Raw genomic sequence first — 119,016 nt, 5'->3', positions numbered from 1 at the left:
AGTTAATGAATCATTGATATATATATATATATATATATATATATGTGCGTGTGTCTGTGTGAACATAAGATAACCAAGTATAAGTCATATTATATGGTATAAGTGATTACACGAGAAAGGTTAAGAGACTCTATGAGGATAATATAAATTTGAGGGCATAAATATAAGTAATGATACATAAGTTATATAGGGAAGATTTATATACTTAAAGGAAACTACGGGTTATGAGTTATAAAGTGAAGAATTACAAAACTTTATGAAAGCGTATTATAGAAGTCATGGAAATTGAACTAAATAAATATATAAAACTAGTATATAGATTATGTATGTGAGTGAGAGGGGAAGTGAGATAAGATAAGTAGAAACTAGGTATAGGATAGAATGAGACTATTTGAATTAGTAGTATAAATTTTATAAAGGAAGACTTAGGTAAACTCAATATATGATACAATTATAGAGCATTACTATACAAATTATATTAAAGAGTATATATGAGTATATGAGTAAGTTTATAGGTTAATGATAGGACATAAAAGATTATAAATGTATGATAATATAGAAAGTGAATTAAGTTTAATGATGTTGAACCCTATGAGTAGAAGTTATGTGATTATAAGTAACATGATTACAAGATATGATACATGACATGAGATATATGAAAGAGAAAGTATATGTCATATGAAATATTATATGACTATGTGATTATATGAAAAAGAATACAATTATATGTGATAAGCTCTGTGATATGTGGATCATATGAAAATGTTCTACGTAAGTGAACCATGTGTTTATATGTATATGTGATATATGATTTATATGACAATGAGCTATGTGAAAGAACTATGGGACTATGTGTATATGTGAATGTATGCTAACATAACTATTAATGCCCATGTTATGTGACAAGAGAGCTAGGGGTATAGTTGGCATGCCAAGAGTCGAGGGTCTACGCGGTCCTTCGGGACATATATGTATTCTTTGGAACATGTGTGAGGTCTTTTGAGACACATACTTGATCCTTGGCATATGTATATGATTCTTAAGGAATTTTCTACGTGGTCCTTAGGGACAACCTTATATAGAACTTCGATGCATTTTTACGCAGCACTAAGGTGCAATTCTACGTGGCATTTCGGTGCATTTATACGAGCTGTGGTGACAACATTAGTGCACAACCTCTATAGACTCACATATCTATAGTTCTCACATGTGTACATGGGCTAATAAAGAGATAATTGGGAAAACAATGTATGTAATATATGTATATGATGTGTGATATGAATTGTATGACATGATATACGTGTGATATGGGTGATTGCATCTGTTCCATGATATACATGAATATATGTTGATGTATATGTGAATGAGTATAAATGACTTATATGATGATATAAGAATTTGTTATAAGATATAGAATATGAACGTAAGAGATCTTATGAACAAGAAATAAGAGATATAAAGTATAAGAGTAATAAAAATAAAATGATGACATGTATGTGCACAAGTATGTAATTATTATATGGAAAAAGTATATGAGTTGTATGATTTGATAGCATAAAACAATCATGCATGATTAGTGGATATGAATTTCATTAGATGTGTTTTTTTATGCCTCACTAAGTCATCGACTTAGCGTGCGAGTGTTTCACACGCAGGTTACAGAAAGTGAATATAGAAGCTGAGAGGAGCAAGACAGGTCAACATCTTTCTTACAAAGTTCAGATTAGAAAAGAAATGTTTAATATGTATTTTATTCTTTAGATGTAGTTGGCATGTCATATAAACGATTTGAATTGTATATGCTCTGATAAGTGTGAAAAATTTTATTTTGAAATAATAGTAAGTTTTCTTTAACGGGATTTTTTATTATTTTGAACAATTAAAGGTTTAAAAGTTGATGTGACACTTCGGACTCGGATCCGGATCAGATACAGGTTGGGGGTGTTACAGTTGTCAATAAATGGATATCCAGGACGCCAACTCCCACTTTGGATGAATTCCGATGCAATTAGCAACTTGTCAGTGCTCGAGTTAATCAATTGCAGAAGTGTTGAAACTCTCTCCATGCTTGGCCAACTTCCAATCCTCGTCTCAACATCCAAGGGATGGACAATGTTGTGAAAATCGATAATGAGTTTACCGGTGGAGGAATGAGGCCGTTCGCGTCATTGAATGAACTTACCCTTGGAGACATCCCTGAACTAAGAACTTGGGAAAACACAGGTTCAACAGAAGCTTTCCCTTGCCTCAAGAGACTATCCATAATGAAATGTCCACTCTTAAAACAATGCCATGGTTTCCAACTATTCAGCACTTAATGCTGAAAGAATGTGATCCACTGTTACTTAGAGCAGCAGCAGACCGAAGAACACTTTTGACTCTTGTTATTGACTCCATTCTAGAGTTAGCTTTCATACCAAAAGTACTGGTGGAAAATTGTTTGCTTCTTGTGTCTTTGACAGTCATGTCTTGTCCCAAGCTTCACATATTGCCCACTAATTTGGGGAGAATCACAGCTTTGAAGTCATTGAAAATTGGTTGGTGTGAGATGCTAGACAGTTTGCCTCACGGATTTGCAGATCTCATATCTCTGGAGAATTTGGAAATCATTGAGTGCCCTACTTTGATTACTCTGCCAGAGCAAAGCTTGAATAGATTGAGCTCACTCCGATCACTCTCTATCGAAAACTGTCATGGCTTGACTTCTTTGCCAAGAGGAATGCAGCATGCCACAGCCCTTGAGCGCCTAACAGTTATTTATTGTTCTAATCTGGCTTCTCTACCTGATGGCCTTCATAATCTCTTGGTACTTAAGAGCTTGACCGTTTTAAATTGTCCAGAATTATCATCTCTTCCAGAAGGAGTTCAACATATGAAGATGCTTCAAAATCTAGAAATCCGTACCTGTCCAAAACTCATAACACTGCCAGAGGTAAAGAACCTCATTTCACTAAGATCATTGGCAATTTCAGACTGTCAAAATATAAAGTCTCTTCCAGAAGGCATTGAGCAACTTAGTGAACTTCAACACCTCTCCATTCAAGACTGTCCTGAACTTGAAAAACGATGCGAAAGGGGAGAAGGTGAGGACTGGTCAAAGATATCTCACATCCCATATGTTTATATTGGAGCATCAGTACTTCAAAACAGAAAAGGCACTGCAGCCAGCTCCTCAAGTTCATGGGTAAATAATTTTTTCATTGTTTCTCATTTCATTTTATTCATAAACAATGCCTTTTGATTAAGTTATTTCTCTTTTTCTTTTCCTTGATGAAACTCCAAGTTAATTTTTAGTTGCACTTGTTTTCACTGTTAATGCCAATGACAATGGTAAACGGTAAGTAGTTGTTAGAGATAACTTTGGATAATATGAATCCTGCATGAAATTGGTGTAATTGGGCTCTTTGAAAAAATTGTTATGGAAAGTCAGAACCACAAAATTCATCCTGCAAATAACGCTCGGTCATGTTCTTATTGCAGGTGAGAGTAGGCTGCCCAAAAGATGTATAGTGTCTATTTGGCATGTCAACCATTTCCATGTGAGCTGCTTCTGTGACTTACTTCACCATGAACAAACAAAAGAGGAGGCTAAATTTTCTAGTTTTTTGGATTTCGGCTCCACCAGATTCTTATTGGTTACATATTACAGCAGCATTTATGTTTGGAAACAATTCCCAGTTCTTGTATAATATACGTGATTCGGGAGAATGAAACTGTAAAATGACTGTTAAATGTTTTTCCTTGTTATGTATGGCAATGAATTCGTTGATGCAAAACTAGTACAAGTTCTTTTTCTTACGTCACTCTGGTGCATATTTTGAGTAGTTTAATAATAGGGTAAACTACACTGATGGTCACTTGATTTTTAGATAGCTTTCATTTTGGTCACCAAACGTTTAAAACTTGCATTACAGTCTCTAAAATGTCAGTTCGCTTTCATTGCCATCAATACCGTTTGCTTTCGATAATAAAAGCTTATCTGAAAATCATTGGCAAGTAGTTGGTGTGAATTGCTACAATTCATTACCTAGAGGATTCCAAAACCAGATAAACTCCTTGGAGTCTTACCTGGAGGATTCCAAAACCAGATAAACTCCTTGGAGTCTTACCTGGAGGATTCCAAAACCAGATAAACTCCTTGGAGTCTGTGGAGATAATTCAAAGGCCCTTATTTTAACTTCCCTACGGTGGATATACAAGGCCTGAACTCTCTTTTGTCAAACTTCCATTTCTTAACTCAGTTGAATCAAGTCAAAACTAATGAGTTCAGCATTTAAAGTCCCTGAAGATAGCTCTGCATATGTCCATCATGTTTAAGAATTCATTTTTTTAATTTCCATTGCTCTAAATTATGAACAGTGTTCTGTATCATTCTCTGCCAGGACAATTTTGAAGGAAAAATCATTATCAATATATCAAATGGCTCGAGCCTAAACCGTTAATGTGGCTTAAAGTCTAAAAAATATTAAAATCAGTATCTAAATTATACATGAAAGAACAAAACAAACTAAACTACATGTTTTTTCAATAGAATCTGCAACAGGCCCATTATGTATGGCATGGACATGCAGCAAGTTTCACTCGAAATTTAGAATCTCCAAGCGGATGTGTACATTGTGCGTGCCTTTGGTTAGCATCACCATCAGGAATTTAAATGGCTACTGAAGTGAAAATATGGGTGAAAAAAATATATAAAAGAATGATGCTTTCGTTAACTATCTATGTGCATCGTGTGTTTGCTCATAATTATTTCTCTACGTTGCAGACGTTCTTTGGTTTTTTGTTTTAATCTCAGCCTCTTGTCCCATCCCCTATCTTTTCTCGTTTCTTTGTGACGTGATGTCATGGTTGCTGCAATTATTTGTGGCATTGCATGCTCTATATCTCGTACGTTTTAATAGATGTATACATAGGTTCTTTGAATTGTGAGAAAATTCCAGTGGTAATGTCAAAGAATCTTAAACATGCTTGCAGACATTTTACCAGGGTAGAAATTTACATCTACCTTCTCAATTATTAATCAGCTAAATGTCATATTTTTAATGAAATGAAGCTATGGTGATTGTAAGCCAAAGAGATCTGAATCAAAATGCAATCATCTCATACAGATTTTGGTGATCTTTGCAACTTTTGAGGATCTTCTTTGATCATGCTTACAGATCATGTATAGACACATATGTTGCTTGACTTGCAAGCTACAAACTTTCACTGGTCTTGCTGTCAATAATTTGTTTTGACAATAATTGTATGGTTAGGATACTTTCATGTCATCCACTGTCAGACCACCGCCCTAGAGTCTAAAAACCAAACCTCCAAAGCTTATGGTACTTTTGTATTGATCGGAATGGGGATGTTTTCGTATTGGAGAGTCTTCTTTTTGACTGGGAATGCTGTCGTGGTCTTGAGCATAATCATCAACCATTATAAAGTTCTAGCATTTTTCTTTCGAGCCGAATTATCCGAGTAATCACCCTTGAAAATTTTAATAAATTCGGAACTCGAATTCCAACTACTTTATATGGCTTGTTGGACTGAGTTTTCACACAATCACTCTCTTATTTGATGGGTTGTTGAAAACCACCCAAAGCATATACAAATGGTCAAACCATAAAAGAAACAGAACATAGGTCAAAGTGTCAACAACACCATGAATCTCCCAAATGACCAAAAAAAATGTCAAAGGGCACTAATCCGGAAAGTGGGAATCTCCTTTTGATTGTTTGCTTAGCTTTCACTTCAAACCAAAATATACTTTGCAATAATAATAATGCAAAGCACACACTTAGAAAAACACATGGTTCTCTCCTACTCCCTTCTAGCCCTATCATCCACGTGTTTCTCGGCTAGAGTTTTTATACATTTTGTTTTATTTTATTTTCCCCATGATATAGAAAAAATATATAAATAAATATGTTTATTATCCCTAAAGCTTGGCACTCTTAGTGGCGAAAGGTGTGTCTGATCTTCGATCATGCTTTCTAATTGATTGACTTTACATAAACAAAAATATCATAAAAGTGCAAGGATTGACTTCTTTTGGTTGGGGGAGCTACCGACATATTTGAAAAAAAAAACACAAAAAGATTATAGGGTTTGATTGGGTGAATGAGAGAAAGTGTTCAATGGTCGGTTCTTGTTTAGAGGAACATAAAACTATAAACAAAGAGATAAACCTCAATACACTTACTGCAAGTACCCTACGAACATATATAGTAATACATATACATATGGTGTAGACGTATTGCATGTTGCAAATATATATGGAAAAAGCCATTGCTGTAACAGCTCACTGCCGCTGCTTTTTTGCACTTCTTTGGTGACCATCCAAATACGACAGGACTGGCATCTTTGAAGGAGAAGTATATAATTGACATTATCCGAAATAGCTATAGCTGGCTAGGGCTACCTTTTTTTCTAACTTTGTTCATTGGTCAGCACGGCATATTTTTGATCGCTTGCAAGCCTGGCCATTTCATTCATTATAAAATAGTCCCCCCTGCACCCTCCCTATATGTACCTTTTAGCTTTTCTACAATTTCTCTAAAAAAATCGCAGAACAATCGGTAAAGCACGTTAAATTTAGATAGAGTGCCAAATTAATCACCGATGCTCCAAAACTAACGTTTGAAATCCATGTTTACAAATAAAAAGCCATATCTTACGTCAAAAACATGTACATGATTCCAATTTGATTGACTTGCATGTACCGGTTTTGCATTTGTCTATATCAAAGAAGGAATCTCATGGCATACATAGACAGAAAGGGTACACTTAGATATAGGGTCATGCATGCAATCCCAAGACGTTGTTGCCAAAGACTGCATGGGACATAGGGACGGATGCAAGATATAATGTTAGGAGACGAATCTATAAAATTTTAAGAAATGAGAAAATAAATTATCAATTGAGAATATGAAATCTCAAAAGTATATGAATCAGGACAAGACGATGCAAAATTATTATCACTTTAGGAATATACAGGTGCAGCTTTGACTATATAGGAAAAAACTGGCACATGAAAAAGCATGTATCAATAATGTAGATCATTGAGGAGAAAAAGACCCCTATTTTGAAGGCTTTTCTTTTAAAAAATAAAATAGTCAGAGTAGAAGTGTTTGTTTAGAGCTTTGGACACAAATTCAAAGGCCCTGGAAACACTTGTTACGGTTTAAAAGATAATGGAGAGTGGCCACTGCTGCATAGGCACAGCTTTCACTTCAGAAAGAAAAAAAACAAAGAAAGGTAAGGGCCGACCACTCCGCGCAAAGAGGATGATGAAAAGACATATTAACAAGGCGGAAACAGAGACATATACGTTTACCAGTTTTAGGTATTAAGTGCTTGTGCGGCCTAATCAATCTGTTTATATACTCGTATTAAGACTTAAAAAAAGGAAACCCTTTTGTTTAGTGCATTAACCCCCTACTCCGCTCTTTTCAAGCAATTGGGGCGGTTTTGATTAAATTTTTGGGTTAGAGTTGTCTTGTTTGGGGTTTATTTTTAATTGGTGAAAATGGGATTCTCGTGGCGCACCCATTGGTGGACTCCCAAGTTCAATACACAAAGTGGATCGAGATGACAGACACGTGTCCCGTTTTGGTGGAACCGTTCGAGCAATAAGACATTTAAAATTGGTTATATTGACAAGTGGCATAAATATATTCGATTTAAAGTTTGGAATAATTTGCTTCAACAAGACGATGGCACGATAGATATCCCCATAGTGGGTGGCATTCTGAACTGATTCCCAACACCTTGTTATTTACACATTCTTTACTTCTTAAGATTCTTTTCACGACTAACATTTAATTATTTGAAGTTAAATTCAATCCAATCCTTAAATGAGACAAAATTCTTTTATTTATTTAGAAAATTTTACCTGAGAAATATATTCCTTTTTTTATTAATTATCACTTTACTTAGCAAACTGTAGATGAAATAATTTTACGATAATAACATGTATAATTAAATTATCAAGTTGATGAAGAAGATTTACAAGTAGTACTTTATAGGACCAAAAGCTACAACTTTCAAAGGTAATTCCTCAACTCAGTTGCATGCTATATACATGTGTGTAATTTATAAGAAGATAAGGTGGTGTACACAGTAGAGCATATACATAAGAAAACAATATAAATTTATCCTATAATCTAATAAAACAATTCCAAGAAAAATTTATACAAATATTTTTCAAAATAAGATAATAATTTTTTTTTATTTAATATAGATTTATATTAGGCTTTGTTACCACTCTCATTTTTTTTTTAGAGTTACTATATTTATTAGCAAGTTTTTCGATAATATAATTTTGTAAAAATTAAGACTAACGTCTTTTATTATTTTGTAAAATATTACAGACGAATAAATGCTAAGCAATGCTTTGTTTACCGTTTTTATTTTTAAAATATTGATTATTTACTTCTTAATTTTCTTTCTCGTAGTAATTTACGGATCTCGTGCTCGAACTCAAACCTCTAAAATTAACAATATCTTTTTAACTAAGCAGGTAGTTTAATTTGGGCTAGAAATTAAGTACCTTTAAAATGTTCTTTTATTTGATGTTTAGATTCTCGAGATGAAATAGTTTTGTAATGATTACATGTTTTCGATAGATTTATTTTTAAATTTTATAATAACATGTTATTATTTGGTCATTAAGAATGTATAAAATTACGTACTATAAAGACATCATGTAATACCCAAAACATTGGGTCAGTGATTAAGTGTAAGAATTCTAAATTCAATAGTTTGATTTTGATAAATTGAAATGTTCAAGGATTGATTTGGGTTTTTTGTTTAGGATATATTATCAAAGATTGAAGGATGAATGAGCAAAATGATATTTTGACATGAAATGAATTTAAAATTCATTTAAGGTTATTATAACATGTGAGGAAAAAGAAGAAAAGGAAAAGAAAAGCCTAGAAGACTCTCTTCATCTTGTCTTCTTCCTTTGCCACCATGAACCTCCATGCTAAGGTGAGTAATTTTGAAATTGGTTGTTTCTTGTATTTTTGAGTTGGTTTTGAGTTTTGGGTGGTATAGAAGCTAAGAAAGCTTAAAGATGATTAGAAGCTATGGGATTGATGAGATAATGGTGATTTGGTAAAATGAGTTTTTAATGGAGTTGATGAAAATTGATTAGTATTTGGATTTTAAAGATATATTTGACTTGCCAAAGGTCTGAATAAGGTGTTTGAGGTATTAGAAATGATTGGAAACATGTTGGAAGAATGGGTGTAACTTTGTTTTAAGTGTTCTAGTGAAAATTTTGGATGTTAAAGGGAATTTAATTGATATAAGTTGGTTGTGATAAATGTTATTGAGTTTAAGGGCATGAATAGAGTTAGAAGTATGAGATTTAGGTGAGTTTTGGGTAAAATTCGAAATGAAATAAGTGAATTCTGGGCAAGAGTATTGGTACTGGAAGAACAATACCAATACTATAAGCTTAAATAGAAGGAAATGGTGAGAATAGATGAACAATATCGATACTGAATGTGGTAGTATCAATACCAATAGTAAGGTACCAATACTATAATTGAAGAAGAATTTCCAGAATGCTATTTGGGTATCGATACTGAGGTAGGTATCGGTACCATAGAAGGGAAGTATCGGTACTGGGTGTAGAGTACGATATTGTTCAGTCTGAAATTTTGAATTAGGTGTTTCATTTAGTTTATGTAAGTGCCGAATTGTTTACAATTAATTGAGCTTCGGTATTTATCTTGGTCATGTTAATGTGTAGATTTTGATTGAAAGCAAGTACCGAACAAATCGAAGTAATAACGAGAATGAGCGAAAGTGAAAAGGATTTTTGCTTAGGGCTTAAGTGAGGCAAAAGTGAGTGCATATTACTTTAATGTAGTAATACAAGAGAAGAAGACTTGCGATGAGTCGACTTCCGATGGTTTTTAACTAAAATAGAATTTTGAATAGTTATTTGTATTAATTTTTATGGTATTACTTAAATCGTATTTCGAAAGCATTGTTTGATTTCATTACTATGAGTATATGTTCTATGTGAATAAATGATAACTTGAATAATGCTATGTGAAATGTTTATATGGTTAAAGTCCAAAGTATGTGCTATGAGAATTAGAGGTATAATTGATATGTCAAGAGTCGAGGGATTCTACGCGGTCCTTCGGAACAATTCTACATGGTCCTTCGGGACAAATCTATTTGACACCTCTGTGCATATTCTACGTGGCACTTCGGTGCAAATTCTACGCGACAGTTTTGACTACAATTACAGTACACAACCTCAAAGTACTCACATACCTTGAGTTCTCAATGATTTACGTTGGACTATTTAAACAAGTTAATATGAATTGAACAATGTTTAACCGTATATGTTATTTTTATGAAATATATCTTGTTTTTCGTTTTCAATGTTTCTCCTAAAGTATTTAAATGAATGTTTTATTATGCTCATTTATGCCTCACTAAGTCAAAGACTTAGCGTGTGAGTGTTTTCACATGTAGGTTTAAAGAAGTCAGCAGAGTAAAACTAGGTCAGGACAACGTACTCTCTGAAGAAGATCAGATCAGACCGATTTGAATAGTAGGTGATTTTGTTATTTTGAAATTTTTGGCATGTACTAAAAATGTTTAAATCGCAAATGCTCTTATATGTTTTGTAACTATACTAATTAAAGTTTATGTAAGTATGTTAAATATTTGTTTTTGTTGATTAATATTAATTTCGATATTAACTCGTGTTAATGAGTGCTTCATCACTAAAATAAAATTAAAAAAACAAATTTTAGTCAGATTTTCAAAGAGTCAAAGTGTTGAAAAGTCAATGTTACACCTCAAATTCGTATTTGGGTTGAAGTCAGGTCAGGTACGGGTCGGGTCAATTCTAAATAAATTTAAATTATTTATAAATTAATTAAAAGTATAAGCATGTAAAATTACATACTAACAAAGGACACTAGAAATTAATGCATACAAGAGGTCGATGATACCACTCAAAATGGAGCACTTTACATACGACTATTCTCTACTTTTTATTATTATTTTCATTTTTTTGTACACTCTGGTGTCGACTGTACTTGTTTATGGAAAAAAAAGATTGAGGGGATGTTTATTTACTTCAGAATGATTAAGCGTTAAATGATTCAGAGGCTCTGTATGAATTAGCTCTGAATGTGACATGCTGTTTGATAATGGCTCTGAATCATTCAGAATGTACTTCTGTGTTGAATCATTCAGCACTATTTTGTTGAATCAGTCAGCACTGAATCATTCATGTGCGAAACAAACACGCTGAATGTTGAATGGTTCAACGTTCAGCGTGAATGGTTCCATTAAGAAGCAAACAAACAACCCTGAATAAATCCCACTTGTTGTGTATTCGTTTCAGTTTTGTACTTTGGGTGCGTTTTAGGATTGTAAAACAAGTGGAGATGGAGGTGGTGGTGGAAGTGGCGGTGGAAACTACCAAAAGCAGAGGCAAAAGTTTGTCAAGTGAGAAGTAGACAGGTAATACTAGGTAGATTTTGTTTCTTCTGTTGAAGCAGAAGCAGGGCCTCCCCCTCAACACCCTCACTTCCTCCCAATTATTACTCCATTCTTTCTATGGATTTTTATTTTTATTTTTCTATGGAAATTAATAACATTTTCCACACATAATAAATGCCCTGAATTAGTCTTTTTAAATTAAACACGCCATCTGTATTTGATAAATACTTTATAATTATCTTAGTTTAATAATAAAAATAAATAAGCACTTTGTCATCAAACAATGTTCTTAAACATAATTTTAAAGCTTTCAAGGTATAGAGAAAAACAGAAGAATACTACAACAGTTTGGAGTTTATTAATTAGTAAAGTTCAGATATTAACATATTCTCAATCTTTTATTTGATCTTTTTTCATAGACAATGATTAATATATTTTATAATTTTCCTAACTCTTCCTGTTTAGGAAGTGCTCAAACTATGGGTTTACAGCCTTAAAAGGAAGGGAATAACAAGAAAGCCAGACAGAGTCTCTTTCCACACATCTTTAAAACAATCCATAGTTTAATCCTTTCCATATTTATTTTCCTCTATCACTTGTCAATATAAATAATTTAAGTATATTTATTTTATTCTACATTCTTTATTAGTGCTTTTAATAATTATTTGTTATAGTTTTATTTTATTTTATTTTCTAATAGTTAATTGTACATTTTAAGGAAATGATTGGATAATTTAATTTATCTATGTAAATTCTTTTTATAACTGTATTGTGCTTATTCAATGTAATTAGCTTGTATGGTATTATTTAGTAAAAAGAAATACATATTAGGAAAGAGTTAAAACGAAAAGAAAAATTAAACAAGAAAAATAAGATTAAAGGCACTCTTGTACAGTAGAAATCGGGGTGGAAATGTAGTAAAACGAGTTATAATGTGGGGTTGAAGTATTTTGATGAGATGGTGAAGCAAAAGAAGAAGGGTTGGGCAAACTCTGAGAAGTGCCTCATGAGTTAGATAGGAGAGGGCGTGTTTCAAGTGAGGCCAACTTCACAAGCTCATCGTTAATGCACAAAATGATCTCTTCAACGTCGCCCTTGTTCTTCTTGTTGGTTTCTTTAGGATTAGGTGAAATCATCAATGGAGGAACTGGTTTGTTGTTACTTGTTTTTTGTGTCAGCACTCGTGCTCTTTCCACTTCAACCATCCAATCTGTTTTCCAAAGAACTACCAGCATGAGCGAAGCACATGATGCTTGAGCCGCTAGCAAACCAAGCCAGAGTCCGGCAAACCCCATTTTTATCACGAACCCCATTAGGATCGCCACCGGCATCCCCACCAGGTAGAACGACCCCAGGTTTATGTTGGCTCCCGTGGTCGGCCTTGCGCTACCCCTCAACACCCCGCAACCGGTTGTCTGAGGGCAATTCCCGAGCTCACAGAACCCGGCGATCGGCAATGCTACAGCTGTAAGCTCGAGGATTTCGGTATCCTTGGTGAAAAACTTGCCCCATTGGTGTCTCATCAAGGTCGTGAACAACATCGCCAAGAGGCCTATCGATACGGCACAAACGAGAGAGACTATCATGGAAACCCGAGCTTTCCCGGGCCGGTTTGCACCAAGTTCATTCCCCACTCTTGTGGAAACTCCAACGCTTAAAGCCGAAGGGAAGCAATAGATTAGAGAGGTTGTTTGAATAAGGATCCCCATGGAAGCAATGGTAGCCTTGGGGTTAACAAGTAACCCGCACATCAATATCATGAACTCGTACCACCACCATTCGAGACAAACTGAAGCACAAGTCGGCACAGCAAGAGCAAGAAGAGACGACCATCCTTTAAGACAATCGATGCTCGGAGTTACCCAAGAATCTTTATACACACCCGAGAAGTAAACGAACGAAGAGAGGAAGAGGAAGACGTTGAGATTAGTCCACACCATGGATATAGCCACCCCTGCTACACCAAGCTTGAAATGGAAAACAAGAAGGTAATTCAACGGAACGTGGAGAACCACAGAGATGGCGGAGCAGTAAGTCACAGGCAACGTAATGCTTTGAGTCCTGAGGTAGATTCGAAGAGGGTGAAGAAGCGAGAGAAAAAAAAGGTCTGGAATGGAGAAAAGAATAAATGTATGTGCCGCGGATGATATTTCTTGGTTTTGACCACACCAGAGAAGAATAGTTTTCGTGTAGACCCACATGAAAGAGATAGGGATAGAAGCCGAGAGGAGGAGAAGCACCGTTCTCTGCAGTGTTAACCCCAGGATTTTCCATTGTTTGGCACCATAAGCTTGTCCACAAATGGGTTCCATTCCCATGGCTAAACCAGAGATTACAGAGTAGCCAGTAATGTTTGCAACACCAATAGCAAGAGAGCCACCAGCCAGCTCGAGTTCACCAAGATAGCCGAGAAAGAGCATGGAGATCATCGCTCTCGAATATAGAAGTAAACTACTGACAGCTGTCGGGCCTGAGATCTTCCCTACGGCTTTTATCTCTTCCAGAGCCTGAGACAAATACAACATTAGATGATATATATATATATATATATTGAATAAATAAAAAAGGACCCTTCTCTAGAATTCAAGCAGTTTTTATACCTCAGGGAGAGTAGGCAATCTACGGAGTTCATCACCATCATCATTGGGAATGGGAAGATCCACAGTTTTGTTGAAAAGGGTTTTTGTAGGAGGAAGAAAGGAGGATGTAGGAGAAGCCGGCTTTGTGTTATACATAGCTAAAAGTTGGCTATCTTAAATTTAAGGACAAAAAAAGGTATGGGGGAAAAAGGGAAAGAAATGGAAAAAAAAGGGAATGGATAAGTTAAAATGAAATTTGATTGCAATGGTAAAGAACGTCGTCGATCCTGTCTGTGCTTATTATGCTGATTGTGCTTATTATTTGGGGTTTGGAGATGGAATGAATGTCGATATTTATACAGAGGCCATTGGGGCCTACGGTTTAGGTTCTCGGAACGTGTCGATTTCAGAAAATACCGAAGACAATGCTTTAGAAGTTGGCCGCCCATCCTATCCTTTCTTTAGCTTTTTTGTTCTTTTTTCTCCCTCTATCTCTAAGCCGAGTGTGAAGGTTAATCACTTCGAATCTGAATTCTCCTTATATGTTCAACAAGTGAGGCGGAGAGTATGCTTTGAGACAAAGATAGCAAGACTTTAATTTCTCATCTTTTGTTTATAAATAATACTAATATTATATTATTATGAAGCTGATTCTGTATAGCCTTTGTTCTTTTGCTGTCAATCAGAAATGGAAGAAGCATATCAGCATAATATATATATTCATGGTTAATAGTACTATATGTAAGTTTGTAGGCAGATAGATTGGTTTTGCATGTTCTAAGGCAGCCATGCATGTAACATGTTCCTATCTCGCACAACCCATGTGAAAGAAACCCATACCACGCACCAGCGAGAAACCGAACATCGATCCCTTAAGACTGGTTGTTCAATATGAGAGGTGACAAGCTTTTGGCTGACATCTGAGTTTCTGGTCCCATCTGTTGTGCCTTTCATCTCTTCACTTTCATTCGTTTTTAGGGCAATCCCATCTGTTGTGCATTGAACCAAATAAAAATAAACTTAAATATTCCGACAGTATGAACTTGTGGTGGAGTTTCTTTCTCTGACATATATGGCTGATAAGCTCGCTGCAACTCCATCGGTGATTATAAAATTTATAGTGGAAAAAAGAAGGAAAGGCGTGTTTTTTTCTCCATCAAGAGATATGCTAAGATCTTAAGCAATAAAATATTACTACGATTGAGCCTCTTAAAGTTTATACTAGTGTTATATAACTACAGCGGCCTGTCGGTCTGGGCTGGACACAAAAAGTTTTTGAGTGCAGTTTGCTGATCTTCTCCAAGTTGTGATATCCTGAGGACAGACCGTGTTTGGTCCAAATAGGGGAATAAAACCATCTCTATTTGCGGGAAACTAATAGAGAGCTCTCAAGCAAATGTTAAACAACATGTGGGGATTTAGGTATTGTTTAAAAAAGGTTATCTTCATGGGTATGTGGAGGTAGGTATTGTTTGATGAAGGGGACCAGTAAGTGTGTTAATGGAGATACGACAGTAGATATGGCTGTATGGAAAACCAGCAGCTGGAAGAAAGGGGACACTGATACACAGTAACGTGCTCCATTTCCAACCATTTATAATCTATATCCCTTTTCTTCTCATTAGCACACATTGATGTAGTCGCTCAATCAAGCCAGGCAGCTTAACCCTTTCTTTTTCTTGTTTTTCTTATGTTGCAGACTAACTGGGCAGCTTCGAGAATCAGTTCTTACTATTATCAGACTCCATGCGTCTCCTGCAAGATAAGTTGCTGTAGATGAAATAAATGTGTCATCAAAACTCCAATCGAACAAATGTTCTAAACAAAAAATGTGAACCCAGTTCCGAATTTAGCATTTGTAATGGGGAAGTGGGGTCCTATCCTGTTAAAATAGGAATTGACATGATGGTCTGGAATGACAACGATGATATTCGTTTTCTAGCATTTAACCAGAAAAGAAAAGAAAAGAAACATTCCACTTTTATACCAAGTTGTTGTTGAAGTGGAGTAGGGGCAGAATTTCTATTGGCATATCACCACCAAGAGCGTTCGTTTAATGCCCCAAATGTACACAAGTTCCATTCAAGGAAAAGGATATGCAACAGTGACAAGACCTTTCAGAGATTTTTATGTACTTATTGTCTAGAAACTCGAACAAATTCATAGATTCCGCCAGTGTTTCTTTTTTTAAAAAGGTCGATGCTTGCTTGCTTAGTCCTTAATAAGAAAAAGGAAAGCAAAAGGATCGAATTGATGCCTTAAATAAATATCATTTAGCTTCATATGCAAATAAATTCAGCTTGATGGAACTTGAACGTACAGAAATAATAAAGAAAAGAACAATGCAAATGGTTTGATTTTCAGTTTTGTTCTGTACGAGGAAGAGTCATAAATATTCCAAAAATATCTATTAATACTATTTTCCTGTTTCTAATGTTCCATCCAAATGCCTCAGCTGTGTCAGTGATGATAATATGAAGAAATGGCACCAAAGCCTATGCATTCCAGGCACATTGAGAGGGTACAACTTTTACCAGAAAGGCTAATAAGTAAGGTCACTGATAGAAGTGCAATAAAACACAAACGTATTCCCATGTTTAGATGGCAAGCAACAAGGGAGGAAAATATATGTTAAAATTTAATAGAACAAAATAATAATAAAGAGATACATCACTTCATAAAAAATCAATCAATCAAGCTTTTTTTTTCCAAGGAAGAAGAAAAAGATCAGGTCTCTATCAAAGATTTTCAATCTGCAATACTCGCATACTGTTGGCCACAAAGCACAATTCACCGCCCTCATTCAACAAAATTTGGCACAAGAAAATGCACGAGATTCCAATAAATCATGATTGAACCATAAATGGGCAATTGCAATGTTTCCTTTCACCCAATAAAATCCTTCGCAGAAAAATAGAAAAGTTGATATTTCTAAGGAATAGATCCCAATCAGCAGCAACTTATCTTTGGTGCTAGGGGAAGTAGTAGTCCCGGGATTAATTGTCGAATCAAACAATCCACGCTTTCACCAGCATTACCAGCAGGTGGCCAGATTTTTCATCCAAAAAAATAAATTCCCCACTGATTTTAGATACTGTCTCATCCAGAATGCAATGAAAGCAACAATACATCTTTCTTTCTATCAACACATACTTCATTGAAAGCTACAAATATTTGTTAATATTATTTTTGAGTTGCCATCATCATCAACATGCAAAATAATGCCCTGTCGGTATTTCATTTTCAATAATTTCCATTTTGAAAGGCTGCATCAATGAACAATTCCGGGAACTTATGGTTTGAGAAACGATCTTATTCTAAGTTTCTGGTTTTTAAGCTTAAAATGTAAAAGCTTTAAACTCACTATTTGCAACGTAATACACCGGCAGTATGTCACTATATCAAATGTCAAAAAAGAAATCATGTAGTGGTAAACAAAGGCTCAGATTGTAACAATTTTATTGATCAATAATGTAACAATATCCTATAAACAAATTTTGATGTCTGAACAATTTAATATTTATGTTGATAGCATACAAAAAATAAGGTACAACAAAATACCTCATGGGAGGGCCCTGGTTTTCTGTGGTGTACTTCGAGGGATAGCCAAGATTGCCATCAGTCCACTCATGAGGGACGCAACAGCAGCTACAGCAAAAGCTGGTGAGTTTCCACCACCAAATAGTTGATCCCACGGTCCACTTCCAACGGACACCAGAACCTATAGATAACAACCGAAGTTTCACAATTTAAATTGAAAGATAATTCAAGAATTTCTGTCAATGAAAACACTATATTGTATACACCATATTAAGTTGGATTAATAGATCTACATGTCTGCCCTTATTGAACTACACAAGAGGGGAGTGTTAAGTATTGATTCCTCGTATTTTAAATATTGAATTTCCTAGAGTCTTAAATTCAAGTTGGGACCCCCCATTTATTACCAATTGGTTTAAGGTCGGATGCTCAACAAAACTAAAAAAAGTGAAAAATTAATGTATCATCTTCCATTAAATTGTTGGAGTGGAATGCTTGGTAGTATCTAAATGATTGACCATTGGTTATGCATGTGTGTGTCCATGAGAGAGAATTCTTTCCAATAAATCCTTCGCGAAAACATGAAATAACAATGAATTGTTTAGACCTATGTTACACGAAAGGATCAAATCCAGTCAAGTTCAATTTTTAAAGGGGTGAACTAATGAATGAGATGACCATTTCCAGATACATAAAGACAGCCTAATATTTACTGACATCAAGAACAACGAATTGTTTAAACCCCATATAAGAAATTTCTAAGAGAAGCTAAAAATCCAGTCAGCTTTAATTTTTCAAATGTGCATCAATCAATGAAATGATCATGTCAAAAGTGTACCAATCAAGTTTGATTTAGCCCCAATCTACAGAAAACCAAAGAAAGGGGAAAGAGTAAAATGTGATCAAATGAGTACAGGTGCTAAGCAATACCTGTGGAATAACAATAGCAAGGTTTAGGACACCCATTGACAATCCTGTAGAAAACAACACAGAGAACAGCACCTTAACCACTTTTCCAGAAGGTAAGAAAAGAGCAACATATTAGATACAAAAATAAAAATATCGCCTACCTTGACCAAGTCCCAAAGACTCAATACGCGTGGATATCAAGGCATATGGAACACTGTAAGTAATCTGCAATAGAATATCAATTGCATCAGTTAAATGCACAAATAAAAGCTCCCAACTTTTTCTTTCATTTGTTAAAGAAGATTAATTGAGTCTTTGGTAGAACAAAGTTAACCTCAGGCTCAGTCATTAGTTTGGACCTGTTCTAAGATCCAGCTGTCGTAGTAATTGTATTGACCATTGAATTACATTAAATAGGACAGTCACAAGTTAATGGTGTTTCATGCTTTGAACCAAGAAGATCATCAGTTCAGATTGATTAAACTGTAATTTCTCAAAGGCTACATAGTCCATGTGAAGAAAAAACTCTATCAAGATACCTTTATTCTTGGAAAATTCAATTAAAACTTCAAATGATTTTCTGTGGGAAAGAGAGAGCAGCTTACCGCCAAAGGAAAGCCAAGAACAGAAAATATCAGTAGTGCAGCAATCAGAATGCCAACTGGGGGTAGATCATGGCCAATATAACCCATATGGTTTGCCACATATGATAGGATAAGCATTGAGAGAAAGCACAGGGCCATGAGAATGCTTGAAACTCCCCAGACAAAACCAGCTCCTGTTTTGCTACAAAGCTTTTCCAAAAGCACTGACGTAATTCCCAGAACAACGGAATTCAACATCAATCCAAGTGCACCCATTCTGACCCCAGCAGCATAATTCGACCCTCCATTTGGCTTACCACCATAGATCTCTCGACCCATCCAGTCAGTATCAAAGAGAAGGAAAGGGAACCATCCAATCCAATTCAATGCAATAACAGATAAGATTATCCATATAGTCCCTGAGAAATATCGAAAGGTTCCAAATAATTCCCAAAGAAAAGCTTCTTCAGCATCGCCACCTGAGAGTTCAGGCCTCTCTTCATTAAAGGCTGTAGATATCTCAACTGAACCTAGAGGCACTTCCTTAGCAGATAAAACACTCAAATATGTTGTTAAGGCAATGAAAATAACGTCTAGATAGAAAGCACACTTGAGATTTGCACAGTCAACATTACAGGCAGCTGTTCGGGAAAATGGAAAAATCTTAAACCAACTACTGTAAGATCCTGTTGCATAGCCAAGAATATTGCCAATGGCCATGAATAATGAGAAGTATGCATTTGCAACTCGGGTTCTTCGATGATCCTTTTCTAACATAAGAAAATCAGAAGACAATGTCAATTTGTGGTTGGATTCATCGTTTCTATATTTATACATTAAACAGTTGCAAACATGATTGTAATTTTAATTTGTTACAATTTGCATGGAAAATGTAAACATGGAAGTACCAAGTTTCTTCTATTTATTCCATATCATGGAACTCTAGGTACTATTGTCATGAAATGTTGTGTGAGAGGGATAAGTTATAGAAAACTCGTTGCCAGAGAAGTTTGGCTCCATGCACAGAAAATCTAAGGAGTATCCCAGTAGAAATTATAAACACGAGGATATATCTCCTACAATGGCCATTTTGTTGAACAAGCTCGGAAGTTCGCTTCCTTTTTTTTTCATCGAATTTTAAGACTATTCATTCTCGAGGGAAATGAACTGATATTTAAATAATTCGAACAAGCTCCATTGACAAAACCCCAAATCAGTAACACTTCAATACTTGAGAATAGCATTGCATTTTCAAACCAATTGGAGCAATCAAATAGTCAGCTAACTGTTCGGAACCAAAAAAATTACTTTCATATAATTATTACAACCACAACCGAAATTGTATTTGTATCAGAAAACGAAGGGTGCAACCGTCCACCAAGGTTTTGTTGTGAAAGACTAAATTGCGACAAACACTACGGGCACGTAACGTTCATAAAAGGATACAGTAATACTACCAATTACCAAATGTAAGATAATTTATTTTCTTTGATAAGGGGTGACTTATTCTTTAGAAATGTCAAACAAAACGACATAATTTTATTTCCTACTTTCCCCATTTAAATAATTAAGCCAAAAAAATTAAAGGAAAAGAAACTAACCAGTAAGGTCAGCAAGAAGAGCCCTACAAGGACCTTGAGTCACGTTATTAGCAACATCAAGAATCCAAAACCCGAAAACAAACACCACGATAGCTCTCGGCCGAGAATCGTCAGTATCACCGCACAACCATCCAATATCTGCGGAGTGACCGATGATCAAAACGGCAACGATAATAGAAACAGCACCAGCCACAATAAAAGGTCGGCGACGACCGAACCGGCTGTTACATCGGTCGCTCATGTGGCCCACCAGAGGTTGTACCACGAGGCCCGAAAGCGGCCCGCATAGCCATATGATGCTGGCCCACTGGTGAGGTATGCCTAGCTCTTGAACGTAAGGTGTCAATAGCGAGAGCTGTAAAGCCCACCCGAATTGTATCCCGCACGCCACGGAAGCGACTCGGAACAGCTGCCGGAGCCGAATTCTAGCTCGGACCGGCGGTCGACTTAACGACGTCGGAGGTCTCCCTCCGGGTCGTTGTCGGTTTACTTCGGGGGTGGCCATCCCTTTCCTTTGAGTTCCGGGATCTCTTCTCCCCTTATTTCGTTCTCTCTCTATAACCGCTTCTGTTTCTCTCTCTAAAAACGGATTTTCGGGTTCTGCTGCCGTTGAAATTTTAAGATTCCTTGCGGAATTTAGGGGAGTGGCGGTTCCAGTTAAAAGAGTGGACAGTAAGACTGGCGGGTTGCAGTGTCAAAAGGAAACAAGAAAAACGGAAATAACCTTAGTAATAGGCGAAAATTACGAACAGAACCACCACGAATAAAAGCTAGAAATAGGGAGATTAAGGATTGACCTGATTAGGAATTTGTAGTCCAATTCCGAGGGCAAAATCCGGATCAGACATTCTTTTTCTTCTTTTTGTTGTTGTCTTGGACTGTATTCGTAACAAAAACTCAGTTGTTAAGGCTTTTCTTTTATTTCTAGACTGTAACACCAAATGACGAAAGTAGCCTTTACATAAAATACGAAACCAGATGGTTAGTTTAGGGAAGACGAGACAAAATTTCAATGACTAAGGATTAGCTTTAGGGTTGTTAAAAAAAGAGCATATGCTTAATTGCCAAGTATACCCAAAGGATCGCTTCAATTTGAATTTATTCCTATTTAGATTGTCGTTTTATCCGTGTCATGTCATTCTTTTAATGATTTTTCTCCCCCTCTCTCTCTCTCTCTCTCTCTCTGTTGATATATAATAATGTCGAGAATAATATCTTTTGATTTACATTGTTTTGTAACTTTTTAAACCACTATTTGGCAACAAATGGAAGTGGGCTGTCTATTTGATTCTAAAATCAATTGTTAAAGTTATTTATCTGGAAGTTTATTTTTAAAAATTTATAGTAATGCCAGAATATATATATATATATCACCCAGATACTTGTACGTCATTAAACGTTTTCTTCATTAGCATTAAAAATGGGCCATATTATGATACGACTACGTTTTACTAATAATTTAATTCTTACAGAAATTTGAGTAAAGTATATAAATGATCTTTGAGTTGTTTTAATGAGTCAATTGGATATTAAAATTTATAAAATGGTTCCAACTATAGGGCGATGTTTTATTGAGTCCTTTGACTATTAAAAATTACAAAATTATTATTGGATTATTCATATATTTCAAACTCGTCATTTTCCGCTAAAAAATTAGCGACTTTCTGGACTAGACGTTAACATGTTGACTTAGATATGATAAAATCTTATCCTAAAATTGTTGGAGTTGTATTTTGTAGATAGAATATCCATTTACATTATGTATTTGAGTTAATGCTTGAAATATTATGTCGTCGAGCTAGTACTTGAAAGCAACGACGACAAAATAAACACTATTAAAATATGATTTTATCATATATCGTCGAACCAACATATTAATAGTTGGGTGACCATTTTGTAACTTTTAATAGTCGATGGACTCAACAAAATATCACCCTATAGTCAGAAAGACCATTTTGTAAGTTTTAATACTATAATAACTCAACAAAACAACACTCTATAAATCATTTGTATATTTCACCCTAGAAATTTTAATTACATATTAAACATTGTGAAATCACAGGCTAAATTTTAAAATGTTTAGATAAACCCAAATTATACAAACCGAGATGGCGTAAAATAAGGAGTAAGGACTACGGCCAAAAATGGTGGTTTGGACCCAGATCCAACTCATTTCAGCCCATTATTTGTTTGTTTCAAGATTTTAGCCCACTTGTATATAATTTATCACCCCTAAAAACGAATAGGGGTTTTTATTTTCTGTAATTATTTAATATAAATTTATTAAATGGTATAATAATTTTTTTACAAGATAGAATCCGCTAATTTTATTAATATTAAAAAAATTCAAATTACAATGAAAGTTTACAATCATAATCGTAAACTAAACACATAAAAAATATTTTCCTATAACCATTAACACAAGAAACTAGTCACTTAAGATCACAATAACCATATAAGGAAGATGTTAAAACCTAACTAAATAAACTTGAATAAAATGTAGATATGAACAGATTGACCGCATCCGTAAACAAACCACAAAATGATCAAGCTATAAAGACCACTGATAAACCGCAAATCAGAATCGAGCGACGTAAGAAAACTATCCACAACGCTAATTGCTTATACAAATCCAATATGATGATCCAAAATATGGAAGATCATCATAATAACAAATGAGTGACATCTTGATTCAATTTTGGCGAAGTCAGATCCAGTCATGAGAAAAAAAAAGATAAAACAACCAAAAGAATGTGTCAAAATAGAGAGGAAACATGTCATAAAAATAAAGGAAAACGTGTCATAAAAGTAATATTATTAAAACATAAAAACAAGAAAAAATATAAAAGATATAGCCTAGTAAAATAAAGAAAAAATAATAAATATCAGCGGTTGGCGACCAACATTAAAATTAGTGTTGATGTTGACTACAAAGATGAAAAAGAGAAAAAAGACTAACGGTAATGCAAGAAAAAAAAAGATAATTAGAGTAAAAAATTATTAAATGATATAATAAGTAAATTTAAATTCATTATTATTAATTCATATATCATGTATGATCATTAATTTTTATTTCTTAATTAAATCGATCAAAATCAAATTCGAAAGTCCATCAAATTTTTTTGAATTAATTAATGCTGATCTATTATCGCTAATCCAGTTCGGGTACTGCAGAGGCGAGGGCGACCCTCCCAACCCAGTTTGCTTCATTCGCAAACGCCAAGATTTAAACTCCTAACCTTGCTTAAGAGACTTAGTATCTCATCCCACTAGACTAACTGGTTGTTGGTTCTTTCTTTATTATATAAATAGCTATACTGAATAAAATACAATACGTCGATCGAATGGTCTCAGTTAAGATGTTGGCCGAATGAGCCTTAATATCTAGATTGAACATGATTTGTCTTTTTCTAATTTAAAAATTCTATAATTTAAAATCATAAGATCTATCTTCTAAATAAAATTTTAAATATTTCCCAAGTGAAACATCTAAATCACAAAATAAATAAATTTATCTAAACTTTAATTTATATATTTTTAAAATAATTCAAAAACTTTCAAATTAGATTTATTAGATTCAAAATATTTTCTGATAAAACATACATTAAATTTACATTTAGTATAAAAGAGAACGAATTAATCTTTTTGAGGTCTAACAACTGTAAACGATGATGACCGAAGATTGTGACGAGTGACGATGAGAGATTTTGAACTCTTTTAATCACTATTAATTTTAATTTTTTGTAGGCATAAAACAAAAAGGTTTGTAATTACTTCATAAACAATAATCTCCCATGAACTAGAAGTGCTTTAATATCATGTTGAGATATCACACCATCTTAAAAGAACAAAATAATTGAGGTTGGATTAACTTAGATAATGTTAATATATTAAGATTACAGTGTTAGCATTTTAAAGTTTCTTCTTTGGCCCTTTGCTGTCATCATCAATATAGAGTTAATAGATTTTGAGCTAATCTTAATATTTACAGTAAGCTGTCATGTTCCAAACAAACATGTTTTTTGCCATTGGTTTTTTAAAGAACTTTATTATTAATCTTTTTCAAAATTTTGACAGAAAAAAAGAATTTTATAGTATCCAATTACATTCAGGAGAATGGAAAAGGTTGTCCCTCTCGATCCTGTAATAGCTCCCTCCAAGATAATGATTTCGTCTCTAGACACGGGTCATTTCCTTCCTTCTTCTTCACAGTGCTTCTTTGCAAAGGCAGATTAATGTGAACGCCAACCAAGCCGCCACCTTTTTTAAATGCCACTCCCTTGAGTCCACCCTTGTTTCATTTCTTCTCCTTTACAAGGAAAAAAAGAAAGTCTTATCTTTCTTGTCGGTTTCGTCAAACCTCCGGTATGTTAAACGCCTGTTCTTACCGGCAATTCTTCCTCTCTTTATGTCTCTTGTTCTGTTTCTCCTTCCCTTGCAGTGTAAAATCCGATGAGCTTCAAGTATTGCTAACGTTGAAATCTACACTCGATAAATCAAGCCCCGATGTTCTCGATTCATGGGAGGCTGCCGGTTCTGTTTGCAACTTCAATGGAATCGCCTGCAACGGCGATGGGTCGGTTAAGGAAATCGAGCTTTCAAATCAGAGGTTGACGGGTGTTCTTCCTTTGGATTCGATATGTCAGCTTCAATCCTTGGATAAACTTTCCTTTGGTTACAATTTATTGTACGGTGCAATCATGGATGATCTCAATAATTGCTCAAAGCTTCAATATTTGGATCTGGGGAACAATCTTTTCTCGGGTTCATTCCCGGCTATATCATTGCTCAGCGAATTACGATACCTTCATTTGAATAGAAGTGGAATTTCGGTTGCTTTCCCGTGGAATTCGCTTGAAAACATGACCAATCTTACTGTTCTCAGCCTCGGGGATAACCCTTTGGATCGAACTCCGTTTCCAAGTGAAATCCTGAAGCTGAAGAAACTGAATTGGCTTTATTTGGCGAATTGCAGCATCGAAGGGAAGATCCCTCCCGCCATTGGAGATCTCACGGAGCTTATAAATTTGGAGCTCCAATTGAATTATTTATCAGGAGAAATTCCATCGGAGATTGGAAATCTTCACAAGCTGCTTGAGCTTTACAAAAATGAATTGACTGGAAAACTTCCTGCTGGATTGAGAAATTTGACAAGCCTAGAATATTTCGATGCCTCAAGCAACAATCTTGAAGGAGATATATCGGAAGTTAAGTATTTGACCAACCTGGTGAGCCTGCAACTCTTTGAGAACCAGTTTAATGGTCAAGTACCCCCTGAGCTGGGTGAGTTCAAGAAACTGGGGAATCTGTCTCTTATACCACATGTTCACTGGTCCTCTTCCGCAAAAGTTAGGCTCTTGGGCTGATTTCGACTTCATCGATGTATCGGAGAATCTCTTGTCCGGTCCAATTCCTCCAGATATGTGCAAGAAAGGAACCATGAGAGGGCTGCTTATGCTTCAGAACAGGTTCACTGGTGAATCCCAACTACTTATGCGAATTGTGCCAGTTTAAAGCGGTTTAGAGTGAGTAACCTCACTTTCAGGCAGAGTTCCGGCTGGAATATGGGGATTGCCCCAAGTGGATAATTGACATTGCTTACAATCAGTTTGAAGGTCCATTACATCTGATATCAAGAACGCAAAAGGTCGGGATAATGTCAGCCGAATACAATCGGTTGTCAGGTGAGTTGCCTGAAGAGATTTCAGAAGCTACATCTTTGGTTAGAATTGAGCTAAACAACAATCAGCTTTCAGGGAAATTGCCTCTTGGAATTGGGGAACTGAAAAGCTTGAGCAACCTTCAATTGCACAACATAGGTTATCTGGTTCTATACCAGAGTCTTAGCCTCTTGTGCTTCCATCAGTAATAAAACATGGCTAACAATTCTCTTCAGGCAAAATACCATCATCTTTAGGATCTTTGCCGACATTGAACACACTGGATTTATCTCAAAATGAACTTTCAGGTAGAATTCCAGAGAGTTTGTCTTCTCTCAAGCTAAGCCTGTTTGATCTATCCTATAACCGGTTAAATGGTCCTGTACCCTATTCCTTCAGCATTGTCCACCGGATCCCGGCATGCCGAAATTTGTTCGAACGCTTATAGTTTGTTTCGCCTTAGCTGCAATCTTTCTGGCTTCTCTTGGGTGTTTCTTATATTTAAGGAGGATAGAGAAAGATGGAGACCGTTCATTGAAGGAAGAATCTTGGGTTGTTAAGTCTTTCCATGTATTAACTTTCACCGAAGATGAAATTCTTGATTCCATCAAGCAAGAGAATCTGATTGGGAAAGGAGGGTCCGGGAACGTGTATAAAGTAATGCTTGGTAACGGTGTAGAACTCGCTGTGAAACACTTATGGAACTCAGATTCTCATGGCCGCCGGAAGAGCCGGAGCAGTACCCCGATGCTTGGTCGACATTTGGGAAAGGAAAAGGAATTTGAGGCGGAGGTGCAGACACTGAGCTCAATAAGACATGTCAATGTGGTGAAGCTTTACTGCAGCATTACTAGTGAAGACTCAAGCTTATTGGTATATGAGTACTTGCCTAATGGGAGCTTGTGGGATCGGTTGCATCGAGTCGAAAATGGAGCTTGATTGGGATGCTAGGTACGAGATTGCAGTCGGAGCAGCTAAGGGATTGGAGTACCTTATCTCGGATGTGAAAGGCCGGTGATCCACAGGGATTCAAATCTAGTAACATTTTGCTGGATGAGTTTTTTGAAGCCTAGGGATTGCTGATTTTGGACTTGCCAAGATGGTTCAAGCCAATGGTGGTAAAGACTCAACCCATGTCATTGCAGGCACCCATGGCTACATAGCACCTGGTAACTATTTTGAATTTAAATTGTATATTCCCAAAGTGAAATTTTGATTAAGAAATTATCTTTATAGATTCAGTTTTTGTTAACAGTATTGCCAATATGAATTCTGCAGAATATGGTTATACCTACAAAGTAAACGAGAAGAGCGATGTGTACAGTTTTGGAGTGGTCTTATTGGAGCTAGTGAGCGGAAAGAGACCAATCGAACCGGAGTTTGGCGATAAAGGACATAGTGTCCTGGATCTGCAGCAAACAAAGAACAAAGAGAGTGTTTTGAGTATAGTTGACCCTATGATCCCTGTTGCTTTCAAAGAAGAAGCTGTCAAGGTGTTGAAAATCGCTATTTTGTGTACGACCAAGCTGCCGGCACTGAGACCCACCATGAGAACAGTGGTTCAAATGCTGGAAGAAGCTGAACCATGCAAATTGGCCGGCATTGTAATCAATAAGGACGGTGAAGTGCAGAAAAAGGAAACCATGGAATCTGCTGATAAGCTCCACCTATAGTTACAAAATTCTGTAATATTTGTTGTAGCCTTTGTAGTAACAATTTTTGTAACATACTGTCTGTAAAGTATCAGCTAGAGCCTGTAAGTAGTATTAAATTTGCTGTAATAAATGCTGTTCATGAAATTATTGGTCTGAATCAACCTCGGAAATGGGAAATTGACCTAAAACAACCTGATCCAACAGGTTTTCGAAGCTACCAAAGAATTGTTGTATTTCGTAACACAAGATTTATTTGATCTAATTAATAGTAGTTGGACGGCATTGCGTCCATTCAAAATGTCTGAGAATAAATTTGGTAATCTCTTAAGCTTAGCTGATCAATCAAGCAAGACCAAAGTTAATTTACTGTAGTTATTGTTCTAGAAGCCTAAGCTTTCATTTGTCAATTTCTCAAGTTTAGGCTCAGACTCTCAGATTATTTTATTAATGCTGTTTACATAATATCTGCATACGCTACAAAGACGGGGAAATAAAAATGCCGTTCAATCAAATAAAAAATGGGGTAAAGTACATCATAGGTCACTAAAACTTGTAGTTTAGATTATTATTTGACTTATGAACTTTGAAAGTTATAAAATGATCTTATATTTATTGATTATTTCAAAATTATCACAATGATATTAATAAGTGTAATTTTTTAATAAATTTAATGATCATTTTATAACAATTTGATAAATATAATGATCATTTTGTAATATTTTGATAAATTTAATGATTTTTTTTTTTTAAATTCAATGACTAAAACAATCATATGAATATAGTTCAATGATCTCTAAGGTTTTTATCCTAAAAATGTTGATCTAAGCACGTATGTATTTTAGCAAATTTGTGAGTATTAACTTGATAGTTAGTATGACTTTCTCCGTTTAAAAGATAGAATGTGTCCGAAATATTAATAATTATAAAGTTGATTCCTTTAAGTATTTTACAATTTTGACTTCATCTTTATCGCGATAAGCTTAACTTTGTAATTATTAGAAGAAAAAATATATTATCTTTTGATTTCATCATCAGAATTATAAGACGAAACATTTGAATATAACTTATAATTCTCAACTTTAAAATTTTCATTTGTTGCATAAAAGGTAATTTTCTTTTTTTAAAATAAATTAGCTTAAAAGAAAATAAATATATAAATAGCATGCTGGCATAATTATGTGAACTCTAAATTTTTAAAAGGAATAACTTTATCTTTTATATTGAAATTGTTCATAAGTTCGATCAATTCATCCCTCTATTAAACATCGATTTTTTTTTTTTGGTTATCAAATTGTGTCGTTAAGACCAGATATAGGAAGGCTGAAGAACAAACAGAACCTATCTTTAAGCTCACTAAAACAAGGCTGTCAATTATATCAACGGCCCACTAATTGATAGTCGTCACCGATCATTCAGCCATAAAAGAGATATGGGCCTAGGTAGATGCTACATTGTGTTACATTTTGAGAGAGTTATTTGCGTGAATGGATGCAAAATGAGAGAGTGCATAAGCGACCATTGGGTTTGTGGGGTCTCCATGGAAAGAATTGGATTCGGTGGCGAAATATAATAATGTTTGGGGATGGAAAAGATAATATGATGAAAGGAATTGTTCTGTGAATATCAACCAAAACGACAGGTTAATTAAAAGCCATGGCATCATGGATAAAGAAGGTGCTTTCCAGGACAGGATGTCATCTGCTCAAGTACAATTATATGATCAACATCAGGCACATGAAACCGTGTTCATTGTCAATCAAACCATCTCACCCTATAACCATCCGGCCTAAGGGTCATTTCTCATTTTTCTCTTTCTTTCTCTCTCTAATCTGATAGAGAAAATTTCTCTCTTTTTTTTCTTAAAGCCTCCGGCCGGCCACCACTCACGGTGGCCAGAAAATACAAAATACTCTTAAATCAAAGCTCCGATTTTCTAAGCCTAAATCCAAGGTTGTTCTCGCATAAAGTCTTACCAATTTCGTAGATCTAAACGAAACCGAAGTTTATCTTCGGTTCTACAATGGTTCAGGTGACTCTTCGAAGTCCTCCGATGATGGTAAGTATTCCAACTTCTTTTCTTTCGGTCTGTATTTTTCTGGGATCGTTGGTGTAGTTCTTTGCTCTATGTTTTTGTTTTTTTTTGTTGCTCTCTGTTGGTTGCTGTGGACTCTTTATTTTGCAGGTAACGGTGGCTTTTATAAGCCACCACGACGCTCCTCTCGGACTGGTTAAAGAGTGGAAACTTCGGTGAGTCACCAAACTATGTGGTGACTCACCCCATAGCTGAGACGTGGACGGCCGGCGTGATGTTTCTGGAGTCTTCGAAGAGGCGGTGGGTGTCGTGGCTACAGCGGGGTGGAACACCTGTGGCAGCTGGGATCTTCTGGAAACATGAGCCACGACGCTCCTCTCGGACTGGTTAAAGAGTGGAAACTTCGGTGAGTCACCAAACTATGTGTGACTCACCCCATAGCTGAGACGTGGACGGCCGGCGTGATGTTCTGGAGTCTTCGAAGAGGCGGTGTCGTGGCTACAGCGGGGTGGAACACTGAGGTGGCAGCTGGGATCTTCTGGAAACATGAGGCGGCGGCGGGGGCTTCTGGAAACGGCGGCTGGGAGCTAGGGTTTGAAAACCCTAGCTGAAACCCCAAAATAATTTAGACTTCTCGGGCCTGGTTCAAATTGGTTGTAAAACGGGCCTGGATTATTTGTATTTGGGCTTGTAATTATAATAATAAATATAATAATAATATAATAATAAATATAAAAAACCAAATGTAAAAAACTAGTGTCTTCGCACCCTATACTCACAACTCCAATTTACAGTTTCTAGGACCAAGAAAACGGAAGAAAATTACTCAAAGCTGAGCTTAATTAGACATCTGCATCATCAAAACACATCTGAAATCAAAAATATATTACTAACATGCTGGATTATTTTATTTTATTTTATTTTAAGCTAAATTTTAACTGATTTACATCACTACTCGATCAAAAAATTGATTGGAGATTTTTAACGAAAATATTTCTTTTTTTTAAAAATTTCTTTTCAATCGATATTATGTCATATTAAATTTTATCACACCATGACATAAATGAAGAAATATTTTTTAAAATATATTTTGTAAATTCTCTCAACAATACTTATGGTGGCTGGTAAAATTCTTTCATGAATCTATGGGTAGACATGGGCCTCAACGCCCAATGTTTTTAAATAGATTATAGCCCTTTTAATTTTATAGTTTTAATTCAATCCTTCATATATATAGACATGTAAAATATTGTAAATTATGATTTGGCTCCCAAAGTTTTTTAACTTGACTCATTTCGTAGAATTTAAATTTCATTAGCTTTATTAAAATTTTATATTTTAAAATTTTTTCTTCAAGATTTTTAATAATTCCTTTAGTTTTTTGGACTAATTTGTTGTAATATATGAATATTAACAGCTAAATTTATTTTTTATCAATTTTATAATCAATTACATCATCTTTTCGTCAATAATTAATAATTATTGATAATTAAAAAAGTGAAGTAGATTAATTGAATGATCAAAAGAAACTTTTGTAATTGAGTGACAAAAACATGAACCTATCCAGAATTGGATGACCTATAATTTAGTTTATCCTAAAAATCACATTTTTTCCGAGAAAGAAAATCATGGATTTGATAAAAATGGACTTTTATTTTTAAACTATTTCACAAAAAGGGAAATCTTACATATGAAAGAGAGGAAAATAAATCGAGAGGCGAAAATAGTGAGTCTTACGAGAAAAGATTAATGATAAAGTTGAAAATGGCTTTTCCCGGCCTTTCTCTTTAAACTTTAATTTTTTTTAAAAAAAATTTTGGATAAAATACATAAATAATTTCCAATTATAGAGGAGTATTTCATTAACTATCAAACTATTAAAAATTATAAAATAATATCGTTCTGACACAATAACACAAACTATATACATACTATATACATACTATATATTATATATTATATATGTCCACACATTTATTTTTACTATAATATTATATTATATGAAAAATGTCACATTGGTGATGACATATATGTTTCAAATTTATCTTTTTTGTTAAAAATTTGACGGTAGTTTGAGCTGGACGTTAATCTACTAATTGTGATATGATGAAATATGATCTCAAAATCTCAAACAACTATCATATCACACTTAACAAGTTAACATACAACTTAGTCTGTCTTTAATTTTTTAATAAAAATGATGAGTTTGAAACATATGAATAATCGGAGAGTTGTAACATTTAATAGTAGGGGACTTAACAAAGCAATATCTTATAGTCTAAGGACCATTTCATAACTATTAATAGTCGAGAGACTCAATAAAGTAATACCTTATAGTGGGGGATCATTTGTGTATTTTACCCTTAAATTCTTTTCACCTCTTTGCAATTCCCATTTCACGTTTCTCTCTGATAAAAGGGGAGGGGGAAAACTTAAAGATTAAATTAGCTCTTTGTTAATAGTATTGAGACCTTAAAGGCTTAAACCCAGCAGCAAATACCTTAAAACCTGTCACTGTAATGGCTGTTGAAAAATTCAATGACCAAAGAACCCTTGGTTTTCAAGAGTTACCTTCTCTCTACGCCTCTACGGTCTACATCATTGTAAACCGAAGGTCATTTTCGTGCATTCACAGGAGAGAGAGGACAATGTAGCTCTGTTTCTCCCTGTGTAAAGCAACTACCTTCCCTTATTGATTGCAAAAAGGCAGACAGGATGGAGCCAGGCAAAATATAAATATTTTCACAAATAGTTTCTTTCTTGCTAAAAAGTAAAATCTTAGACCCTCATTTTAGTTTATATTTTTATGGATGTTTTTCTCTTGTTTTTCTTCTGAGATTGTAACGGTGGAGGAGGAGCTTACAGTTCATCATCAATCATGAGGCTTCCATAATCGTACGTCGGAATTCTCTGAGGAAGAAGACGGAGTTGATATTGTCATTACTGTTTATTTCACATGTACGTGAACATTTATGCTTTGTTTCGATCTTTTCACCGACCCGATTAGGTGTGTAAACGAGCCGAGTCGAGTTCGAGTATTGTTGAGCTCGACTCGATTCGAAAACTCTGAAATGAAGCTCGACTCGACTCGAAAACTCGAGAGCTTAAAATTTTTAAACTCGACTCGAACTCGAAATCCTGAACTGAAGTTCGTGAGCAGCTCGAAAAAAAAATCTTAAACTTAATTAGATTGAAGTTTCAAACTCAAACTCAAACATGAACCTTAAATACATGAAAACTTTAATGTATTTTTTAAAAACAATCAACACTTAAATGTTAATATTATTAATAATTTATTTTTAAGAAAAATAAAATCTTAATATATTATATTTTCGAGTTGCTCACGAGCTTTTCGAGTATCAAGTAGATCGTTTCGGCTCATTAAGAATTCGAGTCCATTCGATTCGAGTATTTATCGAGCCTTGACCGAGTCGATCTCGAGTAGCTCACGATCTGTCTCGTCTCATTTACAGCCCTAGACCCGATGATGGTGATGATGTCTGGTTTCCCCGATTTTCCGAAAATCGACTTTGATTCTATAAATATAGAGATATAGTTGCTCTATTTCTGGTTTTCCCCCACAGTTCACTCTTTCTCTCTTTTTCCTGTATTTTGCATTTTATTTTCAGCATTTGCTTCGTAGATTAAGTAAATTAGGAAATGTAGGTGCTTCAGATGTTGGTATTTGAAATGCAAAGCCACTTGAGAATGGAAAGGTTCTATTTTTGCCTTTAATGGCATTTGAAAAGATTGTTTATTTCTTTAGTTTCATTGCTGCATTTGACCTCAAGTGGTCCACTGAAAACCAATCGCAGAAGAGTACTGGATAAGAATAATTTCATTTGTTTGTGGTCCATGCATGTAACAACCCTGTGTATTCTTTTAACCATTTCTCTTGGTCTTTGATATTTATACTATTGATATGTCTTCATGACGTTCTTTTTTATCTGAAAGGGGAACTTTTAATTTACCAATGCCGAGGCTTAGGATTCTGATATGGTTTGATGCGTGGATTTTACATTTATGCATTATTGGGATTTGGAATTTGAGTGCCTTGGGGTTCTACTTTGCAAGAATTATCTTTTAAGCGATATCTATGGTGACTTGTAAGTAAACTTCCTCTGTATTGCATGTTAACATCTTAAGCAAACATTGCTGAGATAAAGTATGGATTCGTTAATTTCTGCAAATGGCATGGGTGAATCTAATCAATAGTCCCAAGTTATGTGTGCTTTCAAATTTGTATATGATTGTGATATTGCCCCAAACACTATGGATTTTACCTCTGTATGCCGTCCTTTACCTTCAAAATGTGCAACTTACTCTCTTCATGTGCACGGACGTTTGGCATTTGGATATGAAAAACAACTTACATAGGTTCTAGGAAATCCTCCGAACAAGTCTAACACATTTTGATAACTAAATGTTTTCCTCTTATTCGTAGTCTGTTTTTGTTTACTATAGGCCAGAAATCTTGCATAAACCTTGTGGAACAGTGCTCGATTAGAGCAATTTTTTCTTGGACTGATGGTAGAGAACAGTTCTTTAATTACATCATGGATTAGGTCATGTGAAATGCTTTGTGTTCCCATGCTACTTTATGTTGCATCATGATTGCTACTGTTTCTTATTAATCAATAGATATATGCATATTGTTTCCTAAGTACATTAGTTCCAATGAAAAAATCCCCTTTCCGATGTAATTATCAACCGAGTATACGTTAGATTTTGTCCCGACTGTCATCAATATATCCTATTTGCTGACTACTTGCTAGTCCTTGAGTCTTCTTGTGGTAATCAGTTTGCCAAACATGTTTATCTTTCACTTTGAGAAGTATTTTGCTCCGCTAGTCTACTACTTAATGGCTTCTTTATATGTATCCTTCCTCGTAAAAATATTCTATAGCTTTCTGCATTATTTGATTTCTTTATATAGGTTTGAATTTCTTCTGATGGTGTTTCTTTTGCAGCCTTCAGTTGCATGATAGTTTAGGGTTCTCATTTCTGTGGCATAAGTATCTTTTTACTGACTACATATGTTCACAATTTGATGACATAATTCTATTACGAGTGATTACTTCCTCAGTTAAGAGACCAATTCTACTTCGTTTCTTGCTTTTTCTTCATCAAGTTTGTTCGAGATCATTCTTGTTTTAATTAAACCTCAGTTAAATACGGCCGGCATCGTTTTCCACTGCAAAGTATGATAGATTTCCTGTTATACCGAGTGCACTGATGTGATTCTAATCCTTTACGTAATTTTCTAGTGCCTTGTATCATTTGCTTTCGTGCACCGATTCAGTCTGACATGTTCGAATCTTTCCCATTGTCCTGAAGCTCAGTTTTGTTGCTTATTCAAATGCATAGATTTCTTCCACTAGCGATGATACGAAATGAGCACTTGTTTAGGATATGTTGCCCGTGTTTGCCGGATCAAGATGCTTAGCTTTTGGCCAGTGGGATAATGTTTTCATATGTAGGACATACACGTTCTTCGAAGAAATCCGGCAAAAACTTTTGAAGAAACGACGTCGGGTGTTTCATTGTTGGTCTGTTTACTTGGCCTGCATTTTTATCTTAAGTGACCAAATAGAAATAGTCGGACTCAGACCTCTGTTCATGACGTTTATGAAAAATCAAATTATGATATTCGTTCTGTTGCAAGATTATTGAATTCTTTATTCCATTAATTGGAGTTAGCCTCAAACAAAACAGATAATTCTTGTCATGTTTTTGGTTTTTTATTGTTAACCTAATTTTATATTCTTTTAAATTTTATAATTTCGTACTTATTAAATTTTAATATAATATTTTAAATTTATATCTCTTGTATCTTGTTTCTCATTGTTAAATTTTATAATTGTTAATCAGAGTTTTGGGTAAGATTCTACGCGTGTAACACAATAATGAGAACATTTAATTGGGTATCATTATTGCACAAGTGTATCAATTTCCAACTCAGATACAAGATGTATAATTTCAGTTTTATAATAATAATTGTTTTGTATAATCCGTTATTTTAAATTAACGAATAACTGTAATTTAATATTTTCGAAGATGTATAATTGCAGTTTTATGACAATAATAATTTTTTAACGTTATTATTAAATTAAAACATTTCACTACTGACGTGTCACATAATATATGGAAACCGATGATCAATTCTATTTGAAGGCAGATAGGAGGTGAAAAGTCACGGGTCCATTCTACCAGAGTCGGGCCCCACTGATAGAAATGTGAAATCCAGTTTAGATAGCTCACCTTCTCGTCGGCCCCTTTTCATTATAATTAAACAAAAAGTTAATATTTTAAAAAATTTACATAATATCCTAAAAATGATATCATTTATATTTACTTTTTTTAAAATAATATCATTTGACTCATTAATAATATATGAAATTGTATTGTATTAAATATAAACCAAAATTTTAATAGATAAATTTATAATTCTTTTTTTTTTACAAAATAAACGACTACCATTTTTTATATATAAAAAATCAACCCCTTGAAAAATAAAATTAAATAGCCGGTAGTTAGAGAAAAGGCAGGCAGGCAGGCCGGTACTGACTTAAAAATCTGGCATCATTAACCGCGGTTAACTAATCTGGTTGGTTTAGCCACAAATTGCTTTTATTGTTTTCCTTCTAACCTATTTTCCACCCTATATAAACCCCTGCGAGTTTAAACAACTCAATAGATTTCATATCGCAGAAGGCGTCTTGATACACGCCCACACCCCCTTTTTATTATCTTTTCGAGAAAATTCTCTCATTTTTTTCTTAGAATTTCCTTTTGTTATTTGAATATATTTAACAAAAAATGAGAGAGTGCATCTCAGTACACATCGGTCAGGCCGGTATTCAGGTCGGAAATGCCTGCTGGGAACTCTACTGTCTCGAGCATGGAATTCAGGTATTATTCTTCTATTTGTTTATTTCAATGCTCTGCCGTTAGACTTTTTTTTCTTCTCATTTGTATGATTATTTCGACATTGTGTTCTCATTCGAGTATATTTTAATTTATCAATTACATTTCTGTTGTTGTTAATTTAATCGGACTCGTTAGAAATGGATAGCTCTGGATCAATTGAAATGTTAGCTGAACGATTTCCACTCTGTTAGAAGATTTAGGCTAGATCTAAGATCTAAGGTTTAGAATGTGGATTGCGGTGTTGATCTTTTTAGAATTTTCGATTTTCAGCCTGATGGTCAAATGCCAAGCGATAAGACTGTTGGTGGAGGAGACGATGCTTTCAACACCTTTTTCAGCGAAACTGGTTCCGGGAAGCACGTCCCTCGTGCTATATTTGTGGATCTGGAGCCTACTGTTATTGACGAGGTGAGGACTGGAACGTACCGCCAGCTCTTCCACCCTGAGCAACTCATCAGTGGCAAAGAAGATGCTGCCAACAATTTCGCTCGTGGCCATTATACGATTGGCAAAGAGATTGTTGATCTCTGTTTAGATCGTATCCGGAAGCTTGCTGATAACTGCACTGGTCTCCAAGGGTTCTTGGTTTTCAATGCTGTTGGTGGTGGTACTGGTTCTGGGCTTGGATCTCTTCTCTTGGAGCGTCTCTCTGTTGACTATGGAAAGAAGTCGAAGCTTGGTTTCACCGTCTATCCTTCACCTCAGGTTTCTACATCTGTTGTAGAGCCTTACAACAGTGTGCTATCCACTCATTCACTCCTCGAGCACACTGATGTCGCCGTGCTTCTTGATAATGAAGCAATATATGACATCTGCAGGCGTTCTTTGGACATTGAACGACCCACTTATACCAATCTCAACCGACTTGTCTCTCAGGTACTGATAAGAATGCTTACAGATATACTAGTCTTTATGTTATGAAATGTAATGATTGTTGTTCATTAACCGTGGTGTTTTTTTTGCATGTATGATTTAGGTTATCTCATCTCTCACAGCCTCATTGAGGTTTGATGGAGCCCTGAATGTGGATGTGACTGAGTTCCAGACTAACCTTGTCCCCTATCCTAGGATCCATTTTATGCTTTCCTCCTATGCTCCTGTTATTTCAGCTGAGAAGGCTTACCATGAGCAGCTATCGGTGGCTGAGATCACCAACACTGCCTTTGAACCCTCTTCCATGATGGCCAAATGTGATCCACGCCACGGTAAATACATGGCTTGCTGCCTCATGTACCGAGGTGATGTTGTGCCCAAAGATGTTAATGCAGCTGTGGCCACAATCAAGACCAAACGCACAATCCAATTTGTTGATTGGTGCCCTACTGGATTCAAGTGCGGTATCAACTACCAGCCACCAACTGTTGTACCAGGCGGGGACCTTGCCAAGGTGCAGAGAGCTGTGTGCATGATCTCCAACTCAACTAGCGTTGCTGAAGTGTTTTCTCGCATTGATCACAAATTTGATCTCATGTATGCCAAGCGTGCCTTTGTGCACTGGTATGTTGGTGAGGGCATGGAGGAAGGAGAGTTCTCAGAGGCTCGTGAAGATCTCGCTGCACTTGAGAAAGATTATGAAGAGGTTGGTGCTGAGTCTGGTGAAGGGGATGAAGGGGATGAGGAGGAGTATTGAGTGAAGGAGTACCTTTAACCGTTTGCTACTATGATGTATTTTCTTGAATACGAAGAGGTTGGTTTAAAGGAGATGAAGGGGATGAGTATTGAGGGAAGGCGTACCTTTATCCGTTTGCTACTGTGATGTGTTTTCCTCGTTGCTTGTATCCAGAGTTGAATTGCATGAGTGATGTATCAGGGTTTTTTTTTCTTTCTACGAATAAGGTTACCACCGGTGATTTCCTTGCTAAAGAATATGGCCAATCTCCATCATCCTAGCATTTCACAAATTCCATTTTCAATTAAACTGCGGAATATATGTTCTTTTACTTCACCTACATATACACGTTAATTCTCGACCAATCAATGCTAGAATTAGTCCTCAAGTACAGCACAAAGGAAAATAGCACTTTGACAGAACCAAGTGGATCGATCAACTTTAAGGTTTGACATGATCATCAATGAAGGATTATTGTCTACCAGACTTAAAGTTATAATATATAGTTAAGGCTAAATAAAAATATAAGTGTCCAAATTATATCATTTTTTCATTTAGCCGTTAAATTTTTTTGAGATTTTTTTATTTTTCCTTAAAAAAACTTAATACTATTATTAATAAAAAATACCCTAAAATCCTAAAATCCCTTATTCCAACCCCATACCAACCATCGCCGGTCATCAGTGATCACTTTCACCATTTTCGAACAGCCACCCACCTGTCGTCGGACCTTCACTTCCGGCCATCCCTCTTGTCGTCGTCGTCCAAATCACCCTAAATCCATAATTCCCTAACCTTAACCCCAAATTTATTAGATTATTTTGTTGTTTTTGGAGAGCGGAAGCTTGTAACAATGCAACGGTTGAGAGGGGAAGCAACGAAGAGGGGAAACGACGGAGAAGGGTGACAACTTTGTGTTTGTTGAGCAAAGGTTTGCTTCTTGGGGGTTTGTTAAACGGCGACGAGAGTAATACGATCCACGATGAATCGGTGGTTCGACAGCGGTGACAATAACAATGTCAACCGATGATGCCTAGTTCAACGACGGTAACAAGAGCAATGGCAACCGATGATGGATGGTGATGGAATTGTAATGAGAGATTTTAGGGTTTTAGGATTTTTTTGTAATTCCAAAAAAGTTTGGGTTTTTATTTAAATTAATAATTTTTTATTTTTTTAAAAAAAATAAAAATTGTCAAAATTACAAGAATACGACATGTGTTGTATGATGAACTTTTTTAACATCGATAACTGTCTGAACACCTAAAATGATAATGTTTATAACGTTAAACACTTGAATTGACCAAAAAATAATTTAAGTACCTAAATGAGAAAAATAGTATAGGTTATGCAATTATTTTTATATTAAGTTTGTAGTTTAAGATAAAGTATACTAGAAATCACTTAGTTATGTTTAAATAAAACATTTTTTATCAGCAAATTTTATATTACAAAATGATTATTAATATTTTCAAATAATTATAGAATGATTACTATGATATTACCATTGTTAAGATAGGAGGGAACATATTAAATTATTAGATAATATTTCATTTAATCCTTTAATTGTAGTTAAATATGTGCATGACAAACATTCGGAAAAATCTTTTTATCACATTTTACAGAGAACATATAGTTGGCGCCATTATCAACCGTTCTCTAGCACATTTCAACTTCGGCATTGCAGGATAGGGGAAGTTGAAAAAATAGAGATTGATACTCTCCGTCAAAATTTCATGTCGAACGAACTTCTAAAATTAAAAAAAAAAAAATTATTAATTGAAAATAAATAAAAATTTAAAATATATATTATTAACTTGAAATTTCTAGGAGACATAAGAGGGAAAAAAAGACTAATACACATTGGTATAAACCAATTATGAATATTTATTCCTTTTAAATATTTGATACCATACCTATTTTTTATTTTGATATAATGACATCGGTCCAGTTAATACTTGAACTGAACCCTGACGATAAATTTAAATAACAATCACGAAATGTAACACGCTATTATCGGTTATCGAGAAAGGTGTCACTGAGCGTTTCTCATACCACAATTAGAACGGATTTGAGTACTAGCACCGTCCCAACTTTTGGACAAGATTATTCTCTATTTCCATTCTCTTCTTCATCAATAAAGCATACCTGGAAACCAGTTTCTGGTCTCCAGCAGCCATTGAGAGCTTGCAGCTCAGGGATGTCTTGTCCAAATCCTTGTACATCTCTGAGATTGGCACGAAACTCCCCTTTTTGTTGCACACCCAACCATGAGCAGCCCTCAATGCAGCTCCCAGAGATGCCGAATCTGTCATCGTAACAAAGTTCAGGGTGATCAAAGTAAATTCGGACTTCAGAGTTAACCACTATATGACAAAAACTGAAAAGGATTAGTTCATTTGCCTTAAAGAAGGTATGTACTAGATTTAAGTTTATTGCAAACAGAGCAGATTAGTATAACGTACAACAAATTAGCAATAGCATACCTGGTCTTTGAACCGTATATATATCAGAGCCAAAGATCGATGCAATTGAGCTGAGAATGCTTTTATTTGCTGATGCTCCACCAGTAGCAATGATTCGTTTCGGAGGAGAAGGCATTCCGAATCTTTCTGCATGAGCACACATTGAGAGAAATTGGCCCTCGATCAAGGCTCGGACCTGCGATGAAACCCATTGCTTTTCAGGAACAGCGATAGAAGAAACTCATTAGTGTAAACACACCTAATTATTTCGCTAGTCATTTACCTCGGAAGGAGGGTCAAATTCTTGGACTTCTTGTACATTCAAGCCATCCAGAGTTTCACCATTGAAATTTTGAAGAATGTAGCGGTGGAAGCCGGCTGAATTTTCACACGTACACAAACAAACAAACAAAAAATCTTTTAGCTGATTATTACGCCTACGAAATACACACTTGAGCCGATTGAAGATAGCTCAGCCATGTAAAGTATCACATAAGTATGCATCAATCCAGATTGCATGTATACCGAAAGATCAATATACTAAATTATGACATCATAAAAGTTTCCCATCTCGCTCTAATGGATTCCATTATTTAATGATGTTCAAGTATTAATAAACAAATTCTCTGTGAAACTAAACAAGAATTCTCATACTGAAACCAAAGACCTGCAAGAAAAAATCTAGAAACCCACCAGGGAGAGGAGGAAGAATCTCATGATCCTTGTAATAGAAGCCTATCTTCCCACCTGTTGCAGAAATTAGAATGAGAGATAAAGAACAAATAACATTCATACAAAGTAAAATGTCCTTAAAAGATATAATTTACTGACCATTCAGAGGAGGAGTTTGCTCCAGAAATTTGTTAAAAACATCCCAAGATTTCTCAGCAAAGCTATTTCGGACATCTAAACACACACAGACTTTGTTAGATAACTACACAACCAGGCAACTGTGAAACAAATAGGAGGGGGTTTCTGATACCTTCACGCGTCAAAGACCCATTTTTGTAGACCAACATTACCATGTAGCCTTCGATATCAATAGGATTTGGGAAAACGTGCCCTTCTAAACTAGGTTGAGGATCCTTAGTGATCCCAAAGACCTGAAACAAGAACGGGCAGAGTCAAGTTGGAACACAACTGTGGGGGCACCACTTAAGACTAACATCCACACTTTTTTACATAGTAGGCTAAACAACGAAAACTTGGAAGGCTAACTTGAAAGCCTTGGTAAATTAACCTAGTGACAGAAGCTGAAAAATATTACCAAAGAAAAAAAATCTAATATTTCGAAGAGATAACTAGTTCCACTGCAAATGCTAAATTGATCCATTTGAATATCCCGAATACATTCTTGGTTAAGGATGGCAACTCAACCCGAACCCGACGGGTTCCGACCCTATCGGGTCGGATTTATTTTTAAAAAAAATTGGGTTCGGGTCGGATCGGGTTTTTTTAAAATGCACTGTTCGGGTTGGTTCGGGTCGGGTTTAGGGTGGAAAAAATCCGACCCGACCCGAAAAATATATATAATTTTACCCTATATATTTAGGGATAATTACAATAATACCCCTCTATATATAATTTTGTTCAATTAAGTCACTGTTTTTATTGAATAAAAATATTTTTTTTTTATTTCGGGTCGGGTTTCTAAGTCATATATTCGGGTTGGATCACGGGTGGAGAACCCTTTCTTCTCAGGTCGGGTCGGGTGACCCAAAAACCCGACCCGACCCGACCCATTGCCATCCCTATTCTTGGTGATTAAAGATGGAGCTTGTAGTGCACAAAGTTCAATTTGTTGAAGGAAAAACGAGAGAAGTATATAGAGCAGAAGAAATTGATAATTTCCCGAAATTAAAACCCATCTCTTGAAAAAAAGACATTATAGAAAGTTTCAGAGGATTCCAGAAAACAAAGAAGCACAAGAAACATAGAGCAAAATATGATTACCAGTAATGCATGCAATCAGAATCTTGAAAAGAAATTCTTCCAACATAAGAACACATTATACATTAGTCGTATGATCGAAGACGAAAGAAAACAAAACCTTCAAGGGAGTCGCAGACATTTAACTCCTTGAATTAGACCTACCAATTAAAGATTCAAACAGGAGTGATGTTGCTTATGATGATTCCAAGAATCAGAGTAAGCATAGAGATAGTATTGATCAAATAAAGAGAATAAATAGCACTTACAGTGTCACTGGTACCCAAACTGATTGCTAGATCCCAAGGAGTATTAAGAGTTAAACCTGCAGGCCCAAAATTTTTTAATTGATGAAAACTGATGACTAAAAGAACTATCCTCTATGTATGGTTCTGCAAAACCTTATGCAGTAAAAGTTTCGTTTTCCATTCACTGGAGAAAATAAGGAAATGAATATATTGGCAACTAAATTGGTGTGGAGATTCTAAAGAATTGAAAAGGACAAGGAAACTCTTTCATTTGATATAGAAGATTCTAATATCATAAATATTTCTACCTTAAGGGACTAGCATAAATTGACAAAAAAAACTCGGCAACCAAAGAGAGACGGCACTATTGTCTTCCACAAAATATTGATTGCCTTAAAGTGCAATTCAAGTTCATAAAGTACAGCAAGAAAAAATTAAATGTATTTAAGGTAGGCTTTATAGTCTACACATCATAAACCAATGAATCTTTTAATGCTATGTATTGTATAGCATCGAGTAAGATAAATTCAGGAGCATTTTGTTAAATGAAGTAAAAGATAAAGATAAGGAAGTTTTAGCATTTACCACTTCCGCGGCTCCTCTGAGTTTTCTAAAGTAAATTCACTTAAACCTACATTTACACTGTCTTCACCTCCATGTAATAGATTAAATATTCGGACACAATAGTACTCCTTAAATTAAATTTAGACTTTAAGTGCAAATCGAGAGTAGACTAATGCAAACCTACATTAGGGATTAGAAAACCCAAGTAATTGAGTAGCAGAGATGGCACTCACATAAAGAATTCAATTTAAACTAGATCCAGAGAGTTAGGAACCTGCTAAACTGTTGGGATTGTCTCCAGACCACTGAACCACCAAGCAATTCTTATCAAACTTGTACCTGAAAAGACATTAATGAGTTTCAATCAGTCTCTGTATCACAAATTAGAGAGATGTGACAACATATACCTATAGATATAAACATGTGCAAGTATGAACAGGTGAAAAGGGTAATATTAATTATTATTAATGCATGCTGAGGGGAGTATATGCCACCATTCACCATAAAAGCTCATATAAGCAACCACTACCTATGAACAAACGCATAGTAGAGCAAATACTTTACCAGTATATATACATACACACTAGCAATTTGAAGGTCACGCATATTATAACCCATACTGAGAGTTGTTAATTACTATTGAGAATGCAAATATTATGAGTTTAATACAAAACTCTAAAGAAATGTCGGTAATCATCAAAGGCAAACTTTTAGGAAGCAATATGCCACTAACCTCTCCACAAAATAGGAGGCTATAGAACCAGCAACCGCATGTGCAGGTGCTAGCTTTCCAAGCTTTTCCTCCAAACCTGGAGCTGTAGCCTGTAATAAAATTGAAAGTTCAACAATGTCATTAACATAAAAAATGACAATTTGAACATAAGAAAAATCAATCAACAAGATTCAGAGACTGACAAATAAACCACAAAAAGTTAGCAAGCAAAACAAACCTCTAGTGCAACTTTAGACCAATCCCTTTGCTTTATATCCATCAAATTCATCCCTGCACCATCAGTTGTATCAATACAAGCATAAGCCCCTATGAAGAGACACGCCATGAAAGAGCTAACAAGAGAGATTCGCTCAGTGTTCTTATAAGCTTCTTGTTGCGTCTCAAATATCTTCCGAACTTGTGGTCCTGTATATCGCTCATAAGCACGTGAACCTGTAATTTTAGATAACTCCAATGCACCTCCAACGGCTTTCTCTATTTCTCTACACTGAGCTGTGTGCTGCAGTCCATCCATATTGGTGATTCCTTGATAGAAAAAGCATTTCCAAGCTGCTCAACTAATGGTTTTTGGGGGTCCAATGATGATAATAATGTAGAACAACCATTCTTCCAATAAACACTACCATGTTGCTGGCCACTACCAGAAACGGCAGCAATCTTCCCAAAGTCCAAATTGGATTTAGATAGTCTTTGAAGAATCAGGATCCAAAGCCTCCACCCACATTATGGTGGGTGAACCAATTCTGCCATTAACATTAGGGTCTCTGTAAACTCCATCCTTGGTCTTGAAATGAGGCAACTCAGAGTCAAAGTGGATTAGCTCTGAAGCAACAATTACAAGATTGGAGTCCAAAACTGTTGCCTTCAATGACCTTTAAACAAAAGGGGAAGGGGGGGAATCAAACGTTAGCTTAACTAAATTATAATTTTTCAACTAGCAGAATTCTAAAGAACAACAAAACATCAATGGGACCCAATCGGATAAGCATTAAACACAGATCATAACAGCTTCTACAAGTCAATTTCTTTACAGTATAAGAAGAAATACGCAATTGCTACATGGGTTCTTCTAGTTTCCGATTTATAATCTAAGTCCTGATCATAAAGACCTCAAATTTCAAAACTAAGAAGTTAGACATTTTTTAACAGTAGAAGCGTAAAAGAACAAAACATGGACAAATGGGTAGTTTTAGATTTTGCTTAATGTCATCGGAATTTGGATCACGGAACTAAAGGGAGATAAAAGAGAGAGCTTACTGAGTAGAGCTATCAAATCCAAGGAACAGAGCATCATTAGGAAGAGATATATCCCCCATCTTTTTGTAAAGAAAGCTGTGAGCGTCAATTGAAATAAAGCGAAACCAGGCAATGCTAGGCTTTTTGGTTAAACAGAGAAGGTAATTAAAATTGGCTAAAGAGTTTCCATACGATGGTAAAAGTAGATAAGGATACGAAATATATATTAACGTTAGATTATGAAAGATTCCTATTAGTTTTTACTCTTCCTCCCCCTCTTTTCTAGTGTTTATCAAGTAAGTATTAGTTTGGTTAACGGAATGTAAGATTATCAGTAGGAATAAAAGATTATCAGGAATAAGATTACTGAGAATGTTGTATTTTGTGTTTGATTGGTTTAGCAGGAATGTAAGATTACCGTGTTTGGTTAAAGAAATAAAATATTATTAGAATGTATATTTGACCAAATTATCCTTATTATATATTTGTATAATATTACAAATTGTATAATATTTATATATTTTCTTTAAAAAATTAATTCTAATATTTATAATTTTTTTTACAAAATTAAAAATATAAAAAGGGTTTAATGAAAGGGTAAAAAAAATTTTAACCCTTGAACTTTATATAAAATTTTAATTATAGATTTTTTTTGTAAATCTAAAATAATTTAAGGATAAATTTGTAATTTAACCTTCGAATTTTTATTATTCAATGACATAAGAATGATATTTTTGAAAAAAAAATAAAAATTTAAGAGCATTTTAGTCCAAAACGCCGGTAATATTACAATAACTAAGGGAATGGAGGTAATGACGTTCTCGGTAATATACCTCAAAAAATCTACTATTGGTAATAAAACATTACTGAGAATGAGATTCTCGTCCAACCGAACATGAGAATGTGGAATTCTCATCCCACAATCATTAAACCAAACACCCCTAAAGGTTTATTATTTTTCCTCTAAACCTTCCACCGAACAAAATAATACTAGTGATATCAGAACTCTCGTTTATGGAAAATAAATAAAAAAACTTAAATGTATAATATATATATATATTATTTCTAAAAATACAATTAAATTTTTTTTATCTTGAAACAATTATTCCCTCTTTCGGAAATTCTTTAAGAAATACCATAATCATTTTAAGGAATAAAAAAACTAAATTATTTTAGTTTAAGTAATTCAATCAATTTAATTCACAAGTATTATTTCAATCAATTCAAATTTTAATTAATAATTAATTTATATTTATTTAAATTTTAATTGATGATTAAATTGAATTTTAGTAAAATTATAATGTTTGATGACTATTTATATAATAATTCTTATGAGATAAAAAAATTTGATGATAAATTTTATAGTGATGTTAAAAGAGATTTGAGGTATATCAAATTGATTTTTGAGATATATATATTAAGTTATAAATATTAAAAAAAATCATTTTTTATTATTATTTATGATAGATTATTATTTGTAAAAACAAATAAGATTAAATTTCACTATTTTTGTATCGAGAACTTATATAACAATTTCTTTTGTAATCATCTGGCGGCTAGACTCCAACCTATACACCAAAACGCATGCAAATGTTGCTCTTCTTTCACATTGATGCTCGAAAACCAGAAACCAAAATCACTGGCTCTGCATTTGGCAACCAATCTGGAGACTGGGGATTCATTATAGGTGGAACAACAGAAATAATTATTTAAATATATTTGGAAATGACCACATTATGAATCGAGCAAAAATGTCCGACTCCAAAAACTCGATATGAGCAGCTCGTCCAATGAATGAGTTTAAGTTCTTGCCATGACAGGATGTGTCAAAGTTGACATCACATCGCATGAACACCCGATCTTCAGTCGTAGAAGCTCGTATCTGGTCCAAGCAGGCATTCAACATTTCCAAAAATGCTTTTCCCTTTTTCGAGTGGTCCATGGACGCTGCCCGGCATGACTCGATCCTTGCCGAATGATATGGAACATAACCATCCTGAGAGACAAATCATCTCTCAACGACCTTAAAACGTACATGTAATAAACGTTTAAGGTATACAATTGTTAGAATACCTGGGGTGAGGAGAAGAGGATTATATTCTTGAAATTTTCCAGAGTTTTTTTCTGAAAGAAGCAAATCAACAATTTTAGAACTTCAGAGCTTAAAAAACAATAATCCTGACTTTGATCTCAATACCTTACAAAGTTGGTAGAAGAAAGTGTTATGGATATTGGGGTCATCGGTGAAAGTAAGCTGATGGATGCATTGGGTCCCTTTGAACTTCTTCAAAAGCCACAACCCGGAATTGAATAAAGAATTTGAGCTGTATAAATATCCCAAGTGTGGACCAGATAGAGATAGGTATGTGTGAAGGTATCTCCGGTAAGGTTCCATAACACTATCTGCAGAAAGAAATGTATATATTTAGCAGAAATTACAAAATAGTAAGAACGGGAACGTAGCTTCGGACAAGAGCATATCTACCTGCTATTGCTGTTCTTATTATGACGTTTCCAATAGAGTGCCCGACAAAACTAAGTTTGATCTCTCCTAATCGTCCATATCTTGAAGCTTTACCCACTTTCTTTTTAATAAAATGTACTACTTCCTGCCCCAGCCTCAGTCCCATTTCTCTGAAGTCTCCAGATGTTTTATCCTCATTTGCCTCTGACATGAGAAACTCGATTTTGGGATCTATTAAAAGCCATTGGTTGCGAACAAGCCGCAAATCCAGATGATGCCCCTATTATATTCAAATTGGGTTTAAACATTAATTCACTGACTAATCTGTCTCTAGTAGGAACATGCCGAAGTTAACTAGGAAAAGAAAGAGTTAGCTTTGCACACTAAAATGAATGGTAGACACTAATATCTTCACTTTTAGAAGTTATAGTTCTACGCGGCCTTTGAGAAGCATAAAAATTACATCGGGAGTTTACTTTAAATGTACTCGGCGTCAACTTATTAATGGTAATATGCATTAAAACTACTACCTAAGAAAACAAGAATGGGAGAGTGAAACTTGCCTGAAATCCATGTACAAAGACAACAACCTTCAAATCACGGCCTCTTTTTGCAGCAGTTGCACGTGGTGGCTTTTTCCCTTCTTTAGAACTAATATCAGAATGTGAGGCAACTGAATCTACAGCATCCAAATAATTCATGTATGAGTTATAACTCAGACTACGACGAGGTGCATTCATAACGCGTTCTACAATTGCAATAGGAATTGCTGAAGGATCTCCAAATATTTGCATGTCTTGGATTGACCGACTGTTAATCTGTGTGCAAAAATCTTCAGTAAACACCAGGAATAAGGACTATAACCAGTAAATAAAACAACTTACCTTCATTTGTGAGATACTCCGTCGATGAAGGTCAGCCTTCATTTCTGACATATGCACAGGCTGCATTGCACAATATGAATTTCCCAAAATTAGAAAATAGTGGATAAGCCTAGTGTTGCTCTTCTCTGAGTATGTAAACAAAGAGCAACATATTTACTCAAATGAAAAACATAAAAAAGTGTTCACATCATCAGATAACTTCCACAAACTTGAACCCCTCTTATGCAAGACATGGTGGGTAGTCTCCTTAAAACTGCGGTTTATATAATGATGGGGCATTTCAACCATAGAGTAAACCATCCATATTGACCATTCAGCTTTTCTATCCTTAGCCCATGCATCATGAAGGACTTCCATTATCCTTGTTTTATTATCCCTGGAATGAAATGCAATTTCAACACCTAAAGTAAGCACCAATACTATGAAAGCTGTATCAAGGAGTTCAAATCATCTTTAGGGATGAAATGATCAATGAAGTGTTAATAAGAGGGATACGGAGCAAAACAAGCCAACAATGCCTACAATATCAAAGAGAAATCATTGACTAAAAACAGCAACAACTGGAAATAAAAATGTATAAGCTAACCTGTGGAAAGTGAGAAAAGTGCTCCATACATATAACACCTGATCACCATATAGATTAAACATTCTGGTTAAATCATCCTTGGATAAGTTCTGGGGCAATTGATCACTTTGAAAATCTGATTCGCCATTAATTTTCCGTTAAAAGAGAGGGCAAGATTATAATTTTAATCTATAATAAAAACTATAAAACCATTAAAGAGGGTAAAAAAATAGGAATAAGACTGATGCTGGGTAAAATAAAGCAAGGACCTCAGGACCATTTTGTGGCTTGCCTTGTCCAGAGTCTTCATTATCATCAGTAACCTGATTTGCTTGCAAGGATGAATCAAATAACCTTGTATCATTCATTGTGGATGTAAATTTAATCAAATCAACAGTTTGGTTAATGGCATTGCTAAGTTGTTGTAGCTCTACAATCAAGGTTTCACGAGCATCTAGTAATGCCTTCACAAGCCTGACCAGTTTCAGGTCACTACGATCCGTTTGATTCAACACCTACTCAATCACATAACCGGAGTATCAGTTCATAGAATATTGATTATCGAAGAAAACAAGAAGCAGCATAAAGAAATAAGATGCTTTTCCATTATTGGTCAAGTAAATCCAGGAGAAGTTTTTATAATCTCCCCCCACCAAAAAAAAAAAAGAAAAAGAAAGAAAGAAAGAAAGAAAAAACATATTGAATGCACAGCCTTATTAATTTTAAGAAAAACTTTATATTTAAGGCATAGCCTTAGTCAAGCAGATGCAAAGATAGTCCAAGTTGTGATTAGGGATGGGTTGTTGTTGCATATGAATATTCAATGTTTAGAACAAACCTGAGTCGACCCGCCAACAGTTTTACCAGCAACATCATCAGTGACTGTAGAAGAAATACTGAAAAAATTCAACAGGTCAAGTTACTTCTACATATCAATATAGCACAAATTTATAAATAAAACCACCATTTCCCTTTCATCATTTCCACAAAGATTCACTATTTCTAGAATCTGCGACAAACCTGGGTACCTTCATTGAGTCTTGGATAGAACCAGCTTTTAGGAGAGTGATGTGAACACTTACATCCACAAGAACAGCATGAAATGCATCAAAATAAACAGGGCAGTAGGAATGCAGTCCTAAAAGAGCTTTAGCAGGGATCCGAAATTCATGGATGGCAGCAGGGTTACTATCTGGAGAAGCCTGAAACTCAGAACTGAATGCAGAGCATTCAGATCAATTATAGGATCTTTTAAGTTGAAGAAAGAAAATAATAATAGAAATGAAACGCTCATAAAAAGAACAGAGGTTAAAGCCTTAAATTTTAATTGTACAGTAATACAAAAACAGGACTTGTCACCTTACCCATTTTCCAACAGAGGAGCATATAAAAGCTCAAACTTCAAAATGACAGCTGATGAGTAAGGACACTGTCAGTGTCAGATAATGCTACATCAGCACCATAATAGGATATAAGAAAATATTAGCAAACTAAATAGCCAACGCAATCAAAGTAGAAAAGCTTATATGCATGTCCAATACCAAAATCAAATGAAGTAAATATTGGTGAAAGTCATAACTTTCAGGAAAATCCACTGTCATTTCCATTTTCCCTTATGGTTGGAATAGAGATTTTAGTATCAATTTGCAAGAAAGAAGCTAAGCATCAAAACCTATCATAGACTACCATAAGTTAATATAATGAAGTTTTATAGAGTGAGTTCTGCAATTTATTTTTGTATGCTCTTCGGCTAGAGGGAGTGTGATGTGTGCACATGTGGATATGAGCAAGGAGAGAGTACCTACTTCTTTTCCCTTAAGAGGTAAATCAAATGCAACCATGGTAAATAAAAGAACATCCTGTCTTGCATATTTGATTCGAAAAGGCTGCGTTGCAAAACTGTTATCTTTTTCATCAATCTTCCACACTCCATATCGTCCACCCTCACAACCCAAGTTTGGAGCTGCAATATTTTTCTAGTCTTAAGTAGGGGAAAATGTTGTTTGAGAAAACTATTACATTATACTTTGAGAGCATAAAACAAGTAGGAGAAACCAACATATAGTTCCAAATATATTCACCTTTAAACAAAGATGAAATTCATTGATTGGTCATAATTTAAGTATCAAAGGAAATTAAATTTGTTTGCTTCAGCTGTATCAAAAATATTTGACCAATCAATCAGCTAGCATGGCATATTCTTTCGGAAATTGCAAGGTGCCTGTTTAGCTCTCTAGAGGGACCAGTTTCAGTACAAAACACTAGAATGTATCAACGTTAAAAATGTTTATTATATAAACAACAACAAATAGCAAATTTATAACCTTAAGACAAATGTTTTAAAAGAAAAATTAAACACTATAATTTCAACAATTTACCTTCATATTGTAAGACTCTGGAAGGCATCGCGGGAGAAGCAGATGCTTCATTGTCCCATCTGACTGTAATCTTGAGTTGATACCATCTAAACACTCAAATGAACATATGAATGAGGATGTGCAGGTTCAAAACAAACAGGAAAACACAATAATTTCATCATACCCTTGCTGGAAAAGATCAAGGTTATGAAACCTATGGATGTAAATTGCAATCTCGTGGGTAGCATCCAACACGACCACCGGCTGTAATTTACCCGAGGGCGGCATTGAATCTGGTAACCTTTTTGCTTGTCCTCGTCTATTTTTTCATGTATTTATTTATTCATTTCTCTATTATTCAAACCACTCGACCATCCATGATGTTGAAACACATATAATCAAGTATCTCAATTCTTGCTTCTCTCCTTAGTTTTCACTCCCAAGCAAACTCTCATGGAATTACGTTTCAGTTCTCATAAAATCATCAGAGAACAAAGCAACCACACGTAAAAGAAGAGGACCCTCTAACAACTCTCCGTACCATCAAATGCTTTTTAACAATACGGAAAGCTGCAAACAAGGAATTGTAATGAACAAAATTTCAGAAAGGAACAATCACTCTTTTTAAGAACTTCAATTTAGAATTTAAATATGATAACGCTGATAATACACTACTATTGTTTTTGCATTAGAGACTGCTACATTATAACAACGTTGCCGTTTAAACCAACGTAACTCTAGTTTTTCTTTTAAAAAATATATTATGAACAAGAACGAATTACCGTTGTTCGGAATAAAATTATGAATCTTAATTTACAAGTTACAACCTCAAAATTAAAAAATTAAAATAAAACAGACATGAGAAATTTCAATTTCATGTTTAGCTTAAAATAAGCACGAATCATCAAAAATAAATGATGAGCACAAGAGAGAGATAATAACGAGATAGAAACAGAATATGTACAAACCCGGGTTTAGATCTGCAAACTTTTTCCTTTTTTGTGCAACAAAAATCCAATCTAGGTTTTCTCTTTTAAATAAAGAGAATGTGAATCTTATTTACAAGTTACAACCTCAAAATTAAAAAAATAAAATAAAACAGACATGAGAAATTTCAATTTCATGTTTAGCTTAAAATAAGCACGAATCATCAAAAATAAATGATGAGCACAAGAGAGAGATAATAACGAGATAGAAACAGAATATGTACAAACCCGGGTTTAGATCTGCAAACTTTTTCCTTTTTTGTGCAACAAAAATCCAATCTAGGTTTTCTCTTTTAAATAAAGAGAATGATGAAATAATGAAATTGGTGTTCTTATTTTTGTTTCCTAGATTCTTTGTAAAGAACAACAACAGAGGTATTTTAATTCTCCATTTTTCCTTGTTTATAATGTTTCATGTTTTAACGTGTTGTTTTTAGAGTTCGATTTAATTACCCTGCAGAGCCTGCCACTTCTAGAATTAAAAAAAGGGATAAATTATGTTAAAATAATAATAATATAAATTCATATATTGTCCTTGATTATAAGTTTTTTTAATTAAGTCTTCAATGAAAAATTATAAAAAATGATGTCGTTATAAATAAAAGTAATATAATAAACATTTAATTTTTATATTTTATTAGAATTTAATTCTATTTTTTTAAATCTTAAATATTTAACTATTATGTCAATTTACTACCTCTTATAAATTGTAACCACTTCTACTCTTTTGTGCTCCACTGCTAAAGCAATGGCCTTTTTTTTTTTTGGTTCCCACCTATATTTGGTGGGTATTTTTTTAAGCTTCTATTTTAGCATAATCTTTCCTTTTTCCTCTATTTGAGGGAGAATTATGAATCAGTGACTGCATTTTTTGTTGTGATTTAAATCAATTTTTTAACTTCTGTTTCTATTTTTAAGGCTTAATATCTAAAATTACTAGTTTTATAGTGAAATTCTCATTTTATTCATTTATTATTATTTTTTAATTTTTCTTCCAACTTTTATTTTGTTATCATATTAGTTTCTTAATATTTTCATTCGAAAAATTTAAACGCGACCCGGCTTTTTTATCATTATTTTTTTTAGTACAAACGCGACCCAGATAGATATTGTTATATGCAGTGCAGTAAAACTAATAATAAAGTATTTGAAGACTTTAAAATAAAAAGTCAAATATAAATATAAAATACTAAAAATTAAAAAATTAAAAATTAAAAATATTTTAATAAAAAATATTTTTAATAACTCTGCGTTTATGATACGTTTTTTTCATTTGGTTTTTGTTTTCGTATATTTTTTTCAACAATAGATTTTATATCGCTACGACCAATCAAAATTGTACTTATTTGTAATCATGATGATATTTTTTACTTTGGACCATCATGTTGGATTTAGATACAAGATTTGCTTTCGTATATAGTCTTTTCACGTCGTTTGACTCTTATTTACGATTTATCGATAGTCTTTCAATATCTTGATCCCCTATTGTGGTTCATTTCCCGCTATAATCAAATGTATTCATATCTACATTTTGTTCTAGTTTATTTGATTATATTTTTAATATTTTTATTATATGATCTTTTTGTTAAGTGGCTATGTTTCTTGTGTTAATGATTATAGAAAAAATGTCTTTATTATATGTTTAGTTTATAGTTATAATTCGAATATTTTATGTTTTTAATAAAACTAACTATTCTATTCAAAAAATATTTTAATCAGTCTCATATCTAATAAAAAGAAATTGAATAGTACAGCAGTAACATATAACCAGATAGATATTGTTATATCCAATAAAAATAATAATAGGGTATTCGAAAACTTTAAAATAAAAAATCAAAATCCAAACATAAAATATTTAAAAATAAAAATATTTTAATTAAAAAGAACATGGTTTTGTTTAGATTTTTTTTATTTCTCATGTGATTTCATTTTAATTTTTTATGAACTTTTAGAAATAAATTAAACATAGTTATTCAAAAATAAAATATTTTTGAAACTTTAAAATAAAAAATCCAAACCCAAACATAAAATATTAAAAAATAAAAATATTTTAATTAAAAAGAACATGGTTTTTTTTTTAGATTTTTTTCTCATGTGATTTCATTTTAATTTTTTTTATGAACTTTTAGAAATAAATTAAACATAGTTATTCAAAAATATATATATGAATTATGTTTTTTTTTAAATTTTTTAAATTTTCTGAATTTTATATATTTTTTATCTTATGATTTCTTAACATATATTTCACCTAACATAATTCTATTATGTATAGTGATATTTTCAACAACAAAAAAAGCTAAAGTATTAAAGTGATAAATAAAATGAAAGTTTGAAGATTAAATTAACCAAAAAATAATAAAAGAACCCAAATAAAATTTCACTAAAGTATATGAAATATCTCAAGTACTAAATTTTTGTGAGAGTGTTCCATAAAAAGGGTAAACCAAAGTTTGGAATGTTACAAATATATAATTTTTTATTAAACTAAATAGATTACAAAATGATATTTGTTCTAAATATTCTCAATCATTTGACTGTAAACGTTCAATTATCATTGCAGTCGTTGTTGCTCGAACCTGTAATTTTTAGAAATAGTCACAATTCTTTTAACCAATAAAGTAAGTTGGTTCGTGCATAATATTACAAATATTAATACATGCTTTTGTAACAAGTTCTTATTTCTTTTTACCTAAAAATAATTGCAATTAGATATTTTTTTATGTGCTAAAGTTTTTCTAAATGTTCTGAACCAGAAAAAAATAGATTGATTAATTAGTAAATAATATAATTTTGTACACACTAAGAATCCAAGGTTGGTTTAAGGGAGACGGGTCAAGGTGGAGGCATTCGTCCCCTGAAAATTTAAAATTATTATATATTTCAAAAAAAATTCTATGTATATTTTATTAAAAATCTTTGTCACTTAAAATTTTACAATTTAATCTCCTCTTAAAATTTTAAAATTTTACGTCCGTTCTAAGACATCCGTAGACCCTCTGCATCGGAGTCAACTTTAAGGGGGACCTCGTATTTTTGTTTACATTGTCATCCTTTATGCAAAATCCATAAGCTGCCTGCTGGCGATAGGATAGGCTCGACATTACTCGTGCTCTGCTTCAGCTAAAAAGGTCTTATGGATTATTGGCGTTTTTTTTTCATCCAATCATTTACAACCCTTCCTTCCACCATCTTTGAGGAATCCCCCTTCTATGTGTCTCATTACCTCTTTATGTGATCTTGACAAAACCTGTCCAGTTCTTGCAATTTTCAGAGCTGTCGGACCTGGAATTTATTATGGATATCGTGCATTTCAGGTGGCTTTGGATGACTGCTGCCGGGCACATGATTGAACTCGCGCACCACACCACATGTCTCAAAAAGTGCAAAATGAGATGAACGAACTTGAATTGTAAAAGTGGAAATTATTATGATCGTAAGTGGAGACTTTGGTAATGGTCTAGGCGGAAACGAACGTGCCAGGTAGGCCGTGAATCATCAACAAGATTATTTTAATAAAGTGTTTCGTTTCACGATATAGGGCATTTGATTTCCAAGTAAAAGCTCACCACGTTCTTTTTCACTAGTCAATGCAAGATCAACGAAGTCAATACGTTTCAACTCGGTGAATCTAATTCCCACTTGCATTGAATAAAAATGAAAAAGAGACAGAATGAAAAGGAAAGCAGATGATTCGTGATTAATCAAAATATGAAAAACCATGATATAAAATAAAATTCCAACTCAAGTTTTTCAATAAAATTGAACTATAAAAAAGTTTCACCATCCAAGTCGTGAGGAGCGCACAAGAAAGTGATGCCACTGTAAGGAGATATATACTCTTTAATGTGTTGTCACCTATTATATAATCAAGTCGACCATTATAAATGTTAAAGTCATGGAACTTATAATTATAGCGAGCACCCCATTACCGGCACGGTCCATGGTTGTGCTAAAACGTTTCCATGTTCCGTGGCTACATGTGACTAAATGGTTGGCTACCTAATTATTTATATATATATATTATATACATACACTCTATATAGCCTAAGAGTCGAATAAAGCAAGAGATTATATTGGATCCAATGTAGATGAAAAGAAAATGTATTTTACTTCCTCCAATATAGGGGCCGACTCTTTGGACAATAATAATTCCGACGAGAATACACAAAACGCATTAATTTAAACCCAAAGTGCTTATTATAATGTCATTACACATCAGTTGGAAGTCAAAATGAGGCATGTTTCAACTAAAAACCTATCAGAGAATTCATTTGGACCATTGCTTTGAGCACCTACGGCTTCTCTGATATTCATTACCATCGATTGGAGGGGTCAACCAAATTTTTAAGTATATGTGTTCCTCAGTGTGCTGGGGAAAAAGAAGTAATTTGCTTTTAGCAAATGTAAGCGGCAAAATCAAAAATCCTGATTTGTTGTGGTTAGCTCTGAAATATCACGTTGGATGCTTAACATTGTAATGTCATTTCCCAGAACCAAATAAAAGGAATATTTTTATAATTATTCTAAGATAAATAAATATTTTATTAAATTCGAATCAATCCAAAACTCAAATTCCATTAATCCAACCCTGCCAATGATTCCCCTGCCCCACAGAAGTCTTCAACCACGGCTATATAAGAGGATTGTCTTTCTCTCCAAACTCATTATCGTTTCTTACCATCCTCAAAGCCAGTTTTATTTTTCTTTCATCCCCCGTCATTTTACCCTTTGTTTCAACTCATTATCATTTAACCCTCGACCTCGAGGCTGAAGAGATGGCCAAAGAGATGCAGAAGACTAGCATGTTCATAGAGAGAAACCCTGGAGATTATGAGAATGGTGATATTGGCAAGAACTTGGATGATGATGGCCGAGTCAAAAGAACCGGTACTTATTTGTTTTTTTCTTCCCTTCGAATGCTTATCATTGTTATCCTTCTTTACATGGTCCTTATTTCGCTTTGGTTGTTGGTTTTTGAATTTTTTTTTTTCTTTGAAGGGACTTGGGTTACTGCAAGTGCTCATATTATCACTGCCGTGATTGGATCTGGAGTGCTATCTCTTGCATGGGCTATTGCCCAATTGGGTTGGGTGGCTGGACCGGCAGTTCTCATGGCTTTCTCCTTCATCACCTTCTTCACCTCCACCCTTCTTGCTGATTGCTATAGGGCTCCTGATCCTGTCCATGGAAACAGAAACTACACCTACATGGATGCTGTTAGAGCTTACTTAGGTACCACATTAATACCTTATTAAGTGATTGTTTACAGTTCCAAGAAAAAACGATATTTTAAAGAGAAACTATTTCTCCACGTAGATAATTCAATCAATTCCCAAAATGCCGCAGAAACCATTAATGGAACATCAAATTCATGCTTTATCTTTTTGCAGGAGGAAGAAAAGTCCAACTATGTGGATTAGCTCAGTATGTAAATCTTCTCGGAATAACCATTGGTTACACTATCACAGCATCAATTAGCATGGTGTAAGTTTGAAATATTCCTACATGTTAAATTGTTGGAATTTCACAGTGGCAATTGTTCTATTAATTGTTTCTTTTATCGTCTCCTATTTGCTTGTAATCAGGGCTGTCAAAAGGTCAAATTGCTTCCACAAGCATGGCCATCATGTGAAGTGCCACACATCGAACAACCCTTTCATGATTATCTTCGCTTGCATCCAGATCGTTCTAAGCCAAATCCCAAACTTCCACAATCTTTCATGGCTATCGATTCTTGCTGCTATTATGTCTTTCGCTTATTCTTCCATTGGCCTTGGACTCTCCATCGCCAAAGTTGCAGGTAATTTCAACAGCTGATAAGAATGAAAGTGAAGCTCTCTTTGCACTTTAAATTAACAAACACAAATCATCCATCAGTTTCTGTTTTATTTACTTGATAGATTTGCTTGAATTTTATCTTAATTAAACGCTTCCCTGAATTAACATCAAGGTGGGGGACATGTAAGGACAACCTTAACTGGAGTGGCAGTAGGGGTGGACGTGACAGGATCTGAAAAGATTTGGAGGACATTCCAAGCTATTGGAGACATTGCCTTTGCCTATGCATATTCTACCGTCCTAGTTGAGATTCAGGCAAGTATTTACAGATATAAAATTCAAATTGTCAAGAATTTGTATGCGATAATTGCAAGGAAATGGTGCCTGATTTAATGCCGGTATGAGATGACTGTCTCCCCTGCATGTATTCACATATGCATACAAAAATATGATTTTTTAAAGATTGTAAGATGCTGAGATCCAAAGATTCCTATGGACCAGAATATTTCAGAATTTGGTCCATGGATTCTATTGCATTTGCCAAAAGGAAAAGTAAGCGAAAGCTTTATTTTTTTTTCCAACTTTCCTTTTATAAGTTATCACGAACCTATTAGCAGCAGATTGTGACGTCCAATATAGTTGGGTATCTACTGTTTTTTGTCCCATCTCAAAAAAGAAGCACCTTTTCAAAGTGCAGCCTCTGGATTCGTCGCAATCGATAACTAGCACATGCTGATCTAAATTCTGAAAAAGAGAGAAACAGAGGTATCTAGAAGTTTTACTTTTTTCCCTTTTTTTCTTTATGATTTCAGGACACGATCAAATCGAGCCCACCAGAAAATAAATCAATGAAGAGAGCAACAACTCTCGGTGTCTCAACGACCACTATTTTCTATGTCCTTTGCGGCCTTGTTGGGTATGCAGCCTTCGGAAATGATGCACCAGGAAATTTCCTCACTGGCTTCGGCTTCTATGAGCCCTTTTGGTTGATCGACTTCGCCAACATCTGCATTGCCATCCATCTTATTGGTGCTTACCAGGTAAAACACAAACATATATATATATACATGAAACTTAGTCCCATTGATGACTTTATGGTCTAACATGGTTGACATATGTCCAGGTGTTTGCCCAACCCTTATTCGGGTTCGTTGAGAGCTGGTGTGCCAGACACTGGCCAGAAAACAAGTTCATTACAAGAGAGCATGCTGTTGATATTCCATGCTATGGTGTTTACAACGTCAACTTCTTCAGGGTGGTGTGGAGGACAACCTATGTTATGGTGACAGCCGTGGTAGCTATGCTATTTCCTTTCTTCAACGATTTCTTAGGACTTATTCGGGGCCGGCTCATTCTGGCCATTGACGGTCTACTTCCCGATCGAGATGCACATTGCTCAAACGAAATTGCCCAAGTATTCATTCAGGTGGATATGGCTGAAAGTTCTGAGCCTGGTATGCTTGATCGTTTCGCTGGTTGCTGCTGCTGGATCTGTTCAAGGACTGATTCAAAGCCTCAAGACATACAAGCCGTTTTCGACTTAGGATTGAATGAATTTATCTCTCTTTTCTTATGTTGTAGGACTACAGTGCTTTAATTCCGTGTGAAATATTAAGAAATTAGTGGAAACTGTAATTTATTTCTGTTTTACTTCTGGTCAAGGACTACAGTGCTTTGATTCTGTGTGAAATATTAAGAAATTAGTGGAAACTGTAATTTATTTCTCTTTCTCTTTTGTTTTCCAAATCAGTATCTAGTAGTATCTGTATTAGCTTCTTCAATTGGAGGCAAAAGCAAACTCTAAAGCTCCATCTGAAATGGGAGACATATGTTAGAAAGTGTGATGATGCATGAAATGCAACATTACGTATTGATGATATCAATTGGTTTTTTGAAGTTTGATGGGCTGAGATCAGGTGGATCAACCTGCTTAGGTTTATTGACGTCTGTGTCAAATCTCTTCCATAACACAAATTTTGATTTTCTGATCACTTTTGTTTCATATTTTTGTTTATTTTATCATTTAAATTTTAAAATTATATTTTGATTATTGATCTATTGTAAAATGTTCATTCAGATGTTATTTTGTACATGGCATCTCAGTTTATATCTTTTTTCAAGTTATTTTTTAATGAATTGAAATTTTATGTTTTAAATAAAAGCTTAATCTTCATCCGATTTTGTTTTTTGGACTGAAAGCTACTTTTGCTTCATTTTATTCTCCTTAGTTTTTTTTTTTTAATCTTCAAAGACGATAACTGGAGTTCAGGTGAAAAATCCAAAGCAAATATACGCAGAGAGATGGGATATAAAATCGTTCTTTTTTCGTTGTGTTTTCATTTTCCAATAAAATGAAAATAAAAGTATTATATTAAATTTTATATTAAGTTGACTTTAATTTTTTTTGAAAAATTAAATATGAACATTTGCTTGATTTGTGAAATTACATGTATTGTCACAGATTGTCTTAGAAATTCGGAGGAGCTAATGATAGCCTAAAAAATCCTCGTTGCTGTTTTTATAGATATTTAAAAATTATTGTAATGGGACGTGATTGAGTATAAAATACTAAACGGTCAAGAAGGATGCCATGAGATATTAGGCTTTGGCAATTGCAACACTACGCTACAAACCTAGCAATTGAGGAAAATACTATAGCCATTTATCAAATTTTAATCTAATAAATTTTCTTGGTCGGTTATACAATCTACGAATTTTGATGTAATAAAAACGGTTGTAAGATTTGAGAGAGCCATTGTGTGATAGAAGAGATATTCAGTCAAAAAGTGACCAAAGGCACAGATGAATGACAAAAACGTCACCAAGTACAGTGGCTTATTTTCCAAGTTAAATGCACAGAGAAAGCAGAGGGTACAAGTCAAAAGTGTCCAAACTCCAAACGTCCTCCCATGAACTTCGGTCACTGCATATCAAAACAGGAGATTACCAATTATAAGATCTGGAATGACATATATTCAGCAGAAAACATATTGCCATCTGGGGTCAAAACCTTTTCCACAGCTATATGATACCAGAGTCTTCTTTTACGTTTAGAAATGATAAAAGAGTAATAAGGGTCCAGAAGGAAAACTAAACCGCAAGGGTAATCAGGTTGCCGTAGAACATAGAAATAAAATAGAGCATTAGCAAATTCAATTACTCAAAGAAAACGTAAAAAACCATATCCATTCCACAATTGACATATTTTGATGTCTCCACTCTTTGGTATGAGGTTTCAGTAGTTCTAATGAATATAGAACTTCTTAATAGCAAAAAAGCAGGGGTTCAATCCCAATCGTGTTTATCTTGTTTGAAACAGATACTCTAAATCATCATTGGATATGGAAATGCTCAAATGCACAAAATATCATGCTCAAGCCAATATCTGATTTATATGCAGCACATGATATTGACTGCATTGTATTAACTTTGGTAACCCTTCCTATTGATCCTTTTCATTAGCATGTGCAAAGACTACTGTATATACATGCACCCCAATACCATGAAAGGAGCAGGGGCGTTTTCAAATTCTATTGAGTGTTCTAATTTGTCACATCACAGTCAAAATCCAAAGTATTGTATCTTTCTCAACCTCTGATCAACTCTCAAGCCAAATACAGTCCTCATTATTAAGTTTTCGTGTGAGAAATCACCTACGACCCCTTTTCCGTCAACATACTTTCATTTTAGATATGCAACGGCTTATACTTGAAGATGCAATGAACATATAAAATTTCTGATGCGCCAAATCTTTTGTGTTTGTCTACTCCAAGTCAGACATCCAATATCTTACTTGGACAATCGGCCCAAAATCAAATGTCTGATTACTAAACTCATCAACCATCACATGACAATTCTAGCTAGGCTTGTCTACTTTTTGACTCAACTAGTACAAGAAACCAACTACAGTGAATCTTTCTTGGTTTTGGTACAGTAACTTAGGTATAGATATGAATCATGCATTCTCCTCTACCCTCATTCATTCTCATCATCCAAGACAAAATCAAAAGGCAATATACCAAAAAAAAAAAAAAAACTTCAAGTAAGATACATCATCATCATTGGACTGGTAAGCAATTGCAAAAGATATTTCACCTGAACAAGCAAATTTGATGCACCATATATCCTATGTATTCATTAAGCATAATTTTTTTTTGAAGCATTTCAACAAAAACTATCAACTCTTAGTTATTAGATCTGGAAAAGAAAAAATTCCACTAATTTAGCGTGCTAATTAGTAGTGATATTCTTTTCAATGTAAGACAAATAACATTATTAAAAAATTTTAAACTGTGGATCCCACATTATACATTCTTCCCTGCTTTCTAATCTGGGTATGGAAGTTTCGATCTCAAACATAAAGAGACATAACCCAACACCGTGTATACATGACCGTAAAACACGAACTTAATTCCATTGTTTAGATGTTAAAGATTTGTCGTTTACAGAATTAGTGATGTTCCCCAATTCTATTTAGTTCTAATTAACGGAAAACAAGACATTGAGAACCATTTAATATAAGTAAATAAAAAAAGAATTTAAGCAACCAAAGAAGAAGCTTGGGAGAAAGAAGCATACTAGTGGTGCTGGAGAAAACAGCGACGCGAAGAGCCCAAATATCGAGAAGCCAAACCAAACGGAAAGTAATCGAAGTGAACCCCCTAGCATTAACCACCATCCCAAAGCCTTCATCTTCTTCGTTTACTCTTTTCCCCTTCCCTCTGTGTTGTACAGTCTGTACTGCTACCTACCTTCAACTGTAACTGCTGACTTTTGTAAAATGTTTTGGATTGTACAGTATCTTTTAAAAGATGAATTTTATAATTTTCACTTTTTAAAAAATATTTTTGAATAAAAATATTTATTTATTTATATTTTAAAAAATAATATTTAAAATAAATATTTTATAAAAAAATAAGTCTTAAAAAAATTAATTTTTAGTTTTAAAAAGGTAAAGTTATTAAAATTGATATATTATAAAATATAATTTAAATATGTTATATGTGCAAAATGGATGACATCGGTCCATAAATAAGACCCAAACCCAGTTGAGACTAGCCTTATTAGTTGAAGGCAAACAATCATACTAAAAATATGTGAATTTCAGAATATGTTTAGTATTCATTTATATTTTGATCAACAAGACATAATTAACTTATATTACTATAAAATTATGTAAAAAATATTACTGTAAAATTAAATTAATTTTATATATTTTTAGAATATATCTTATATCAATAATATTCGAGTAATACAATCATTACAGTTAACTTGATTTTATATTGATATGTTCAGTACTTTATATATGTATTATAGAACATCATATCTATTTAAAATTTAATTTGCAAGACAAATAAAATATATTTCTTGCCTTTAAATATATCGATAAATTTGATATTCCCTATAAATATGGTATTTTAGTAGATTAATTTAAAATTTTATATACATAATAAAATAACAGTATATCAATCGCCAGATATTAAAACATTTACTTTATACAATTTAAACAGATTTATTTATCTTAAATAAGCTCAATTTTGCATGAATTAAGCAGTGGTAAAAAATCGTTGTTATTCTTTGAAGCCTCAGGTCTAAACATCATGAATATGATCAAGGTGTGAGAATTTAATGTCAAATGTTTAAGAGTGCTCTTTGTACAATTAGTCTTACACATATCCCAGATTAATTTTAAAAAAATTAAGCTCAGTCTTTTCGCATAAATCTATTTATTCAATAAATATTACTTGAGATGATTAAAGGAGTATCACCACGACTGATCAAAATGACGTTTTTGTTATTATGTTGATTTTCTTTACTTTGAACCCTCAATTGAATTTGAATACATAAATTGTGTTCGTAGATAGTTTTCTTACGTCGTTCAATTATGATTTATGATCTTTTTGTGGTCTTCTAATAGTTTAATTACCTTTTGTGGTTCATTGATCAATGTCATCAGATTTGTTCGTATCTACCTTTTATTCGAGTTTATTCGCTTAGGGTTTTTTTATCTTTTCCTTGTATATGGACCTTGTGTGATATTAAGTAGCTAATTTCTTGTGTTAATGATTATATAGAAATATCTTTATTATGTGTTTAGTTGATGATTGTAATGGTAAATTTTTATTGTAATTTAATATTTTTCTATTTTTTAAAATCTTTTATCTTCTCAAAAAAAATCTCAGTTTTTAACTTTTGAATCATTTTTAGGTTTTCCTTATTTTTAGAAATATCTTTATTATGTGTTTAGTTGATTGTAATGGTAAATTTTTATTGTAATTTAATATTTTTCTATTTTTTAAAATCTTTTATCTTCTCAAAAAAAATCTCAGTTTTTAACTTTTGAATCATTTTTAGGTTTTCCTCTATTTTTCTCTAGCTACTCACTCCATTTTTTTTTTCATTTTTGTTCGGTAGTGACGTCTTTATTTATTTTTATTTTGAATAACTCTGTATTTATGACACGCTTTCATTTATTTTGATGATAGATTTTTTTACATTTATGACATATTTTCATATGCCTTTTAGAACACTTTTGGTATTCTTAATCGATTGTTTGGTAGATATTTTTCGTTTAATTTTTGAAGTAATGAATTTGAAGTTGTATGACGATTATTTATGATTTTACTGGATTATTTATGATCTTACTGATTTTCTTTATATTAGACCCTCGTATTGGATTTCAATATGTTGTTTGCATTTTTAGATAGTTCATGTTTTGATATAGTCGTATATGCTCATATCTATATTTTGTTTAAATATTTTGAATTTTTTATATTTTTTATATGATCTTAAGTGATTAGTATCTTAATAAAAAGAATACTTTAATTATATATTTAATTTATGATTATAATAATTTTAAATATATTTTTAATAAAATTAACGAATTTTAATTTATAAAAAAAACTTAAGCTCTGTTTTTAAACATAAAGGTAAACTTTATAAGGAGGAGATTGGAATAATGGTTTTAAACATATGAAATTTGTCAAGTCAAACCAAACGAGAGTGATGTAAAATTTCCTGAAAATGCTTTTAAAATTGTGGCTCTAATTGGGCGGTTAACTTTGTGGATGTAAATGGTCTGTGATTCTAATTTCCACAGAAATGAAGCGAATCCCCTGAAGAGTTAAGCACCTTCCACTTTCCAATAAAAGCTGCGACACTTTTATTTTATGAAATCGTAAATCCAATCCAATCCAGTCCAGTCAAACCAAACAAGCAGATGGCCGTAAACGTGACTCCCTAATTATCGATTCTCGACTCAATGCCAATCCTACATAACCAATTCTGGCACACTGCCACTGCCACCATTTTTAGTATTATTGTTGAACCCTTTGCCATTGGCCCTTCCTTCGTGTTACAACTATTTTCAACTGTAAAAAAAACTTTGTCACATGCCGCTCTGTTTCTCTGACATACTATTTCAAAGTAGAGAGGAAGCTACCTTCAAAATAACCCACAAGAAGCTAAAGAGTAAGGCCAAGGATCCCCTTCTTTTGAAACTACAAGGCAGCCCCTCACCACCAAATGCCGGTCCTACAGCATTTCCTTTACACCCACTTTCCTTCAAATTAAAGAAAAAAAAACACCAATTGAAATTTGTATTGGTTACACGTTAGTTGAACTATTAGAAGTCAGCTAGTCTGTATTTAATAAAGAAATAAGCTTCTTTAATCTTTACTAAGTATGCTTGAATAGTCTAATTTCTACTCCCATCAAATGCTCCTTTTCTCTTTTTTTATAATGAAAGCGGATTACAGCTATTATTCATAAAACAAATCTTCAGTACGCTGCAAGCAATAGTAACGTGCAACCACATCCCTTGCCCCATTTCCCCTTTCTTCAATACACAAATAAACAACTCTTTGATAAATTTTACTACAATTACATCCCATGATGTCAGCTCGACTACAATATTACCGCAAAAGAGGGTGAAAAATACAAAGCCACACGGTTAAAAAAAACAAAGCGTGGTAAATGTTAATCAGTTAATCTCCCCTTTCCCTTCATTCTTTTCTTACATTATAGTTTTGGATTTTCTTGTTAGGGGTAAAACCTTAAAAGGCAACTTAGAACACCTCTCGCGGAAAAATCTTCTGAAAACCGGAGGGACAGATCTGAATCAGCCAAGTAAATCCTGGTGATTACAGAGTTCTTTCCTTAAACGTTGAGAGAACAGCCTGCAAGCATCAATACTTAGATCAACGGCAGCGGATAAGGCCACGTAAACAGCTGCATCCTCTGTACAGCTCACGTGCGCCACGCTCACCTCCACGCAAGGTTTACTGCACTTCCCTTCTCCTTCCACGCGAGCCGACATTACGAACCCTCGATACATACAAAACGGCCATAGTCCATACCCGAAATCCCCGCTACCCCTCGGACTACACGCTGGCCACGTCGCACTCCCCGGCGTCGCCCGTCCGTTAGAACCGCCTGCGGCGCCCAAGTCAATTACAAATTTCCCTCCTTTACTCGAACTCAGCGTCGACTCGGCTAGAACAATGGCTGCCGCGCTCATATCAGGAATGAGTTCGAAACGGTAACCGAGCCCGTCGGAAGAGCCACGTTCTCGCCAAGCCTCGAGACGGCCCCAAGGTTTCCAGGTGCCACCTCCTGGACGGAGAATAAGCCACGAGCCGGGATTGGAATGGCTGACTCGGTCCGATCCCGGTGAAGCCACGAACGGTGTAACCATTGAAGCCGCGGCTACTGGTGAGCCGGATAAGTCGTGAACCGTTATTGACCATCCTTTACGTTCTTTTCCTAGCCTTTCCCTTTCGCTTCCAAACGAGCTTAACCAACTCCGAGAGTTGCTCGACTCTGACTGTAACGACCTGTCCGATTTTAACTGAAAAAGTTTATTTGACAAGCAAAAAAAACAAACTAACAAAATAGAAAAAGTGAATAAAAAAAATTCGAGTTTGCTTTACCGTACTATTTTGCGTTCAAATTAACCAACTTTGCATAAAAGCGTGAAGATAGAATAATCAATGGGGATTATATAACTAACCTGGATCTTTGATTCCGACCACCGGTGTTTCTAAAACTGAATACTGGAAAACAAATCTGGGGTCGGGTTCCGCTTTGACATTCAAGTGAAACTGAGCAGAGGTACTTTTATTAGTTTCTTTCCCGACTGAAATCCAGCCATTGAGGAAAACACAAGCCCTGACTTCGGTTCCCGCCAGATCCAACGGTACCGACACTTTTCCTAGCAGACGCCCTGAGTTAACCCCGCAAGTAGTGCCTCTCCGGCCGATGTAGATAGCGATTTTGAGACAAGGTTTGGAAGAAGAAAAGATGGATTTCTCTGCGAGTTTGTCAATATCGACTTTACTGAGGTGGAAAGTAGCATCTAAGGTCTGTAGCTGTTTGTCGGGAAACTGATTCTCCGCCGGAATGCAGGGAACAGCAGCAGTTTGTAAGGGGAAATTCTTAAGCATAATCTTACAAAAACATGGCGATGAAGAAGGATGAACAACGGAGAGTGCAGGTCTCGACGCAACAGGAATTTTCAAGGCTAGATTGCCGACAGTAAGTCGTACGAAAGGGCAAGGGTCCATGTTTTTTTCTTCTGGTTTTGGCACTAGCCCTTTTTATTCAAAAACCGAGTCTTGCATATATATATAGCACCAGCAGTATACATGTGAATAGGAGTTGCATCGGAAAACGGGTTGTAAGCCAAAAATGTTTGCCTGAAACAATTTTGTACATTGGGCACAAATCGATGTATTTGGGAAAAAGGTATGGGAGGCAGGCAGGTAGGGGATGAATGAGTTTCAAAGTGGGTGGGGAAGGAAGAAGCTGGCGGTATCCCATGGAGGGGTTTGGGGTTTTAATAAAGTGGAGGTTTCATTTTTATTCGGTCGTTAGGATGGATCAGAATCTGATTACTGATTTTCACATAGATGAAGGATTTTGCGTGCTGTGATGCTGTCTGTGGGCACGTGGGTCAGTGCCAACGTATTTTTTGCAGAGGGCGATAAAGGCTTAGAACTCGGCATGTCGTGACTCGTGACGTAGAGGCAGAGATTTTGAATTGGGTTGGGTAAACAACCCATAATAGAAAATAGGAACCATGAAGCCCAAAGTAATTGAAATTTAGTCTATGTTATATCATACGAGTTGTTTGTGATGTAAGCAAGACTTGCAGAGGATAACGCACACGTAATCTTAAAGCTAAGGCCCGGAGATACTCATTTTTATCTCACGCTATTTCTTTTGTGTTGAACTCGAAACAGGACCAACCAAAGAAGAAAACCATGGGAATGCCAATAGTCTCCATAACTTCTGCTCCCAAAATCACCTTCATTCCCAATTATATATTCTCCGTACCTTCAATTAAGGTACGTAATCATCCATCTCCATCAATTTTCGGCACAGGGTTGTTGATAGAATGTTCATCGAGGCCGCAGAAGAAGGCAACCAAGCATCATATGAAGACAAGGCCACGCAAGACGCAGCCATGGGACGTAAGGAGGAAACCCACCGTTTACGCTCCTTTGCATCCGCTCCCTCCTGATTGGACCCTTGTTTCAAGCGGCGGCGATAATGATGATGGCGAGGTTGTTGAGGCTGCTCTCGCTGGCTCTGCTCTAGAGGCACCTGCTTCAACTGGGTAGTTTCTTGTTCATCGTTTGTCGGCTATAATATTGCTTCTCTGGGTTTTTGAAATGATTGAATGAAACTGGAATGTACTCTGAGGAATATCTATGTTCTTAAACCTGTCTTTGATTTCGAGGTGGATTTGCCCTTCAGTTAGTTTCAGTTATATTTGAAAATTATGCGTTTCCTTTTCCCCCTTTTTCAACCAGGGTAATATTAGTATAGTAACATACATTGCCAAAAAGGATACCATTGAGATTCTAGGAATAAACCGCAGGTTGATATCTGCCTATATCCAAATTACCATCCCTAGATTCATCAAGGTATATGTTATTTTTTATTGGAAATCTGGGCCATCAGCTGTATATTATAACATCTTGCAAGGTTTTGGGAGTTGGGTCAAAAATATTCCCGAAACTAAAGCACACGAGTTTTAAAAACAACGATCCTCTCATTATCAGCTACTGCTGTACTGCTATACCAAAAACAAGGAAAAAAGGAACAAAACAATGTGTATTTAATAAGATGGAAACTCCAGATGTTATTGGCTGTGGCTGGTTGCAGAAAGAGCTCACCCGTCAGTAAAAGGGTAGTTACAGGGTAGAAGAAAAGAATTAAGCACCACAGGGAGATTTTCATAGAGCTGTTTACATCATTAATAGGAGGACAAAATCCTACCAGCTCCATTCCTTTTGTGCTTTGATATGGCACCCTCCTCCAGCTGCTGCTAGCAGTGATTACACGATGATACAGAAGGGGGATAAAAGTAACAACCGCTAGACATATATTGCACATGTTATTAACAACGTCATCTGATGCTTTGGAGTGTCCCAGGCTTTCACAAAGTTTCTAGCTCGATATTTTCTTGTATCTACTCTGCATTAGGCTCAAGAGAAATTCTGTAAATATATATTCATACCCAGGCATTTTCCCATACCCTGCAATATTTTCACAAACGATTCAGAGCAAGTCAGTTAGTTGTCTGCATGGTGCATCAAAGTTCAAACAGAATGATGATAGCATGCTACAAATGGTATAAGTTTAACTTGCCAGGAAAGTAGTTTATGTCAATGACATAAAAATGATCCCTGGTCCCATGTTCCCAGATAATGTCTAGGTTAAAGAGCCGAAGACCCTACATATAACAATAAGAAATTAGAAATTAATCAAATTATTCTACAGACTGGTATATGTATAAACTAGAGAAATAATAGTAAAAAGGTAAAAAGCTACCAGGCGCCTCCGAAGCTCTTTGGCCAGTCTTTCAAGTAATGGGCGAGGGGGAAGTTCTGCAATAGAAGATAGGAAAAATATAAGAGTCTATTACTCTACTAAAGGCAAGGTTTAAGACGGCCTTCCACACTCGAACAGGATGCCCATTTTTCTAACACCCCACATATGTTGCATGGAATTTACTGAAAAGTCTCAATCAATTAAGTTCATCTTTTTCTAGCAAAACCCAGCAAACTTATTCAGACAAATTCCAAATACAATTACGTTGATCGAACATTGACGTTAAAAATGGGCCACAAGCAAAATTGCAAAAAATAGCTAATGAGAAGGGGTAAATTACTGGATGGGGCAACATACTAGCCACACTAACAACCCGAATATTTACAAAATAATATTAATTGAAATTGGAGGTAAATTGTGAAAATGGGTGAAATTAAGTGACTAAATTAAAATTTATGGAAACTTGTATACCATGTTTGAAGTAAAGGAAATTCAGGGACCAAGCCCTGAATTTCCTCTAAAACTATCGGTAGGCTTGATGATTTAATCACAAATGTTATTCCTTCAATTTTCTTCCTCTCACACCTCCACTTTAAAGTCTGATCCAAACGCCGTCCGAATTCCGATCGTTGTTTTGAAACCACCGTTGTGTTCATCATCGAGCGAGGAAACCCTTCAAATTAATGAAGCGAAACGCGGCCAAACGTCGGGAATTTCCAGTCAAAGTAGCGACGATTTTGTTAGCTCTATCGCCGAGGAAATCTTAAATTCACCGCTGATTGTTGCTCCGTTTACGACACCTCCCGCACCATCGTGTTCCTTGTGCCGTTCCGAGTTCACCGATGTCAACCTTGTCCGCCGTAGACGGCGGCGCGTGAGGAGGTGGTGCAGTCAAAGATTCGGCCGATTTGAAATCGAGCTCTCCGCCGTTCAAAAATTTGAACCGATCGTTGTAAGTATCTCGAAATCGCTCAAAATAATTTTTAGAAATTTTTTCGGGATTTTTAGGGCCCCGGAGGACGCCTCACGCGCCACACGCGCCGCCGCAGGGCGAGTGGCTGCTGGAAACCGGTTTGACCGGTTTGACCGGTCTGACCCGACCCGACCGTTGACCCGACCCGACCGTTGACCGTTGATCGTTGACTTTCTTTGACCAAAACTTAAAATGGATTTGACCGAGCATTAAACGACCGTTAATCTTTTCCGAGTATACCTATCCTGATAGTTTTCGACGTGCCGAATCCGTTTCCGTGGTCCGTTTTGTCAAATTCGAATCCGAAGGTCTCCAAATCTACGGTCAAAGTGGTTGACTTTGACTTTGACCAAGAATTTGAATTTTTGAAAAGTCATACTTTATGTTTTTCGACGCCCTGATTCCGATTCCGCAATCCGTTTGGCCAAATTCAGACTCGAAATACCTCAAATTGATAGTCAAACCCGAAAAATGCGTATATACTTAAGAAGTTAGCTTTGAACAATTAAATAGGATTTGAGACTGATAATATTATTGTTTGAAGGTACAAGAGACTCTCTGGATCATTCGACAGCTCGACCCAGCTCTTCTAGATCAGTTAAACCACGTGTCAGTATTCACTCGTTCGAAAACTGTAGCAGAGCGTGGTGAAACCAGCAATCAGTAGTTTGTTATTTGAATCTATTGTCGAGGTGTTCCCTACTTATTACTGAACTGTTTTATTGGTTTTAATATGTGGTACACTGAATTCATTGGTATTGTTTATTGATGCACCAATTTAATGTGACAATTTATGGAATATGGCTACTATCTAATTTTTGTTTTGAAATGGTATGATTACCATGTTTTTGGATTTTGGAATTTATGTCACGGTGCAATTGAATTTTGGAATTGAATTACGATGGAATAGCTCTGATCAAGCTAACTGGCCTAATGTGACTCTTGAGGGCCCCAAGATGTTTCATTAGGTCGGTTTTCCTTGCTGTGTGCTTAGGGTAGCTATATGGACTTATTGACTTGGGCTTAAGGATACAAGCTTCAGAGCCTATCCTTAAGTCGGCTTTCTTTTTGCTATGTGCATAAGTAAGCTATATGGAAATAATTTTGGGAACTACTGATGGTGTACCAGAAAAGGGTTTAAACTATGATTTTCAAAAAGTTAAACTCTTTTACGAATTTGTGAGATTACTGGACTATGATTTGTACCTATTGATTTTAGGGAAATGTTGGGACACACTAAGCCTAGCTCACCTTTTGAAAATGTTTTCCTCCTTTCAGATACTGTTGGTTAGATACCTTGGTTCGAGCACTTGGAGGATCAACATATCTCTTGAAGTAAATCAGATTGTAATGTTTTTATCTGGCAAGTTGACTTTATTTTGGTGACTGGACCTTATTTTAAAATATCGGATTTTATAATGATAAATCTTTTGCTAATACTGTTTCGGTTTATTGTGATTGAATTTGAAGACATGTTTAAATTAAATTATTATTTATTGGTACTATATTTACGAGTTGGATTTTGATAGTATAATTTGTTTATAATTTCATGTTATTTATAATGTGATTTTATATTGATGGAATAACGGTTGCGAAAAATGTCTTTAATAATCATAATGTGATCCACTAGACTTAGTCGAAACGCATAGGTCGGGTCTAGGGGGTTACATTTATTGGTATTAGAGCTTTTGGTTTTTAACCCTCGGACTGTGTATGAGTCCACATTGAAATACGGTTTTGAAATATTTTACAAAACGAGTTACTAAGGCCATGTCACAAAGTTATTAAGATTTTAACTATGTTTGAGACTCCAAGTGCTTATCTAACCCTAAGTTTTATCTTCTGTAGTAAACTTGAGATCCATCAAAATGAGTGCTAGACGTAGTCGTCGAACTAGCCGTGGACGAGGTCGAGTGGCTAGATTCGCAGATCCGATCGATGAGATACGGGTAGATCCCCCACCTCCGATAGGTGATCATGCTCCTACGACCCCAACGGATCTGCCTCCTGCCGCTGGTATTGGCATGACTACACCGATAATAGAAGCGACCGATATGAGTCAGAGTCTACCGGAGTTGCTTTGGATGAGAATTTTGGTAGACAATTTCTGCAGTTAATACAGGAGCAGTCAGAGCTACTGGTGTTGTATCTAAGGTTCCTATTCGCAGACTTTGATTGCAATGGAGTTAGAACTTTTGGGGGACAGATAGGTGGAGCTCCTACTGAAGCTGAAGATTGGCTCCAGGATACAGAGACGCATGGATCAGTTGGGTTTGGACTCAACTAAGAGATATCAGGGTGCTGTGGCGATGTTAGATGGCAATGCCTACACTTGGTGGGAGTCAGTGACCAGTAGTGTTCCTACCGATCGTTTGACCTGGAATTTCTTTAAGGATCGCTTTCGGAGTTTTTCTGGGAGAGCGCTACTTAGCTCAGAGACGACAACAGTTTCAAGACCTGGTTCAGGGAGACATGACTGTTTCTGAATATGAGATCGAGTTCTTGAAGTTGCTGAAGTATGGATTCAGTATGGTACCTACGGAGAGAGATCGATGTCGTAAATTTGCCCTTGGACTCAGATACGAGTGCGTAGGCAAGTTGTAACCCATCAGGATGAGATATTTGATGTGCTGGTGGGCAGAGCCAAATATGCGGAAGAGGAGGTTTTAGCTTCTGGTAGAGAGCGTGTTGATCAAGATCGATCTAAGAAATTTTCAGGCCCGATGGAATCATCACACAGTCCGGGAAAGACTCGTACTTCAGCCCCTCAGAGAAACAATACACGTTTCAGGCCTGCAGCATCCTCACCTTTAGCTGTCAGTCGAGGCGGTTCCTCGTCGTATTATAATGGGCCCCTTTGTGAGTATTGTGGTAAACAGCACTCAGGAGAGTGTCGTAAGAAGATGGGTCTTTGCTATCAGTGTGGATCTAGTGGTCATTATCGGAGGGATTGTCCTCAGTTAGTTTCGTTTGAGCAGACCACTACCCAAACTCCTGTGCGTTCGCAGACTACAGTACAGACCCCAATTAGAGATCGTAGTCAAGGAAAGACTCGAGGATCAGCGTCCAGGATAGACAGTAGCCCGACCTCAGCAAAATAGAGGCCAACAGCTTCTGAGGCTAGACAGCCAGCTTTAGTTTTATGCAACTAGACGTCGTGATGACAGAGATGAGCCTGAGGTTATTGCAGTACATTTACTATTTATTCTACCCCATACTTTGCATTATTGGACAATGGCTCCACTCACTCCTATATCGAGCTCAGTATCTCGAAACCTTCAGATTCCGATCGAGAACACTGAAATACTATTACAGTTACAAGTCCAGTAGGACAAGTTATTAGTGAATAAAGTTTCGGCGTTGTCCTCTCGAGGTTCAGGAGAAATTTTTCTCGCTGATCTTATGGAACTTCCTTTAGGGAGTTCGATCTAATTCTTGGAATGGATTGGTTGAATAAACACAGGTAAAGCTGGATTGCGAATACAAGCGGGCTACTCTGAAGACTTCAGATGGTCAGACTGTTGTTAATTGGTGAACGGCGTGGTTATCTCTACAATATAGTTTCAGCGATTGGAAATTGATCATATGATCCGGAAGGGATATGAGACCTTCATTGCTTGTATTTTGAACACCAAAGGTGCGTTGTCCACGATCGAGGAGATTCGTACAGTTAGCGAGTTTCCTGATGTTTTTCCTGAGGAGTTTGCCTGGGTTACCTCTTGATAGAGAGGTAGAGTTCGAGATTGAGACTTATCGGGATCTTCACCTATTTATGGCACCTTATCGTATGGCTCCAAAGGAACTTAAGGAGTTGAAAGTCCAATTGCAAGAATTATTCGATCGAGGATTTATCCGACATAGTACTTCACCATGGGAGCTCCAGTTCTATTCGTGAAAAAGAAGGATGGGTCGCTAAGATTATGTATTGACTATCGGAAATTGAACAAGATGACGGTCAAGAATAAATACCCATTACCCAGGATTGATGACTTATTTGATAAATTGCGAGGAGCTACTGTATTCTCTAAGATTGATCTTCGTTCGGGTATTCAATTGAAAGTTAAAGGATCTGATGTTGCAAAAACAGCCATTCGCACTAGATATGGTCATTATGAATTTTTAGTGATGCCTTTTGGTTTGACGAACTCCTGTAGCTTTTATGGATTTGATGAATCGGTGTTCCGACCATATTTGGATCAATTTGTGGTGGTCTTCATTGACGATATTCTGATCTATTCTCGTACTGAGGCAGAGCATGACGAGCATTTGAAGATCGTTCTGCGGACTTTGAGAGAGCATCGTCTATATGCCAACTAAGCAAGTGTGAGTTTTGGCTTCAAGAAGTGTCATTTCTGGGGCATATTATTTCTGCGCGAGGTGTTCAGGTTGATCCCAGCAAGATAGAGGCTATTATGAATTGGAAACGACCTAAGAACGTATCTGAAATCCGCAGTTTCTTGGGCTTGGCTGGTTATTATCGACGTTTTGTTGAGGGCTTCTCGATCATTGCTTCTCCTTTGACAAAGTTGTTAAGGAAGAATGTGCTGTTTGACTGGGGCGAGGCACAACAGGAGAGCTTTGAGAAATTAAAGGCGGTTTTGACTCAAGCACCGGTGTTGATTCAACCAGAGTCCGGGAAGGATTTTACAGTGTATAGTGATGCTTCACATTCAGGACTTGGTTGTGTTTTAATGCAGGAAAGTAAGGTGGCTTATGCATCCCGTCAGCTGCGGCCGCATGAGAGTAACTATCCTACTCACGATTTAGAGTTGGCAGCAGTAATTTTTGCCTTGAAGATTTGGAGACACTATCTTTATGGAGAAGTTACATTTTCACAGATCAAGCTTAAAGTATCTTCTGACCCAGAAGGAACTTAATTTGAGACAGCGTCGCTGGTTAGAGCTTCTAAAGGATTATGATTGCGTGATTGATTACCACCCTGGTAAAGCTAACATTGTAGCAGATGCTTTGAGTCGAAAGACGGTATCAGAGTTGAGGTCTTTAATGGCCAAGATGAATTTATATGACGATGGCACTTTGTTAGCAGAATTGCAAGTTAAGCCGACCTTGGTTGATAAGATCAAAACTAAGCAGCCCCTTGATAGCTCCTTGCTTTCCATCTTTGAGCAAGTAGAGCAGGGGACAAACTCAGATTACGCAATTGATCAGGATGAAGTTTTATGCTTTAAAGGTAGATATTGTGTGCCTGATGATGCTGAGTTGAGGTAGACTATCCTTACTGAGGCTATAGTAGTCCATATGCTATGCACCCCGGAGGAGATAAGATGTACCGGAATTTGAGAGAGAGGTATTATTGGATTGGTATGAAGAAAGACATATCTGACTTTGTGGCTAGGTGTTTGACTTGTCAGCAAGTTAAGGCAGAACATCAACATCCATTAGGTTTGTTACAGCCTATCAAGATTCCTGAATGGAAATGGGAGCGTATTACTATGGATTTTGTTACTGGCTTGCCGATGACTCCTTCGAAAAAAGATTCAGTTTGGGTGATTGTTGACACTTACAAAGTCATCTCACTTCATTCCTGTGCGAGTAAATTATACTTTGGATAAGCTGGCAAGATTGTATATTTCAGAGATTGTCAGATTGCATGGTGTTCCATTGTCTATTATTTCTGATCGAGATCGAGATTTACTTCGAGATTTTGGAAGGCGTTACATACGGCTTTGGGAACAAGATTGGATTATAGTACATCCTTTCATCCACAAACTGATGGTCAATCTGAGAGAGTAATTCAGATTCTGGAGGATATGTTGCGGGGTTGCGTAATCGATTTTCATGGTAGTTGGGAGAACTTTTTGCCGTTGGCTGAATTTGCTTACAATAGTTATCAGATCATCATTCGTATGGCACCCTATGAAGCGCTCTATGGGCGTAAATGTCGCACTCGATCTGTTGGACTGAGTTGCGTGATAGGAAAACGTTGGGACCTGAGTTAGTGCGAGAGACGGAGGACACAGTCAGATTAATCCGTGACCGTCTGAAAGGCATTTGATAGGCAGAAATCTTATGCAGATCAAAGAAGGAAGATATACAGTTTGAAGTGGGAGATCGGGTCTTTTTGAAAGTTTCACCCTGGAAGAAAGTATTGAGATTCGGGCGTAAGGGTAAATTGAGTCCAAGATTTATTGGACCATTTCGTATCTTGAAGAGGGTAGACCTGTTGCATATCAGCTTGAGTTGCCTTCTGAGCTAAGTCGTATTCATGATGTCTTTCATGTATCAATGTTGAGGAGATACCGTCCAGATCCAGGTCACATTATTCAGGTTGAAGAAGTAGAGCTGAGACCTAATTTGTCATATGAAGAGAGCCCATTCAGATCTTAGAGAGATGAACGAGTTCTTCGGAATAGACGAATTCCAATGGTCAAAGTTCAGTGGAGTAATCGAGGCCCCTCAGAAGCTACTTGGGAGACATTGGAGTCAATGGAGGCTCAGTTTCCTCAACTATTCTCGTAAGGTAAATTTCGAGGACGAAATTTCTTGTAGAGGAGAATTGTAACAACCCGAATATTTACAAAATAATATTAATTGAAATTGGAGGTAAATTGTGAAAATGGGTGAATTAAGTGACTAAATTAAAATTTATGAAAACTTGTATGCCATGTTTGAAGTAAAGGAAATTCAGGGACCAAGCCCTGAATTTCCCCTAAAACTGTCGGTAGGCTTGATAATTTAAGCGTGATTTCTGATTTACAATCAGAAATCACAAATGCTATTCCTTCAATTTTCTTCCTCTCACACCTCCACTTTCAAGTCCATCCAAACGCCGTCCGAATTCCGATCGTTGTTTTGAAACCACCGTTGTTCATCATCGAGCGATGAACAAACCCTTCAAATTAATTGAAGTGAAACGCGGCCAAACGTCGGGAATTTCCAGTCAAAGTAGCGACGGTTTTGTTAGCTCTATCGCCGAGGAAATCTTAAATTCACCGCTAATCGTTGCTCCGTTTACGACACCTCCCGCACCATCGTGTTCCTTGTGCCGTTCCGAGTTCACCGGTGTCAACCTTGTCCGCCGTAGACGGCGGTGCGTGAGGAGGTGGTGCAGTCAAAGATTCGACCGATTTGAAATCGAGCTCTCCGCCGTTCAAAAATTTGAACCGATCGTTGTAAGTATCTCGAAATCGCTCAAAATTTTTTAGAAAATTTCTGGGATTTTTAGGGCCCCGGAGGACGCCTCACGCCACACGCGCCGCCGCAGGGCGAGTGGCTGCTGGAAACCGGTTTTCAACCGGTTCTGATCGGTTTGACCTGTTTCAACCGGTTCGAACCGATTTGATCGGTCTGAACCGGTTTGATCGGTCTGAACCGGTTTGATCGGTCTGAACCGGTTTGACCGGCCCGACCCGACCGTTGACCCAACCCGACCCAACCGTTGACCCGACCCGACACGACTGTTGACCGTTGACTTTCTTTGACCAAAACTTAAAATGGCTTTGACCGAGCATTAAACGACCGTTAATCTTTTCCGAGTATACCTATCCTGATAGTTTTTCGACGTGCCGAATCCGTTTCCGTGGTCCGTTTTGTCAAATTCGAATCCGAAGGTCTCCAAATCTACGGTCAAAGTGGTTGACTTTGACCAAGAATTTGAATTTTCGAAAAGTCATACTTTATGTTTTTCGACGCCCTGATTCCGATTCCGCAATCCGTTTGGCCAAATTCAGACTCGAAATACCTCAATTGATAGTCAAACCCGAAAAATGCGTATATACTTAAGAAGTTAGCTTTGAACAATTAAATAGGATTTGAGACTGATAAATATTATTGTTTGAAGGTACAAGAGACTCTCCGGATCGTTCGACAGCTCGACCCAGCTCTTCTAGATCAGTTAAACCACGTGTGCCAGTATTCACCCGTTCGAAAATTGTAGCAGAGTGGTGAAACCAGCAATCAGATTTGTTATTTGAATCTATTGTCGAGGTGTGTTCCCTACTTATTACTGAACTGTTTTATTGGTTTTAATATGTGGTACACCGAATTCATTGGTTATTGTTTTATTGATGCACCAATTTAATGTGACAATTTATGGAATATGGCTGCTATCTAATTTTTGTTTTGAAATGGTATATGATTACCATGTTTTTGGATTTATGGAATTTATGTCACGGTGCAATTGAATTTTGGAATTGAATTACGATGGAATAGCTCTGATCAAGCTAACTGGGCCTAATGTGACTCTTGAGGGCCCCAAGATGTTTCATTAGGTCGGCTTTCCTTTGCTGTGTGCTTAGGGTAAGCTATATGGACTTATTGACTTGGGCTTAAGGATACAAGCTTCAGAGCCTATCCTTAAGTCGGCTTTCTTTTTGCTATGTGCATAAAGTAAGCTATATGGAAAATAATTTTGGGAACTACTGATGGTGTACCAGAAAAGGGTTTAAACTATGATTTTCAAAAAGTTAAACTCTTTTACGAATTTGTGAGATTATTGGACTATGATTTGTACCTATTGTGATTTTATGGAAATGTTGGGACACACTGAGCCTAACTCACCTTTTTGAAATGTTTTTCCCCTTTCAGATACTGTTGGTTAGATACATTGGTTCGAGCACTTGGAGGATCAACATATCTCTTGAAGTAAATCAGATTGTAATGTTTTTATCTGGCAAGTTGACTTTATTTTAGTGACATAGACCTTATTTTAAAATATCGGATTTTATAATGATAAATCTTTTGCTAATACTGCTCGGTTTATTGTGATTTTGAATTTGAAGACATGTTTTAAATTAAATTATTATTTATTGGTACTATTTTACGAGTTATTTTGATAGTATAATTTGTTTATAATTTCATGTTATTTATAATGTGATTTTATATTGATGGAATAACGGTTGCGAAAAATATCTTTAATAATCATAATGTGATCCACTATACTTAGTCGAAACGCATAGACCGGGTCTAGGGATTACACCAAATCTGCATCATCTGCAGAAGCTGCAGCACAGGAAACCCGTGGAAACCGAAAAACACCCTTAATTTTTGAGAGCTCTCTTTTAGTCACATCAGGTAAAGAGAAACGTCTAACCACTTTAATGGCTTCTCCAACAATATAAACCTTGAAGAGTACACCTCCTACAGACATTAGGAAAAAGACAGTACGGCAGTTAGGTATTGCACATTAAAGCCATAAAATTTAAGTTATAAAGCCTCTTAAGAACTGCAGTTGCATACCGTGGTTAACAAACTCCTGAAGAACAAGTGGAGGTTCTAGTTTCTGGAGAGAGTATTGATCATAAGCAAGTGATAATTCATGTGACTTTGCACTTCCATCAGCAACCAATGGTTTTGCCACTGAAATGATGGGAAAATGCAAGTTCGATTAGAACAAATTGCCATGAAAACTATTAGTAGAATTAAGTTTTATATATTATATAAAGCTAAAGTAAATCACATGATTGGGAGCATGATCTAGGCAAAGCATATCTATATGGTTGTCCCTTGTTCCCATATGTAATGGGTAAAGGGGAGGTAAGATAGTAGGCTGCCCCCAACACTAGGTTGAGAGCAGCTTCCGTAGGAGACCTCCAAATTATGAAATGCCTTTCATGGGACTTGATCCCACGATCTCAAGGTTAAGAACCTTGTGCTCTACCAACTGAGCTGGATGGTCATTTCAAAGCATATCTATATGTTTTTTGGCTGATCTCACAGACTAAGCAGACCAGACGAAAGATTATTAAGCCTAATGCACAACCTAAATACAGAAGAATTTGTACAACTTCAATGGCCCTATAGTATGCTACCACATATGATAACAGAAGACAAAATATGCATACCAAGGGGTAGTATCAGCCCAGCTTTGTTTACAGCATCAGCAATGGATGATGCATCTTTTTTAATTACTAATTGCCTAGGAACACCAACTTTTCCTGCATGGTAAAACATTAATATCAACTTTGATCAGCAAGGGGGTTAATGTGATGATGTTTCATCAAAAACCAAAAAGTAGTTGGTGTGAGAGGGAGGAAAAGGCTTCCGTTCTAATGTCAACAAAAAAAGGACAGTGCAAATTACCATAGGAGTTGGATAAATTCATGTCCGCAAAACATTGTAGCATTGATTGGCGATTGCGTAAATGTTGTATAGCATCAGGAGGATCGAGAACTGTGACTTCTGGATGTGTTTGTCTATAATTCTGCAGTTATATGGTAAAGAATGTAAGAAGGAATGTTCTCAACACAAAATGTGTAGAAAGCATACAAATAGCCCTAGAGACAAAAGCTTCACTCAAATAACTTCCAATGCATGTAAAACCAATTACTCTCCAAAATCAAAAACTTCATAACCCTTCGCCGAGAAAGAAAAGGAAAAAGATCTACAATCCTTGTTCCTTAATTTTCACCATTTATAATTTCCACCTTAAGAATTCCATTCATTCTATTAAGAAGAAAAGCTTTTGAAACAGACATCTAGAATGCTTCATATGTTTATAATCCACTGGGTATTCATACACAATCACAAGGCAGATTTCTAATTTTTCCTTCGGCACTGTGACTAACAACAAACCATCCTCTGATTGCAACATAAAACCACACAGAAACTGAACTATTGAGACTTGAAAACATTTCATACAAGACAATAACAAGATATTTAAGAAAGCAGAGCAACATGGCAAGCATGACCCCCATTAAATAACCAAATCAACAGACCACCACAAAAAAGAGAAACTTAACGAATTAAGCAACATAAACAAATGAAGCCGTTTGAAAATAAACATCAAAACAGGCTCACTATATGAAAGCTAACAACTAAAAGAAGACAATTAAAAAACTGTATCAAAAGGAGCTGGGCACGTACTACAATTTTTACCAGTGCCTGCACCTACATACTAAAGAACAAGTTCAAACCAGCCTGGGAGCATAAAAAGGGAAATTGGACCACTACTAACTAACTGAACTTGCAATCTAGCAACAGATTCCAAAGAAGTTGAGCATGATTTAAGAAGATGATACCTCTATAGACCTACAATTATTAAAATATTGAGAATTGTTAACTGGACTATTTATTTACTCTTAACGTAATACAAATAACAAGCAATATCTAAGTTCCAAAGAACAACTAATAAATTTGAAAGAATTTTAATCTTGCTGTTGCTGAGGCACAAGTTGGTTGCTGTCATTCTAGAACACATAATGGTATTTGCAAACAACTGAATCATTTTGCCGGTCACTTCGTCAAGCATGATATAGCAAATATAGAGGTACACCAGATCCTATACTTATTAGGTTTGAGTCAGGACAGAAAGGTGTGAACTATACGCAGGACAAATGAAGCCATACAAAACAAAGTAAAAGTTTGCTTCACAGGTAATGCTAAGGAAAACCTGAAAAATCAGCTAGATGGCCATGGAAGTAGAAACATATTCACTCGCTGGAATCTTAAGGCCTCGACCTCAACTATCCAGTCAGGTTTCATGAGGAAGGAAAGGGCAATAAGTCCGCAAATTATATTAGCCACTTATGAGAGTTAAACACCACAGTTGTCTGACACCTGTCACTGGGTTATTTGGCTCCTCACAAGTAAAAACACATCAAAACCACAACACAATGTATCGAACAGAAGCGGCTTCACCCTCAATCATTCCACAACACCCCACATGTAAGAGAAAAGAGAAAAAAACGCATAAAATATGTGGTCTAGAATTTGGACCAACCTCAATAATCTGGCGCCATTCTTTTCCAGTCAACTGCATCAGATACGGAAAATGGGTCATGTTACGTGAGACCATGAACGTGCAAGTGATTATTTGCATCTCTTTTTTCTCTTTTCATCTCATCATGAAATTTAATAACAGATCAATTAAAGACAATTAAAAATATGCAAAGACATATCAACTAACCGCCAAACCCAAGCCTTTTCTCCTATCAAGGTACAAAACTACCACACCCCTTAGTTTAAAAACACAACAGAATCGAACCCATATTTTAATATTAGCAGAGGATCATGTCCCAGTCACTTAATAAAGAATAAATAAATACCATTCCCATAGAGCCATGGAGGAATTGAAGCAAGTCTAAGGTTCAACTTGAAAAATATAAAATTAACGATAATTACATTTTTACCAGCAACAAAGTCAAAATTTATGATACAAGAAACCCTGTAAATAATAAATATCTTAAGGATCAATCCAAAATAAAATAAGGAAATGACATATTATAATCACTATAATAAACCAAAGCCATAAAATAAAAATCTGACTTATTGAAGTTGTACTATTGGGTGTAATATCATTCACATAAACTGCGACAACGACGTCAAATGGGAGAATGATATTTTCTCGATGTCGGAATCACAAACTTTAGATTCCAAAACGATCAACTAACCAACAAAAAAAGCATAGCCCAACAAGAAGAAGAAAACAAAATGGAATACTCAATATGCACCTGGCTAAACCTTCAAACTTGGGTTGTAAAAAGCTCTTAATTTTCTTAGAGGTAAGGGCATAACCGACAACAACAACAACAACCTTTTGTTGTTGTAAACCTCCTATGGAAATTTGCGACATCGTTTCGGGTTGCTCCTCCTCGTCGTAATGGTCGCAATGAGAGAACTCTTCCTCCAACCTCATATTGAAGTAAATCAGGCTAATAATAAAAGACAATGCGCGTACTTCACTACTTAAAGATCCGCGATATTTCAGAAAGTCGGTTACACAAAAAAACCAAAATCAAATAAAACAGCGAAGGGCAAATGACCAAAATAAAAGGGCGAGGCGGGGACAAAAGGGGTAAGAGGGTTTGGAAAACGAATACGCGTCGATAAATAAACTCAATTCTCAAAATACGTCCAAATTGTCATTGTTAATAACGCTTAAATGGACCTTTGCCCTTTACTGACTGTTTGGTTGAAGATATATCTTATTATCGGGGAATAGAAATTTTATTTTTTCGTTTCGTTGGTTAATATTTTCAGTTACTGATAATCTTTTATTACTGACATTAAATTTTTTAGGGTATATTATCGGGAATGTAATTATCTCATTCATTTAAGTATTGTTGGATTACCGGTGTTTTAGACTAAAATGCCCTTAATTTTTTTTTCAAAAATATCATTCTTCTGTCTTTGAATAATAAAATTTATACAAATGTTAAATTACAAATTTATCCTTAAACTATTATAGATTTATAAAAAAAATCCATAATTAGAATTTTATATGAAGTTCAGGGTTTAAAATAAAATTTTACCCTTTCATTAAACCTATTTATCTTTTTAATTTTGTAAAAAATTATATATAAATTTTTATGAATTTAAATTTTTTAAATAAATATATAAATTAATTATAGTAATTTATAGTAGAATTCAACTTGTTAAAAATAAATATATATAAGGACCATTTTGGTAAAATATACATTATATAATCTTTTATATTTTAATCAACACTATAATCTTATATTCTCTAAAAACTAACAAAACACACAAAATACAACATTCCCAGTAATCATATTCCTCGATAATCTTTTATTCCAACTACATTCTGTGAACCAAATGCATCTGAGTTACTCGTAAAGTATTTTTTAAGACATTTTGTCCTGTAAAGTATAAATCGTTATCTTATTTACCACAATAAAAAATCACATGGGTAAATTACATATTTAGTCACTCCACTATTTATGCGATTCTTTTTGAATTACTCAACTTTTTTTCTTCAAAATCATCACTAAACTTATGTTTTTGTTACGTTTTGATTTCCTAATTTGGTTCAATTTTTAAAAAAATTTTCAATGTATAAGAATTTATTTATATTATATTTTCTTACTCAACACATAAATTTAAAATAAGTAATATTATAAGATAAATAATAAACAACATATTAAATTGTATGTAATTAAAATTCTATTAAATAAAATATTAACTATTTATTTAAAATATCAGAAACGAGAATTGCAAAACGTAAGGAGGAACACAAATCACCCACCCAATTTAACAACTTTTGGAGAAATGATAAAAAAAATATTTTTTCACACCAAAAAATGGTTAGTCACGTCACTTCCGATAAAAAGAATGTTATGTCTAAGTAAACCTACTTGACATGTATCAGGTAGCAGGCTCCTAATCCCATGCACCCAAACTATTTTCTTGCCGTTCTCACATACATCATCGACAACAATAAAAAAATTACGAGTATAAAATATAAAAATTATTCTTTTTTAAAGTTATGAGATTTGATTTTGGAAAAAATATATTAATTATATTTTAAAAATTTTAAATTTACATATTTTTCTAGTGTTTTACGAAACCAAACAAAATCAAACTCATCGTTTTCCTCTTATTTCTTTCTCGGCGCTCCTTCCTCATATTTCACAGTCACTTGCACTGTTGATTTCGTTATCTTTTTTCAGTCCATGATGTAACACGACGTTCCAATGTTCCTGTAAATTTAAATAAAGAATACTTAGTAAAATATATTAAATATGATAAGTTACGAATTTAAAAAAATAATATCTGCATGGTTTATTTTCTTATAGTACCACTGTTGAATAGAGGTTCTAAAAAACTCCATTAACATAGTAATGGGTAATTTTCGGGAATGACAACTTAGAGCGTTGATTGATTCTGCACTATTAGACGTCATGAAACCATATTTTGCTCCAGGTTGATGTACTCTTGACCATCTTTCAAACCTGACATCTTCTAGTGTTTGCGAATTTGACTTTCGCAACAATCGCAACGCGAATTTGACTATCACAACAATCACAACGAGAAAATCGCAACGCGAACGATTCTTTCGCGTTGCGAATTTGACTTTCGCGTTGCGAAAGTGTACCTTCAGCAGGTCTTTTTTGCCTTCAACATAATGCAGATTGAAAATTAAACAACAAATCAATTAAACATTGTTGTGGGTACATTATTTGAACATTGTTATGGGTACATTATTTGGAAAATAATGTTCCGGACTTCGTTAGAAATAATTTTTTTTCATCGGATTAATTTCGTTGTGGGTACATTATTTGAACATTGTTATGTATAAATTTGTTGTGTATGTATGTTTTGGTTTGATTATATTGTATGCATATTTTCATTCAGATGGGATGGGTTGTGCATAACAAAACAATATATCTCTTCCATGTGAGTACTTTATTCCCACCATGTGACAAGTGTGAAAACCCCATCAATTCACAACTCAGCTTTGACTCATCAATTTTCTTTTAACTTGATGGTTCATAAAGCATGTTACTTGAACAGTATGAATCAATTATGCAATTTTCATGTTCAAATTAACACTGCATTTCAAATTCATTTCATATGTGATTGGAGTTTGAATTTAAATTTCAATTTGAGTTTGAATTTCAATATAAATTTCGGCTCCACTATAAATATTAGCCCGAGCCTTTGTTCCATCCAAACAACAACTTACTCAATAGAAGCATCGGGAGTGTTTCAAATTTCATTTATAAGGTAACAACTTACCTTTTAACTTATTAACTTAGCCAATATGCAGGTTATCATTGATTATTCCTAATTTTCATTGTTTTTTTTCAACTTTAAACGCGAGGGAAATCCTGACCATCATAATTTTTGGTTAACAAGCAGGAAGATTGGATATCCGAAGAATGCCTTTCGGATACTATCTATTTCATTCAGTTCACTGAGGTAGATTAACCCTAAACCAAAATTATCTTAGCCAAACATACTTGATGTAGAAACAATTGCAGATTTAAAATTTCAATAGTGATGCATTTGGTTCTCAAACAGTTAAAGCGTCAGAAACATTTTGGACGTATGATCTGGGTGGTATAGGGGAAATGCAACAAATGGAAACTAAAAATCCCGATAATTGAGGGCTACAACTTGTAATAATAACGATATCCGAAGAATGCCTTTCGGATACTATCTATTTCATTCAGTTCACTGAGGTAGGTTAACCCTAAACCAAATATCTTAGCCAAACTACTTGATGTAGAACAATTAGATTTAAAATCTCAATAGTGATGCATTTGGTTCTCAAACAGTTAAAGCGTCAGAAACATTTTCGGACGTATGATCTGGGGGTATAGGGGAATGCAACAAAGGAAACTAAAAATCCCGATAATTGAGGGCTACAACTTGTAATAATAACAAAATAATTGAAGGGTACACGTATAAACTATCGATACTTTGCTAAATTAACAATGTAAATGGTAAAATTCTACTGGTGCAATGGTAATAGGCGTACATGACAAGCGTCTCAACTTGTCATTTACGACTATTTTCATTATATCGGAGAACTTTTATCCGTTTACATTGTTAATTGTACCGGTACTTATTCTTTACGTGTGTATCTTCCATTATTTTAACATTATTATTAAAAGATCTAGCGTTTAATTCTCGATAATTTTTTGATGCATTTTGTTGCATTACCCGTGTACCACCCAAATCATAAGTTTGAAATGCTTCTGATGCTTTAAATGTTTGAGAACCAAATGGATCGCCTTCGAGATTTTAAATATGCAGCTGCTTCTACATCAGCTTTGTTTATCTCAGACCGTTTCGGTTAACGGTTATCCTATCTTCATGAGTTGGATGAAATGGATAATATTCGGAAGGCGTTCTTCGTATATCCAGTCTTCCTGCTTGTTAATGAAAATTATGATAGTCGGGATTTCTCTCGTGTTTCATTTAGGTTGATTGCTCGTAATATATAACGACATTTGATCTCCGAATCGTTGTTGACAGATTGGTTGGGATTTTACATCCATATTTGTTTCTAGCTATACATATACATTTGAGGATTGTTGAAATATCAATACTAGTTATTAATGTATTTTACATCTGCGTGCAAATGTATTGAAACACATTATTATAGAATCGTTTCTATAATCTCCTTAGGCTAAAAAATAATTCTTATTTACACATCTAAAAAAACAAATCAACTTTTACATATCGACATGTAGTCGGTGCAAGGAAAGTGGTCATACAAGGTTGACATGTGGATCACCAGTGCCATCACAATCATCTTTTCCTCTACCAAAATATGTAACCTTATCAAAATTCAAAGCTCATATGGTGCCAAGTAAAAGGAAATCAAAATCCCAATCACAACTGGCTTCACCTTTTGGGACTTATTAACTTAGGTGATTTTTAAATGCAAACGTTATATTATGTGTATTTTATGTGTGAATGCATAAAAATCAGTTAGACATTCATTAGTAACTTGAGTTTGAACATTGCTATGATATGTTCAGTTGTTATCACTTATCAGATTTTTTATTGCGAGTGTTGTGAAAGTTAAATTCGCAACGCGAAAGTCAAATTCGCGTTGCGATTGTTGCGAAAGTCAAATTCGAAACGCGAAATCGCAACGCGAATTTGACTTTCATGTTGCGAATTTACTTGAGCTTTGCGAATTTGACTATCGCAACGCGAATTTGACTTTCACGTTGCGAATTTGACTTTCGCAACCATCGCAACACGAATTTGACTTTCGCGTTGTGAATTTGATTTTCGCGTTGCAAAAGTGTGCTTTCAACATGTCTTTTTTACCTTCAACATAATGAAGATTGAAATTTAAAACAACAAATCAACTTTTACAAATCAATTAAACAAGTAAAAAATAAGAATTATTTACACATCAATTAAACAAATCAACTTTTACAAATCAACTTTTACAAATCAATTAAACAAGCAAAAAATAATTCTTATTTCCTCATCAATTAAACAAATCAACTTTTACAAATACATCAATTTCACGCAGACAGTTGTTTATGCACAAATAAATCAATTTCACACAGCTCACTTCAGGATTAACCTGCAGAAACCAAACATTTGCTCAAACAATACTTTTTACACATCTAAAACCAACAAACAACAAATTATTGAATTATAGGTACTTAACCAAACATTTTCAAACCAACAAAGAGTATATATATTAACAACGCTAGCTCAAACTTACCAATTATTTATGCACACTTTCAACACGCGGATGCAGATAGGCAGCGTCTCGCATATATCGCTCTAGCCATAAATACCGAAACCACAAGCCTACTGCACTACTATCTCTATCTGTGGGAGGTAGAAACTGTTTACTTCCTGTCGTCAAACGTTCCAAGCACATGCATACGAGAGGACCACAATCCCCTCTGGCTCCCTACGTTTGTTGTGGCGCGGTCTCGTCTCTGATCATTGTAACTTTGAACTTCTTTGGCTTCTTGTTTCCAGAATTAGTCCAATAATAAATCGTATCCAAGTATTTAGCCAAATGAGCGCTCCATCCCTTACAAATAATATCTCTCAAATCAGACAATGGTATGTAATTTAACATGCTGTCATATACCATTATCTTCAAGGATGGGAGTTGAAGCTTGACGAGAAGCCAATGACGACGTTCCAAAACAAGGATAAACACCTGCAATCATAAATAATAATTCAATTGCGCACATCAAATTTTTATTTATGAACACCTTTAAAATATTCAAAAGTAAATACTAACCTTATCGACCTCCCACCACGCAAGATAAAGTTTAGCTTTTCCATTACCCAACACATATGAAGTGTCTCTCTGATCTTTCAAGTGATCTACGTGAAAAGACGTCGGCATAATAGTCTATCGCTTATTTTTTATTTTCTTCAATTTCTTTATTATCAGAAGACGTGACACCCATGCATCAATATGTTGTTTTATAAAAAAATACATATATTAGTGAATTTCAATAAATTTTAAAAAAAATTAATCAAAATGCAATATAAGAAGAATATAAGACTTACCCCCCGTCGAAATAGCCATTGTCTTCAACCCCTAATAATACACCCACCAAGACCGATCAAGAAACAAATGCATATCTTCGTCGAGTTTGCATATGTCAGCGTAACACCCCTGGCTCCGCTCATGTAGATAAAAATCAACTGCAGTCTTAGCCCAAAGGGTATTATCCAGAATTGTGTCCGGTAGTGTTCTCCTCTCCACTTCAGATACCGAAATGGTACTGACCGATAACTCATACGAAAACCAACTCTCATCCATCATGTCGGGCACTTGAGGGGGTTTATCAATATGTCGACATATTATACCATGTGAATCGGGCTCTCGAACGGTGGGAGGGACCCCTTGAACGATGACAGGGGCCTCTTGAACGGTGGGAGGGGCCTCTTGAAAGATGATAAGGGCCTTTTGAACGATAAGAGAGGCCTCTTGAACGATAACAGGTGAATCAGGCTTCTTCTTACGGAGTCTTGGCACTATTGGGGTGAAAGGAGACATAATGGCACGTGCACGATGTCTGATGCGTGAACCCCGTCGTGCAAGAAAAACTCGACGTAAAGCATCTACCTTATCGGGCCGCTAAAAATAAATTAATACATAAATCAGTAAATAAACAACTAAATAATACCAAAAAAAGGTTATTTGCATTTTTAGTATAGTATTAAACAAACTTACCTTATTACGTAGAGTATAGACCTTATTTTGCAACGATGAAACAATCTCACGTAGAGTGGCTACCTCATCACATAAAGTAGATACCTCACCACGTAAAGCATCATTGTCATCGCGTAAAACCTTTACCTCACCAAGTGAAGATCGTACCTTATCACGCCATGCATCATTGTCTTCACGTAAAGTACTGACCTCTTCATGCAAATCATTGACCTCATCACGTAACTCCTCTAACTCATCCCGTGGAGGTGGAGAACATGGAGATAAATGTCATGGAATCTTTACCGGTCGCCTATCATGAGGTGATGGTGGAGAAGAGGCTCGATGATGTGATAGAATAGGTGATGGCTCTCGTTGTGGCGGTGTATAATCGACTCGATCAGTTGATGGCTCTGGGTGAGGTGATGGCTCTCGAAGTGGGGGCTGCTCATTATCCTTGCCATAAAAAATGCTTACTAGCTTGACACCAATCAGTGGAAACTCAGCCTCTGTAATAGATAGTTGGCCTCCTAACAATATAAAAGCTCAAACAAAGTTAAACGTCTACTAGTAATAACTTGTTTACATATGGTAGTATTTGTGTTAACTTACATCATTAATCGTCGTATATGATAGTAACTCTTCCCAATCCAACAGCCGGATCCTCCTCCAGGAAATAGCCCTAGGAATATCTTTTGAATTTTTGATTGCATATGTCTGCATGCTGGTAAAAGCCTCAAATATCCAAATTTACAAACAATATAATACAAAAACATTAGTAATTGTTAAATAATTAATTATAATTTTGGAAACATTATATATAAATTCTTACCTTAATGGCCCAAATAAAGTCTGCCAAAGTGTATTTGGAACCATGGCCACGCAAACTTTTTCGGTCCTCAAAGGCAGACGACAACTTTTTCCAGGTAGTTTTCCATAGATATGAACCCCACGAAAATAGGTTCCATGCATTTAGGTCCTCTACCAATAATATTAGGTCATCAGAAATAGGTTGTCTGGACTCTTTGCCTAAAAAGCCGGCATGCAAAAGTAATAAATTACATACTCGGACAACATCGAGGTCATCCATCCGCCTAAAACCATCTTTAACAAATAATCTTTTCAGGTCGTCGACGTGTAAACTCGGCTTCGCCTTTGCCAGCTCAGGAAAAACCCGAGATAACCATGATGGGCGGGCGATATGACTAGTGTACCGACCTACATCATCGTGTTCGAAGCGTAGACCAGTGATTAAACAAAACTCCTCATGCCCAAAACAAGTATACACCGGAGAAAAATGAAACATATCTCTTCATCACCACGTTGTATCCTCTCGGGTAGATCGGTAGTCATGGTCTGAAGAAACAAATGGGTCAACATAGCATCTCCACCCGGATGTTGTACTTTCAGCCATGGCCCGAAGCAAGTATCCTCAAACAATTTTCTTTGTACAGGTGTAAGCGTCGACGCAATTGTAGTGGCTAAGCTTAATTTATTCCTTAAGTCAATGAAGCCGAAAAAAATTTCTACAAAAACAATAAACATACCAAGTTAGATATACCAAAAACTACAAATTATACACTATAAACAAACATGATATTAAACAGTGAAAACAAAGCCAAATATGTTTCAAACTTGCACGGTATTCACCCAAGTCATTATTCTATCATAGTTCACAAAATGCATCAGATAACATTCCAGAAGTAAGCACTTATATAAACATTTAAAGGACAACATATAGGTTTAGTGCAGGTTCAAGGACAACATAAAGAGTAGTAGTTTATTCTTGAAACTTAAATTCGCAACACTGTGAAGTTAGTATTTGTCTTTGTTTTTTGGTTGAAGTAATGCAATTCATTCAAGTTTCAATTTTCAGAAGAAGAATAGTTTCTGAAACTTAAAATCGCAACACGAAATGAAAATTGCAACGAGAAAATCACAACGCGAAATGAAAATCGCAACGCGAAACTAAAATCGCGTTGCGATTTTCATTTTCGTGTTGCGAATTTAAGTTTCAAATAGTCTTCTGCAAATTGAAACTTGAATGAATTGCATTACTTCAACTAAAAGACAAAACAAAGACAAATACTAACTTCACAGGGTTAGAAACTAAACAGTTTAGCAGTATTGGCAGCAACCGAATGAATTTACTAAGCAATCTAAGTGAAATGGTTAATCTATTATTGAAATTACTAGTAAATTTATCATCAATTTAAATATAAAATTCTAATAATAATACAAAAATTCAAAATAAAAATAATTAAAAAACTAACCCTCGGTGGTTGATTTTCCATTTCTTACCGTGAATGGTTGTGAGGGTGGCTCTGAGAGACGGAGATAGACGGATTTCGTTGGAGATGGGGATAGATTTTGTCGGAGATGGGGACAGATGTCGCCGTAGAGAGTGAGAGATGGAGATGGGATTGAGTTGTGATTTAGGGTTTTAGGTTATGATTTGTGATTATACTGTTTACATTTGTGTTACGAATTTGACTTATGTGTTGCGAATTACAGATTCGCGTTGCGAATTTGGAAAATCAGAACGCGAATTTGGAAACTGAGTTGCGAAATTGGAGTTCGCATTGCGAAATTACGAATTTGTTGGTCATTTTCGCAAATCCAAAAAAAGTTGGTTAAAATCGTATATTATAAGGCATTTTCGGTCACTGAAGCTTTTTTCTCTAAAAAATTTAAAAATAAATTGAACCAAATTGGGTGGCAAAACGTAACAAAAACTTAAGTTTAGTGATGATTTAAAAAAAATTGAGTAACTCAAACAAAACTACATAAATAGTGGAGTGACTAAATATGTAATTTACCCACTTGTTATTTGACGGAATTAACGGTTTGGAGCAAATGAGGTAACAATTTAAACTTTAGGGGGGAAAAACGTCCGCAACTCAATCAAAACCGTTTAGTTTAAGGAGAATGGTGCATTTAATCATTGTTATTAATTTTGAATGCAAACTGTCATTATTTTACCAAGCACAGTACCTGACAATTATTAACCCCATACCTCTTAAATCGCCATAACAGACACAATTTCAGCAAAGGTGAGCTGTTCCGAAAGAGATGAGGCTCAAGAATTCCCACATGTTGGGGAAATTATCTCTATTGAGTTTGCAGATTTTAATTGATAATTTTGAGGATGATATGTAAAAACCACAAGAAACGTGATATTAATCAGTTCAATTAATATTATAATCCTATTATATTTATTGAGTGAGTGGAAAATAATTTTTTAAACTAAGAAAATTCTTTGTAAATAGTTTTAATGTAAGATAATTTAATTTATTTAGAGAAAAAAGCCTAAGAAATCCACTCTACTTACTATACCGAAGAGTCGTCATCGAGTGTCAAATATGGACTCTGTTTCTCCCAACCGCTTCGTGTTGCCTCCAAACATCGATCTTCTTTTTCAGATTTCCAATTTGCTAGCTAAATAAGTTTTCAGGGGAAAAAAGTTCGACACAATCATCCGAAACATCTTTACTGAAATCAAAGATAAACATTGTCCCATTGATCGTCAATTCCCCTAATCGGTCTGCATTCTTATGGTACATAATGGAACGTCTAGAGTTTGTATTGTTCTACTATAGTTCTTCTGATATGTATTGTTCTGCTACAGTTCTTCTGATATTGCAAAATTATGTCATCGTTTCAAAGACCATCACCGGTCGCTGAGCAGAAGATTTATCCATGTCGAACGTGGTAATGTCTCTACTGACGATGCAATATATAGAAACAACGAATGTGTAGAAATATAGGTTATAAAAATCAATTCTAGCTTGGTCGGGCAACAAATACTGTCTCAAACACCAAGTCGAGATAAAACCGATTATTAATCACAATTGCACACACATTGCAGAAAATGCAAAAGTGCATACAAGCTTTCATGAGATGATAAAAACACGGAACCATGCGTTCCATTATTCATTTCATTAGCTTCTAGTTATCACCACAATCAAATAACAAGTACAGAGTGGCTTATCCTCGTCCCAAGGAACTTATTATGATTAATGATGTACAATTAAGGACTTGTTGCATTCACCAATTCAAATATCATCAAAATGGAATGCACAGGGGACCTTTGTTTCTGAAGACAAGGACTTGTTAGCTTGTTGCATTCACCAATTCAAACATCATCAAAGTGAAATGCACAGGGGACCTTAGTTTCTGAACATAAGGACTTGTTGGCTTGTTGCATTCACCTATTCAAACATCATCAAAGTGAAATGCACAGGGGACCTTTGTTTCTGAACATATATGCCACTAATACCTGATACCAGCCCTGACAAAAATTGATTCAAAATGCATTTAAATCAAACATCTTTCACCAGCTTCTGATCCTGTATACAATATAGCAAATAATGTTATCACACAACCAATCTCAATAGTCATACCTATAAAGCATAAACAAGAAGTTGGGCTGAAACGAAGGCAAATTACATGCAGTATATCTGGTTCGTCTAAGCAGGCTATTACTTGCAACCAATAAATCCAATATTTAGGATCAAGCAACTTGATCAGGATAGTCAAAATATTGGCAAATATAGAACCAAGTAGAGTGAAGAGTAATAGTACACCAAAACTAAATCACATCAATATGCAGCAAATAGAGAAAGAGGAACAATCAAGAACATAGTCTACGATTGTCAAGCAAAAATCATAGAAAACATGCCAAGTTGCCAAACTTGTTAAAAGATGTTGCATGCTTTAGTAGCAGCTTCCGCAACCTTCAATATGGCTACAAAAGGGAAAGGGTGAACTCCTTATTAAAGATGGATGGTCATCACGTAAAAGATAAACAGACAAGTAACGATGGATGAGGGCAAAATACAGGTATTAAAGAAGATTGGTACTTAATTAGGTCTGCTCCTGTACATGAAGGTAAATATGAAGAGAAAATATTACCAGTTCACCACTGGTCATCTGATGCTTCAAACTGCAGAAAAGATGCTACAGTTTACTTTATAACATAAAACCAAAACGACAAAAACACAACTAAATAACATAGCTTAAAACAAGAGCAATGTCACATGCACATTGAAAAACAAACATAAGGTGAAGTCACAGATTCCATTTTCTAGTTCTTTGTGTATGAATCATTCTTAACTACAATATCAAAAGCCATAGTGTAATATGTACAAGCAAACAATCAACTTTTATATAATCAACGGTGATGACAAGCTTTAATTAATACTAAAGAAATACCGCAAACCACCAACAACCAATTGGTCTAGTGGAATGAGGTACTAGATACCTTGAGAAGGATCAGATCTTGTGAATGGAGTACGCTGGAATGGGAGGATCGTCCACATAATGGCCTCTGTAGAGAAATGTCCCTTTCAGAGCTTAGGCAATAAAGTAATTCAATTTCATATAATCAGCGAACCTATTATCCCGAGTCCACGGAATAAATTCTGTTCGGAGACAACTTTTTAATTTCTTGAATCATGATTGCTACATGTACTGAGTTATAAAACAAAAAGGAACTCCAAACCCCTCCTAATAAATAAATAACTGAGAAGAATTTTTGTTGTTTAACGGTTTCCTATACTAGTTGTGAGGGTAACAATTACATTTGTTTTTTTTCTCCTCTCAAAAAAAGTATCAAAATAAATAATGTAATCCAGACAATTCCAACACTTTCAAATCATCCAGAAGCATTGATCTCCTGAATTGCAGATCTCAGAACCTCATCCCCTGCAACCTCACGTAATTTCCTTGTAAAAGCATCCTTGGCTATGATTCCAGCCTATGGTAAACAATAAGAAAAAAATAAAGTAAAAACTGTTCTTAAATTTTAAGATGCAACTTCCATTACAAGGCAACAAGCTATCTCTTTATCAAATACACAAGCGCCTTACTTACCTTATATGTGCTGTACGCAGTTAATATTTCCTGGACTTTGACAGGAGGAAGAGAATCCTTAATCTTCAAAAACAATTTGTCCAGGGAATACTTGACATCCATAGCTGGCCTCGCTTGACCTACATGAAAACATACAGAACATTAACTTCTAAAATATCTAAAGAAAGAAGAAAAAATATACCAACGAGAGTAGAAAAGCTTACCTTGCATGTTACAAGAAGGTCTGAAACTCGCAACAGACTCAGGAAGAACATGCATGTTTGCAATACTTGACCATACTACATACCACTTTGGGTTCATGGGATCATCAGAACCAGTGTCAAAATCCACACTAGATGGGAGATACTGTTCCGATCCAGCTTCCACTTTTTCAACATTTCCCAATATTACCCGACACAGAATAAGATGTTTTAAACCGTTATCATCGGCATCGACCAGTTTTGCACTGCAACAAATAATCCAGCAATAAAAAGAGATAAAAGTAACTATATAAAAATTAAATTACCAAGCAAGGAGATGAATGTTTCAAGTAACGGCACCTTAAACACCTGATAAAGGCTTGGTTGTTTGTCCAATTGCGAGGTTAACGGAATCGATATGACATAAATATACAGTACTAAATAACTTCTAGTTCTAGATTCAGCTAGAAAACTGCTCAAGCCGGTATTTCTCAAAGCACCAACTTAGATTGAGCCCTAAAATACTACTAAAATTAAATAGATTTCAATCCTGAATTCAATAGTAACCCCACAGCCTTAATCTCCGAAGGAAAACTAACATGCTAGCGATAATAAACAAAAGATCAGTATTCATTTACCTCAAGTGTGGCAACCCTAGCGGAGATAAATACACGCCAATCCCATAAACATCAGATGCGGGAATCTTACTAGGCAAACCAAATCCATGGACCATAATACTTTCCACCATCTTGGTGGAAGCACCAAACCATGCATAAACCATATTTGAAGTGCCTCTTGCAGCCTTAGTAATCTCAATCTGCTTTAGGAAAACCTCAAAACGAGCCTTGTCAAAATGCGCTTCCATCTTACACTGATGAATTGCAGCAATCCTAACCCCAGCATCAACTTTTGTTATCCCGCTCAAGAAATAATCCTTGATGATCAAATACGCTCTCTCTGTTTCTTTTAACTTCTCCGTGTTGGGCCATTTAACAGCTCCTGCCTCTTCCAAACGCTGACATTTAATCGCTCCATTTCCACAGGCGGCATCGTAAGACGAACTCACTTCCGGTTCCTCTCGCTTTTTCTTGCATGAGCTTTGATCAACCTTGACCTTAATCTCAATATTAGGATTGCAATTATCATCCCACTCACTACATTCTAATTGCATAAACTCTTCTTCGCAAAAAAAACCGCTTGGGAAAAAACACTTGCCAGTTTCGTCGATCCAAGAAATTGACCGACAATTTCCCGTCGAGTACTCAATCTGCAACATCCTCTTCAAATCAAATATGTACTTCGCACCGTCAATCGAAGCTTCGATAATCGGTTTTCGCTCCAGGAAAGCGGCTCGTAGTGTTTCTACAACACCGACCGAGAAATTATTCCACGAATCGTTACGAAAGTACATGAACCGCAACGGAATCGCGCTTCGTTCGAAATTAGCATTGTTCTGCAAGAAAACTCGTTTCCAGTCACCAGATCGTGCGCTGCAACCGCCACCGACGCGATTACTTGGACTTTTCGATGAGGAATTTGATGGCGGCGGAGGAGTAACCCTAACGCCAACGGATTTCACCAGATTCTTCGCCATCGTCTGTAGAGTTTTTTTTAAACTATAAATTACAAAATAAAAAAAATCAAAATAATTCTTCAGAAGTTTCACCCCAAAACAACTGGCGGGAGAGAATGGAATCGGAACCCGCTTTATATAAACGCGGTAAAAGCATGGAGAATCCGTGAAGAATCAGGATTAGGGTTTTAATGAAATTACAGAGAGCCTTCGAAATCATGACTGTTAAGGCGGCATTGATGGAAATGAATAAGGGCATCTTAGATAATTCAAGTTAAGGCGGTTCGGATTTATGGGGCCCGCAGAAACGTTCGTTCGAGACGAGAGGGACCGATTTAAAGAACAAACTTGCTGGCTAAGTAGCTTTTCGCTTCGTTTACTTTCGCTATTCCACGTCAAATTGTTCTTCTTCGCCATTTTTCGTCGTTTCTTATGCTCAAAATAAATTTTAAATTAAAAAAATGTTTTAATAGAAAAGGGTAAACTACTTAATAGTCACTTAATTATGTGATATGTTCTATTTAGACCACAATAAATGGAGGGGAAGGGAGGAATCAAACTTGGGACAATGAGGCTGTTAGTACACTAACTACTAGGCTTCAATGTTTAATAATATTTTTTAATTAAAAATTACTTTTTGATGAAAATTAAAGAATGACTGTCAAGCTTGAAACCAGTGAGCAGTTTAATATTCTCAAGAGTAGAAATGGAAATACTAGCAGTAAAAAGTTCACATTTTTAAGCATTGAGTTTTAGACCAGACATTTCATAAAAAAATCAAGAACACTAGTGACACCAATTACTGATTCAATAGAGCCTTTGCAGAAGATTATGAGGTCATCAGCAAAAGACAAATGAGTAAGACCAATACGTTTGCATTTTGGATGGTATCCAAAAATACCTCTAGCATAAGCCAAATTCAGGAGTTTCGAGAGAACATTCATTGAGAGAACAAATAGGAAATGAGAAAGGGGATCTCCTTGCCTAACACAACTTGCACCTTTAAAGTAACCAATCAAACTCCCATTGAAGGAGATAGAGTGTTGTTGAAAAACAGATTTCTATTCAAGTAATAAAAGTAGAGGGGAGACCTATAGCCTTCAAGATAGCATAAATAAATCCCCAGTTAAGATAGTCAAAGGCTTTGTGGAGATCAATTTTCAAAGAGCATCTAAGAGAGATGGTTTTTCTATTATAGCCTCTAACAAATTCCTGTTCCATTAGGGTATTATCAATAATATTTCTACCTTTGACAAAAGCTGTTTGATTAAGAGTAATGAGATCAGGAATAAATCTAGTAAGTATGTTGACCAGAATCTTAGAGATAGCTTTGTAAACTATAAAACAACAGGAAATAGATCTAAAGTCCTTAACCTTACTTGGATTAGGAATCTTGGAAACAAAAGTAATTGCAGTAGCATTAAATGCAGGGAGAATGAAAGACTCATGAAAGAATTATTTAATAGCAGCAGAAACATTATCATCAATGATATCCCAAGACTTTTTGAAGAAGAGAGGAGTGAACCCATCAGGACTTCACCATTAAATCAAGACTTCACCATTGGTCTAATAGGGCTCTGTGCTATGCAGACAGATTGGAGTTAGTTCGAGCTGTGTTATTTAGCATTGTAAATTATTGGTACATACAACTTTTCTTGCCCTATTATGTTATAAAAAAGATTGAACAACTTTGTTCAAGATTCTTCTGGAAAGGGGTTAACATACTAGCAAATAGAGCTAGAGTAAGCTGGCAGAAAATCTGCCTTTCTAAATCTGAAGGAGGGCTTGATCTTAAGGACATGAGGACCTGGAACAAAGCATGTATGATGCTTTTCATAAAAAACATTCTTACAGGTGAATGATCTTTATGGGTGGCTTGGTTTAGAAGTTATGTGTTCAATGTTAATGATTTCTGGAATGTTGCAGCTAATCCCAATATGAGCTGGAGTTTAAGATAAATTCTAAAGTTGAGAACTAAGGCCCTCTCTATTTTGTCATCTGGAACTAAGAAAGTGAGTGGAATTTGGAACGAGATTAGGGTAAAGAATTCTAAAGTACCTTGGTATAAACTACTTTGGTTTCCTCTTCATATCCCTAAGCATATTCTAATTGTCTGGATGGCTTTCCTTGACAGACTTCCTACTAAAAAAAGGCTTCATCGTATGGGGCTTATCATTGATTGCCATTGCGTTTATTATGGTACTGTTATGGAAACAAGGAATCACCTGTTCTTTGAATGTCTTGCAATAGCTTCTTTATGGACAACTCTTTTCTCCCTTAATGGCTTGCGGTTTAGGCATTTGTCATGGGAAGCTCTCTTTCATTGGGTTTGTGTTTATTGGAAAGGAAAATCCTTGCTTACTTCTATTATGAAGATTGCTTCGAATACTTTAATCTACATCCTATGGGATGAAAGAAACAATAGACTTTTCCAAGGTCGATCTAGAAATATTGAAGAAATGTTCCATGCCATCAAGAAAATTGTTGGGTTGCACTTAAGGGGTAGAAATATAAATATAATAGATAGTGTTAATATTACTCTTTGTAATCATTGGGGTATAGTTTGAGTTTTGTTTGATTGTCGATTATTTTTTGAGTTAGGGCGATTGTTGTAATCATAATTCTAATTGTTTTGTGCAGTTTTCTGCTCTTTGGGTAATAAAAATGAATTATCCAAAAAAAATTAAAGAAAGTAAAAATAGGGTTCAAGAGATTAAATCTAAATTTAAGGGTATGAATTATGACTAAGAAAATTTTGATATTTTATTAAAAATTTTAACATATTATTTATAAATTATATAGTAGTTAATAAAAATATTAATATAATATATAAATGTTATATTATAATTATTATAATATATAATAAAATGTATATAATTAATAATATTTATTGTTATCATAAAAATGATATTTGATATATAAAATATATTAATTAATATTCTTAATTTTAAAAAGAATAATACTTAAAATTATATCAATATTTTTAAGAATATACAATAAACTATTAAAATAATAAATAAGAATATGAATATAATTTTTATACAAACATCGATACTTATTCTCATTAAAACTAGAATATTAATATACATTCTTATAAATATAGTAATTACTCTTATTAAAATGAAATATTAATAAAAATTAAATTTTAAATAATATTTTGTGAATGATAATAATCAATTATCTTAATTGTTTATTATATATTATACATTATTATATTAATAATTTATTAATTACATTTTAAGTTATATATAATATGTTGTCAAAATTAATTGAATATTGGACTTTGTTAAATGATAATATACTTTTTATATACCTATATTTGAGTTCAAATCATTTTGACTTTCATTTTTTAAAAATATATTAATAAGATAATCTTTAATCGAAAGTACTGTTAAATTTTGACCAATTAAAGGATGTGCCCTTCTGTCATTGGATATAATCTCTCTTTAGTTATAAATATTTTATTGAAGAAGATGGTGACATGCGTTTATATAATAGAACTAATTTTTTATTAAATTAAATAAACTAATATTAAGAGTGAATTTTTACAATCAAATCATAGTACATGTCATTATGAAAATAGAACATTTTTCCAATCAAATCATAGTATGTGTCATAATTGTTCATCTAGTTTAGTTGGTAGAACGTAAGATTCTTAATTTTATAGTTGTAGGATCGAGTCCCACAGTTGACAATTTATAATTTTGACTACCGGAGGTCTTCCACGGAAACTGCTCTCAACCTGTTGGGGGCAACCTACTACTACCTTACCTCCTCTCACCCCATTACATATGAAAATAGGATCAGCTAATGAATTTAATTTATAAATAAATGGATAGTAATAATGATTAAATGTTTTTACAAATTTATTTAATTGTTGTCATTACTTTCTAACAGTTACCGACAAGTAATTTAATTCATATCATTTAAATAGCTAGGATAAATTATATCACTAACCATTTAACTATTTACCATTTTTATTTTAATTACCGATCTTTTAATTTTTTTCAATCGAATTACTTAGCGATTTAATTGTATCTAATCAAGTCATTTGTCTTTAATCTTTAATAGAAATGTTAAAACAATTATTATTATTAAAACAACCAATTGATTAAATCTAGAATTAATAATCTGATCGATTTATACTAATTCAATTTAATTATTATTATTATTATTATTATTATTATTTTAAAACAATTAGTTAGAATTTAACAATAAATTAAATTTGGGAAATACATTGATAAAATTAAAGTCAATGTTGTAGTCTTACATTTATTTTGTTTAGAATTCTATACTACATCCATATTCTGGTTATATTAAAAATGTTGTCAGCAGTGACTTAAATAATTTGACAATTTTGAAGGTTTTTTTTTGGTCTGTTTTCTTCAGTTGAATATAGATTCACTTCAAAAAAAAAAAAAAGAATAAAGATTGGCTTGACTTCTAGGTTTAAATAAATTTCAACCGATACATATTAAATATTAATATTTAAATTTATTTTCTAAATTTAAAGTTAACTTAATATAAAACTTAATAATATTGATGTTGAATGAAAGGATAAAACGTAGTTAGTTAATAAACAAATCATTATCATTTTATTAAAATGTTATTGAAAGAATTTTCATTTTTCTAAAAAAACATAAAAATTCGTTAGTTAAAAGTTTTAAAAGATAAATTTTACAGAAATATGTAAAATTATATGAATATCATATTTTAATTTTCATTTTATCAGAATAAGGCAGCATGAGAAAATTATTTCTCACAGTAACGTAGTTACAATATTATTTCCCCATCTAAAGTATTTTCTACAGTACACATCTAAAGACATCAAGATATCTCGGCGTCTTCAGGCTAAAATTTTGACCATGGATTATTCTGCGACTTTACTTAAAATAGGTAGAGAAAGACCTTTGATTTGTACGCGTCTTCAGCACACCAATGTCCGGTTAGCCTCTTGGGGTGTTTTGAACTCTGCAAGTTGTGGTGCTTGTGGCCATAACTCAGAGAGCTTGGTTCATATTCTCAGAGATTGCGTTATCGCCCAGAACGAGTGGAATCGTTGCAAATTGGGAGCAAGGTGGAGCAGTTTATGGTCCCAAGAGCTGAATACCTGGCTCAAAGATACCCTTAATGCTTTCAAAAATCCTCGTTAAGATCTCAAAGATACTCCCGATGCTTTGGAAAGAAAAATGACGATGTGTTTTTGAGCCTGAGGAGTACATCTATGATGAGTATGGTCTTTGGCGTCATGTTTTACAGCTAACTAAATAGCATATTCACTCACTTTAGACGGTGCCTGGTGGTCGTAGTCTTCCAGTCTTGTACAATGGATGTCTCCCTCGACTAGGTGGGTCAAAATATAGAAGAGAAAGAATCCCCCACATGCAGAGAAAGAATGCAGAGCTGAAGATGCCAAAAAAACAAAGGTCCTTCTCTACCTATTTTAACTAAAGACGCCGAGTAATCCCCATAGATTATGCATGCAAAATTTTGGCCTAAAGACGCTGAGATTCCTGAGGTCTTTAGACTGTACTGTAGAAAATACCCTAGATAGGGAAATAATATTGGAACCACGTTACTGTGGGAAATAATTTTCTCATACTGCCTTATTCTGACATTTTTGTCGTGTATTTACTTTGAATTTCACTTTAGCTCCAATTTTCGACTAATTTTTTTAAGCGAATTAGTGACAAATATATAAATATTTTTGAAGGCAAAGACACATATACTAATAACAGAAAATTTTAATATGAGATGATTATAAATGAGATTTCAGAGTAGGTACCATTAATAAAATGGACAATGTGTTCGCTCTGAAATCAGAATTCATTTACATCCACCATTGAGAGGAATAAAATAAGCAAAAATAGTTTACAATCCAAAAAAATATTAGATAAAGCTTAATCTTTTATTTAAGATATAAATTTCAATTTCATAAAAAAACTTGAAAAATATATAAATTAAAATGTCACGTAATAAAATAATATCTGAATGAAACTTTACGAAAGAATGAAACATTACGAAAGGTGAATAATGTAAATGATTAAAATATAATTTTAAAATTTGAATGATAAAATAAAAAAAATATAAAACAAAAGTGATCAAAGAAATTAATCAAATTATTAAAAAATTAATGATAAAAGAGAAGGTTATTTTCTCATTTTATATGATTTTTGATAGAGTTTGCTTTTGCCATCAATTGGAGAAACTAACACAGATACTACCAAAAGAAAAAAGAAATATGTTACAGTTACCACTAATTTCTTAATATTTCACACGGAATTAAAGTACTGTGTTGAAAACATTTTGATGTTTCGATATAACAAATTAAGCTAAATAAATTTTAAGATTTTACAAAAGATTTCTAAGTATATCGATATAATTATTTGAATATCAAAAATTACTCCAAGTCTTTCAAAGTTCATTTTAATCCTTACTAAAGTGTAAAAATATGTTTTAATGTTTTAAACAAATTTACAAAATATTTCGAGCCTTAATAGAGCCAAAAATCATTTATTAATTAAAATCAAACCAAAATGGGTAGATTGCCCAGAGGGAATCGATTCCCCCCCAAGGGGTACCAATTCCCTCCTGAATGGTTTGTGTTGAAAACATTTTGATGTTTCGATATAACAAATTAAGTTAAATGAATTTTAAGATTTTACAAAAGATTTTCTAAGTATATTCGATGTAATTATTCGAATATCAAAATATTACTCCAAGTCTTTCAAAGTTCATTTTAATCCTTACTAAAGTGTAAAATTGTGTTTTATACTTAAACTATTTTAAAACAATTTTAAAAAGTATTTCGAGCCTTAATCAAGCCAAAAATATTTTCTTTTTAAAGGGTTTCAAGAAAAATCAGATTACCCAGGGGGTACAGATTCCCACCCCAGAGGGTATAGATTCCCCTCCCAGGGGGTACCGATTCCCCCCAGGGGGAACAGATTCCCCCCCAGGGGGTACCGATTCCCCCTGTCTAACGGTAAAAAACATATTGCACTTAGGACCGATTTCCCATGAGGGCGTATCGATTCCCCCCACGCTCCAAGCTATTTTATTAATTGTTTCTCATCCCCAAACGGCTCCAAAACATCCCCAACGACTATATACGACTTCAAACACATTCTAAGCTATAAATACAAGCTAAGGACACTTGAAGAAGTATGAGAACAACTATCCAAGCAATCAAACACAAGAGAAGAGTTTTTCAATCTTATTTCATCTTTCTCTTGTAAATATTTTGTTCTTGTGAGCTCAATCTTGTAAACACATACGTTAGAGAGGTTTTCTTGTTTACATCTTTTATCCTTTTGTAAAGGGGAAATGTTCTAGCTTAGCCCGTGTAAAAGCTAGGGAAAGGTTCTAGTTTAGCCCGTGTAAAAGCTAGGGAAAGGTTCTAGTTTAGCCCCAAAAAACTAGGGAGTTTGTAAGGTTACTCTTTATCCTCAAAAGAAAGAACAAATTAGTGAATTTATTGGAAAATCCTTGGTGAGGAGCTAAGGTAGTAGACGTAGACTTTGGTTGAGAAAGTCGAACCACTATAAATCGTTGTTCAATTCTATATCTTTCAATCTCCTTACTCACAAAACGTTCCGACCCTCTTTGCAAACCGTTTCGGTTGTCGATTCGAGCTTCCGAAAATCTTAACAATTGGTATCAGAGCCTAACTCGTTAAGAAGGTTTAACCACCTTGAGACGATCCTCGAAGAAACTCTACCAATTCCCGACACAACCGAGAAGATGGCTTCCGCCTCCGGCTCGTTCCACATGGAAGACTCCCTACTAACGGACAAGCCTCCATACTTCAATGGAGATAACTATCGTCATTGGAAGAAATTAATGAAGATATTCATCCAATCCAATGATCTTGATGCATGGGAGATAATTGAGAACGGCTACTCTTCTCCTAAGAAGAAGGAGAAGAAGCGGAGTGACAAAGAACGGAAGAAAGTTCAACTTAATGCCAAGGCCATGCACATGTTGTTTTGTGCATTTGGTCCTGAAATCTATGAAGGGGTTTCTTCATGTTCAAGTGCCAAGGAGCTTTGGAATAAGCTCGAGGAAATCCATGGAAACAAGAAAGAAGAACCAACAAAGGTGGTGTCTCTAATGGCTCTTGAAGAGCCCGAGGTATCTTTTAACTCAAATGAATTTTGAGTTAGAAGTTAAGATTGAAAGCTTAACAAAAGAAAAAGAATTAATTTCTAAAAAAATCTATTATGTTTAAAAATGGTAAAATACTCACATTGCCATTATCATGGTCATATGGAACATACTAGTCATTTGAAGAAAGGAAAACGTTTTAAAATTAGGCAAGTATGGGTTCCAAAAGGAACAAGGGGCATTGTAACTAACGTTCAAGGATCCAAAGCAATTTGGATACCAAAATCTACTTAAATGTCTCTTGTAGGTGTGTGGAAGCAATTGTGATGAAAATGATGATATTCAAGATGCTCTAGCCACACATGAAAAAGGAATGGGTAACCTCTAAGCTTAATACTTTTAATTTTGGATTATTTGGTTGCTCATTTGATTTTAAGCATGCATGAGTTTTGGTTTTAAATGATTATGCATCATTGTTTTAATCTCATGTATGTTAAAAAGGTTTTATAATGAACATTTTAAAGTTTTAATGATTTTTTTAGAATTTTTAGTTCATCATAAGGAATTTTGCTCAAAATTGGTTTTAAATGAAAATGATATCTCTCTAACAATTGATATCAAAATTTTCAAATGCATAACATTTTTGGAAAACTTTATGCATATGCACTTAATTTCAATAATTGATATTGCATAAAGTATTTTAGACTTGGAAGTATTGAATTTCATGTGTTACTAATATGTTTGTTATTCTTTGTTGAAATTCAATTTTGTTTAAGTGTCAAGATCCTAAAAGCATAATTTTATTTGGAATGCATTTATTGAGGGGGAGCTTTGATTTTTTCAAATGATTTTTAAAATGTCAAATTTACTACTTACTCTCCAAAGTTATTTTGAACTTCAAAGATTAGAGTCTTTTTGATTTAACAAAAAGGGGGAGAAGTGTTAAGGTGTTAAAGGAGAGAAGTGTTAAAGTAAGGGGGAGTAATTTCAAACTTGATTTCAAAATCTTAAAATTAGTCAAATGTTTTGTTATATCAAAAAGGGGGAGATTGTTGAAAACATTTTGATGTTTCGATATAACAAATTAAGTTAAATGAATTTTAAGATTTTACAAAAGATTTTCTAAGATATTCGATGTAATTATTCGAATATCAAAATATTACTCCAAGTCTTTCAAAGTTCATTTTAATCCTTACTAAAGTGTAAAATTGTGTTTTATACTTAAACTATTTTAAAACAATTTTACAAAGTATTTCGAGCCTTAATCGAGCCAAAAATATTTTCTTTTTAAAGGGTTTCAAGAAAAATCAGATTGCCCAGGGGGTACAGATTCCCCCCCAAGGGGTACCAATTCCCCCTGTCATACGGTCAAAAACAGATTGCACTTAGGGAACCGATTCCCCATGAGGGGGTACCGATTCCCCCCACTCTTCAAGCTATTTTATTAATTGTTTCTCATCCCCAAACGGCTCCAAAACATCCACAACGACTATATACGACTTCAAACACATTCCAAGCTATAAATACAAGCTAAGGACACTTGAAGAAGTATGAAAAAACTATCCAAGTAATCAAACACAAGAGAAGAGTTTTTCAATCTTATTTCATCTTTCTCTTGTAAATATTTTGTTCTTGTAAACACCTACCTTAGAGAGGTTTTCTTGTTTACATCTTTTATCCTTTTGTAAAGGGGAAATGTTCTAGCTTAGCCCGTATAAAAGCTAGGGAAATGTTCTAGTTTAGCCCGGAAAAACTAGGGAGTTTGCAAGGTTACTCTTTATCCTCAAAAGAAAGAACAAATTAGTGAATTTGTTGGAAAATCCTTGGTGAAGAGCTAAGGTAGTGGACGTAGACTTTGGTTGAGAAAGTCGAACCACTATAAATCATTGTGCAATTCTCTATTTTTCAATCTCCTTACTCCTTAAACACAAAACCGTTCCGACCCCTCTTTGCAAACTGTTTCGGTTGTCAATTCGAGCTTCCAAAAATCCTAATAGTTTGGCTACGAGAAAATAACAGAATGCTCGGAGGGAACCGATTCCCCCAAGGGGTATCGATTTCCCCCTGTGTAACGGTCGAAATATTTGAATTTTATACTGTAGGAATCGATTCCCTATGAGGGGGTACCGATTCCCCCACGCTCCAAGCAGTTTTATTAATTATTTTCACACTTAAATGGCTCTATTGACTCCACTAATCATCCCAATGTTCAGAATCAATTGAAGGAGTATTTAAACAAGCTTAGAAGCCATTGATCAATAACAAGAAACAACAATCAACATGAATCAAGAGAGAATCAAAGAGAAAGCATCAAACCTCAAGTTTGAGCACTTTCAAGCCTATTTCATTCAATATTCATTTTTGCTTTCAAGAACAGTCATTGTGCTCAATTGTATTATTCTTGAGTGTTCTTTCTTTGTTCTAAAATTGTGTAAACACATTTGCCTTGTGAGGTTTTTCATTAAGTTTGCAAATTTGTAATCTTCTCTTTGTGAAAGAGTGTTCTCAAGAATTGGGGTATATTCTTGAGAAAGTTGTAAGGTTATCTCTTTGGCCTCAAAAGAAAGAACAAATGAGTAAATTTGTTGGAAAATCCTTAGTGTGAATAGCTAATGTAGTGGACGTAGACTTTGTTTGAGAAAGTCGAACCACTCTAAATCGCTGTGCAATTACATTCAATTTTCTGCAAAAGCTTCCACCAAAATTTTAATTGCCAATTCACCCCCTCTTGGCCAATTTCATCGATAGATTAACTCAACAATTGGCATCAGAGCTTGACTCATTTGAAGGTTTAATGTAACATCCTCAATATCGGGTTAGTGACTAAATTATAAAGTCTCAAAATTTGGTGGTTAAAATAAAATGAATGAATAATATAAAGATTTACATGTAAATTATTGTGTAGGATGGAATTGAAAGGAATAAGGAATGAAAGGACAATAGAGTAATTGCAAGGAAAAATAATTAAAGAAAGGATAAGTATATATATATAAGGATACACGTGGGTTGAAGGGGAGAAAACACACAAGGCTTCCAGAGTTATCTTCTTCTTCTTTCTTCCTTGTGCGTGTGAACCAAAGCAAAGGTAAGATTTCTGATTATTGGGTTTCTTGTTAAATTTAAGATTGGTTTTTGATTATTAGATGATAACTAAGCTTAAGGAAAGCTTAAGTTATCTTAACATCAAAGGATGATGGAGTTAGGAGAGATTTAAGATTTGAAGTTCTTAAATGAAATCTTGGAATAGAGTTCATAACTAGAATTGAAAACTAAATTTGACTTGTCATCAATCTAGTTAAGATATACGAAGTGTTAAAAGTGGAATTCAAACATGTTGAATTATTGATGTAATTCTTGAATTACATATGAAAGATAGGATTTGGAGGTTTAAGATGAAATAAATGAGTAGAAATTGGTTTAAGGATGTGTACTATAGTTAAGAATGAAAAAGGGGATTAAACATGAAGGATTTAATCCAAAATGAATGAATTTTCGGGTTCAAAAAGAGGATTCTGGGCAGAGTGCATCGATGCATATTCATAGTGCATCGATGCACTATTTTAAAATAAAAACATCGAATGCAATTAGTGCATCGATGCATAAGGCATGCATCGATGCATCCCATTAATAATAAAACATCGAATGCATTTTATACACCAATGCACAAGTAGTGCATCGATGCATACCTTCATTAAAAGAGGAAATTGGTATTTATCTTAATCTAAAGAGTGAACCATTAGAGTATATTAGCTATAATACTGATATAGATCCATGTGTGATTATGTAGATACTAAAAGTAAGCTTATTCCAGAACGATCAAATGATTAGAATCGAATCAAAGCAAAGCTAAGGTGAGTGCATACTATATGTATAGTATAATGGAATAAGACTTGTGATAAGTCTAATCTTTATATTGATTTTCATAGTACAATAGTTGTGAACATGCATACATGATAATTATTGTAATACATGCATAAGGCATATATATGTTCATGTGATTGGATAAATGATATATATATATATGAATAGATTCAAATACACATGTGATATGATGTGTGATATGAGAACATGACATGAAGTAAGTGACATGAGCTACATGATCACAAGAGAAATGACATGAGTACATGAACATATGAAATATAAGAATAATGCCCATAGTATACGATATGAGAGCTATAGGTGTAATTGGCATTCCAAGAGTCGAGGGTATAATAGTCCTTCGGGATGTAGTGGTCCTACGGGACATATATAACAGTCATTCGGGACGAATACTGAACTAAGGTTCGGTGTCCCATGAGGGAATTGATACGAGCTGTGGTGACAGCATTAGTGCACAACCTCAATGTACTCACATACCTCTATTCTCAATAATATGCATGGGCAATTGAAATACAAAGTAAAGTGAAAGTGGTACAGGAAGGTAAGTTTCGTACATGCATGATATGATTATATATGTTATTTTGTAATAGATACATGCATATTGAAATGTCATGAAGGAAATGGTAAGAATGCATATTCATGAAGATATTGTTGCATATTCATTTATTGTCTCACTAAGTCTATGACTTAGCGTGTAAGTGATTTACACCTAGGTACCAAGAAATATGAAGATTCAGAATAGAAGTGGCACGAACAACAACATTACTAAGAAATCAGATCAGAAGTAATTAACAAAGTATGTATTTTGTTATGTATAGAGTGTTGATATGTAATAAGTGGTTAATTACGAATGCTCTGATCGATTTTGTATTAAGTGGTCTCTTTTTATATAAATTAAAGTATTTTGTTTTAATGAAAGTTTTAAATTTCTCTAATTTTTTTCTTTAAGAATCAAAGTTTGAAAAGTCAATGTGATATCTCGGACTTGTATTCGGGTCAAATATGTATCAGAGCTACGGTTTAGTCGATTCTCGATATAAACCAGAGTCTAGAGTGTCTGATAATGTATACATACCAACAAAATAGTGGAAACTTCTGATCTGATGGAATAGTAAGTATGTTGTTTTGCTAATAGAACTATATGGTTGTATTTTTATAGATGTCTGGACGAAGTAGTTCTAGGAATGAAGCGGGAGATGATAGACCCGCTGAAAGTAGTAATTCACCTGCCCTGGCCAGGCAGAGTGAAGAACAGACATCCTCTAGAATGCCTGTAAATGATAAAGATATATTCTTTAGAACGTTAGACGCGGTATTGACGCGTTTCCAACCTCCTGTTACTTTAACTCCAAAAATGAATATTGTGAAAGAGTTGAAGGGATTAGGAGCTCCAGAGTTTAGAGGGGAAGCCGATGAAGGTCCTGTTACTGCGGACCTTTGGCTTAATGACGTGAAGGTCATGCTTTCGGGACTTCATTGTTTCGATGCTGAGAAGCTGGATGGAGTAATTTCCTTGTTGAGAGGACAAGCAAAGATCTGGTGGACCAATGTTACATTGAGGATGTCTAACGCCCAAGTAACTTGGTCATTGTTTTTAGAAGAATTCAAGCATAAGTACATCGGAGATCAATTTGTTCGTCAAATGAAGCAAGAGTTCATGAATCTGAAGCAATGAAATCACACTGTATATGAGTACGAGTGTGAATTCAATAAGTTGAGCCGCTTTGCTGCCGAGCTAGTTCCTACGGAGAAGGATACTTGTGAGTGGTTTGTAGAGGGGTTACATCCTTGGTTGAAGGAAATGTTAATTGTCTTGAATTTATCCTAGTTTCAAGAGGTAGTCAACCGTGCCAAGGCTCTGAAAAGAGCTCAGAATGAGAGGTTTGAAAATTTGAGAGCTTAGACAGTCAAAAGAATGGGTGCTTCTTCGAGTTCCGCACTATCAAAAAGTGGCAGAGATGCTGGTTTTCGACCCCAAGTTAGATCAGAGTCTGTGGCATCCTCCGCTAGAGGATCAAATCAGATGAGAGGTAGACAAACTCAGTCAGTGGGATATAGAGTTGGGAGATCTAATCAGAGTCAAGCTAGACAATGCCCACATTGTGGAAAGAATCATTCAGGGATATGTCAGATGATTTTTGGAGTCTGCTTTAGATGTGGGGACGATGGGCATTTTGTTCGGGATTGTCCAATGTTAACTAGTAAATCTACACAGCCAGATAAGATCTATTTCTGCAGGCCAGAGAGGAAGAGGTAGAGGCAGAGAAAGAAGCCAATCGAAATCCTTTGTGCAACAAGAGATACACTCCACTGCTCGAGTGTAGAACCTCAATACCAATGAGGATTGTGATGACCCAGATATTATAACAGGTACCTTTCTATTGTTTGACAAAGGTGTTATTGTATTGATTGATACGGGGTCTACATATTCATATATTACTAGTAAGTTAGTGAAAGAATTTAACATTCCATTAGAAACTACTAGTAATGAGGTGATAGTGACGAACCCATTAGGGCACAGTGCTCGGGTAAATATGGTGAGTCGAGGATGTCCCATACGAATTCAAGGAATTGAATTCCCTGCTAATCTGATGGAATTACCTTTTGACGAATTCGAAGTGATACTAGGAATGGATTGGTTATATCGTTATTACGCTAATGTCGATTGTAGATTGAAAAAAGTGACGTTAAGAAGTTCATAAGGGGTAGAGGTTATTGTATTTAGTGAAAGATGGAATCCATTAGCAAATGTGATCTCAGTGATGACTGCAAAGAAATTATTGCTACAGGGATGTCAAGGGTTCATTGCTAATGTGTTGGATGTTAGAACCAAGGAGAAAGAGATTGAAGGAATTCCTATAGTCAGAGAATTTCCCGATGTATTTCCTGCAGAGTTGTTAGGTTTACCTCCGGACAGAGAGGTAGAATTCCAGATTGAGATAATATCGGGAACAGCGCCTATTGCAATGACACCATACATGATGGCTCCAAAAGAGTTGCAAGAATTAAAGATTCAATTATAGGAGTTACTAGACAAAGGGTTTATTAGACCAAGTGTATCACCTTGGGGAGCTCCAGTTCTATTTGTTAAAAAGAAAGATGTATCAATGCGTCTTTGTATCGATTACAGACAGCTCAATAAAGTGACAATCGAGAACAAGTATCCACTTCCCCAAATTTATGATTTATTTGATCAATTAAAAGAAGCTTCAGTGTTCTCAAAAGTTGATCTACGTTCGAGTTATCATCAATTAAAGATTCAAGAGAAAGACATTTTAAAAATGATGTTTAGAACAAGATATGGTCACTATGAGTTTATCGTGATACCGTTTGGAGTTACGAATGCACTAGCTACTTTTATGGATCTAATGAACAGGATATTCCAACCTTATTTGGATCAGTTTGTTGTGGTGTTTATTGATGATATTTTAATATATTCAAAGTCAGAAGAAGAGCATAGTTCATACTTACAGATTGTTTTACAGATTTTACGAGACAAGAAACTTTATGCTAAATTTTCTAAATGTGAATATTGGTTGAATGAAGTGACATTCCTTGGACATGTAATTTCTGCAGAAAGAATTCGAATGAATCCCCAAAAGATTAAAGCTATTCTAGAGTGTGAAGTCCCAAAGAATGTATCAGAAGTTAGAAGTTTTCTGGGGTTAGCTGGTTATTATCGAAGGTTCGTTAAAAACTTTTCGATCATAGCATTACCCCTAACTAAAATATTGAAAAAGGAAGTAAAATTTGTTTGGACTCAAGAATGTCAAGAGAGTTTTGAAAAGTTAAAGAAGATTCTTTCAGAAGCTCCAGTGTTAGTTCAACCTGAGTCTGGCAAGAACTTTATAGTGTATAGTGATGCGTCTCATAGTGGTTTGGGATGCGTATTAATGCAAGAAGGCAAGGTGGTGGCCTATGCTTCGAGACAACTAAAATCGCACGAGAAGAATTATCCAACACACGACCTAGAGATGGCGGCTGTAGTGTTTGATTTAAATATCTAGCGTCACTACTTGTATGGTGAAAAGTGCTACTTGTATACGGATCACAAGAGCTTAAAATACTTGATGACTCAGAAAGAGTTGAATTTAAGACAAAGAAGATGGGTGGAATTTCTTAAGGATTATGATGTTGTGATTGATTTCCATCCCAGAAAGGCAAATGTGGTAGCTGATGCCTTGAGTATAAAGACGTTTGCAGCTTTGTGAGCTCTTGATGCTAGATTATCGTTAAGAGAAGATGGTGCAATCTGTGCAGAACTGACTGTCAAGCCATCATGGCTAGATCGAATTAAGAATTGCAAGCTAAAGATGGAAAGTATTTAAAGAAGATACAACAGATAAAGAATGGAGAGGGTACGGATTATGAGACTAAGTCTGATGAGAACTTGTATTATCGAGAAAAATTGGTAATTCCGGATGATGATGAATTAAAGAATGATTTGTTAACGGAAGCTCATTGTAGTCCATTGACAATGCATCTGGGAGGGAACAAAATGTATATGGATCTCAAGAGTCGATATTGGTGGCCGGGAATGAAGAAAGACATTACAAAATTTGTATCAAAGTGTTTGACTTGTCAACAAGTCAAAGCTGATTATCAGGTTCCGTCAGGATTGTTACAACCAATTTCAATTCCTTAATGAAAATGGAAAAACATAACGATGGATTTTGTGACGGGGTTGCCTTTAACTCCGAACAAAAAGGATTCAATCTGGGTGATCGTAGATAGATTGACTAAGTCAGCCCATTTTATTCCAGTACGAACTGATTTCTCCATGGATAAGTTTGAGGAGCTGTATATTAGAGAGATTATACGTATGCATGGTGTACATATTTCCATAGTTTCTGATCGAGATCCTAGATTCACATCACGGTTTTGGAAGTCATTATATGGAGCATTGGGAACTCGGTTGAACTTCAGTACATCGTTTCATCCTCAAATCGATGGTTAATCCGAGCAAACTATTCAAATTCTGGAGGATATGCTAAGAGCTTGTGTCATTGAATTCAAAGGATCGTGGGAAAAGTATTTACCACTTGCTGAATTTGCGTACAACAATAGTTATCAGTTAAGAATCAAAATGGCTCCCTATGAAGCTCTATACGGAAGAAGATGTTGTATGCCCTTAAACTGGTATGAACTTAAGGATCGAGAAGTTATTGGTCCTGAGTTGATTCAGAATACGGAAGAAAAAGTTAAAGTAATTCAGAATAATCTGAAAGCTGCAGCTGATAGACAGAAATCGTATGCTGATTTAAAAGGAAAGAGATTGAATTTCAAGTTGGAGATAAAGTGTTCTTGAAAGTGTCTGCGTGGAAGAAAGTATTGAGGTTTGGATGGAAAGGAAAGTTGAGTCCTCGATTCATTGGACCTTACGAGATTACTAAGAGAGTAGGACCAGTAGCATATCAGCTAATTTTGCCACCTGAAATGGAAAAGATACACAATGTCTTTCATGTCTCAATGCTTAGGAAATATCGATATGATCCATCCCACATTGTGACTATTGAAGAAATTGAAGTTCGATCAGATTTAAATTATGAGGAAGAACCTGTTCAAATATTAGCTCACGAAGTCAAGCAACTAAGGAACAAGACTATTCCATTGGTTAAAGTCTTGTGGAGGAATCACAAAGTAGAGGAAGAACCATGGCAACGTGAAGAGGACACGAGGACCCTACCTCTTTGCATAATGAAAATTCGAGGATGAATTTTCTTAAGGGGGAGAGTTGTAACATCCTCAATACCGGGTTAGTGACTAAATTGTAAAGTCTCAGAATTTGGTGGTTAAAATAAAATGAATGAATAGTATAAAGAATTACATGTAAATTATTATGTATGATGGAATCGAAAGGAATAAGGAATGGAAGGACAATAGAGTAATTGCAAGGAAAAATAATTAAAGAAAGGATAAGTATATATATATAAGGATACACGTGGGTTGAAGGGGAGAAAACACCCAAGGCTTCCAGAGTTCTCTTCTTCTTCTTTCTTCCTTGTGTGTGTGAACCAAAGCAAAGGTAAGATTTCTGATTATTGAGTTTCTTGTTAAATTTAAGATTGGTTTTTGATTATTAGATGATAACTAAGCTTAAGGAAAGCTTAAGTTATCTTAACATCAAAGGATGATGGAGTTAGGAGAGATTTAAGATTTGAAGTTCTTAAATGAAATCTTGGAATAGAGTTCATAACTAGAATTGAAAACTAAATTTGACTTGTCATCAATCTAGTTAAGATATACGAAGTGTTAAAAGTGGAATTCAAACATGTTGAATTATTGATGTAATTCTTAAATTACATATGAAGGATAGGATTTGGAGGTTTAAGATGAAATAAATGAGTAAAAATTGGTTTAAGGATGTGTACTAGAGTTAAGAATGAAAAAGGGGATATGAGACAAACTACAAGTCACTCATGAAGGCACCGACGAGGTAAAAGAATATAAAATTAGTCTTCTAACTCATAGCTATGAAAATTTCCAGGATGAAACTGGATGAAGACATCAAAGCTATGACAGATAGATTTTCCATAATTGTCAATGGTCTCATATCATATGGAGAGATCATTCCAAATGAAAAGCTTATGAGGAAGTTGATTTACTCACTTCCAAAATCTGGCAATCAAAGAAGACAACAATCATCGAGGCTAAGAACTTAAAGTCCTTAACTCTTGAAGAACTAATCGGTTCATTCCTCACTCATGAAATGATGCTTCAAGATGAGGTAGACCTCGATAAGATTGATGAGACACCAAAGAAGAAGAAGAAGAATGTTGGAGTTGCTCTCAAATCCACAAAAGATGAGAGTGATTCGGATGAAGATGACGATGAGGAGGAAATGACATTATTTACCAAACGGTTCAGAAAATTAATGAGGCCCAACCGAGGAAGAAAATTCAAACGAAATGAAGGCTTCAAAACTGAACCAATTGAGAAGGACCCGATCATTTGCTACAAATGCAAAAAGTCGGGGCATGTCAAATACGATTGCCCTCAATTGAAGAAAAAGGGTCAATCCAAGAAAAAGCACAAGGCTCATGTGTCTACATGGAGCGATGAAGAAGGCTCCGATGAAGAGGAACAAGAATTAGCAAATTTGTGCTTGATGGCATTCGAGGAAGATTCTAAGGTAACCTCTAACTCATTCGATTCGGATGAATTATCTTATGATGAGTTATTAGAGGATTATAATGGGTTGGCTTCAGATTATAAAACTTTATTTTCAAAATAAAAAATGATATTTCAAAATTAAAGAGTGAAAATAGTCTTATGTCCAAAACCAACAATCATCCTGAAAGTAGAATAAAAAATTTGCAAATCAAACTAGAAGAGTTTGAAAAGAAAATTTTTTATTTGCAAAATTTACTTTCAAAGCTCAATGATGATCATCAAAAGAAAGTTGATGATCTTAAAACTTCTTTTGATAAAGTTGGAACAAAACGTTCTGAAAATGGAGAAAAATCAAAATCCAACTTTGTTAGAAAAAGTTTTAAAAACTAAAATCATAGAGGTCCCCAAAGAACCTCCAATGGAAAAATCGTTAGAAGTATATGGGTTCCTAAAGAACTCATTACTACTAAAGATAAGGATATCCTACACAAATGGATACCTAAGGGGACTAGGATTTTGGAAACTAATGAATATGGACCCAAAAGATTTTGGGTACCAAAAATCAAAAATCAATATATGTTTGTAGGAAAATGAGCATTACTACAAGACACGAGAAACAAATTCAAACTCATAGTACCTTGATAGTGGATGCTCAAGACACATGACCGGAGACAAAAGCCGTTCATAGAGCTCAACGCGAAAAATGGAGGAGATATGACTTTTGGTGATAACTCAAAAGGTCACATTTGAAGGTATAGACACTATAGGTAATACCACTTCCATACAAATTAAGAATGTTTTATATGTGAATGGATTAAAGCATAATCTATTGAGTATTAGTCAATTGTGCGATAAGAGATTCAATGTTATGTTTGATATTAATAGTTGTAAAATCATTGACATTGCATCTAATCGGATTATGCTTGTTGGTCATAGAATATGAAATATCTACATGGTGCATTTAGATTCTATAAATATGACTAATTTATGCCTAGTTGCTAAAGATGAGCATGATAGTTGATTATGGCATAGGAGACTAGGACATGCTAGTATGAGTGTTTTGTAACGACTAATTCAAGAAGACTTAGTTAGAGGGTTGCCATAGCTAAAATTTGATAATGATAAAATATGTGATGTTTGTGCTAAAGGAAAACAAAAGCGAGTTTCTTTTAAATCCATTAATGGCGTATTCACTAGTAGAGTATTACAATTGATCCATTTAGATCTTTTTGGCCCATCTGGAACTACTAGCTTGGGTGGAAAACAATATGCATTTGTATTGGTAGATGACTATTCTAGATATACTTAGGTTCTATTCTTAAGTACTAAAGATGAAGCATTAGAAAAATT

At 34.9% G+C, this 119,016-nt stretch overlaps 6 protein-coding genes, 1 long non-coding RNA gene and 5 pseudogenes across 10 annotated transcripts; 4 read left to right on the top strand and 8 right to left on the bottom strand.

Moving 5' to 3' along the window:
* Positions 1-12,354: 12,354 nt before the first annotated feature.
* On the bottom strand, positions 12,355-14,366 carry LOC120190867 (protein DETOXIFICATION 48-like). Its single transcript, XM_039193909.1, has 2 exons — positions 14,070-14,366; positions 12,355-13,976 (listed from the first exon to the last, which is right to left on the bottom strand). Exons 1-2 carry the CDS (start codon positions 14,202-14,204, stop codon positions 12,474-12,476), a joined length of 1,638 nt encoding a protein of 545 aa, XP_039049840.1. The 5' UTR covers positions 14,205-14,366; the 3' UTR covers positions 12,355-12,473.
* A 1,419-nt stretch (positions 14,367-15,785) lies between these two features.
* On the bottom strand, positions 15,786-21,582 carry LOC120190868 (sucrose transport protein SUC4-like). Its single transcript, XM_039193910.1, has 7 exons — positions 21,480-21,582; positions 20,683-21,360; positions 19,103-19,851; positions 18,659-18,722; positions 18,519-18,562; positions 17,610-17,769; positions 15,786-15,803 (listed from the first exon to the last, which is right to left on the bottom strand). The coding sequence occupies exons 2-6, from the start codon at positions 21,185-21,187 to the stop codon at positions 17,611-17,613; spliced, it is 1,521 nt and encodes a 506-aa protein (XP_039049841.1). The 5' UTR covers positions 21,188-21,360; positions 21,480-21,582; the 3' UTR covers positions 15,786-15,803; position 17,610.
* A 3,204-nt stretch (positions 21,583-24,786) lies between these two features.
* On the top strand, positions 24,787-28,114 carry LOC120191058 (annotated as a pseudogene).
* Positions 28,115-36,779: 8,665 nt separating this feature from the next.
* Positions 36,780-38,819, top strand: LOC120191026 (tubulin alpha-4 chain). Its single transcript, XM_039194029.1, has 3 exons — positions 36,780-36,941; positions 37,230-37,835; positions 37,936-38,819. The coding sequence occupies exons 1-3, from the start codon at positions 36,849-36,851 to the stop codon at positions 38,587-38,589; spliced, it is 1,353 nt and encodes a 450-aa protein (XP_039049960.1). The 5' UTR covers positions 36,780-36,848; the 3' UTR covers positions 38,590-38,819.
* Positions 38,820-40,437: 1,618 nt separating this feature from the next.
* LOC120190821 lies at positions 40,438-45,838 on the bottom strand (annotated as a pseudogene).
* Positions 45,839-47,263: 1,425 nt separating this feature from the next.
* LOC120190942 (protein FAM135B-like) lies at positions 47,264-57,319 on the bottom strand. The gene is given in 15 exon segments (XM_039193949.1): positions 47,264-47,739; positions 47,817-47,867; positions 47,941-48,146; positions 48,229-48,487; positions 48,771-49,025; positions 49,092-49,151; positions 49,278-49,467; positions 49,678-49,793; positions 49,908-50,171; positions 50,601-50,871; positions 51,021-51,085; positions 51,462-51,619; positions 52,035-52,120; positions 52,198-52,332; positions 57,255-57,319. Coding segments are annotated over 15 exon segments (2,472 nt in total). The 3' UTR covers positions 47,264-47,448.
* Positions 57,320-57,690: 371 nt separating this feature from the next.
* Positions 57,691-60,417, top strand: LOC120190888 (annotated as a pseudogene).
* A 936-nt stretch (positions 60,418-61,353) lies between these two features.
* On the bottom strand, positions 61,354-63,546 carry LOC120190941 (annotated as a pseudogene).
* Positions 63,547-66,796: 3,250 nt separating this feature from the next.
* LOC120190990 lies at positions 66,797-68,387 on the bottom strand (annotated as a pseudogene).
* Positions 68,388-70,178: 1,791 nt separating this feature from the next.
* On the bottom strand, positions 70,179-84,121 carry LOC120190992 (inositol-tetrakisphosphate 1-kinase 3-like). 4 transcript variants are annotated; one of them, XM_039193997.1, is made up of 8 exons: positions 83,999-84,121; positions 83,269-83,301; positions 81,630-81,750; positions 81,392-81,484; positions 80,787-80,906; positions 70,616-70,671; positions 70,433-70,517; positions 70,179-70,320 (listed from the first exon to the last, which is right to left on the bottom strand). In XM_039193997.1, the coding sequence occupies exons 3-8, from the start codon at positions 81,670-81,672 to the stop codon at positions 70,232-70,234; spliced, it is 486 nt and encodes a 161-aa protein (XP_039049928.1). In that variant the 5' UTR covers positions 81,673-81,750; positions 83,269-83,301; positions 83,999-84,121; the 3' UTR covers positions 70,179-70,231. The 4 variants fall into 4 exon arrangements, with proteins under 4 accessions (XP_039049928.1, XP_039049926.1, XP_039049927.1 ...); XM_039193995.1 differs by lacking the exons at positions 83,269-83,301; positions 83,999-84,121 and adding an exon at positions 82,939-83,178; XM_039193996.1 differs by lacking the exons at positions 83,269-83,301; positions 83,999-84,121 and having other exon boundaries at positions 81,630-82,116.
* Positions 84,122-96,377: 12,256 nt separating this feature from the next.
* Positions 96,378-98,641, bottom strand: LOC120191088 (probable inactive poly [ADP-ribose] polymerase SRO3). The gene is made up of 4 exons (XM_039194091.1): positions 97,634-98,641; positions 97,020-97,261; positions 96,817-96,935; positions 96,378-96,700 (listed from the first exon to the last, which is right to left on the bottom strand). The coding sequence occupies exons 1-4, from the start codon at positions 98,587-98,589 to the stop codon at positions 96,599-96,601; spliced, it is 1,419 nt and encodes a 472-aa protein (XP_039050022.1). The 5' UTR covers positions 98,590-98,641; the 3' UTR covers positions 96,378-96,598.
* LOC120191089 lies at positions 96,605-117,684 on the top strand. The gene is made up of 4 exons (XR_005522664.1): positions 96,605-96,728; positions 114,779-114,784; positions 115,669-115,676; positions 117,674-117,684. It is a non-coding gene; the product is annotated as an uncharacterized LOC120191089 (long non-coding RNA).
* The last annotated feature ends 1,332 nt before the right edge of the window (positions 117,685-119,016 follow it).

Source organism: Hibiscus syriacus, unplaced genomic scaffold (assembly GCF_006381635.1).
Source record: "Hibiscus syriacus cultivar Baekdansim isolate YM2019G1 unplaced genomic scaffold, ASM638163v2 tig00116964_pilon, whole genome shotgun sequence".
NCBI lineage: Eukaryota > Viridiplantae > Streptophyta > Magnoliopsida > Malvales > Malvaceae > Hibiscus > Hibiscus syriacus.
The sequence above is the reverse complement of the archived record's forward strand: the minus strand, read 5'-3'. Positions and strand labels throughout refer to the sequence as shown.

Coding starts and splice junctions, on each gene's coding strand:
- LOC120190992 (XM_039193997.1), bottom strand. CDS start 81,672: ATGCTACAATGTTTTGCGGACATGAATTTATCCAACTCCTATG. Junction 70,672..80,786: donor TCAGGAGTTTGTTAACCACG/GTATGCAACTGC, acceptor CTTCTATTGCAG/AACTTCCCCCTCGCCCATTA. Junction 70,321..70,432: donor TGACATAAACTACTTTCCTG/GCAAGTTAAACT, acceptor AAAATATTGCAG/GGTATGGGAAAATGCCTGGG.
- LOC120190868 (XM_039193910.1), bottom strand. CDS start 21,187: ATGGCCACCCCCGAAGTAAACCGACAACGACCCGGAGGGAGACCTCCG. Junction 19,852..20,682: donor TCTTCTTGCTGACCTTACTG/GTTAGTTTCTTT, acceptor TTCTTATGTTAG/AAAAGGATCATCGAAGAACC. Junction 18,563..18,658: donor GTCTTTGGGACTTGGTCAAG/GTAGGCGATATT, acceptor TGTTTTCTACAG/GATTGTCAATGGGTGTCCTA.
- LOC120190867 (XM_039193909.1), bottom strand. CDS start 14,204: ATGTATAACACAAAGCCGGCTTCTCCTACATCCTCCTTTCTTCCTCCT. Junction 13,977..14,069: donor GATTGCCTACTCTCCCTGAG/GTATAAAAACTG, acceptor TATTTGTCTCAG/GCTCTGGAAGAGATAAAAGC.
- LOC120191026 (XM_039194029.1), top strand. CDS start 36,849: ATGAGAGAGTGCATCTCAGTACACATCGGTCAGGCCGGTATTCAGGTC. Junction 36,942..37,229: donor GTCTCGAGCATGGAATTCAG/GTATTATTCTTC, acceptor TTCGATTTTCAG/CCTGATGGTCAAATGCCAAG. Junction 37,836..37,935: donor TCAACCGACTTGTCTCTCAG/GTACTGATAAGA, acceptor TGTATGATTTAG/GTTATCTCATCTCTCACAGC.
- LOC120191088 (XM_039194091.1), bottom strand. CDS start 98,589: ATGGCGAAGAATCTGGTGAAATCCGTTGGCGTTAGGGTTACTCCTCCG. Junction 97,262..97,633: donor CTAGGGTTGCCACACTTGAG/GTAAATGAATAC, acceptor TATTTGTTGCAG/TGCAAAACTGGTCGATGCCG. Junction 96,701..96,816: donor CTGCGTACAGCACATATAAG/GTAAGTAAGGCG, acceptor TGTTTACCATAG/GCTGGAATCATAGCCAAGGA.